General features: G+C 36.0%; 1 long non-coding RNA gene across 2 annotated transcripts; it reads left to right on the forward strand.

The window, feature by feature from the left end:
• Positions 1-1,547: 1,547 nt before the first annotated feature.
• On the forward strand, positions 1,548-112,202 carry LOC122231803. 2 transcript variants are annotated; one of them, XR_006209052.1, is made up of 5 exons: positions 1,548-1,715; positions 4,247-4,320; positions 62,617-62,740; positions 65,999-66,154; positions 112,049-112,202. It is a non-coding gene; the product is annotated as an uncharacterized LOC122231803 (long non-coding RNA). The 2 variants fall into 2 exon arrangements; XR_006209051.1 differs by lacking the exon at positions 112,049-112,202 and adding an exon at positions 86,015-86,365.
• Positions 112,203-144,179: the final 31,977 nt, after the last annotated feature.

Below are 144,179 nucleotides of genomic sequence, written 5' to 3' on the forward strand. Positions count from 1 at the left end.
CCTCCCACCCTTGCTCGCATCTGATTGATCAGGAGACTCTGTTGGAGGTGTTTGGCCACAACTACCTCAAAGAGACAACCTCTCCGCCTGACATCTCCAAGCAAGAAGATAAGTATGGACACAGCCAACAACAACTTGGTGGACTAGGCATTTCAAGCAACTCTACCCAGACTCATCATTCTGGAGTCTGGCTCACACCATCTCTCAAGCAACCCTGAGTCCTCCAAAACTTCCCTGGAAACAATGGTCAAAGTTCCATCTGGATGTCGATGTTTCCCAGGAGCCGGGCAAGGACTGAAGGGCTGGATTCTGTCTCAACAGAGGTGCGAAGGGAAGAGGGCCAAATGAGCCGTGTTTGGGGAGGGAACTCCACATGCACCTACCAGGAGTCTATGACCTTCCAGGATGCCCAGGGCCCTGAGACCCAAGACTCAGGATACAGGGGCAGGCTCCTGAGGCAGTAGGTCTATGTCTGTCTGGCAAGGTCAAAGGTCGTAGCATCCCCAATTCACGGTTCCATTATCCTTGAGGCCAGGTGTTCCTCCCTGAAGCTGGGTCAGGTCTAGAACTTTCCCCGGGAGTCTATTGCTCCAACTCCTCAAGCTTTTCCCCTGAAGGACAACCCCAGGGATTTGATCTCTTTCAGACCCAGCCAACTAGCCAGCACTCTGCACTTGGGGACCTGACCCCTGTACCTAAGCTCCTCTATAAGAAAGTGTTTTCCTCCAGGTGCCTGGGTGACTCAGACTGTGAAATGCTGGACTTCCGGTCAGGTCATGGTCTCACAGCTCTCCAGCCCCACAACTGGCTCTCTGCTGACAGCTCAGAGCCTGGAGCCTGCTTTGGATTCTGTGTCCCTCCCGCACCCCCCCCCCCCCCCCCCGCTTGCAATCTGTCTCTCTCAAAAATAAACATAAAAAAAAAAAAAAGAAAAAGATAAAACGGAAGTGTTTCCCTCGTTTGAATACCATGGGGGAAGCCTGCGGGCGGGCGAGGACCGGGAGCTGGTGGTGCGGCTGTGTGTGGGGATGGAGGGTGGGGTTCCCCAGGAAGGTAAACAGGAACCCTGATATCTCACAGGGTGCACTATGTGGCTTTAGGTGGGTGGGGGGAAGAAGCGCAGGTCCTGGTGGAAGGGCAGGGAGAGAAGGGGCTGGGATGCGCTCAGCATCAGGAGAGGCTCAGAAAAAGGCTGGATCAGGCGTGAGGCACGGCTTCTGCAGCCACTCTTCCAGGAAGAAGCCCGATATCTCGAGATCTTGGAGATCTACGGGTGCCGGCAGGGGAGTCAACACCGGGATGTCAGGTGCAGAGGTTCTTCTCCCAGACTCCTTTGGCTTATCAAGAAAACTCCAATTCCTTCCCTTCCATCCCCCCGAGAGACAGTGCTGCCGGCGCTTGGCTCCAGGGGCCAGGCCAGGTGTGGGGAGAACGGGCTGTGGCCCAAAGGCTGTGCAAGGGCGCACCCGCCGAGCGCAGACTGAGGCGGTGAACTGCGCAGGCGTGGACTGTGGGCCGCAAAACTGTTGTTTCCCTGAGGACCGAAGGCTGCAGGTGGCCTTCCAGATTCTGGTGCGGAGCTGTGGGATGCAGCCGGAAGTCAGCCAGGGTCCCAGGCCTCAGCAACCCCAACTCTCTGTTCCCTTAGCCTCAGGGCACTTGACCCTCCCGCGGCTGCGAGGTGTATAGAGTTCGTCCCAGGAGACCAGCTACTGGTAAATAAAAAGTACACTTAAATAAGTTGTTTTTAATGATAATCGTACCATTCACACCAAAATAGCAGGAGAGGCAGATAATGGGCTGTGAGCTAGCTATGTATTTTGGAAAGCCTCTCCAATTCATTATACTGTACAATTGTACAACTATATTTTACAAGTATCTTGAATGTTATTTTTAAACAGCCTTTATTTGTAGGCTACTAAGTATTTGGGTATTTAAGAAATTTTGTGTAGGTATTTGTCATACAAATAGAGTGAAAAAGATCTTTTCTGTTGAATAATGTCAGTGGAGGGCAAATATGGTATATGGTGATATATCTTTCCTGCGATTGGTATAGAATATTTTAGCACATAGGAAATTGAAAAGTATGGTCAAAATAGAGCAGTTTTCTGGAAAGCACAAGTAGGATTTTCTTTTTAATTTGCTGCTAACTACCTGTAGGACTCTGAAGGAGTTCCATCAGCATATTTTCTGAACAAGATTCAGTTTCAGGTAGAGAGATAACCCAAATTTTATTGGCCAAACTGAGGTCATCTGTCCACCCATTGGTCAGAGGAGAATTGAGCCCCTTGATTTACAGTCTTATCAAGGACATGCCCTAAAGGGAAAGGTTCTTTTGTTGAAGAAAAATTGATACATTTTTTATGAGAGGGGGGAATAGATTCCTGTAAGACAATAAAATGGATTTCCACTTAGGATAGGTGGTCATTAGTGTCCTAACAGCCTTAGTTTCTTAACATTCTGAAATTGATTTATTCTATTTACTGTACCTTATTTGCTGCTGTTTTATTTAGAAGTTGCTAGAAACTGTGCCAAGTTCCAGTCTTTTAATCTTAGATGAAAATAAGCAAGGTCAATTTTTAAAATGTGGCACAGTTGTATTGCATTTGTGATGTACATTTTTTTACCTTCTGTCAAAAGATAAATTGAGTCACACAAAAATTTTCAAGAATTTGCAAAAAAATTTTTTCCCAAGAATTTGAACAACCATTAGTTTGAATCAGGCAGCACAAAATCAAAAGTGGTTAGGAACACTTTGCTAGCATGACCTAGGATAAAGGCTTTTTATACAGCAGATGTGGAAGCACAGCAAGAAAATTAACTGATTAGGTACAGCCTAAGCAGTTGCCTTATTTGGGAAAGCGTAGTTGCCTCTTTGTGATTGGTTGTGTATAAATTTTATTTTCTCTGATACAAGTTGTATTTACAGGAATAGACTCTGGTTTAGATTTTGGTTTGCTTATGTAGGCTACTAATGCTTTGGAGCTGCTGTAAGAAAAGAAATCTCATTTAAATCTCTGAGTGAACTCTTGGGGAGCCTGGGTGGCTCAGTCAGTTGAGTGTCAGACTTTTGATTTTGGCTCAGGTTGTGATCCCAGGGCTGTGGATTAAGATTTTCTCTCCCCCTCTTCCTCTCTTCCTCTCCCTCTCTCTCTCTCCCTCCACCCCTCCCTGACTCATGCTATCACACACACTCTCTCAAAATAAATAAATTAATTAATTAAAAAAATAAATCTCTGAGTGAACTCTTCCTTTCCAATATTTTTTACTCCACCTATATGATGATGAACCCTATACCTATATCTAGAGCAGACCTCTCTTTTTGAGCGCTGAAGTCTGTTTGTCCTGTGACACTCTGTCTAGACATCTTTCTTCCCAAACCCTCTCTTCTTCCAGAGCTCTAAATCTTAATGGCTAAGCTGGAAAGCTTGGAGTCATCTGTGACTTTTCCTTCACCAAACATTAATTAATTGTTTAAAAATTGGTCGTCCCTACCTTCTAAATCACTTTGTTCTTTGCCCACATTTTGATTTATGTGTTTAATGCTTGCCATTAATTAATTGAGTAATATAATATGTTACCTGCTAACTGAGTCATTCACAGAGGTGGAGAAGATAGACAAAACGAAATAATTTTAGTTATTTAATAAATGCTGTTTTGGTGGTATGAATAAATTGTCTTAGGTACTTTAGATAGTGTGCAGTAGTGGGAAAGGGATGCTATAGAAAGACAGGCCTGTATTTGAATCCTGATGAGCTGTATGGCTTTGGGCAGATAATACAATCTCCCTTAACCTCCTTTCCTCATCTATTAAAGTGGAGATGAAGATATCTATCTTATGGGACTCATGCAAGCGTTATACATGATTATGTAAGTGTATCATATAAATATATGTATATTATGTGAGGTTATATATAGTATACACATATACTATATATATATGGCATGAGATATATAAGTTTACACATTTGACATTGGACATGCATTTATTTGCTAGTACTGTTTGTTAGCTACTGTTAAAGTTTTTATAGTGCCACTATTTAAGGAAATGTATAATCTAGGGGATAAGACAAAAGAACAATAAAGGCTAACATTAGAGATGGCTTCTGTTATCAGTACTGTTTTAATACTCTATGGGTAATAATCCATTTACTTTGTAGAATAATCCTTTGAAGTAAGTGCTATTAATATATTGACATTAGAATAAAGACATTGAATTACTGATATAATAACTAATTTGCTCAAGGTCATACCTCTAGTGAAGTATGGAGCATGGGGTTGAATTCAAGGACTAGTAAAGTTTCGGGAAAAAAGATACAGGTAAGAATAAAAAGTCACTGATTTGTGGAAGTTTATATATAATAGATACTATTTTCTTGATGAAGCAGTATTTAAATTAATCTTCTAAGAGTAAAGGGAGGTGTTGGTAATTTTACAGTTTATCTTAGAATTTAGTGAATTACATGTTCAAGTAAACTGTTGGATTTACAAATCACAGAAACAGATGAATAAGTTTATAACCTAATCTATGCTATTGGATTAAATTCCCTGCAATGATATTACTTAGATAAATCTATTCATTGAACATGTTTGCCAGCATAAATGCCTTTCTTTGGGTGCATGCATGTAGAGAATCATCTTTATTTTCTTATTAGAATACCTCAATCAAATGCCAGAAATTGGGCTGGGAGTGAGGAGGATAGGTTTTTAATGTTTTGCCTTCTTGTAGATGATGAGTGCAATTTCACAAGCATATCTATCTTACCTTTATGGTTTGCCATCCTTAAAGAAACTTGTTACTCTCGAATAGGACTGGTGAGTTACTAGAAATTGCTCAGAGCAACGGCTTCTTTTTTTTTTTCTCCACTAAGGGGAAAGTAACCAACAGGAGCCAGACACTGGATGTATCTTTTACAGCTGGTACGCACGTAGTTTAGCAGTTTATATTTGATTTATCTGTATGCCGTTCAGTAGAGCTTAGCATTTTTTAAAAACAAAATGTGATGTGAGGTTAGCAAGATCACTCATAAAAGTAGATCTGAAGAAAGAGTCTGAATTCTCTTTGAATTTCCACCTGAGCTATTTAAATGCTGACCCACTGGCAGGTGCTTACATGAACACTGGATACTGTTCTTTGACACCATCTTGGACAAAAATAAGCCTTTCTTTGGGTTTTGCACACTCCAAGGGAAACCAGAAAATGTAAGGAGGTGCCAGACGCAAAGATCAGCAAGGCTATAAAAGGACAAACAGCCCAAGGTACCAAATGTTTCTTCTCTAGTTGGAAATTTTGTACAGAACATGAAAGATGAAAGTGAGATCAGGAATGAGTAAGGGCTGCACTGAAACAAAACAAAACAAAACAAAGCAATTGCAGACTTTTAAAATAAAAAGGAAATGTGAATTTTGTGAGAATGTATTTTCACATCTTTATTGCCTTCTTCCAGATCCCCTGTATTTTGACAGTATTCTTATGGAGTTCTTAAGCAAATGACATCAGACATTTCTGAAGAAAATACTTTCTTAAGGTGGCTTTAAAAATTTTTTTAAAAAAAGATTTGAGTGTAGAATGAAAACATTTTGGCTGTTAGCATTTCTGTTAGGAATTTGTATCAATTTCCTTTCTTTAAAGCAGTAGTTTCTCTGCATGTACATTCATGCACACTTCTTCTTTACCTGTATTTTTTAAGTCTTTGATGTGAAATAAATTTAAGTTTATCCAAAATGCGTTTTCTATAATATGGGCTGGATGTATTAAAAACTTGTGATAAGGAATTTAAATGATTATTTAATTAGAAAAAATGAAGTAATACTTCACTTCAAAAGTGAAGTAGTCTTTTTAAAAACATTCCATATATCGCGTTGAAATAACACATGTGCAAACTTTAGCTCATAGTCTGTTTAATTGCAGAAGTAAGTAGTTACTTGTGTGGTGGTTTGCTTAATTTTACGGCAGGGCAGCAACTTCTGGAGATGAATCATGAGTTTTTGAATGAAGGTAACCCCCTAGTCTTTCACTCCTAATTGGAAACACAATCCAGGATATAGTGCTGGGTCAAGACTCACTCTGGCCAATGAGAGTAAAGAGAAGTCTGCTGGAAGTGGGTGGTCTTTTGCAAAGGCTTTGATTTCTTTTTTTAAATTATTTATTTATTTTTGGGACAGAGAGAGACAGAGCATGAACGGGGGAGGGGCAGAGAGAGAGGGAGACACAGAATCAGAAACAGGCTCCAGGCTCTGAGCCATCAGCCCAGAGCCTGACGCGGGGCTCGAACTCACGGACCGCGAGATCGTGACCTGGCTGAAGTCGGCGCTTAACCGACTGCGCCACTCAGGCGCCCCATGCAAAGGCTTTGATTACTTGATAATGAGGGCAGATACAGCTTTCTTCTTAACACCCTCTTCCAGCCTTAAGCAAGATTTTAATGCCTGAAGCCCCAGTGGTCATATTTGGCCAAGAGACAAGGATTAGGATGAAAAGTCAACAAGATAATAACCTGAAAATAGAAAGTGCCTGTGGCCTTGAAAGCATTCATGAGCAGCTAACCAAACAAGACCTGCTAACCAAACTGCCTATTTTGGGGCTTCTTAGATATGAAAATAAACCTTTGTTTCTTTAAGTCAATATTAGTTTAGCTGCTGCTACTTTTTTTTTTGTTTATTTATTTATTTTGAGAGAGAGAGAGAGCGCACGAGGGAGGGGCAGAGAGAGGGAGAGAGGGAGAGAAGCCCAAGCAGGCTCCCAGCTGTCAGCACAGAGCCCCACTCAGGGCTGGATCTCAAGAACTGTGAGATTGTAACCTGAGCTGAAAGCAAGAGTCGGATGTTTAACCGACTGAGCCACCCAGGTGCCCCACTCACCATAATGTTTTTGAGATTCATTCAGTACATTGCAAATATTGGACTTGTTCTTTTTTTACTGTTGAGTCCATTGCATGGATATACCACAGTTTGTTTAATCATTTACCTATTAAAGGACATTGGATTGTTTCCAGTTTTGGAGGATTATGGGTAGAGCGGTTGACAACATTTGTGTAAACATATGTTTTTATTACTCTAAGGCAAATACTCAGGAGTGGGAGTGCTGGGTCATATTTCATCTTTCACTTTTAAGATACATGGTGAATATATATTTCACTTTGTTAGAAACCGTCACATGCTTTCTAGAGTAGCTGTTTCATTTTGCGTTCCCACAACGATGTATGAGCGTTGCTTTTGTTCCACATTCACAGCAGCACTTGATATTATTGAAATGCTTAAATTTTAAATAATTTTAGTATGTAATAATCACAATATACCTTTTCATTTATTTAGGCCATTTAAAGTTTTTTTTGGTCAGTGTTTTTTAGTTTTCATCATGCTGATGTTTTATTAGGTTCATACCTAATAACTTCATATTGGAGATATTGTACATATGATTTAAAAATTTTTGGTTTCCAATGGTTCTAATTTCCAGTTGCTGGTATGTAGAGATATGATTGGTGTATGTTTTCCTTCTATCTTGTGACATTACTTAGTTCAATAAATTAGTTCTAGGAGTTTTAAAAAATAGATTTCTTAGAATTTTACATAGACAGTCATGTTACCCATGAGTAGTAACTGTTTTATTTCTTCCTTTCCAATCTGTATGCCTTTAATTTCTATTTCTTGTGTTATTGTGCTGATTAGGACTTTAGTGAGATGTTGAGTAGAAGTGGTGAGAGCGGACACCCTTGTCTTGCTTCCAGTGTTAGGTAGGAATCATTTCGTTTTCACCTTTAAGTAAGATATTAGATGTAGATTTTTTTAAAAGGTATTAAAAAATAAGATTGAAGAAGTTCCTTTATATGCTGAATTACCTGAGAGTTTTTATCATGCATGGATTTTGAATTTTGTCAAATGCTTTTTCTGCATTAAGTATCATAATGTGTTTTTTCCCCTTATACTGTTAATGTGGTGGATTATACTGATTGATTTTCAAACATTGAACCAGACTGTGCATGCCAGGGGTAATTCTACACTTGATTGTGGTTCACTCTTCTTTTTATGCATTGCTATATTTAATTTAAAGAATATTTCCTGAGGATTTTTTCCTCTTTGTTCATGAAATATGTTGGTAGGTAGTTGTATTTTCTTATCCTGTCTTTTCCCACCTTTAGTGTCACATTAATGCTAGGGTTCATAAAGCGAATTAGGAAGTGTTCTATACTCTTCTGTTTTCTGGAAGATGTTGTATAGGATTGGTGTTATTTCTTTCTTAAATGTTTTTTAAGAAATCACCAGTAAAACAACCCAGACTTCTTTTTCAGAAGGTTTTAAACTATAGATTCAATTTCTTTGGTAGTTTATAAAGCTATTCAGATTATTTATTTCATTTTGAGTGAGTTTTGATCGCCAATGACTTTCAAGGAATTAGTCCATTTCATCTAAGTTGTTGAATTTCCATGTATAGAGTCATTTATAGTATTCCCTAATTGCTATTTTAATATCTGCATGCTCTGTAGTGATATCCTTTCTTTTACCCCCCATGTTGGAAATTCTTGTCTTCTTTCTTTTTTTCTTTGTGAGCCTTGCTAGAACTTACATTTTTTTATTCATATTTTCAAATAACTGGTTTTTAGTATCTTTGATTTTCAGAATTGTTTTTGATTTTTTATTTCAATGATTTCTTCTTTTATTTTTATTATTTCCTTTCTTCTAATTTTTTTGGTTTCATATTGCTTTTTTTTCCAGTCCCATAGAGTGGAAACTTAGGTTATTGATCTGAAGTTTTCTTTTCTTTCTTTCTTTTTTTAAAATTTTTAAAAATGTTTTTATTTATTTTGACAGAGAGAGAGAGACAGAGCATGAGCAGGAGAGGGGCAGAGAGAGAGGGAGATACAGAATCTGAGGCAGGCTCCAAGCTCTGAGCTGTCAGCACAGAGCCCAACGCGGGGCTCGAACTCACAGACTGTGAGATCATGACCTGAGCCGAAGTCAGATGCTCAACTGACTGAGCCACCCAGGTGCCCCTGAAGTTTTCTTTTCTACTATAAGCATTTAATACCGTAAATTTCCCTTTAAGCACTGCCTTATTTGCATCTGACAAATTCTGATAATATGTAAATTCATTTCCATTTAGTTCAAATTATTTTCTAATTTCCCTTGAGGCTTACTCATGGAACCATGAATTATTTAAAAATGAGATGTTTGGTTCCCAAGCATTGGAGACTTTACCCTTGAATCTTTATATTATTGATTTTAGTTTAATTCCATTATGAACAGAGAACATACTTGGTATAGTTTCATTTCCTTTAAATCTGTTAAGATTTACTTAATAGTTTAGGATATGTTCTATTTAGCAGCTGTTCCACATGCATTTGAAAAGACTAGGTGTTATGCCTTCATTGGAAGGAATCTTCTATAGATTTCAATTATATCCTATGGGTTGATGATGTTATTCAGTTCTATAACCTTGCTCATTTTCTGTTTACTAGATCACTGATAAAGTAGTGTTGAAGTCTTCAACTACATCCATGAATTTGTCTAGTTTTCATTTAATTTTTGTCAGTTTTGGTTCATGTATTTGAAGATTTGTGGTTAGATGAATACACATTTAGGATTGTTAAGTTTTCTTGCTGAATGGATTCTTCTATCATTAAGTAATGTCCCTCTTTATCCCTAATATTTTTCTTGGCTCTGAAGTCTACTTTGATAATAATATAACCACTTCAGCTTTCTTTTGTTTAGTTTTTCATGGTATTTGTTTTTTTATCCTATTACTTACAACCTACGTATAATATTGATTTCAAGAGAGTTACATGCCAATAGCATAGAGCTGTGTTGTTTTATTTCAAATCCTTATTGACCGTGTCAAATAAGTGTCAATCTTTATATGGTATGTTTAGATCATTTACATTTAATAATTAAGTATTGACACATTTGGAATTAGGGCTACCACTTTATATTTGTTTTTTGATAATTCCTTTTATTTTTAATTTTTCTGTCTCCCCTTGCTTATCTTCTTTTGGGTTATTTGAACATTTTTTTTTTTTTTTACTATTTCATTTTATCTGTTGTGTTTACTGTATTGTTTTGAATGTTTTTTAAAAAAATATTTATTTTTGAGAGAGAGAGAGAGAGAGAGAGAGAGAGAGAGAATGGGGGAGGGGCAGAGAGAGAGGGGGAGAGAGAATCCTAAGTAGGCTTCACAGTCTCAGCACAGAGCAGAACTTGGGGCTTGATCTCACGAACTAAGATCATGACCTGAACTGAAATTGAATTGGACGCTTACCCACTTAACCAACTGAGCCACCCAGGCGCCCCTTGAATGGATTTTTTAATTGGTTGCTTTAGTGTGTAAAAGTACATACTTAAGTTTTTACAGTTTATTGGGGATCAATATTTTATTACCTCAGATGTGATAACGGAAACCTTATTTTTATGCAGGTTCTTTAACCCCTACCCTTTATTTTGCAGTTATCTTACATGTTATATGTACATGTATTGAAAGGTCTATCAGAAAATGTAGTTTTTTCTTTTAGCCATCAGACATGTATTAAAGAACTCAAGAGGGAAAGCAATAATCTATATTTACTGAAATGTTACCTATTTCTATTGCTTTTCTTTCCTTTCTGATACTCAAAACTGCCTTCTGATAACATTTTCCTGTGCCTTGAAGTGCTTCTGTTAGTAATTATTTTAAAGCTTTTTTTGCTAGCTCTGAATTTTCTAAGTTTTCCTTCATTTGTGAATGTCTTTATTTCACCTTTTCTATAAAATATTTCTGCTGTATGCAGAAAGCTAGGTCACCAGTTCTTTTCGTTTAGCACTTTACAAACGTTGTTTCACTTCCTTCTGACTGTTGTTGTTTCTGACTAGAAATCCTCAGTTTTTTTGTTTTTGTTTTTGTCTTTTTCCAAATCACTGTTTTATTAGAAGTAATGTAACATTTTCCTGTGGCTGCTTTCAAGATTACTTGTTTATCTTTGGTTTTCGGCAGTTTGATTATTATGGATATTGGACATGGTTTTTTTATGTGTGTGTTTATCCTGTTTGGGCCTTCTCAGCTTCTTGAATCTGTAATTTTAAGTTTCACCAAGTTTGAGATGTGTTTATCTCTTATTTCTTTAAGTATATTTTTTATACCACATTTTTTCTACTCTTTTTCTGAGACTTCAGTGACACAAATGTTAGACCTTTTGGTATTTCCCCACAGTTTCATGTCTGTTCATGTTTTAAATAAATTGTTTTCTCTCTGTTAAGAAAACTGCATAGTTTCTGTTGATCTCTTTTCAAGTTTATTCACTTTTTTCTGTCAGCTCTATCCTAATATTGAGCCCATCAAGTAATATTTTAAAATTTTGGTTATTATTTTAGTTTGAAACTTTCCATTTGCTGTTTCTTTAGAACTTCTATTTCTTTGTAGTGCGTTTCTAGTTTCTGTTGATTTCAAGAGATTTTTGTCTTAATTTTTTGCAACATTTAAAAAATAACTGCATTGAAGCCTTTGTCAAACAATTCCCGCATCTCTGTCAACTTGGTGTTGGCATATGTTGATTGACTTTTTACATGCAAATTGAGATTTTCCTGGTTGTTCATATTCCAAGTAATTTTGGATTGTATCCTGGACGTTTTGCATATTATGTTATGAGACACTGAGTCTTTTTAAATTCTATGAGGAATGTTGAGATTTTTGTATTAGCAGGCAAAATACCCAATGGCCTTCAAACCACAAGCCCCAGTTGGTACTCCCTTGGCTATGATTACAATGTCAGTTCTGTTTTCAAAGCCTTTTCAGTGCTATTTGTGTCTGCCCCATGTGTGTGCTAGTTAGGGGCCAATCTGAGACTTGGACAGTATATATATCTTAGTTCAGTTTTCAGAGTCCATTTAGGGTCAAAACCATATATACACAGCTCAGTGGTAAGTTTAGTAGCCCGTAAGTTAATTTATAAGGTTTCTTTTCCCAGATTCTCCCTCTGCAGTCTCACTGGTATGTTCTGATGCCCTTGGAGTCCTCTGGCTTGAAATAGGAGATTTTATTTACTCTTATAAATAGTATAGTTCTGGCTTATTAAATCCACTGGGTTGATAAGGAATTTTTAAATTATGAGGTAATTTAAGGAATAAGGAAATTTCATATTACTTAAAAATATTGGGGTACTTCCTTGTAAGAATTACTATAAAAATTGTCATTGTGCTCTACCAATAGGAGATGTCAGTTGGCTCTTGCTATACATCAAGCTCTTGCTATCTTTTTCATACTTTCTCCGACATACTTTCTTTAAAGTTATTTTATTAAATTATTTTTGTGACACTTGAAGGCAGTATGTCTTATGGTGTCCATCACATCAGTAATAAAAACAATTAAGGTAACTTGTAACTAATACAACTAAAGATAACTAGTGTGCTGTAATACAGTTTGATACACCACCTCAAAGCTTCTATGTATATTATTTCTAATACATAAATAATATGTATTATTATGTATTGTATAAATATGTATTTATTTACTAGGAGTGGAAGGAAAATTAGATGTTTATTTTTACAGTAAATATTTATTAAATATAGTAAATATATTTATTACATATATTAAATATACATATATTAAATATATTATTACAGTAATTATTTATTAAGTAAATAATATATATTATTAGGTATTGTACTGTTACGTATTATGTAAATACATATTTTTATTTTCTAGGAGAGGAATGGAAAATTAGATGTTTATTATAATAATTATTACATATATTAAATATATTATTCCAATAATAATTATTTATTACATAGGTAATATGTATTATTATATAATACTATGTATTATATAAATATGTAAATTTATTTACTATTTACTATTTACTATAATACTATGTATTATATAAATATGTAAATTTATTTATTTATTTACTAGTAAATTTATTTACTAGGATTGGAATGGAATATTAGATGTTTATTATTACAAAGAGTTATTGCCCTGTAATAATGATACATGAAGTCAGCTTAAAATTCTGTATATTTTAATTTGAAACTTTGTATGTTACAGTAATCTGAACCTTCTTTAAAACAGCTTCCAGGGGCTCCTGGGTGGCTCATTTGGTTAAGCTTCCAACTCTTGGTTTCAGCTCAGGTCATGTTCTCATGGTTCAGCTAGTTTGAGCCCCTTATCAGGCTTTGCACTGATGGTGCAGAGCTTGCTTAGGATTCTCTCTCTCTCTCTCTCTCTCAAAACAAATAAATAAAACTTAAAAAAAATAAATCAGCTTCCATTTAAGTTTAGTAGGAGGTCATGTCAACTTTATTATAAAACATTTAACTCAACAAGCACCCTTTTATTTTAGGTTTGCAAGACTTGTCAGTCAGGTAATGAACAAACACTATTTTACTGAGTGTCTTATGTGTTCTACACTGTGCTAGTCTCTGAGCACACAGCAAGGAAGAAACTAGAATTAGGCTCCTGCCCTCCTGGCACTTAGAGGAAGAATATTTTTAAAGAAACAATTACAAGAGTATGATAGAAGTACAGGATGGTTTGGTACCCCAAATATGAGAGTTGAAGGGGTCTTAAAGGCTGTACCCCAAATCTTTGCTAAGTGGTCTTTTGGCCTGTGATTGAATTTCTCATGATTAGAAGTCCACAATCTGCTGAGTCACCCAGTCCAGTTACTCCTGGAAGAATTGGACAGTTTGTAGCTGGCGAACTTGAAGTGCCTCACTCTCACTGCATTTGAGTATAGTGTTGAGATAGGTGACAAGATACCTGAGTAGAATCCATGTGTCACCATATGCCTTAGCCGTTCAATTCTTTGACACTTGTGGAAAATGATTTTTAATTCCTATAGAAAATGCTATTGTTAAGTCAACATTTTAGGGAGAGGACTTTCTTCTATGTGTCTGATCTCTACGCCGTATGTTGAGAATCATATTTCTTATGTCACTTATCACTTGTGGCAATTTATACATTATCATACTTTTTATATAAAATAGTACTGGTTCTCTTACTTTCCCAGTGCTACAGTGGTAGGACTACAGTGTCAGGTTTAAATTTGTTATTTCCCTCTTGATTATATCAGTCAGAATTTAATAAAGTATGTGGTGTTCACATGCAGTGACCTTGCAAAAGAATTTGTCCTATAGCCTCAAACAGCAGTCATTTGTTGTTTGGAGCGAGTCATTAATTTTATCTGACAGATTGACGATGGTATGGGAATTAAGGTGCAGCCTACAGACCACCTGTCTCAGCTGACTTAACCAATGACATCATTCTGCTTTCTACTGTCCAATCACATTTGTTCTGAATCTCTGACCAACACATGCCAGTTCCAGAAGATACTTTTGCAAATGACCTGAATCATGACTGATAACATTTGTGTCTGAGGTTTCTATCTATCCTGCATGATAAACAGAGGTTGAAACTGATTAATGTTTTATAGTCTGTGTTCACAATTACTAGGGGGAAGTAATCACAAGTCACAATTCATTGAAGAGGACCTGGTGTTTCCTAATGTGATTTAGATCGCCTCTCTCTTAAAAAAAAAGTGCATCTTTTCTTTCAGGAAGAGCCCCAGTGAATAAGACACCCATATACCTTTCCAATTTATTGTAGTTAAGTTGGCTGAAGTGTGTCCTAGTTTTAAGCCATTAGACCGGGTATTATGTTATTTGTTTAATAACCTCTACTAAAATGACGATGTTAATATGAATGAAGGACACTTCAGCAGCACTCATAGCTGCTGAGAGTACCATGCTAATTAGGTTTCGTGACTGACTTCTCCAGTAAAACATGAATCTGGGAAAGGAAAGACATATCTGGTTTCTTTCGGCCTGGAAGATAAACCATTATAGAAAAAATTTAAAGGTTTATGCAAGCATGCACAAACTTCCCATAAATAGAGGAAATGAATTAATGGTAAGAGAGAAAGAGGAGGGCATGAAGCTAAATATTACTATCATCATATTATTACTGATTTGCGATCAATGTAGAAAAATGATCATTAGTTAATCTTATGGCAAGTCAGTATTTAGTGAGGACTCATTATGTTTAAGGCAGTGAGAACAAGAGAGACAAACTTCCTGCGCTAAAGATTCATACGATGGAGTCGAGAATACAGATGTTTATCAATTTAGGAAGAGTCCACGGGGATATGTGAAAAGAGTAACGAAACCAACAATGGGGAGTCAAGACAGGCCTCTCTGAGGCTGACAGTGGCCAGACTGAGACCTGAAGGCGGGGAAGAGGAGGTTAGTATCTCATCTGTGCAGTTCTCGTTCAGATTTCCAAGCAGACTTCACCTGGTGTTGTTATCTGACCTCACAGTTTTATGTTGGGATAATTACGGCATTCAGTTTTCAGGTCAACTGTTGATCTAAAGATGAGCATGACAGAAGCTGAGGAAATTATTGTATTTCCCTTGAATTTTTCTTAATGTAACTGAGGAGTACAAGTTCTTTTGCTTTTAGGATATCAAGGCATGACCAGTGGTACCCATACCACCTATTTCCCCAAGTAATGAAGAAAATCTACAACACCATCGACAGCATTCACTCACTGCAGAGCAGGTAGGGCTCCATCTCTGGAGCCCTGGAGGCCTCAGTATCATCCTCTGGCACATGATCTTTACGCAGAAATCTTTAGATTGTGTCTATGTCATGCTTCTCAAGCTGTGTATGTTTAGGAATAGAAAGCCAGAACTAAGCATGATGACCTTTGAGGACATTGATTTCATTCAAAGATGTATAGAAAGGGTTAATAATTGAATTTGTAGGTAGCCGAAACCATATTTACATTAAAAGAAACACTGATATGGTAAGGAGTAGAATACAAATCTTGCATTTTTTAAATGTTATACTGACACTTTAAGTGTCTCAAATTTTAGGTGGCGCCTTTGGGCTATGCCCCTAGGTTCCCTGAGGGCTGTATTAAATTTTCTAGGCCACAAACTCAATGGAGAAGTTTAGGAGGATTATCTTTGGTGCTTTTTGATTAAAGAAATAATAGTCTATATATTTGCATTTTAACTCCACATCCTTGTTTTAAGTAAAGACTTCTCTGTTTCTTCTCTGACAATGTGGATATTTTCTTTGGTCTTCTCTAGAGGTATGACCAAAGGCTCATGTGGGGGAAACCTTGAGCCTAAACAGTTCCTGTGGGCTACAGCCCCAACTTAAGTAATTTTCCATTTCTAATTAGTAGCAGGGAATTCAAATTAGAAAAAGCCTAGCAGATGTTATAGTTTCTCCCAAGGATCTAGTGTAAAAGTGCTTACCAAGGATTTTAATGTTATTTAATTTAAAGTCTTCTTGTCTCTTCCTTTGAATACTCTTCCAAGAATCTATTAAATAACTACACTTAAACATATTTAAGTGATTCCTAAAATTTTCCAAAGCTATTTACTAAGTAGACCTGCAGATTCAAATTGTTATTTTTATTCAATACTGGATCATAACCATATGATCATAAGCCATTAATTTCTCATTTCTGTAAATTGGAGGAAAAAATTAAATAGTGTTACATTAAACACAGGTGAAGGTTGAAGTCTCAAAAGTGAAGCTAGGACATCTCATGCTATTAGGAAGATAAGGTTATACACACAGCATCTGAAAAAAATACAGTGAAAAACTCCTTAAAATGTACTTTCTTTTATAGTATTCAGTATGTATGATTTGTGAAGACAAAATTTGAAATAATAATTTCAGAAAATTGAGTCTAGGGATATAACCAAACTACTCATTCACTGACCAAAATTTATTTATTTATTTTTAAATGTTTCTTTAGTTTTGAGAGAAAGAGAGGCAGAGCATGAGCATGGGAGGGGCAGACTGAGGGAGACACAGAATCTGAAGCAGGCTCCAGGCTTTGAGCTGTTAGCACAGAGCCTGGTGCAGGGCTCGAACTCACGAGCTGCTAGATAATAACCTGAACCGAAGCCAGATGCTCAACTGACTGAGCCACCCAACACCCCTCACTGACTAAAATTTAAAAGGTAGGTATAGGCTTCAACAAAATCAGACAGCAGTGGAAGCTTAATATATCATAGGTGGATTTTAAAAAGTGCAAAGTGCATATTAAAACACAGTATTTTTCTACCTTGCATAATCATTTCACTGCGGCCTTGTCTTCATTTGCTTTTGGTATCCAGAATTCAATGCAGAATTATTTGTCATAAGCTTCAAGTAAATAGTCAATTATTTTTGAAGAAAAAATTTCAGTATTAATGGCTGGATTCACACACAAGTGAAAAGTTCCTCAAAGTTATTAATCTTTTAATAATATGAACAATCTTCCTTAAACTATTTTTTCTTTGGCTTAGTTCTTAATCCTTGTGTTTGCATGTTATATTTTCTTAAATGGTACATATTTATTTATATATTAATTCCTTATCATAAACAGTTTTCACTGTTTAATCTCTGTTGGCATGAATATGGCATGCATTCTCTCAGCTCATTTAACCAGAAAAAAATCAGCCATGATTTTCCTCAAATTGTTGGGAAACTTTAAGGTCATTTCTACATGATGCTGACCAAGAAGTCGGCATCAGATCCGGGAGTTTGAATAACTACACCTAGGAAGTCATAGATAATAACTTCAACCAATGTCATCCTCTTTCTTACCTGACGTAATTGGAATATAGTATTATGTTAGTTTCAGGAATATAACATAATAATTTGTTATTTGTATATATTGCAAAATGACCACCACATTAAGTCTAGTTAATGATCATTTTTTAATTTTTTGAGTAAAACTGTTGAGTAAAACTCCAGAAAACTGTTGCAGTTCTTTAGCAGAATGTGCTCTTCTTATCAGATCCCCAGTCTTTGTGTAGCTTTGTAGACTCCTCTCCCCCTCTTTCCATTTCATACTCAGTGCCCCACTCACCCTGAGTGTGCTGTTCCCCAACCTTTCCATGCCGTCTCAAGAGTCTGGAGTGATGCTTATCACTCTGCCAACAGTACCTTCCCTGCTTGTGTATTTTTTGAGCCCCTGTATAAGCATCAGTCCTCATGGAAATATTTGCCTGACATTAGTAGGCAGAATTATAGTTTTCCTCTCCTGTGCCAAGTGTCTTACTACCTACCATTGGTACTATCTTCATTGCAAATTACAATAATTATATATGTATTTACATACCTTTATATAGACTGTTGGACTGTGAAGTCAGGGGCTTTGTTTTATTTTTATTTTTATTTTTCAACCTTAGTGCTGCAATTTTTGAGACATGTAATACAGGATTATTTTTCCAACATTTTATTATGAAAATATGCAAATATACAGAAAAGATGAAAAGTTGATATAATTAGCACATATATCCACAACTTACACTCAGTGATTTTTATATTTGCTATATTTGCTTTATATTATCACCTATAACTTTCTGTCTCTCTTGATATATATGTATATTTATTTTTTATTAGAATCATTAACAAATAAGTTGCAGATATTATGACACTTTTTAAACAAATACTTTAGTTGGTATTTACTAAAATAAAGACTGTTCCCCCACAAACCCAAATTATTATTGCACTTAACAAAAATAACGTAATTTCCTAATATCACCTAACACCCAGTCCATAATTAAAATTTCCTTAGTTGGTCCAAAAACTTGGGAGTGTTTTTTAAGCAGCTTATTACTAAATTTTTGATAAATAAGTGAATCCTGAAACCCAATATTGGCACAGCTTGAGTGTTTTTTTAGGGAGAGAAATATGGAATGCATATTTGATATTTGAAATTCTGTTTTTTGAAATGTCAGATTAAAGCTGATAGTTATGGCAGTTGGCATGAAGCATGTAGGATTCAAGATTATAATTGAAAGCTTAATTAAAGCGGAGCAATATAGCTGCATTGGCACTTACTGCAGCAACAGAAAAGCCTTTGAAGTCAGCCCTAAAAGAGAGAATGGCATGAATCAGTCCTGGTAGTTATAAAGGCTAAAGGCATAAAGGCATAAAGGCATCTGCTGCTATTGTAAAGATATAAGGCAATGGAAGGTCATGGAGCTTAGACATCATCTAGCTAAGCCATTCTTCTTTAATGCTGTACCATAAAATTTCCTGGTTGTATATAAATTGTGGCAGCACATGCAAAGTCTCAGGTCATTTCGTACCATTAGCTTACCTAAAATTGCTTACTGCAGTCCTACATTCTAGATCATTGCCATTTACTGACGACTGAAGAAAAATTTTTAAGAGATCCATGCATAAAGTGCTGTGTAGCTTTTATTAAGGGAAGCTTCAGTCTTGTTCCCAGAATTTTCCATTCCAGCCCCTCCATAGCCTTTGCTATCATCAGCAGATGCTCTTTGTGATTCTTCCTTTGTTATTTTTCTTACTGCTGTGATTCAAGGTGGAAATTGCCATCACATGGTAACCCTGCTAGAGGAAAGTACCTCATTAGCAATATTTTCCACAGACACCAAGATAGAATAAAGGAAAATCAGAACAATATAGTAGCAAAGATCAGTAGTGAAACTGCAAGATTTAAAGAATAAAACAGCTCAGGATGTGAAAGCATTAACCTTTGGGTAATGACTTTGGAAAAATCACTTCTCTACCCTTCAGTTTCCTCATCCGTTAAATGGAAACAAAACACTCGTATCTCCCAGAGTGCTTACAAGGGAGAATCCTATGAGGCCTATCTATGAGTGTTCTTCAAACTAAAGCAGCTCCATATATATACACACAAAATATTATTAACTTATATTTTTAGAGACTTAGAGTCTTATTTACATCTGATCTATTCTAGTCCTCAGGCATGACAAGGAGTCTGGCTTGTTCCCTTTAAAAATGTTTACGTGAACATAGCTAAACAGCCTCAGCCATTTTATTCTGGAAACTCTTTAGGGGAGTTAAGCAGGTGATGACATTTCTCCATATATTTTCTTGAATCATGAGGCTTGGGTATTCTAAATTATCAGAAAGTATAGTTTATTTTCTAGTTATCAGGAGTATTGCACTCAAAGCAAATCCATCTGTTTCAAATCAAAGCACATACTTGAAGCTGTGGGGACAGAGGGACATTGGTTTTATTTTTAGTCTGTGTGCCCAGATCTCTACTGAGAAGAACCCCTAGGTAGCATTTGCTTGGATGCTTTCACTGGACTGTTTATTCGTTGCTGTAATAGATTGGTTACTCACTGCTCTCTACTAAGAACAGCTTAGGTTCTGGAAAGAGAACCATTATGCAAGGTTCTAAACCCCCAAACTGGATAAAACTGGATATTACTGATTCAGCACACAATTAGTAGCTTTCTGTATGAAGATAATAGGGATAGGCACCATGGAAAGAATATAAGACAGACACAGGCCTTGCCCTCAAAAGGTTTGTAGTTTAGTGGGAGAGTTAACTGAATACATGGATAAATGTAAAACATGAAATTTTGTGAAGAGAGGTTTAAATCAAGTTCTTTCAAAGAGAAATTCTCATAATTTTTACTTCCTACATTGAAAAATTCTCTTCAGCTAGCCCTGATCCTCTTCTTACTGTCTTAGATGTAAATTCTTCTGAAGAGATGTGCTATACAGAGAAAACCTGTTTCCTGTCCCCTCATTGGACACTCAAACCACTTGTGCTAGCTTTTGGCATAGGAGAGCAAGTAGAGGCATAATGAAGAGAGAATTTAGAGCAGAGCCCACTCTTTGGGACAGCAGTTTGGAAAGATGTGGTGATGGGTGTAGGCAATGATATATATTGAGTGCCACTTTATGCCAGATACTAAGCTGTTTATCTTGGGTGAGGAAAGAAAAAATGTTTACATAGTACTATACAGTATTTTACTAAAGTTGGCAGGATTACGTAGATTTTAGACATGAAGAAAGCAGAGACTTACGGAGAGAAGGGTGCCTGCCCAATATCTTACAATTAAAAATTGCACAAATTACTTTTGAACCAGATCTCTGGGACTCCAAAAATTCTACTCTATCTTCTTGGCAGATGACCGAAGAGCAGAGTAGTAATATAGTGGAAAGAGCAAAGGACCAGGACTCCCAGGGACTAGTGAAGCCTGCCTGTTAGGAGGCCCAGAGCCAAAATTTAGAAAACGTACCTGAGCAAACAAAGTTGGGGGTACCTGGAACCAAGACAGTATACTGTAAACTATATTTGTATATTTTTTAATAGACTTATTATTGTGGTAGGCAGACAGAAATACAAATGTGTATGTACAAATGTCTTAATAATAAGCATTAAAAAGCTAAAACATGTAAACTTTTTAAAAAGTCTGAGGTGTTTTTTAAGCTTAAACTCATGGCAAATGATTTTGCTATGTGATGGTTAATTTTATTTGTCAGCTTGACTGGGCTAAGGGATGCCCTGGTAGCTGGTAAAACATTATTTCTAGATGTGTCTGCGAGGGTGTCTGTGGAAGAGATTAGCATTTGAGACTGAGTAAAGCAGATCACCCTAACAGAAAGTGTACAGGCCTCATCTAATCCCCTGAGGGCCTGAGGAGAACAAAAAGGCAGAGGAAGGGCAAATTCTTTCCTTCTGCTTGAGCTGAGACATCCATCTTCTCCTGCCCTTTGACGTTGGTGCTCCTGGTTCTCAGGCTTTCAGACTCAGAGAGGGATGTACCCCCTCAGCCTTCTAGTTCTTAGGCCTTCAGACTGGGACTGAATTACACTACTGGCTTTCCTGATTCTCCAGCTTGTACATGGCAGATCTTGGGACTTAGCCTTCACAACCATGTGAGCCAATTCTTATACTAAATTTCCTCTTAAATAGATCTCTGTATATTCCATTGTTTTGGCTTCTCTGGAGAACCAACTGATAAAGCCAGGATCCTTTATTTGGCCTTATACTGGATTGGATGTCATATATCCTTCATGTGAATCTTGAATTTGTCATTGTCTTTTACCTTTTTGTAATCACCCACCTCTATGAAATGAGTAGGTTAAACTAGATCAGTGGTTTTTTTTTTTTTTTAAGTTCATGTCATGACCCATTGCTTGACCAAATGAAGCAGAAAATAACAAAATGCATGTCTTTAAAAACTTCCATTTTTGTGTTTTACTTGTATGGATTTTGCTGAATATATATAAAATGTATTCCTGAGGGGGATGGGCAAATATTTTTAAACACTGCCTTATGTGATCATGAAGATTGTTGCCAGCTCCAAAATAACTCTGTTCTATCTTTCTCTGAAAATCCAAGAATCCCTTTTCAGATCGTATTTTCCCCCTGCGTCTTAACACTGTGGGAATGCCTGCCTTGTGAAATACCTTTGCTTGCTTTCAGGTTCTGCTTTTGTTTGTAAATTTCCCTGCCGTCTTTCTTAACTGTTCTTCCTTCCCCAAACTATGATGCTTCCTGGACCTTTGCTGTCAAGTATCTGCAACTGAAACACTGTTCAAAAGAAACTCATGCTCAGAATCTCAACCATTACACCTAGATGTGAGACCTGAAACCAGAAAACTAAAAGAAAGCATAAGCAATAATTGGCCTTAGCAACATATTTATGGATATGTTTCCTGAGGCAAGGGAAACAAAACAAAAATGATCTATTGAGACTACACCAGAATAAAAAGCTTCTGCGCAGCAAAGGAAACAATCAACAAAACGAAAAGCCAACCTTCGGAATGGGAGAAGAAACTTGCAAGTTACATATCTGATTAAGTGTTAATATCCAAAATATGTAAAGAACTTGTATAACCCAATATCAAAAATCCCCAAATAATCTGATTAAAAAATTCGAAGAGTACCTGAACAGACATTTTTTTCCAAATAAGACATACAAATGGCCAACAGACACATGAAGAGATGCTCAACCTCACTAATCATCAGAGAAATGCACATCAAAACCACAGTGAGATATAACCTCATATCTGTCAGAATAGCTACTATTAAAAACATAAGAAATAACAAGTGTTGGTGAGGATGTGGAAAAAAGGGAACCCCCATGCAATGTTGATGGAATATAAATTAGTACAAGCACTGTGGAAGACATTATGGACTTTCCTCAAAAAATTAAAAATAGAAATGCCATGTGATCCAGTAATTCCATTACTGGGTATTTACCCAAAGAAAATGAGAACACTAATTCAAATATGTGTGTGTGTGTGTGTGTGTGTGTGTATATATGCAATAAACATAGGGATGTGTATATATATATATATATATACACATCCCTATATACATATATATATATACACATCCCTATGTTTATTGCATATATATATATATATATATATATATATATATATATATATACACATCCCTATGTTTATTGCAGTGTTGTTTACAGTAGCCAAGATATGGAAGCAACCTAAGTGTCTATAGATAGATGAATGGATAATGTGTGTATAATGTGTGTATAATGAAATATTAGCCATAAAAAGAATGAAATCTTGCCATTTGTAACAACATGGATGGACATACAGTGTTTTATGCTAAATGAAATAAGGCAGACAGAGAAAGACAAATACCATATGATTTTACTTGTATGTGGAATCTAAAAAGCCAAGCAAAGAACAAACAAAAAACCAGACTCTTAAATACAGAGCACAAACTGGTGTTTGTCAGAGGAGAGGTGGATGAGAGGATGGGTGAAATAGGTAAAGGGGATTAAGAGATACAAAGTTCCAGTTATAAAATAAATAAGGCATGGAGATGAAAAGTGCAGCACAGGGGATACAGCCAATAATATGGTAGTAATGTTATATGGCATCAGCTGGTGACCACACTTTGCGTGGTGAGCACTAAGTAATGTACGGAATTGTCAAATCACTGTGTTGTACACCTGAAACTAACATAACATCGTATGTTACTTCATTATACATGAACTGTACTTCAATAATATATTTTAGGAAAAGGAAAAAAAGGAAAAAAAAAACTATTAACTACCTTTTGCTCACCTAGACCCTTAGTCAGAAACCTTCAAGATTTCTTCCCAAATGTGTCAGTGTCACTACAGCTTGAATTTCTCATTCTTCACCTGAAGTATCTTTTCCTTCCTTTACAGGTTCAATTTTAAAATTATAACTTAAGAGATGCTGATTCTTTTTTGAGAAGGGTCACATGAGTTGTTCTTAGTTTTGCAAATATCAGGCAACTAGGCACCTGGTGGAAGATTATAAGTGACCGTTTTTATTCACCTGTTTTTGGTACATGAAGGCTTAGCTCAGTAATTCTCCAAGTGTAGTATCTGGACTAGTGATATTAGCATTACTTGGGGACTTGTGAGTATTATAAATTCTAGACCTCACCTAGACCTATTGGATCTGGTAGTGGGGCCAAACAACCTACTTTTAATAAGTTCTCTAGATATTTCTGATGGACACCGCCTGGATTTTGATAACAACTGCTTCATTCCCTTTAGTATAAAGAAATGGTGCTGTGCCAACTTGCATAAGAAGCCTAGTGCTAATCTGTGGGAAAGAAATTCTGAGATAATCACCTGCACCTTCTGAGACCCACATGTAGAGGGTCATGACAGAGATGGGGATTGCATGAGGGACTATGATTACTTGGCAGAACGTTTGGACTGGTGTTTTATGGCCAACACAAGTTTTTTTTTTTAATTTATAATAGCTTTATCGAGATACAATTCACGTATCATTGTGAAAAATAATTAAAGACAGTGCAGGTGATACAAACCTTATTTAACAGTTAAGTGGGCAATTTCTATTTCCAAGGGTTCAAGGAATTACAAAATGGGTAGAAGACAGGATGCTTTTATGGGAGAAGGCATAAGGAACAAGGAAGAGAAAAACAGGAAATGAATTAGGAATAAGGAAATAAGTACAGAGCCCAGAGTTGGCTTGGTATTCAGGCATGACTGACTGTCTATACTGTGCTTCTGGTCAAGAGAAGTATTTATACAGACATGGAAGTTATCTAAGTTTTGGTCTGTTGATGTGTGACACCCCTGACAGGCTTCCCTTGGGCCTAGAAATGTATTTCAGTACTGTGAAATTTATCCTCTTTAAAGCATATAATTCATGATTTTTAGTATATTCATAACATTGTGCAAACATCACTACCCTATACAAAGATTTATAGAAGCTGACTTTGGTAAAGTATGTGAAATTACACAAGAAGTGTGCTCAAGCCAGAATCTCTAACCCATCAGGGAGTTTTGATAAACAGTGACTGCATGTATGAATATCAGCTAGGTGCACTGTGGAGACAGAACTCACGAGAAGCACCTCACACCTGGGATGGGCAGGAAAAGATCCTTACAGCAGAGGCAACTAGTGTGTTCCAGAAAACTATTTAGGACCAACCTTCAACAGAAATCAACAGTGAATGGTAGGATTTGATTATATCTGTTTGCCAAAGGCAGGTCTGATTTATATGTGTCGTCCTGGCATAATTATTAATCACATGCCCTTTCACTCACCAAAATGTACTAGCTTAGGTGATAAATCATATGATCACCTTAATTAGGCCTTCTAGTTCTCTGTCTTGGAGATGCTTTCTCTCTGATACTCTGCCTAGCCTTCTCTGCAGCCCCCAATTCCAATTTTCATCTCCAAAGCTCAGTGTGACCACCACTCTGCATTGTTGTCCACCACCATGTGGACACTAGTCCACTAGTCATGGGACACTTTGGGGATTATTTCACTTTTTTACCTTTGCCACCTCTTGTCCAACATCTTGAAAGTTATATCAGATAATGAGGTTTAGTCTGTTATATGTCATTTAACCATGACATTATATCTGTGAGGTTTGTACGTGTCATTGCGTATAGCAGTAGTTTACTCTTTTTTGTTTAAGATTCCTTGCATGAGTAATATACAACAATAAATTTATTCCACTTTTGAGAGATATGTTGGTGATTCTAGTTTTTGACTATTACAAATGTTGCACGTTATTTGGTAGGCATACACACGTATTTCCATTGGACATATATCCTGAAGTAGAATTTTTGAGATACATGTTGATTGGTCTTCTTTAGATTTTTAAGTAGTTTTCTGAAATAGTTTACCATTTTACCTTCTTCTGCTATCAATTTATGAGCATTTCAGTTGCTCACATTCTCACCAACACTTGGTATTGTCAATCCTTTAAATTTTAGCTCTTTTGGTGGTGGTGTTGAAACTCCACAATTTGTTTCTTTTCTTTTCTTTCTTTCTCTTTCTTTCTTTCTTTCTTTCTTTCTTTCTTTCTTTCTTTCTTTCTTTCTTTCTCTTTCTTTCCTTCTTTCTTTCTTTCACATTTATTCATTTTTGAGAGACAGAGAGAGACATAGCATGAGTTGGGAAGGAGCAGAGAAAGAGGGAGACACAGAATCCGAAGCTGGCTCCAGGCTCTGAGCTGTCAGCACAGAGCCTGACGCGGGTCCCGAACTCATGGACTGTGAGATCATGACCTGAGCTGAAATCAGACGCTTACCCAACTGAGCCACCCAGGTGCCCCAAAGACTCCACAATTCTTTAAGAAAATTTTTTTTTTAATATTCATTTATCTTTGAGAGAAAGAGAGAGAGACAGACAGAGGCATGAGCAGGGGAGGGTTAGAGAGAGGGAGACACAGGATCCAAAGCAGGCTCCAGGCTCTGAACTGTCAGCCTGGAGCCTGATGCAGTTCTCGAACTCACAGACTGAAGACGTCACAATTCTTAATGTTGAACGCTTTATTTATTTCACACTCTATCTCTTAAAATAACATTTAAATCTCACTAGCATTTCACATTTGTGGCATTTTTGAATCCAAAAATGTCACAAATGTCAAATGCTGGTAAGGATGTGGAACAAGGGGAACTCTCAATCATTGCTGGTGGGAATGTAGAGTGGTACAGACACCTTGAAAGACAGTTGGCAATTGTTTGCAAAGCGAAGCATAATTTTATTATACAATTTAGCAATAATAATCCTAGGTATTTACTCAACTGAGCTGAAAACTTATGTCCAAATAAAAACCTGGACACACACACATACACACACACACACACAAATAATAATAAAAAATAATGTTTAAATCTCTAAAATGTATACCCTGTATTTTCAAATGCAAATAAAATCTAGGTCTGTAAAAGTTAGGATCTATTTCATACCCAATCTTTTAAAATTTATATAAAAATTTAAAAATGAAACTAATATTTATTTATTATTTATTTGTTTGTTTATTTATTTATTTTAGAGAGATAGTGTGTGAGTAGGGGAGAGGGGAAGAGGGTGAGGGAGAGAGAATCCCAAGCAGGCTCCACACTCAGCAGAATTTGACATGGGGCTTAATCCCACAACCCTGGGATCATGACCTGATTACTGGTGTCCAGACACTCAACCTACTGAGCCACCCAGGCACCCCTGTATGCATTTTACAAAATAGTGGCATTAGATTCCATCGTTTCTAAAATATCTAATAATTTTTAAGTCTTTATATGTATATAAACTTTACCTTATATTTTGAATTTGTATGTGGTGTTTTTCAGAATTTCTTAGTCTTTCTAGACATTAAATTATCATATTCAGGGGTACCTGGGTGGCTCAGTCAGTTGAGCATCCGACTTCAGCTCAGGTCGTGATTTCACGGTTCATGGGTTCAAGCCCCACATTGGGCTCTATGCGGACAGCTCAGAGCCTGGAGCCTGTTTTGGATTCTGTGTCTCCCCCTCTCTCTGTCCTTCCACTGCTATCTCTCTCTCTCTCTGTCTCTCAAAAAAAGTAAATAAACATTAAAAACTTATCATATCTCAAAATACTGTGCCTACTAAATTCTTCAAATGGCAGAATTCACTGATACATGATTTTCAGTAGATTATCTGTTGTGTAAATGGCCCTGTACTAGGTAGGGCACTGCACAAACCCATGAATAAGGCATGGTACATTTTGTTCGATGAGTATGTTCTCGAAGCAGCCATTAGATGAATATACCAATGCTTATTATAAACAAACATTTCCCAGATGTTCTCCAAAGAACATCTTGCTTAAGATGGTAACTTGGACAAAAAGCAAAACATAAAAACACGCAGAACAGTTCTGTTATCAAATAATTTGAGCAAAAGATAGAATATAATGGGAAATATCAAGTACTTTGGATTTTGGAAAAAAGAGAGCCTTATTTACTACAAACTGGTTTCTCCAAGTAATACTGGTGTCCACATAATATGGTTTAATAAATGGAAATTGATTTATTATTGGAGTACTAGCATGGAGCTTATAAGTTTATCTATGATTGCATATCTCTGACGGGAATTTGGGCTCTTGGTGTTTCCTTGGCCTTTCTGTTAATTTATCTATAGTGTTCATTAGGACTGCCTAGTTAATTTTTGTTACATTCATATATTATTGATCTAGTAGTTTATATGTTGAAAGCCTTTCCTTTTTGTTGTTTTACACTGAAATAAAATAATGTTGTCAAAGTGGCATGGAATTATTCATATTCCATTTATAATATTGTATGTATTTAACTGTTATTCACTTTTGGAAGAGTCTCTTTAATTTAACTAGGTCCTTATATTGATTTCTCTAGATCCCAGTGGTTGAAATTTTCATTAAGCTGATAAGTAAAGTTAATGTTATATTAGTATAAAGTTGGCATTTTCATCATTTATCTGAAAAATAGAATGGAAATGGTTAGTTCTTAGGACATGAGATTTTTTAGAAGATTTTAATGGCTACAATATGCTAACAAATGACTTGCCTAAAGCTTCTATTTTTTCCCCCTCCAATTGAATCTAGTTTATGTAACCTCTCCTAAAATCTATTTTTAGTAAATAATGGATGTTGACTGCATTATTTTAAAAGTTGATTAAACATGTCTTACTATTTAGATTATTCTTTTACTTTTTATTAGGCATTTTTAACTTTTCAAGGTGCTTTTCATATTGTGTGTTTTAAACATTGGATTTTCTTGGGCCTCAGTACCACCCTGTAATTGGTAAGACAGGTTTATTCTTTCTATGTACTACAGGGGTTTGGGGGTTTAGTCATACATTTGTAACTGATTCACCAAAGTTTACACAGCCAGTTAGTGGCAGTGAATGCTATCACCTTGGTACCTGGCTTCTATTTCAGTGATATACTAGATTAACTACTTAGGTTTTTTTTTTTTTTTTCATAAATACTTAAAACAAGCAGTGTTTAAATAAGTAGGTATTTTATTCAAGCAGAAATTTAATGACTTTTTAGAAACTGAATTTGGTTAGAAATGATTTTAGTTTAAAGACCCTTTGGGGATTAATTCATAGCAAAGCTGTTTTCCCAATGGATACATTTTTTGCAGCAAATTCAAAAGCTCAGTATACTAAAAATGTGCTAATATCTCAATCTGCTTTTATTTAATCAGCTATGTGGCTTTCATTACTTCTTAGAAAAGAATCTTACTTCTATTAAAATGTCAAGACAGCTTCATAAAAAAACACTAAGAAGACTGATGTCTTAAGTCATGCACCAACAACAATCTCATTATTTATTCTCACCTCATTTGTACTTGGGCCAGTGACATCTATGATTGTAGCAATGCCCCCATCTAAAATTTCGAAAAGTTGTTTGTTAAACATAGAGATTCTACCCTGAAGGGGGGCTTATTATTTGGGGGCTGCTTCTTTTCAGTCTTCATCTGTTCTTCATTTAGCTCCTTCCTCTTACTCTGTGCTCGTTCTCTCTTCTTTGACATCCCTTCCCGGTGACAGAGAACACTTTTCTCGGGATGGCCTACAGGATTCCAGACAGACATGGCCCATGGGAAGCACTGGTGGAGGGTAGAACACTAACCACCAAGGGGGTTTCTCACTGTCCCTTCTGCCTCAAGTAGCACCACTGGCAGCTGCTCATCTTTGACACAGCTCCTGTGCTAGAGAGTTCATTCTCCTCCATAGTTCCAGCTTCCAGGACCCACCTGCACTTCTGGGCTCGAATAACAATATCTCCTTCCCTCGTCCTTTCTACTGTAGGGATGGAAAGGGCTTCTTAGAGTCGCTGACCTTTCGATTGTCTCACCTTCTTCTGTTTGACTCCTCTGCCTTTTCTTCATTTGTGTAACCAGTTCTCTATTCCGAGTCCTCCCTATTTGTAAGACTGGGGGGGGGGTGGCGGCAATTTCTTCTAGAAATTGCTAGATACTGCATTCAGTTTAACCACTCCACAGAAGCTGATGTGGCATAGTACTTTCTTTTTACCATTTTTATTCTTTGTCTTTCTTAACAATTGTTTTCCTGATTCTTTGGCTCCTCTTCCTATTTTTTTAAAAGAATTTTTTTAGTACAAGGTGCCTGGGTAGCTCAGTCGGTTAAGCTGAAGTCCGACTTTAGCTCAGGTCATGATCTCATGGCTCATGAGTTTGAGCCCCGTGTCAGGCTCTGTGGTGACAGCTCAGAGCCTGGAGTCTGCTTCAGATTCTGTGTCTCTCTTTCTCTCTCTGCCCCTCCCCCACTCACCCTCTGTCTTTCTCTCTCTCCTTCAAAAGTAAATAAACATTAAAAAAAATTAAAAAAAAAGAATTTTTTTAGTACTTACTATTTTTTTTCCAGTAATTATTTATGTATCCAAATCTTCCCAGACCTCATTTGGGTAGCAGTGAGGTCGTATAGCAGGAAATCTCTAATTTTATATAGTGTTCCGAGACCCTACCTATATGCCTATGATACCTGAGTCTCCTTGGCAGTATTTCTTACTACCATGTGTGCTGGGGACTCCTCAGGCTAGTCTCATAAACATTGGAACATTGGCTTTATGATCATTCACTTTGCTGTTTATGCCCTGGCTAAGCAGTGCCTGGACTCTTGACCCGTGGAAATGCTTAGCTAACAAATGTGTATTGCTTTAAGCTACTAAAGTTGTGGTAATCTGTGATACAGCAGTATAAAGCCAGTACCATTGCAGACATTATTTTCAGTTGTCCATTAGACATGTTTCTATACATTTCCACAATATCCACTAGGATTTCTAGAAGCCATTTCACATGCATTTTATCCCCAATAAAATTATTTCCTATTCCTCAAAGCACCTTTCCTTCTCATATTGAACACCCTAACTTATTTAGTATACTATTGAACATAGAGCTACTCAAACCAGAAATTAGGCTTCTTTCTTTACCACATTCCTAATCAGTCACCAAATGCTATCTAATCAGTCACCAAATGCTATCTATTTTACCACAGAAAAACACTTTGAAATTAATCCAGAGTCTTTACTCTCTTGCTGAAATAATCACAAATCTAGTTTTCAAACTCCAGTCAAGCCATCCGATTTTCATGTGTGAGGTTTCTGGAAACAATAAAACACCTGCCTCTCCCAAACACCCTAAAATTCCAAACGACAAAAACCAAAAATTAAAAAAAAAACCAAAACAAAAGCAAACAAAAAACCAAATCAAGTCATTCTGTTGATGACTCTCCCTCATTGCCTACATGATTAAGTTCAAACATGTTAAGTAGGCAGATAAGTACAAATTTTAATCAAAACTTTTTTTTTTAAGTTTATTTATTTATTTTGAGAGAGACAGAGAGAGGTGCAGGCGAGGAGGGGCAGAGAGAAGGGGATGGAGAATCCAAAGAGGACTCAGCGCTGACAGCACAGAGTCTGATGCGGGGCTCGAATCCCTGAACTATGAGATCATGACCTGAGCTGAAGTCAGACTCTTAAATGACTGAGCCACCCAGGCGCCCCAAAACTTTTTTTTTAGTATCTTATTCTAATATTTCTCATTCCAACTCTATGTATCACTGCTACCTCAGCATTTATCATGTTTTCTTCCCTTCTTTGCCTGGCAATTTTCCCATTATTTTCATTCACTCATTCATTCATTTATTTAATGTACCAAGTCTTGTTTATTAGTTCAGAACAAACAAAGTCCCTAACTTTGTGGAGTTCACATTCTTAGATGAATACATCAATGCTTATTATAAACAGACATTTCCCAGATGTTCTCCAAAGAACATCTTGCTTAAGATGGTAACTTGGGTGTCAGACAATAAATAATAAAACATAAATGTGAACAAATAAACACTTACTATCAAATTATATGTGTGTATATATATATGTATGTATTTTAATTTTTTAATGTTTTTATTTATTTTTGAGAGAGAGACAGAATGCAAGGGCGGGGGAGGGGCAGAGAGAGATGGAGACACAGAATCCGAAGCAGGCTCCAGGCTCCAAGCTGTCAGCACAGAGCTCGACACGGGGCTCAAACTCACAAACTGTGAGATCATGACCTGAGCCAAAGTCGGATGCTTAACCGACTGAGCCACCCAGATGCCCCAATATCAAAGTATATTTTATGAAGAAAGTAAGTAATATAGAATGAATATCAGTGCAATTTTTGGAAGGGTACACTGAAACAGCCCCTTTAAGGAGGGGACCTTGCTGTTGAGATGGAGAAAGCCTTGGGGGAATCTGGGAAAAGAGAACTGCCGCAGAGGAAAGAGCCAATGTAAAGACTTTGGAATGAGTGTAAGTTTGGCATGTTTAACAAGGAGCAAGAGGGCTAGTGTGGCTACAGCACAAAGGACAAAGGGAAGAGTAAGGGAATGAGAAATAAAAGGTGGGCTGTGTAGGTGATGGTAAGGAGAACTTATCATAAGTCTCATAGGAAACCAGGAGAGTTATATGACCTGCTCTGTTTAAAAAAATTACTCTATAGCCAAATTATGGAAAGAGCCTAAATGTCCATCAACTGATGAATGGATAAAGAAATTGTGGTTTATATACACAATGGAGTACTACGTGGCAATGAGAAAGAATGAAATATGGCCCTTTGTAGCAACGTGGATGGAACTGGAGAGTGTGATGCTAAATGAAATAAGCCATACAAATAAAGACAGATACCATATGTTTTCACTCTTATGTGGATCCTGAGAAACTTAACAGAAACCCATGGGGGAGAGGAAGGAAAAAAAAAAGAGGTTAGAGTGGGAGAGGGCCAAAGCATAAGAGACTCTTAAAAACTGAGAACAAACTGAGGGTTGATGGGGGGTGGGAGGGAGGGGAGGGTGGGTGATGGGTATTGAGGAAGGCACTTTTTGGGATGAGCACTGGGTGTTGTATGGAAACCAATTTGACAATAAATTTCATATATTGAAAAAAAAAGAAAAAAAATTACTCTGACCACTTTATAGACATAATCTCTAGGAAAAGCCTGAATAGAATTAGGGAGCTGAATTAGATCAAAGAGATATGATGGTACCCCAGGAGCAGTGGAAGCACAGAAATGTTTTATATTCAGGATATAATTTAAAAGTAGCTCTGATAGGTGATTACTAATGGATAGAATATGAGTTGTGGGTATAAGGAACACAGGTTAACCAATGTGTAGTGTGAAAAATACAGGAGAAACAATGATGACTGTTGGGTTTTTTGTCTGAGGAACCAGAAGAAAGGAACTGTTATTTACAGAGATGGAGAAGACTAGAATAGGAGGGAAGAGTGGAGTGGGGGAGGAGGAATAAGATGTCTCCTATTGACCCTGTTAAGTTCTAGACACTGATGACACTTTCAAACAGTGATAGTAAGTAAGGAATTGGGTAAACTATATATTTTCTCAGGAGGCTTCAGGGGAAATCTTGGAGCAGGAATATGTGTTTTTCTTCAAATATCATTGCTATAATGAAGTCTTTTAGTTAGAATTGATCTGTGATTTTATAAGCCTTTTATGTACCTCAATTAAAATACGTGAAGTATTATAATTATCTTTGTATATCATCTCTCCAAATTGACTCTGTGATCCTTGAAGCCAGGGATTACATTGTACTCATGTTTTATTTATTCTAGAAATATTATTGTTCCTACTCTGCTCAGATATTACTCTAGGCACTAAGAAGAATAAATAAAATATTTGGGAACATGTTTAAACTGTCTTCATTATGTTTAATACATCTTTGCATTCATGTGCTTCACACAGAGTTTGGCACATAATATTCATTTATTCTTTCATTCATTTAAAATATTTTTTTGTTTTTATTTTTAGAGAGAGAGAGAGTGTGTGAGCAGGAGAGAGGGGCAGAGGGCAAGAGAGAGAGAGAGAGTCTTAAGCAGGCTCCATGCCCAATGTGGAAGCAGGCTTGATCCCTCGACCCTGGGATCATGACCCAAGCTGAAATCAACAGTCAGGTGCTCAACTGACTGAGCGACCCAGGTGCTCTGGTTTGGCACATAATATTTAAATCAAATGTTTGCTGAATGAATGAAATGACTGAATAAATGTCTCCCCTTCCACTCCTCCATATTATAGTTGTTTTATTAATGGATTTTCGTATTTTTAAAGGTGTTAAAACAGGGTGGTAGAATTTTAAGACTGTGCATTTTAAGCCTGGGTCAGACTTGGATCTGAGTTACTCAGGGAGTTTTAATAAATTGGGATATGGGAGCCCAATATGTAAAGAGAGACCAGTATTACCCAGGATTAGGACTTAAGGAAAATAAGCATTAATAACTATCATTAGGATTCTAATGTTCTCTTAAAAAGAGGTTTTATTCCATATTAATTTTAAAAATAAACTTTGAAATTTAGAATAGCTTTAGATTTACAGAAAGAACGTGAAGTTAGTACAGAGAGTTCCTGTATATCTCACACCCAGTATCTATCTGCTTTATTAATGCCTTCCGTTAGTGTGTTACATTTGTCATACAACTGGTGAACCAATATAAATACATTATCATTAACTAAAGACCATGTATGCAACTGTTATAAGCATTTGCATGTATGTGTCTGTGTGGAGGTACATGTGCAAGTCATTTGGATAAATACATAAGAGTACAGTTGCTGGATTCCATGGTAAGACGACATTTAGCTTTGTAAGACGCTGCCAAACGGTCCTCCAGATGGTTCCAGCAAGCAGTGAATGAGAGTTCCTGTTGCTCCATATCTTTGTCATCAGTTGGCATTGTCAGGTTTTGGATTTTAGGCATTTTGATAGGTGTGTAAGGGTATCTCATTGTTTTATTATTTAAAAAAATAAAGTGTATTTTATTTTTGAGAGAGAGAATGAACGAGCATGAGTGAGGTAAGGGCAGAGAGAGAGAGGGAGAGAGAATTCCAAACAGGCTCTGTGCTTCAGTGCAGAGCCGGATGCAGGGCTCAAACCCATGGACCATGAGATCACGACCTGAACAGAGATCAAGAGTCAAGCTCAACTGACTGAGCCACCCAGGTACCCCATGTATCTCATTGTTTCAATTTAAATATCTTTAATGAGAAATGATGTTGAGTACGTTTTCATATGCTTATTTATCATTTGTATATATTCTTTGGTAAAGGATCTGTTCAGGTCTTTTGCTTAATTTTTAATCATGTTCATTTTTTTGTTGGGTTCTAAGAGTTCTTTCTGTATTTTGGGATAATAGTCCTTTATCACATGTCTTTTGAAAATATTGTCTCTAGTCCATAGTTTGTCTTATTTCATTCTCTTAACAGTGTCTTTTACAGGGCAGAAGTTTTTGATTTTAAAAAAGTCCAATTCATCTGTTTTTATGGATCATACTTTGGTATTATATTTAAAAACATCCCCAAACTCAAGTTTATATAGATTTTCTCCTATATTTTCTTCTAGAAGTTCTACAATTTTGCATTTTATGTTAGGTCTGTGATTCATTCTGATGTGTGTGTGTGTGTGTGTGTGTGTGTGTGTGTGTGTGTGTGTGTATGTAATATATAAGGTTTCTATCTAGGTTATTTATTTTTCCATATGAACATCCAGTTGTTTTAGTACCATTTATTGAAAAGACTATTCTTTATCCATTGAACTGTCTTTGGATCTTTGGGAAAAAATCGGTTGTATAATTATGGGGATTGATTTCTGGATTCTCCATTTGTTCTATTCATGTATATGCTTAAAAAAAGCAGTATCATGCCTTGATTACTGTGGATTAAAATGATTCTTGAAATCAGGTAATATGAGTCCTTCAAATTTTTTCTTCTTCGGTATTGGGTTGACTATTTTAAGACATTTGTTTTCCATATACATTTGAGAATCAGCTTGCTGATATCTACAAAATAGTTTGCTGAGATTTTGATTAGAATTGCTGATACCTTAACACTACTGAAACTTTCAGTCCATGAACACAAAATATTTATTTATTTACGTCTTTCATTTTTTTAAGTTTATTTATTTATTTTGGAGAGAGAGAGAACACATGCTTGCAAGCAGGAGAGGGGCAGAGAGAGAGAGAGAGAGAGGGAGACAGACAGGGAGACAGAGAGAATCCCAGGCAGGCTCCGCACTGTTAGCACAGAGAGCGATGTGGGGCTTGAACTCACAAACTGTGAGATCATGACCTAACCTGAAATCAAGAGTCGGATGCTTAACCAGTTGAGCTACCCAGGAGTCCCTTTTTTCATTTTTTAAATTAGTGTTTTGCAGTTTTCTGCATATAGATTTTATATTATTTTGTTAGATTTACCCTTAAGTATTTCATATATTGGTACTATTGTAAATGGCTTTTTATTTAAAATTCCAATTTTTATAGGAAAACAATTGACTTGTATACTATTCTTTTATCTTGAGAACTTTCTATATACATGCTTATTAGTTGCAGAAGGTGTTTTGGTAGATTCTTTGGGATTTTCTATGTAAAGAGCCAAGTCATGTGAAATAAAGACAATTTTATTTCCTACTTTCTAATATGTTTTCTTTCTTCTGCCTGCCTCCCTCTCTCTTAACTGCATTAACTTAAACTCCTAGTACAGTGTCAAACAGGAGGGGTAAGAGGGGATATCCTTCCATTTTTGACAATCTTTTTTAAAAATTTAAATCCAAGTCAGTTAACATATAGTGTAATAATGATTTCAGAAATAGAATTTAGTGATTCATCATTTGCATATAACACCCAGTGCTCCTCCCAACAAGTGTCATCTTTAATACCCATCGCCCATTGCCCATTTATCCCATTCCCCCACCCAACACCTCTCCAGCAACCCTCAGTGTGTTCTCTGTATTTAAGAGTCTCTTATGGTTTGTCTCCTTCTCTGTTTATATCTTATTTTTGTTTCCCATTCTGTATGTTCATCTGTTTTGTTTCTTAAATTTCACATTTGTCTTTTTCACTGACTTATTTTGCTTAGCATAATGCACTCTAGTTCCATCCATGTTGTTGGAAATGGCAAGATCTCATTGATTTTGATTGCTGAGTAATACTCCATTGTATATATATTCCCCATCTTCTTTATCCATTCATCCATTGATGGACATTTGGTCTCTTTCCATACTTTGGCTATTGTCGATAGCGCTGCTGTAAAATTGGAGTGCATGTGCACCTTCGAAAACACACCTGTATCCCTTGGGTAAATGCCTAGTAGTGTAATTGCTGGGTCGTAGGGTAGTTCTATTTTTAATTTTTTGAGGAGCCTACATACTGTTTTCAGAGTGGTTGCACCAGTTTGCATTTCCACCAGTAGGGTGCAAAAGGGTTCCTCTTTCTCTGCATCCTTGGCAACATCTGTTGTTGCCTGAGTTGTTAATTTTAGCCATTCTGACAGGTATGATGTGGTATATCATTGTGGCTTTGATTTGAATTTCTCTGATGACGAGTGATGTTGAGCATTTTTTCATGTGTTGGTTGGCCATCTGGATGTCTTCTTTGGAGAAGTGTCTATTCATGTCTTTTGCCCATTTCTTCACTGGATTATTTGCTTTTTGGGTGTTGAGTTTGATAAGTTCTTTATAGATTTTGGATACTAACCCTTTATCTACATTTACAAATACCTTCTCTTCTCCCATTCTGTCAGTTGCCTTTTAGTTTTGCTGATTGTTTCCTGTGCTGTGCAGAAACTTTTTATCTCAGTGAGGTCCCAGTAGTTTATTTTTGCTTTTGTTTCCCTTGCCTCAGGAGTCATGTCAAGAAAGAAGTTGCTGCGGCCAAGGTCAAAGAGATTGCTACCTTTCTTCTCCTCTAGGATTATGATGGCTTCCTGTCTTACATTTCATCCATTTTGAGTTTATTTTGTGTATGGTGTAAGAAAGTGGTCCAGGTTTATTCTTCTGCATGCCACTGTCCAGTTTTCCCAACACCGTGTGCTGAAGAGACAGTCTTTTTTCCATTGGATATTCTTTCCTCCTTTGTCAAAAATTAGTTGGCCATATGTTTGTGGGTCCATTTCTGGGTTCTCTATTCTGTTCCATTGATCTATGTGTCTGTTTTTGTACCAGTACCATACTGTCTTGATGATTACAGCTTTGTAATGTAGCTTGAAGTTTAGAATTGTGATTTCTCCAGCTGTGGTTTTCTTTTTCTACATTACTTTGACTATTCAGGATCTTTTACGGTTCCATACAAATTTTAGAATTGTTTCTTCTAGCTCTGTGAAGACTGCTGGTGTTATTTTGATAGGGATTTTATTGAATATGTAGATTGCTTTGGGTAGTATTGACATTTTAACAATATTCTTCAAATCCATGTGCATGGAATGTTTTTCCATTTTTTATGTCTTCTTCAGTTTCTTTCATAAGCTTTCTATAGTTTTCAGTGTATGGATTTTTCACCTCTTTGGTTAGGCTTATTCCTAAGTATTTTATGGTATTTGGTGCAATTATAATGGAATTGATTCCTTGATTTATTTTTCTGCTGCTTCATTATTGGTATATAGAAATGCAACCGATTTCTGTACGTTAATATTATACCCTGTGGCTTTGCTGAATTCACATCAGTTATAGCAGTGTTTTGGTGGAGTCTTTTAGGTTTTCCACATAGAGTATCATGTCATCTGTGGAGAGTGAACATTTGACTTCCTCCTTGCCAATTTGGAGGACTTTTATTTCTTTTTGTTGTCTGATTGCTGAGGCTAGGACTTCCAACACTATGTTGGATAACAGTGGTGAGAGTGGACATCCCTGTCATGTTCCTGACCTTAGTTCTTTCCCATTGAGGAGATATTAGATGTGGGTCTTTAATATATCGCCTTTATGATCTTGAAGTATGTTCCTTCTATCCCTACTTTCTTGAAGGTTTTTTTTTTTATCAAGAAATGATGGTGTATTTTGTCAAATGCTTTTTCTGCATCTATTGAGAGGATCATGTGGTTCTTATCCTTTATTTTATTGATGTGATGTTTCACGCTGGATGATTTGCAGATATTGAACCAGACCATCGCAGGAATAAATCCCACTTGATCATGTGAATAATTCTTCTTATGTATTATTGGATCTGGTTTTTTTGTGTCTTGTTGAGAATTTTTGCATCCATGTTCATCAGGGAAATTGGTCTGTAGTTCTCCATTTTAGTGGGGTCTTTGTCTGGTTTTGGAGTCAAGGTAATGATGGCCTCATAGAATGAGTTTGGAAGTTTTCCTTCCATTTCTATTTTTTGGAACAGCTTCAAAAGACTAGGTGTCAACTCTTCTTTAAATATTTGGTAAAATTCTCCTGGAAAACCATCTGGCCCTGGACTCTTGTTTGTTAGGAGATTTTTGATTACTGATTCAATTTCTTTACTAGTTATAGGTCTGTTCAAATTTTCTATTTCTTCCTGTTTCAGTTTTGGTAGTTTATATGTTTCTAGGAATTTGTGCATTTCTTCCATATTGCCCAATTTGTTGGCATATAATTGCTCATAATATTCTCTTATTATTGTTTGTATTTAAGTACTGTTGGTTGTGATCTGTCCTCTTTCATTCATGATTTTGTTTATTTGGTCCATTTCCTTTTTCTTTTTGATCAGTCTGGCTAGGGGTTTATCAATTTTGTTAATTCTTTCAAAGAACCAGCTCCTGGTTTCATTGATCAGTTCTACTCTTTTGTTTTTTTTCCCCAATATCATTGATTTCTTCTCTAATCTTTATTACTTCCCTTTTTCTACTGGTTTTGTGCTTTATTTGCTGTTCTTTTTCCAGCTCTTTTAGGTGTAAGTTTAGGTTGTGTATTTGAGACCTTTCTTCCTTCTTTAGGAAGGCCTGGATTGCTATGTAGTTCTTTCTTATGACCACCTTTTTTGTTTCCCACAGTTTTGGACTGTTATGTTTTCATTTTCATTGGCTTCCATGTTATTTTTAATTTCATCTTTAATATCTTGTTTAACCTATTCATTCTGTTTTTTTTACACTTTAAATATCTTTTATTTTTATTTGCTGACACCTCTCAATAAAGCTAAAGAGAGGGAAATTATCCATTTTCCCATGATATGAAATGCAAAGACATGTGTATAGCCATTTGCCATCTGACTCTTCTTATGGTGGCTATTGCCTTACAGACTTTTATTGTTTTTTAATTTTTAAATATAATTTATTGACAGATTGGTTTCTGTACAACACCCAGTGCTCATCCCAACAAGTGCCCTCTTTAATTCCCATCACCCACTCTCCCCTCTCCCCCACCCCCCATCAACCCTCAGTTTGTTCTCAGTATCCATGAGTCTTTTATGGTTTGCCTCCTGCCCTCTCTGTAACTTTTTCCCCCCTCCCTTCCCCCATGGTCTTCTGTTAAGTTTATCAAGATCCACCTATGAGTAAAAATCCATTAATTATTTAGTAGGATGTTCTTTAATCTCCAAGTATTCATGGTCTTTCCCAATTTTTTCTTGTGGTTGATTTCGAGTTTCATAGTGTTGTGTTCTGAGACTATGAAAGGTATGCTCTTGATCTTTTTATACTTATTGATTTGTGACCCAGTATGTGATCTCTTTTGGAAAATGTTCCATGTGCACTCGAGAAGAATATGTATTTTGCTGTTTTAGGATGAAATGTTCTGAAAATATCTTTTAAGTCCATTCGGTCCAGTGTGTCATTCAAAGCCATTGTTTCCTTGTTGGTTTTCTGTTTAGCTGATCTGTTCATTGTTGTAAGTGGGGTATTAAAGTCCCCTACTCTTATGGTATTCTTATCAATGATTTTCTTTATGTGTGTGATTAACTGATTTATATATTTGGGGCATAAATATTTACAATTGTTGGGGGCATAAATATTTACAATTGTTAGATCTTCTTGGTGGATAGACCCCTAATTATGATACAATGCCCTTCTTCATCTCTTGATACAGTCTTTATTTTAAAATTTAGTTTGTCTGATGTAAGTATGGCTACTCCAACTTTCTTTTGATGACCATTAGCGTGATAGATGGTTCTCCATCCCCTTATTTTCAATCTACAGGTGTCGTTAGGTATAAAATGAGTCTCTTGTAAGCAGCATATAGATGGGTCTTGTTTTCTTATCCATTCTGATATCCTATGTCTTTTGATTAGAGCATTTAGTCCATTTACATTTAGAAACATGAATTTAGTGCCATCGTGTTGCCTGTAGAGTTGGTGTCTCTGGTGATGTGCTCTGGTCTTTTCTAGTCTTTATTGCTTTTGGTCTTTTTTGTTTTGTTTTGTCTTTTCTCTCCTCAAAGAGTCCCCCTTAAAATTTCTTGCAGGGCTGGTTCAGTGGTTACAAACTCCTTTAGTTTTTATGTGTCTGGGAAACTTTTTATATCTCCTTCTATTTTGAATGACAGCCTTGCTGGATAAAGAATTCTTGGCTGCGTATTTTTCTGATTCAGTACATTGAATATATGCTGCCACTCATTTCTGGCCTGCCAAGTTTCTATGGATAGGTCAGCTATGAACCTTACCTGTCTTCCCTAATAGGTTAAGGACTTTTTTTCCCTTGTTGCTTTCATAATTCTTTCCTTTTCTGTGTATTTTGCTAATTTTACTATGATAGGCCTTGGTAATGGTCGTTTTTGTTTAATGTAATGGGAGTTCTCTGTGTTTCTTGGATTTTGATGTCTGTGTCCTCCCCAGATGAGGAAAGTTTTCTGTAATTTGCTCACTTAAACCTTCTGCCCCTGTTTTTCTATCTACATCTTCTGGGACTCCTATGATTCAGATGTTATTCCTTTTTAATAAGTTACTGAATTCTCTGAGTCTTCTATTGTGCTCTTTTGCCTTTGTCTCCCTTTTTTTTCTGCTTCGTAATTCTGCATAATTTTATTTTCTGTATTGCTGATTCACCTATCTGATTTATCCATTGTTGCTGTCATGGTATCTATTTGGTTTTGCATCTCAGTTATAGCATTTTTTATTTCAACCTGAGTAGATTTTATTTCTTTTATTTTTGCAGATAGGGATTCTCTGGTGTCTTCTATGCTCTTTTCAATCCAAGCTAGTATTCTTATTATCATGTTTCTAAATTGTAGTTCAGACTCTTACTTATATCTGTGTTGATTAAGTCCCTGGCTATTATTTCAACCTGTTCTTTCTTTTAGGGTTAATTCCTTTGTTTAGTCATTTTGAAGAAAGAAAAACATTACTAAAATAAAAAGAAAAAATTAAAAAATTAAAAGAAACAAAAAATCAAATAAAGGAAGCTTGATCCTAGGTGTGTTTCAGTCTGCTTGTTGAAAGAAGCTTTATAGAATAGAGAAAAATGGGAATGGAAAATAAAAAGGATATGAAAAAATTTAAAAATTAAAAAATATATAATAAAATTAGAATAAAATAAGGAAAATGGAATAGAATAAAAACTTAAAGTAAAAAATTTTTTTCTCTTTCTGTATTTAAGAAACAGAAAGGAAAAAAAAAAAACAGTTTAAGCAAAAACAGAGGCAAAGGGAACAAACAAATAAATGAACCAGCAAACAGAATGAAACCCAAAGGAAGTTACATCCAGTTTACCCTAGAATTGAAACTACGAAACACTCTATTGTCCATACACTAAGCAGGTGGAGTGACTTGTGCTGGTCTCCTGGGGGATGTGCTTGGAGGGTGCAGTTGGGCAGGGCTTGGTATAATGGTTCTGTTATCTGCTAGGTGGTGCTGGTTAGCTTAGCTTATTGGGGTGGATCAGTGTGTGTGCACTCGTGTGGGAGAGGTGGAAATGGCTTCACCCAGCCTCCTAGTCTCTGGCACAGGAACTTTGCCCTCACCTACCCGCAATCATCCTTCTTTTGTCTCAGACCTCTGTCCACTCCCCACCTCTGCCTTGTCTGTGCCTAAGCTGTTATCCATCCAGAGTTTTATCTCAGATGGGGATGTGTTTCAAAACCCCACACTTTGGAGACCCCCGTGCCTTAGACCCATGCCAACTCTTTTGGGGAAGGTCTTGCTGAGCAATGGCTGGGTGCTGGCTTGCCCCAGAAAATGTTTGCGTGCTGGTGCAGTGATAGAGGTTCATAGATTATGGCAAATCAAAACATGCTACCAGCACCCGGTTTTGCCGTACCCTGGCATTTTGTCCCAATACCAGCAATACCACTACCCAATACCTGCTCTCTGGGTTTCACTGGGATCTTTGCCCGTGGGGAGGCCATATGGCCTGTACCAAATGCACTCCAATCAGGGGAACCACTTCTCCCTGTGTGGCACATGGACCCTCACACCCTGCTGCCTGCTCCTGGGGACTCACTCTGCTTTCTCACCAGAGCACTGCCAGGTACTTAGTTCCGGAACTTCAGATTCTGTGCTCCACTGTTTATAGAATCCTGGTGGTATTAAAACCCTCCCCTTTCTCCTGTCAGTGGTTTTGGGGAACAGATTTTCTTGTTTAGTCTCCTGAGTGTGCTTTCACTCTTTCTCTTTCTCTTCAGCTACTTTCTGGGGGAGTACTTTTCTTGCATGATCCCAATGCACCGCACTCTACCCCTTTCTTTTTCTCTCTGTCCTCTCTCTCTGAAAATGGCTCCCTACCCTCTGTGGTTTTTCTCTTCCTCCAGTTCATTCTCTGCGCTGCATACCTGATCAGTTCTGTGTCTCAAGTTATGCCATTTGTTGGGTTAATCCTCAGATCAATTTCCTAGGTGTTTTAAATGGTTTGGTGCTGATATAGCTGTGTTTCAAGGATGAGAAAAACTCAGGGTCTCCATACTCCTCCACCATCTTAACTCCTCCCCTTGCATTTTTGTCAATCTTAAAGGGCTTATGTTGTGTTTTTTCTCTTAAGTATGATGTAGCTATAGGCATTTTTGTAGATTTTTTAATCAAATTGTAGAAATGCCCCTCTATTACTAGTTTGTTGAGAGTTTTTTTTTATGATTGAGTGTTACAATTTGTCTAATCATTTTTATTCGTCAATTTATGTAAATGAATATTTTTTCTTCTTTAGCTTGTTGATGTGGTGGTTTACATTGGTTCATTTTTGAATGTTGAACCAGCCTTGAATACCTTAAATAAATCTCACATGGCTGTGGTCTATGATTCTTTTTATATCGATGTATTCAATTTTGTAATATTTTAACATTAATATATGTTAATGATGGATATTGATCGTAGTTTTTGTTGTAATGTGTTTGTCTAGTTTTGCCAGTAGGGTAAATTGGTCTCAGAATGAGCTGGAACATGTTCCCTCTACTTGTATTTTCTAGAAGAGATTGCAGGGAATTAGTGTTATTTCTTTCTTAAATATTTAGTAGAATTCAGTAGTAAAACCATCTGTATCTGGTGTTTTATTTGTGGAAGTTTATTAATAATTGATTTAATTTCCTTGACAGATACAGGCCTATTCAGATTATCTATTTTATTTTTTGTGTGGAATACTTTTGTTATTTTGAGTCTTTCAGGGAATTTGTCTATTTTATCTGAGTTATCAAGTTTTGGCAGAATTATTTGTAGAATTGTTTATTACCCATTTTTTTAAACAGACTTTGCTTTTTTAGGGTAGTTTAGCATTCACAATGAAAATTGAGCAGAAAATAGAGTTCTTGTATACTCTCTGTCCTGCATGGACTCCCTGACTTTCCACATCCCCCACTAGAGTGGTATACTTGTTAAAATTGATGAACCAACACTGACACATCATTATTGCATTAAGTTCATAGTTTATACTAGGTTCACTCTTGGTGTGCATTGTATGGGTTTTGACAAATGGATAATAACATTTGTCATTCACCAATTTAGTAGCATACAGAGAAGTTTCAGTTGTCCTGAAAAATCTCTTGTGTTCTGCCTATTCTCTCCTTCCTCACCTAATTATTGGCAGTTACAGTCTCCATGGTTTTGCCTTTTACAGAATGTCATATAGTTGGAATAATGCAGTATGTACTCTTTTCGAACTGGGTTCTGTCACTTAAATTTATGCATTTAAATTTCCTCTATTGCTTTTCATGGTTTGATAGCACATTTCTTTTTAGCAGTTAATAATATTCCATTAGCTGGATGTTTATCCATAGTTTATCCTTTATCCATTCTCCTGCAGAACAACATCTTGTATGATTTGAAGTTTTGTCGATTAAGAAAAAAGTTACTGTAAGCATCCATGTGTGGGTTTTTGTGTGGTTATACGTTTTATACTGTTTTGTACGCTTTCATACAGTGTATAAAGAGATCATATAAAAAGTACAGGAGCTTGTGGATTGGGATGATTCTAACAATAATATCCAAATGACCTCAATGTACACTGTGGGTTAGGGAAATTGAACACTGCATTTGCCAAAGTATTTTATTTTGATTATGTCACTGGGAGTAGTTATGTGGATGTGTGCTAATGTTCAGTCCCTGAAAACAGTACAATTAGACATAAATTATAGAATAGATATTGCATCATCATGATCATGATCATGATCTTATAATCATTATCACAGGTAACATGTTTGAGGGCTTGCTATGGACAATCTTCTTCTGTCCTTTCCTTTCCTTTCCTTTCCTTTCCTTTCCTTTCCTTTCCTTTCCTTTCCTTTCTCCATCCATCTCCATTTATTCTTCCCAATATCACTATGGAGTACATATTACAATTGCCTCTGTTTTAATTAGAAGGAAGCCAGATCTTAGAGAAGTTCAATGACCTGTACACAGCATACAACTTGTAAGAGTAGTGCCAGAATTAGAGAGCAGATTAAATTCAGAATATGTGCTTTTAACCATTATCCTATACTACAACACATTTTACAAAATAGATATAACTCAGGACCATGGATTTGTTTCCCAGGCTGGTCATTTGCTTAACTCTAGCTGATGAATCATTACTATGAAATATTGGCCAAGTCATTTGAAAAATGTTGAGGGTAGTTTAAAATTTGCTGAATTACTATATTTTTGGGTTGTTCTTCACCATTTGCTATTAATCTATAGGAGAATCTTGGCCATAAATCAAGGCAACATATTTTGTAATAAGCAAACATTTAACATTAGTGGATTATTATATGAAACAGGCTATGTATTTGTCATGAACACACCTGATACAGATAAAACATGACCCATTTAATTCAAAAAAGATTATATAAATTTGGTTTTTATTAATTTCTTTTATTCATGTATCAATTTCATACAAATCAAGAAAGATGAGAAGTGAGAAAATCAGATCACAAATCACAAGAATGAATCTCAGTTGGAATAATTCAAGAAACTTCGAAGGATTTTTTTGTCCTTCTTGACTTCATGAAAAATGTGTACATAATATATATGACTAAACATATAGGTATCTCATTGAGGAAAAGCTCTTTCCTCTAGGGATTTTAGGTCTTGGGAGTTGTTGGTAAATGCACATCAGTTCTTTAGTTTGGGTTGTATTTCTGTTCAGTTTTTCAGAAATCAGAGTCTTTTAGTTTAGGATCAGTGGAAACTTCCTACCTTGGGACCACTCTCTTCCCTCTTACTTCCTTTTCTTAATCTTACAGTTTTCTCAGTAGCTCTTTGGAAATTTGTTTTCAGAACCACTTCATCTTAGTTGTTTTTGTAGATCTTTCCTAATGTATTCTGTAATGGTTGCTATTGCTCAAAATTCCATTCTTTATTCCTTTCCCATTCTACTTTATTTTATTTAACTTGGCTCACTATTTTACATCCTGCCATCAACTACTACTTATATACTGATAACTCTCAGTCCTACTTTTTCTTTAGTTTCATTTTAGTGGGCCCAGCTGTTTACTAAGATTTACTGTGAGTGATATCTTTGACTCACCATGTCAAAAACAAAACTCTCATTTTTTTCTCCAAAACCCCCTTCTCTAAGTGATTTTCCCATTTAGTACATGGTCTCAAAATCCAAAAACAATTATCCTAAGATAGAAACTTCAGCCTCATATTTCTTCATTCAACCCAGTATCTAATTATTTGATGAAACCACTTGGATTACATCTGGACATGATTTGGTTTCTGCCTCTCTTCTTCCTGTTTGATGTCCTATATATCCCACTATTCCATTCCACACAGACTCTTCCCTGTGTTCTGTTAACTTTTAGATCTCCAAACAAAAGCATGGTGCTAAACAGAACAGATCATGCCATTTCATGTCCCTTAGCTTCCATATATATGTGTTCTTCCCCATTGTGATACTCCTGAATAACTCAAAATTGTCTTTAAGCTCAAATTTGATCTTGCAAGGCAGAGTTTCATCTTTTTCTCTCACTGATCTCACTAAACAGGGACGTCAAAGACTAGCTGTTATTATATCTGGCTCTATCCCAGGATAAGAAGTAATCCCGGCACTTAGGACATATTTAATACATGTTCATAAATGGATAAATGAGTAAAATCCAGATAAATAAATGTACTTATACTTGATGGGAAGAAAAGCAGTTAGTACAGCTTGGATACTCAATCTTTCTTGTAGTCTCTTTTTTTTTTTTATCATTGAGGCTGATGGTTTTACAATATTTATCTTTATTTTTGATGCAACCAGGTATACCTTGACCCTATATATTAAAAGACCAAAACAATTTTTAATTATTTTTTCATCATAAAGGAGTACAATTTAAGAGATTTTAATTAATAACAACATTATTGAATGACTAGTTGAATGAATAGAGTTGAATGAATAGAGTCCAGTGTCTATTATTTTCTTTTTATTCTCATCTGTCATGTTTACTTTTCCTCAGATGATTACACAAGTATGTTTTTGTTGGACAGCATGTAAACATCACATGAGGATATAAGTAAAATTTGAGAATTTCCCCTTTGTTACCATCTAGCTCCCAGTTTCTCTTTCAGGGTAATGGTTTGTTGTGTACATTTATCTCTCTTTTTTTTTTTTAAATCTAGCATATTCATAGTACTAGCACAATAGTCTGTATATGTGTGTGTTTATGTGTGTGTTTTCATATGTATTTCCCCATAATTTTCTATCATTTTTTTAAAAAATTGAAAAAAAAAGTAAAAAAAATAAAAAAATTGACAATATTTCTTTGATATATTTTTCTGTATGAAATTTTTCTTTATTTTCTTCATTCGGTAGAATATTCCAGTGTGTGGATTAGATAGCTTTCCTCTGCTGATGGAAATTTAGGTTGTTTCCGACTTTTTTTTCACTTCAACAGGCAATGCTGAAGCAATCATCCTTTTATATACTTTTGCAGATATTACTGATAATGGAATTCAAGCAAAGGTTATTCACATTTAAGTTTTAGTAGAGATTATCTGATTGCTTTCCAAAAAAGAAAAGCCTTTAACTGTTTTGCAAGCCCCTGTACCCTTGCCAGCAATGGCTCTTATGTGCAGTTGTAATGTGTGCCCTTGTGCTGTGGAAAACAAAAACATAGGTGGCTCATCTTGATTGAGTCTGCGTTTCCTTGATTTCTTTAATACCATTTTCTTTCAATTTTGGTTATTTGTATAGTTTTGCGACTTACCCGTCATAAGCATAGTGTATTTTTCTCTTGGGTTACTTAAGATGTTTTATATATTATTCTATTATACAGAAGTTTGAATTGTAAATAGTACGTCTCACAACTATTTCCCACTTAGGCTTTCTGAATTACATTTGGCCATTTCCACAGAAGGGGAGAGCTTAAGTCCTCTCATTGTGACATTTTTATTTGGGTATAACCTCATACTTAATTGGATTTCTTATTTCTATTACTTTTTAACTAGTTGGTCCCGACAACTTTATTAGATCAATAAGGAAGTTGTTATATGTCACATTTTTAATTTGAGAAGCCTGATGATTCTAAATTAAAATAATATGAAGAAAGCAACTAGAGAGTTTAGCACATTTTAAACACTCAGTAAATGATTGTGTAATGTGACTAAGAGACAAACTTGTTTTTCTCTTAACCAAGAGATTTTAGATTTTTTTTTTCTTGGCAAGTCCTAAGAAAATTCAAACCTGAGAGATGGAACTAGAGTTCTGGATTGAAACTAGTTGATGTGGGGACATTTCCTGAAATATCCTGACCATGGTCACATGTTGTCCAGGTAGAAGTTCAGGTCTGTTCTAGTCCCAATTCAGGTCACTAAATGAACCATGCACGAACAAGGTCTATATGGTCTTTTCATTGTACCTGTGAATATGTCCAGTATTAACAACTTTTTGGCACATTTGCAATGTTAAAGCTTATGTTTCATTATTTTTGCTTCTGTAAACTTACAGGTTATACGAGTTGCCTTTTATGAAAAATTAAGTGGGTTGGTAAAATTTTGCAATTATTGTCATGCTTGCATGTCCTTACAAGGAGTGGGTGCATAGTGGCTTTTTCTGGGGACTAAAATGTAGGTGGAATTTTCCATTTTTTATGGGTCTGTGTTATGAAATAATAGTTTTGGATATTAGCATTTGAATATGCACTTAAAATGCTATACAATGCAATTCCTTCTTTGGAACATGTTCTGACTCATTTTGCTGGTTTGCAGGATTCCAAACTGTAAGATGAAAGCAGGCATTGTAATGCATATGTGAAAGCATTTAGAAAAATTTGATATTACACATGTTTTTAAAAGGCAGTATATATTATTTTTGGTCTAATTTTTGAATATTTAGCTTTATATATGTTGCTTCAAATACATAATTTGGTACACATGATGTGGAAAACAAAGGCAAATGAAAAATTAAATTTCTTTACAACCTACATCCCATTGACAAGTCCTTGGCATAGGCAGAGTGATGTTTCTGTAGGAACTCAGCTCCCTTGACGATGACACTTTGCTAAGGGCAAAAGGCAATCTGAGCCCCACTTCCCAGGATCCTTTAAGTCTACTTTAACATATAAAAAGAAGTTTGGAAACTTCCTTTATCTCTTTCCCCCAAGATTTATGTTGGTAATCATACTCCAAGCCTATGGCCCATTAATCTACACCTGAAGGGTCTCATGACAGTTTTTACTAAACAGTAATAATTGAGTCTTTCCTATCAATAGCTAGCCCCTCAAGGTGCTGGAGACCTTGCTTCCAAAATTCCTAAGAGACTTACACTATCCCTAAGTCCCTCCCAACCTGAAGGTGTATAATCAGTCACCTGTCACAACCCCAGTGCAGCTCTGTCTACTGGTCCTGTCCCTGTGCTTTAAGAAAACCACCTTTTTGGGGCGCCTGGGTGGCTCAGTCAGTTAAGCGTCCGACTTCGGCTCAGGTCATGATCTCTCAGTCCGTGAGTTCGAGCCCCGCGTCGGGCTCTGTGCTGACAGCTCAGAGCCTGGAGCCTGTTTCAGATTCTGTGTCTCCCTCTCTCTGACCCTCCCCTGTTCATGCTCTGTCTCTCCCTGTCTCAAAAATAAATAAAACGTTAAAAAAAATTAAAAAAAAAAAAGAAAACCACCTTTTTGCACTGAAGACATCTCCAGAATTCTTTTTTGGCTGTTTACTCTGAACTCCAACATTTCCACATCACACAGATAAAAAGTCCCAGGAGTATTAGATTTTTAAAAGAAGTGCTTTTTTTTTTTTTTTTAAATTTCTTTGGTATCTGATTTAAGATGGTGTTCTTAACACAATACAGCATCTTTATCTAGGACTTGAGAAAATTGCAATGTTGGTTGGTGCTCTATAATATTTATATTTCTTCAATTTTTATTAAATTTCTTCAATTTTCTTTAGGAGGCTCATGCTATTTCAGTGTTATCAATTATATCTTCTTTGTGGTACAACTCAGGAAAAAACTGAAAACTCCAATAAAAATGCAAAATATACTTGATCAAAAAAACCCCCAAAAAACAAAAAAAAAAAAAAACCCAGATGTCTTTTTCTTAAGGGATTCTTTACTTCTAGCAAATAAAAATGTTTTTCTCAATCCAATAAATCCTAGTACAGACACTTGGGGGCAGTACATCTCTTCACTGTCTTCTATGCAAATCCAGGAATCCCTTCTTTCCATTATAAAAGTTGCTATAGTCACAGAGGAATAAGATAGGAACTCCTGGCCATCATTTTTCATGTAGAGAGGAGGTCAACAATTCACACTTTATACAATAAGAGCAGTATTCCCAGTCTTCTTTGTTTTGGTAATGTTTTCCTATTAACTTAAAGAAATGGTTAATTTTTTCCTTTAGACATCTCTTCTTGCTGCTTATATTACCTACATAATGGTTGTGTCATCAAACTAATAGTACATAGTTATTTTGCATTTGACACGCTAAATGAAGCATTTGTAACTGTTAGTGAACTGAAATCTCTACTGATTTATTTTTTATGAATAGTTTACACTCATATTAGGATAACTGTATGCATGTGTATATTTGTCTGTCTGTTTTATTTGTTCTTAATGTCATGTCCACACCTTCACCCAATAAATCTTATCTTGATTTATGCAATTCAGAATGATTGAGGCCACATTGCTAAATCCATAAAGATATCAGAAATAACATCTATAATCCTCTTACCCCACTTGACCTGATTCACCATCATGCCATGAAGAAATCTGATTTAGATTTAGAATGGACTATTCCAAGGCTCAGAAAAATGTACCGTGATAATTAGAGAAGGGAATTGTATTTAATGTGTTTTTTTCCAGCTTTGTTGAGGTATAATTGACAAAATTAAAAAACATCTAAGTGTACAATGTGATGATTTAATATTTGTATTGTGAAATGACTCTCATAGTCAAGTTAATAAACACACCTATTACATCACATAGTTGTTGTTTTTTCTATGAGATTTTCTCTTAACACATCTCAAGTTTATAATACAGTGTTAACTGTGGTCACCCTGCTGTACGTGAGAGCCTCAGAATTTACTCATCTTATAACTGAATGTTGAATTCTTTGGCCAGCTTCTCGCCTGTTCCCCCAGTCCCTAGCAAACACCTTTCTACTTTCTGATTCAATGTTTTTTTTTTAGATTCCACAGATTAGTGATACCATACAAGTATTTATTTTTCTCTGTTTGACTTATTTCATTCAGCATAATGGCGTCCATGTTCATCAGTGTTGCAAATGGCAACATTTCCTTCTTTTTCTTTTTTTTTAAAGGCTAAATAGTCCATTTTGTTTTAAATATATATATGTATTTAATTAAAATTTTGTTTCATGTTTATTTATTTTTGAGAGAGAGAGAGAGAGAGAGAGAGAGAGAGAGAGAGAGAGACATAGCACAAGGAGGTAGGGACAGAGAGAGAGAGAGGGAGACACAGAATTCAAAGCAGGCTCCAGGCTCTGAGCTGTCAGCACAGAGCCCAATGAGGGGCTTGAACTCACAAACCGCGAGATCATGACCTGAGCTGAAGTCCGATGCTTAGCTGACTGAGCCACCCAGGTGCCCCTTAAATATATATTTTATACACATATATATCACTATGTATATACAGTATACACACACACACTCATATATATATATACATATGTATGTATATATATATATGAATATCACTTTTTCCCATTCATTCATCTGTCAGCACTTAGATCATTTCTGTGTCTTGGCTATTGTAAAAAAAAAAAAAGCTGCAACAACAATAAACATGGAGGGGATGCAGGTATCTCTTTGAGATAGTGCTTTTATTTCCTTTGGATATATACCCAGAAATGGGATTGCTGGTAACATTACTTTTAATTTTTAATATCCTCATATGTTCTATTTTTATGTTTAGTTTTTTGAAGAACTTCCAAACTGTTTTCCATGATGGCTGTACCAATGTACATTCTCACCAACAGTATATAAGGATCCTCTATTCTCTACATCCTCTCCAATGTTTATTATCTCTTTTTGATGATAGACCTTAAACAGGTGCACAGTTATACTTCATTGTGGTTTTGCTGTGCACTTCCTTGATGATTAGTACATTGAGCACCTTTTTACATACCTATTGGCCATTTGTATATCTTCTTTGGAAAATGTTTATTGAAGTCCTTTGCCTATTTTTGATCAAGCTATATATTTCTTGCTATTGAGTTTATGAATTTATTATATATTTTAGATATTAATTATTTTTTGTAAATTTATTTATTGTTTGATTTGCATCCAAGTTAGTTAGCATATAGTGCAACAGTGATTTCAGGAGTAGATTCCTTAATGCCCCTTACCCATTTAGCCCATTTCCACTCCCACAACCCCTCCAGCAACCCTCTGTTTGTTCTCTATATTTAAGAGTGTCTTATTTTTTGTCCTCCTCCCTATTTTTATATTCTTTTTGCTTCCATTCCCTTATGTTCCTCTGTTTAGTATCTTAAATTCCTCCTATGAGTTAAGTCATATAATATTTGTCTTTCTCTGACTAATTTCCTCTAGTTCCATCCACGTAGTTGCAAATGGCAAGATTTCATTCTTTTTGATTGCCGAGTAATACTCTGTTGTGTGTGTGTGTGTGTGTGTGTGTGTGTGTGTGTGTATACACATCTTTATCCATTCGTCCATTGATGGACATTTGGACTCTTTCCATACTTGGGCTATAGTCGATAGCACTGCTATAAACATTGGGGGGCATGTGCTCCTTCGCAAAAGCATACTTGTATCCCTTGGGTAAATGCCTAGTAGTGCAATTGCTGGGTTGTAGGATAGTTCTATTTTTAGTTTTTTGAGGAACCTCCATACTGTTTTCCAGAGTGGCTGCACCAGCTTGCATTCCCACCAGCAGTGCAAAAGAGATCCTCTTTCTCTGCATCCTCGGCAACATCTGTTGTTGCCTGAGTTGTTAATGTTAGCCATTCTGACAGGTGTGAGGTGGTATCTCATTGTGGTTTTGATTTGTATTTCCCTGATGATGAGTGATGTTGAGCATTTTTTCATGTGTCTGTTCACCATCTGGATGTCTTCTTTGGAGAAGTGTCTTAGATATTAATTCTTTATCAAATAGATGGTTTGCAAATATTTTCTCCATCTTTTAGGTTCCTCTTTTATCTTGTTGATTATTTTTCTTTGCTGTGTTGTGTTTTAGTTTGATGTAGTCTCCCTTGTTTATTTTTTCTTTTGTTGCCTTCCCTTTTGATGTCAAATCCAAAAAACTATTGCCAAGACCAATGTCAAGGAGATTTTCCCCTATGTTTACTTTCAGGAGTTTATGGCTTTAGGCTTTATATTTAAGTCTTAAATCTATTTTGAGTTGATGTTTGTGTATTGTGTAAGATAAAGGTCCAGTTTCATCTTTTTTACATGTGACTATACAGTTTTCTTAGCATTATTTGTTGAAGAGAATTTCTTTCCCCCATTGTGTTTTCCTGGAACCTTTGTCAAATGTTAGTTGACCAAATATGCATGAATTTATTCTTGGGTCTCTATTCTGTTTAATTGATCCATGTGTCTATTTTTTTAAGTTTACTTATTTTGAAAGAGAGAGGGAGAGAACACGCAAATGGCAGAGGTGAGAGAGAGAGAGGGAGAGAGAGAATCCTAAGCAGGTTCCACACTGTAAGTGCCAATTCAGACCTCAGTCTCATGAATCCTATGAGATCATGATCTGAACCAAACTCCAGAGTTGGACACTTAACCAGCTGAGCCACCCAGTTGCCCCTCCTTATATGTTTTTATGCCACAAGCATACTATTTTGATTACTATAGCTTTGTAAAATAGTTTAATATCAGAAAGTGATGGTGCATCCAGGTTTGTTTTGTTGACCAATAAATATAACATAGCATATTAACAAAATGAAGGGTAAAAAACATATGATCGTCTCAATAGATGCAGAAAAAAGCGTTTGACAAAATTCAGCTTCCTTTCATGGTAACAACTGCAAACAACTTAGGTATAGATGGAATGTACCTCAGTGAAATAAAGCCTTATATGACAAGCCCATAGCTAACATCATACTTAGTGGGGAAAAGCTGAAACTTTTCATCTAAGATCAAGAACAAGAGAAGGGTGCCTACTCTCACCATTTTGCCATTTCTACTCAACATAGTACTGAAAGTCCTAGCCTGACATAATCTTATATAGAGAAAACCCTAAAGACTACATCAGAAAACCTGCTGGAACTGATAAACAAATTCAATAAAATTGCAGAATACAAAATTAACATATAGAAATCAGTTGTGTTTCTGTATGCTATGAACTATCTGAAAAGGAAATTAGGAAAACAGTCCCTTTTATAACATCAAAAATAATGAAATGCCTGGACACCTGGGTGGCTTAGTTGGTTAAGCCTCTGACTTCGGCTCAGGTCATGATCTCACAGCTCATGAGTTTGAGCCCCACTTTGGGCTCTGTGCTGACAACTCAAAACCTAGAGTATGTTTTGGGTTCTGTGTCTTTCTCTCTCTCTGCCCCATCCCTGCTTATGCTGTCTCTCTGTTTCTCTCTCTTTCTCTCTTAAAAATAAGTAAACATTTGAAAAAAAAAAAGAATTAAATGCTTACGGAAAAATATTTACCAAGAAGGTAAAATATCTTTACACTGAAACTATAAATCATTGATAAAAGAAATTGAAGAGGACACAAATAAATGGAAAGACATCTTGTGTTCATGGATTAGAGGGATTAATATTGTTAAAATTTCTATAATATCCAAAGCGATCTACAGATTCGATGGAATCTCTATCAAAATTCCAATGGCATTTTGCACAAAAATAGAAAAAATGATCCTAAAATTCATCTGGAACCATAATAGACCCTGACTAGTAAAGCAATCTTGAGAAAGAAGGAAATTTAAATTGTTTTTTAAATATAAATTTCTGTTGTATCTTTCTTTCAGCTTATTCAAAAACATTTTTTTGTAAGTAAATGGTGCTTCTAATAAAGTAACATTAGCATTATTTTCCATATTATTATGGATATTTAACATATTTTTCAGCCAGCATTTCAGAGAATAGGCTCTAGTGAGTGTACAAAACAGAATTTTCTTTGAAATGTAGAGAAGAGCTAACACTACATTCAATATGTCTGATTGGTTTTTCAGCCTCTTGATTTGCTGAGAACATAACATGTATCTTATTTAAGTGTTGAAACAGTGGTCTCCAAAGACTTAACAGTGATTTTTGTCTACAGCTGTGGTAAACATCTACACTGCTTTGTTGCTGTCTAGAACTTGGTCATTGGGTAGCAACACCATCCCAATGTTGACCACAATAGACTTCAGAAGGCAAGCAGACTTTGGTTCTGTACTTTGGCTCAGAGATTAGATCTCTGTCAAGGAACACACCACAGGGAAAAATTAGGAAGAAAGACTGATAGGTATTCTGCTTGAAAAGATGTTGTTTTTCATCAGATTATTACCAATTCAGATTAATCAGAAGATCAATGTGTGGTATGTTTGTGTATGTATATGTATGTGTGTGTGTATATATATATATATATATATATATTTTTTTTTTTTTTTCCTGCACTAAGTACATACAATCATGTATGCCATTATTTTGGAAATCTGACACTTTCCAAATTGAGAAATATGAAGATGTTTATTTCCTAAATCCATTCAGTCTCTAATATGAAGCTTCTCTCTTAGTCTTCACATGCTACAGTCTTCAATTTTTTAATATGACAGTGTATATTTAAATAATGGTTTTTGTAATTGGCCAAAATTTGTTTTGGGCATTTGAAGAGTCTCCACACTGACCTGGACTAGAAAGAGCAGATGGCCATTTTCTAAAGTTTCTCTTGTAATTTTAAAATGTTTGGCTCTAGTTACCAAAGGGAAAAGTTCTTGTCTGGCTAGGCAGATAAGGTGGATATTAGAACTGTGTATTAAGGAAAGCAGTGACCACCCCAGCCCTCTCATAGTTGCAGACAAGCAGGTTTTGTGACCTGATTTGACTGAGATCTTAACCATCTGAGTTGATCAGACTCGGTGGATAAATGCTTAGATTTGTGCTTTCCTGTGCTTTCAGACAGGCCAAGCGAGAGGACAAAAATAGAACGTGGAGGGCCTCTCCCTTAGGATTTGCCTACGTACCCTCTTAGGTAGCTTATTTTTTCTGAACTTTTTAAAAGAAATTTCCTGCTTTTGAAATACTTTTTTTTTTTTTTTTTCATTTAAAGAGCCATGTTAAAAGGCCAGTTGGAAATTCAGGCATTGTCCCTAGACATGTGATACCTTAGTGGGACTGGTGGTCCTCGGAGACTGGATTTTCAGCTTTGCAAAGGTAGAAACTCAATCCCATCATTAAACGCAGTCTTGATATGACTCAGGGGAACTGACTCATGCTAATGAAACTCATAAGAGACTCATGATAAGCCAGAAGGCTAGTTCATTAATTCATAATTAGAAATAGATCTGCCAAGAGGAAGGAAATACAGCTGGTCAGCACATTCTATCCTAGAAAGAAAACTTACATGCAGATGCAAAAAGGTAGCTTGGTGGATACAAAACCAGTGGAAAGAGAGCTGGGTAGCGTTAGTGGACAGTTTGATCTGCTTCTGCTACCTTCGTATTCCCTTTTCCTTACAGGCTTCTGCTTGGAAGGGGAACCTTGATTCTCCTTTCCACAGGGCAGCAGCCCTGGGAGCTGAAGAGATACTGGCCTGAACTTGCTCTGTACATCATCTTTAAGTCAGTTAGGTTACAATGTAAATGAATGACTAATTTCTTCACATTAATATGTTAGTTCGGGCGCCTGGGTGGCGCAGTCCGTTAAGCGTCCGACTTCAGCCAGGTCACGATCTCGCGGTCCGTGAGTTCGAGCCCCGCGTCAGGCTCTGGGCTGATGGCTCGGAGCCTGGAGCCTGTTTCCGATTCTGTGTCTCCCTCTCTCTCTGCCCCTCCCCCGTTCATGCTCTGTCTCTCTCTGTCCCAAAAATAAATTAAAAACGTTGAAAAAAAAATATGTTAGTTCATAGCATCTTGTAACTTCTAACTTGGTCTCTTTGTTGAAGACTAAGAGAAACTTCATTCCAGCCAGCAACAATATCTTTGCAAACCATTTCTAAGGATGAGTTACCACGAGAGTGGTAGTTTCTCATTTTAGAGTGATTTTCAGTCTTGGAGAGTGGCCTCCCAAACTTAGGTCCTCATGTCCTATAAGAGGTCTTTATACCTTATTCTGTGTCAATAGTCTGTATCAGTAATCAGCCCCAATTGAAGACAAGTGAAATATCACCATATATTCTCTGGGATACTTTAAGGTATTGCAAAGAAACGCCCTCATTAATTTAGGTGCTATAGATATCTTCAGACCATTTGTGATACCCTTTCTACAGCATCCATGTGACATGGTGAGAAAAGAAGAAAAGTGGCCATTGTGGACAGTTTAACTTTCTTTTCCTAAAGAGTTTGAACACCCACTCCATGTGTGTTCAAAGAACACTATTAGTGAAACCATATTGATAAGGATAGAGAGGAATGCTGGTCTCAATTCCTACTTACAAGGAGCTGAGTGATATAATAATGCATTGTTTTTTTTCTTTTTGAGAAAAAGACACATAGCACTAAAACTGGCCAGAATATAATTTTCTCTTCTTGAGTGACTTAGAAGGAATCTTAGGGCCAGTGTCATGAATATCCATGATCACTTTGGGCAGTAGCTATCTAATAGACCTTAGACAGTATGCTATGTTTAAACATGTACTATAGAGATATCAAGTAAGGAGAGAGAGGGAAAGCTAGTTATATTAGTAGATAACACATTCACAGGTGATTTATAGATTAGAATGGATTGTAAAACACTAATAAATCCCAAGACATTTAGTTCTGTCTCAGAGAAATGACTTTATATTTTAAAAAAAGGAAAATTCTCATTTTTAGAATCTAGTGTACTTAGAAAGAATGACATGATTAAAATACATTTGATCCTAATTTTGACCAGAATTTCCTTGGTTGTGATAAAGGTTTGGTTAAAATTTTTATTTAATATTTTAGGGAATAGTATTTTGGGAATAATTTGCCAGAGTTTTTTTCTTAAAAGTGTTAAAATTCTAGTGTTGGGGCATTATTTAGCTATTTAAGGATAATACGTTTTACCACAGACAGTTGTAGTATATGAATGTAGGTTTTTTTTTTAAACTATATAGCTGAGAATTCTAGATGTTATTTTTATTTCTTATAAACTCTTATATATTCAGGATTAAAAGGTGAATCCTGCATAATACTATGAAAATGTATATTATATAGGTTCATTTGTCAGTTGCAAACAAGTAGATACTTCCCACAAGTAAATTGCCATCCATGTACCCTGCTTTTGTGAGGGGAGGTAGTGAAAACAGGGAAGGACCAAGGTTGTACCTGAGGGAGCACACTCCTGCAGCCCCCACCATGCTCTATCAGGGGTTTATTCACATACCCACCCCCTTAGCTCAGGTACCAAGTGCCAATGTGAGGCCCTCTTCAGTGGGGGAAGTTCCAGGTGTTTGGGGGAAAAGTCTTATAGATAATAAAAGTATTGTATTGGACATGTATTTTTAAAAAGACTATATCAGGAGTCTGTAATTGGTTTTTTAGTCTTCTGATTCACTGTAGAGTCAGCAAAAAAGTGCATGAGGAATCTCAAGAAATGGTTCTGTTCTATTTTCTATTACCTGTCTCTTTTACTTTCTACTCTCCAAACTCTTAAGAATACTTTTGTATAAATTTTTTTTTGTATTCAGATGAAATATTTTTAAAAAAATGCTGGTTTGTGGGAAGTGCTTTGGTTTAAAAGGAATCAATAATAATAGCAAGTAAATTAACCCTCTGGTAGGAAGCGTGTATAATTCTGTCACTAACGTTTTATTTGATCTAAATTTAAATGGAGTCCTCACATCACCATACACATTTTATCCAGGTCAAAGAGATGGTGACTTCTAAATAGAATAGTGTGTCTGTCTTTATTCTTAGTCCTTGTCTATATAATTCTTCCCAGGTTACATGTGTCAGCCAAAGCTAATGCTGATTAAATATTTTAAAAACCCACTTAAAGAATTACCATACAAACCCTCAGGTTTGGGTTTAGCCTGTAGTAAAGATTGTTTTATAAATTTACATACAACATAGTTACTAACTTTGGATACAAGGACACTATTTTTTTCCCCAGTTACAATTGCAGTTTGACAAATTTTTTCCTAAATCTCATTTTTTATATTGTTTCTGATTGTGCAGAAAGACTAAGAATTGTTACTGATTAAAAAATTCTTTTAGTGCTCTTCCTCAAGCAAAAGGAAACGTTCTTGTAACAGAATGGATTGTACCAGAAAATGATACCTTGTTACAATGATGAGGTTGCAAGTTGAGGCAGAGAGAGAGGAAAGGAAGAAACAAATGAGCTAGAAAGAAAATGGGGAGCTGTGAGACTTGCTGCGGGATGACTGACTGTTTGGGGGTGTGGACACACTCAGAATTTTATACCAGGCTGATAGACATACATTAGAACCTAACATACCTTGCTCTCCTTACCCACTGCTGCTTAACAAACTGCCTCAATGTCCAGTGGCTTAAAACAGCTGATAGGTTCTGTTATTTTTTTTTTCTTTAATTTTATTTGTTTATTTTGAGAGAGAGAGAGAGAGAGAGAGCGCACGCAGAGGAGGGGCAGAGAGAGGGAGAGAGAGAATCCTAAGTAGGCTCCATGCTGTCAGCACAGAGCCAGATGTGGGGCTCCAGCCCACAAACTGTGAGATCATGACCTGAGCTGAGATCAGGAGTCGGATGCTTAACCAACTGAGCCATCCCGGTGCCCCTGATAGGTTCTATCTTGAGATCGTTCATGCATGAGCAGTCCTTGCAGCTGGGCTGGACATGTAAGATGGCTTCTTATTCATACATCAGTTCCTCAGTGCTTCTTTCCAGCAGAGAAGTCTTCATTTTGAGATACAGTGTATGTATCCCAAGAATCACCCATTATAGGGGCACCTGGGTGGCTCAGTCGGTGAAGTGTCCAATTCTTGATTTTGATCAGGTCATGATCTCACGGTTCATGAGTTCAAGCCCCACGTCGGGCTCTGTGCTGTGTGGAGCCTGCTTGGGATTCTCTCTCTTTCCCTCTCTCTCTGCCCTTCCCCTGCTTGCACACACATGTGCGGGCTCTCTCTCTCAAAAATAAACATTTTTTAAAAAGAGTCATCCATTATAAATATATAATTCAATGATTTTTAGCAAATTTTTAGAGTTGTACAAAAATCACCAGCATCCAGTTTTAAAACATTTTGATAATTTCCAAAACTTCCCTTGAACCTGTTTTCTTAAGGTGGAAAGTGAGGTTAATATGTGGAAACTTTCCTTTTTTTCTGATATAGGTGTTTCAAACTGTAAATTTCCCTGTAAACATCTCTTTAGCTGCATCCCATAAATTTTGGTATGTTTTGCTTTTATTTTCATTCAGTTCAAAATATTTTACAATTTCTTTGCAATTTTTTTTTTTTTTTTGCCATGGGTTATTTAGAAGTCTGCTCTTTCATTGCCAAATATTTCTGATTTTCCACATTTTCTTTTGTGAGGCTTTAATTTAATCCTGTTTTGATCAGAAACTTGACTTGTATTATTTCAGTTTTTTGAAATTTATTGAGTCTTATTTTGTAGCCCAATTATTGTCTATATGAAAGACTGTTTTGTATGTACCTGAAAATAATGTGTATTCTACAATCATTGGGTGGAGTGTCCTAAAACGTATGCTTATTTGGTTGATAGTGTTGTTCAGGTCACATTTACTGATATTCTGTGCAGTTATTCTAACAGGTACTGAGAATGGTAATTGTTGAAGTAAGAAATGTCTCTTCTTTCTATCCAGTCAGTCTTTGTTTCAGAGCTGTTTGTTTTCAGGCTTTCTGATATTTATAATCCGTATCTGGGATTCTTACATTGTGATTTAGGCTTCAAGAGGCACGACACAGAAACTGAAGATCAGGTTTTGAATTGGTGTAGCAGAAGTTCTGTTTTACTCAATTGGTCAGACCAGTCCCAGGCCACTCGGATACAAACAAGTGTGGGAATAGAGCCAATTTTTAATGAGGGAGATTCTTGCACAGAGAGACAAAAAAAATTGATGGAGGCTATCTTGGGATACAGGCTTATTTAATTCATTTATCCTAGGTTTGAAGTGTTGATTTTTTTTTTTTCATTTATGACAACTAGAATTTTAGTATGTGTGGTGACAAAGAAAAATAGCCAGAGACAGTTAAAATCACCTAGGACCTTAGATTTGAATGCACATTAGTATTAAAACAGCGCTGGTCCAGGACACCTCACAGGTTGGAAAAGATCATTGACTGATTGTTAAGAGAATGGACATACCACAGTTTTGGCAGTGATATTTACACCGTCTGCAACTAAGAAATCTCATTTAATAACCTCTCTGTACAAAGCATAGTTCACTCATTCATTTATTACAAGTTTTTTTCAGATGATTTCCATCCTAGGCTATATATTTTAGTTCAAACCAACTCCACACCACAAATATGTAGAGTGATCATTACTACACCTGCCTTAACTTAAGCATTGGCTACTTCACTGTTTTAAAAGAATAAAGCTCGTTGAGAAATAGTGCAGGTATTGAGAGAATTAATCATGACAGGTTTCATGCCCTTTGTGGCCTTGCATGTGTATATATGACTGTCTCATTCAAATGGTTTCATTTTGGAAAGGTAGAAAAATGTGTTTGAGAAAAGTTAAGAACTGCAGCGACAGGCTGTGAAGAAGAGGACTTCTCAGAATGAATCTCTATGTTTGACCAAAAGATTAGATTTAGAGTGAAGAAATGAGACCGCCCCTTATGTAAACTGTGATCAGTACTGTCTAAACAGCACTTAACGACACCCAGTTGCATTCGTTTCCTTTATCTTGGCTCTTGAAGTATCATTTTTTAGACCACTTTTAAGAGTGTTGCTTAAATTCTGCTATTTTAACAAATGATAATATTTTTATAAAAATCAAAAGATGGACAGTATACTTACTTTTTTTTTTTTTTTCAGGTAAAACCCATCAGCAACAAGAGCACAAGCCTGGCCGTGTGGATGGCGTTTGCCTGACCACATTACTGCCTCACCTGATAGTAGCATTCTTTAATGTTAGGCCCTATGTTTTTGATAATTGGAGGTAAATATGACAGTTATAAAAGCATAGAATGTTACAGGAAAACTCTATTTAAACACTTTGCTGTAATCCTTGATTGGGTAATTTAGCACCTACCAAAGTGTTTCTCAGTATACCAGGAAGACCCTATACAGAAAATTGTGATTTTCTAAAAAGATATTAAATAGATCTATGGAGTAAGTAAGCAGCAGAGGCAGAGAAGCTTTCGGGGAGGAGCTCAGAAAGTAGATGCAGGGCCACAGAACAGCTCTGAAAAACAGTGTCGTGCTCAAATGTGACCTCTTTTAAAAGGCAGCATTCAGATCTTTCTTAAGGCTGATGATCTGTCCAGCGGGTAAAACTGTGAACCAGGTGGTGTCCCATAATTTTCTATTGGGATCATCATTTGGAAAGAACTTTCCTGATACTTTCTGTTGTTGGTCTTACAATAGCAAATCTATTCTCTTATACTGACAGTGTGTCCAAAATTTTGTACTGGAAAGTTCATTGTCATTCAGAGCAATCTGTAGCAGTAAAGATCTCTGAGATGAACCAGACGACAAGAATTGCCCTATCCTGGAAGGAGGTTGGCATTTACTCTCGTATTCATCTAACACACCTGCTCAAACCCAGTAGCATCTGCTTTTAAATGCATAGTGTAATGGCAGCATTAAAAGATTAATTAGTTGTAGCTAGTCAGATCTTTGAATTTCTGAGTACTTTCTACAGAATCCTACTTTTTCAAAGTCTGGATACTTTTTTTTTTTTTTTTAAAGGAAAATGCTCATTGGGTCTGCATCTACCTTTATTTATGTCCACGTATTTTTTACTTGAGCCCAGTTAATTATCCAATTATATTTTAAACACAGAATAGCTCTGATTACATAACTGATAGTTATGTAATACCTGCAGTCACTGATATAAATTGTAGTGAGTTGAGATTTTCAAGCAATCCTTTACTTCTCTCTTAGACTATAGAAGAAATATGTGTTTTTAGTGGTCATGATAAGGAGAAATTGTATAATTTTATTAGTTGTAGTTTGCATGTCAAAATAGTTTTTAATTTGTAGTGGTTTTTCTGTTTGTCATATAGATGTTCTTTATGGTTCTTTACAGACTAAAATTTATTTCCTGCTGGATAAAATGTTTACCTAGTATTAAAACCTACTCTTAACTGAATCTTCAGTGCAGATTGTTTTCTGTGTTTCTGTTGTCACACATAATACGCTTATTTTCTATTTTCTGATTTCTTGGAATTTCCCAAGTCCTCAGGGCTTTAAGGTTAATTTTAAAAAAGTAGACATAGTTTATTAGAGCAGTTTTAGGTCACAACAAAATTAAATGGCAAGTACAGAAAGTCCCTGCATACTCCCTGACCCCATACAGACATGGCCTCCCCTTAGTAGCAACACCCCCCACCAGAGTGGTACATTTGTTACAGTTGATGAGCTTATGTCAACACATCTTTTTTTTTTTAAAATGTTTTTACTTATTTTTGAGACAGAGACAGAGCATGAGCAGGGGAAGGGCAGAGAGAGAGGGAGACACAGAATCCAAAGCAGGCTCCAGGCTCTGAGCTGTCGGCACAGAGCCTGACACGGGGCTCCAACTCCCCAGACCATGAGATCATGACCTGAGCTGAAGTCAGACGCTTAGCCGATTGAGCCATCCAGGCGCCCCTACATCAACACATCTTTATCACCTGAAGTCCATAGTTTATATTATGGTTCACACTTGGTGTTGTACATTACATGGGTTTTGACAAATGTATAATGACATGCATCTACCATTAGAGTGTCATACAGTCATTCCACTTCCCTAAAACTTCCTTGTGTTCTGCCTATTCATCCCTCCTTCCCTCCTCCCCTCCTGCCAACTCCTGGCACCCATCCATCTGGTTACAATCTCTACAGTTTTGCCTTCTCCAGAATGTTATATAGTTGGAGTAATACATTATGTTGTCTTTTCAGATTGGCTTTTTTCGCTTAGTAATATACATGAAAGTTTCCTCCATGTCTCTTCATGACTTGATGGCTCATTTCTTTTTCACAGTAAATAATATTCCAGTGTCTGGATGTACCACAGTTTATCCATCCCTTACTTAAAGACTTTTTGGTTGCGTCAAGTTTTGGAAATCATGTACAAAGGTGCTATTAAAAAAAGACCTTTGTGCAGGTTTTTGTGTTGACATAAGTTTTCAACTTATTTGTGTAAATACCAAGGAGTGTGAGCGCTGTATCTTATAAGAATATATTTAATTTTGTAAGAAATGGCCAAAATGTTTTCCAAAGTAGTTGAGGCCTTTTGCATTGCATTTTGTAATGCATGAGACTCCTTGTCATTCCGCATCCTCACCAGCAGTTGATATTGTCAGTGTTTTGGATTTTTGCCTTTCAAATGGATGGGCAGTGTTATCTCATTGTTTTATTTTGTAATTTTTAAATGGCATATGATGTTGAACATCTTTTCATATGCTTATTTACATCTACATATCTTCTTTTGTGAGTTGTCGGGTCAGGTCTTTAAAATCATTTTTGGGGCACCTGGGTGGCTTGGTCTCTTGAGCGTCTGACTTCGGCTCAGGTCATGATCTCATGGATTGTGAACTCCAGCCCTGCGTCAGGCTCTGTGCTGACAGCTCAGAGCCTGGAGGCTGCTTTCGATTCTGTGTCTTCCTCTCTCTCTGTCCCTCCCCCACACATACTCTGTCTCTCTCTGCCTCTCAAAAATAAAGAAAACTAATAAAAAAAAATTTAAATCACCATTTTTAAACAGGTGGTTCATTTTCTTATTGCTGAGTTTTAAGAGTTCTTTGTATATTTTGGATAACAGTCCTTTATCATTCTTTTATAAATATTTTCTCCCACTCTGTGGTTTGTCCTCTCATTCCAGTGACTGACTTTTTTTTTAACCTTTGAAATTGCTCATACCTAATTCTATCTTTTTGCTACTTGACTGCTTGCTTGAATCGATGAATTATGTCTTTCGCCTAGATTTGTATGTCCAGCTTCAGCTTGTTCATTTGTTTCTGTTGGTGGAGCAGAGAACTCAGAGTTCTTATCATGCTTATCTGCCAGACAGCTTTCCCAGCCTTGTTGTGGCACTATCTCTTGTCCCCATGTACGCAGCCCAGGAGCTGATTTATTCATGGGGGGAGAAACAGTCAAGATAGTACGTGACTTCTTTCCAGTACTTATACACACAATTAGCCTTCATTAACCTGGCCCCAACCCTTAGCAATGGATGAACATGACAGTATTTGCCTTCTGTGCTCCTTTCAAGGTTAATAACTTTTAATGCATATCAAAGAGTATATGGAACAGATAAATAAATTATGAAGAATGAAATCAAACATCTGGGAATCCATCTTCCAACTTAAGATTGATTACATTGGCGAAAACGTTAACACTACCCACGTGTTCTGCCAGCTTCCCTCAGGTAACCATAAACCTAAATTTTGTTTTATTTTTTTCTTCTGAAAATACTTTTCGAACAGATGCATAGCCCTAAATGATATATTATTTAGGTGTGATTGTTCTGAGTGTTTTAAAACTTGTAATATACCCTTTGTCTTTGGCAACTTGCTTTATTTTCCTCACCTTGTTTCCTAAGATTCATCAAAGTCCCATGTGGGTATTGAATACGGCTTTGGATGTCCTGTCATAAGTTACTCCTCATTCCTGCCCGAACTTTTCTTCTTTCCATATTACATCCCAGAATCTCCATGCCGTTTCCCATTGAAATTATATTATTTTTTGCTAAAATAAGTTTATGTGGATATCTTTAAATTGTAGAGACTTAAGATGTACCACTTGATGTTTTTATATATTTATACATTGTGAAAAGAACTACAACCAAGCAAAATAACATCACTTCTACATAGTTGCCTCTGTGTGTGTATGTTGAGAAGATTTAAGATCTATCTTCTTAGCCAATTTCAGTTATACAATTCAGTACTATGAACTGTAGTCACGATGCCATACACCATACATTAGTTCTCCAGAACCCATTCATCTTGCATAACTGAAACTTTTTACCTTTTGACTAATATCTCCTCGTTCCAGCTGTTTCCCCCACCCCACCAACCACCATTCTTCTCCCCGAGTTCAACTAGTTTAGAATCCACATATAAGTGAGATCATGAAGTGTTTACCTTTCTGTGTCTGGCTCAATTTCACTTGGCTTAATGTCCTTCAGGTTCACCCATTTTGTGGCAAGTGGCAGGATTTCCTTCTTTTTAAAGGCTGAATAATCCATTATAAATATATATACACTAAATTTTCTTTTAGCATTCATGGACATTTAGTTGTTTCCATATTTTGTTTTTTTTGAATAATGCCATAGTGAACATAAGAGTACATATATCTCTTTGAGATACATATTTCATTTCCTTTGGATGTTTAACCAGAAATAGGATTCCTGGATCACGTGGTGGTTTTATTTTTAATTTTTTTGAGGAACCTCTGTACTGTGTCCCATAATGACTGCGTCAATTTACATTCCCACCAACTGTGTATAAGTGTTCCCGTTCTCCATATCCTCGCCAACACTTGTTGTCTTCTGAGTTTTTGATAATAGCCATCCTAATCTGAAAGGATATTTACCTGATAATTTCTCAAAGTAGGACTCTTTCAAAGTGGGCTTTAATTCTAATGGTATCAAAATTCTGAGCTGAAGGATTATAAACTCCTATCCAGGAAGTAGATGTACCAAAAAACATGGAGAGATTGATTTGGGGAAGTGGCAGTTTTCCCAGCAGTCTTGAAATTGCAGCAAGAAAGCGGTTTTATATTTGTCACTTAAGTTCAGTGTTTCATTACAATAAGGAAATTATTTCAAAAATGTCAACTTTTGACATGCTAATGTAGTTTGCTCACTGGCTAGCTGGGAACTAAACAGAAGTGAAAAGAATTTTTGTGACAGATTGAGTGACACATAAATCATCTAGTTAGATGTACAATGCAGAAATATATACTCTGAATTAAAGTAAATTAAATTTATTTCTATACCATTTTATATTAGACTGTCTTAGTTGAACTAAGAAATGCATTTTATATTATATATTCTCAGTTTTTCTAGAGGCATTGAAACTGTTGGATAATAGAGTTCCGTGAATATTAACTTGTTTGAATTGAATAATCTTTGGAATTTCAGCAACAAATGTTATTTGTTTTTGATTTCTGTTGCATTTATGATTGTTACCTTAAAATATTTCTCTTCTCTTCTCTTCAACACACTAACATTCAAAGTGAACATATGCCTTTGTAAGTAAACATAAATCCAGTTCTCCAAAAATGTCTCAGTTAAAGCTAAATATAAGCTTGCTTTTCCACCATCAGATGTTTGACATCTGCACTGATTTTACACTAACAAACTGAATATTTTTTGAAAAATTTCCACCTAAGAAGGTGCTATATTTGAGGATATTTAAAATTTCTAATGTTTAGGAAGAAAAACTCAGCTTAACATATGGCAGTTTTCTGATTTTGACATTCATTCTGTTTTTTCAGCAGTTTTTGAGATGCATTATTCTCGCTCTCAATATGAGTACTCTGGTCCACTTTGATAATTATATCACTTTTTATTTCAATCTCACTTCTATAATGGGTAGTACTTTTTCAGTAATCAGTTTTGACAACCCAAGAAATTAGCTGACTAATTAGTATATAAAACAAGTAAACAGTGGCGTCAGCACCCCTTTGGAATTTTCCAATTCCAAATTTACTACCTCTAATTTCCATCGGGGATTACTCTTAGCTATGAAGCATAGTATCAAATAAAAAAGAAGAGGAGCAATAAATTTATTCTGAAAGTTTCCTTCAATGCCCTTTGAATAAGATACGTTGCCTTCTATACTTTTTTGTTTTCTCTCTTTACTGGACTTACCTACTCTTTCAGCTCAACTAGTCAATTCTACCATCTTTCATGGGCTACAGTTCAAGTCTTATTTCTTCATTTTTTTTCCCCCTGAGTACTCTCAGTGCTTCTCAAACTTTAGAGTGAACATGTATTTTTAAATATAGGAAGTGTATGTTTTGGACATTTTAATATTTTCTGACATCTAAAATATGCTGTACAATTGATTGGAATATTTAATTTGGTAGATTTTGTTATCCCCCCAAAGCTAGACATTGTATTATTTTATTTACTAAGAATCTTTAACTTCCTCTTTGAGTGGCCTTTTTTTCTTTTGGAACCTACTTCATAGGATGACGTTTTACATGTCCCTCCACTTATGTGAGGGTGTCGTTTTTTTGTTTGCTTCTCTAATCTGGCTCAAATCAGGTTAGGCCCTTCATGTAAGTCAGTCCAATTTGGTCCTAAATTTCCTTTTCTAACAATAGGTGAAGCTGAGAGGAGAGAGAGGGAGAAGCTGACTGTCGGTGGCACTTGAGTTCTGTTTTCTTTGTTTATTGAAATATATTTGACACATATATACAGTATGTTAATTTAAGGTGTCCAGTATGTTGATTTGATACACTTATATGTTGTTATAGGATTGCCATTATAGCTATAGTTACGTCCTCTATCAGATGTCGTTTAAGGGTACAAACTTACAAATGGTAGTGAATAAATCTCAGAGATAGAATCCACAGTATAACAAATATAGACACTATTATATATGTGTGTGTGTGTGTGTGTGTGTGTGTGTATATGTACACACATATATATACATATATGTACATATACATATATATGTATATATATGTGTGTGTATATGTATATATATGTGTGTACATATATATATATACACCTAACAGACTTTATCTTAATTATTCCAACTACAAAAAAGCAATGACAATTGTGCTGTTTTCTGTTTTCCCTAAGTCTTCAATGCACTTCCCCTCTGCAATTCCCATGGTTTGATGGTTCAACCTTCACTTTGATTATATAAGATAGCACAGTGCACCTCTGATAAATTCCTCCTTTTACATAGGAAATATGTAAAGAGTCCTATTAATATAAGCTATTGTCAGATGATGTGTTTTATAACCAATGTTGTTAAATTGGAGAAATCTGCATTTTTGTTTTTTTTTTGTTTTTTTTGTTTTTATTCCTTTATTCATAGTCTGGGGAAGTCTTTGCAGTAGCATTGACTGGCCAACTGACATTTGGAAATCACTATTCTGTATCAGAGCAGAATTGTTTTGCATATTATTTAATCCTGTTTCATCCCTGTTAATCTAGTCTCCTCATCTGAGGTGTAACTTCTTACATTTAGGAACCATAAAAAAGTGTTCAGTATCTCCAACATTATAAATTACTTATTTATGTCTCAGAGTTTAGGAAGTTTCCATTGATAAGTGGTATGAGTGATGAGAATATGGAATGATTATAATTGATTAAATTATTTTTGAAAGCAAGAGTAGATTTCCTGTATCGAGTTCATTAATTTCCAACCTGTCCAATGGTGGTCAGTCGAGATCCTATTACAGCATGGCCACTGGCTGCTTAATTGGCAATAAAGTGAACCACAGTTACCAAACAACTCTCTTTAGTTAGATGCTCACTCTCTTGACAGTAATACTCTCAGATCTTGCCTTGGAATAGAATAAAATTAACTAATAGTGATTTGGCTATTATTGCTTAAAGCTATTTTGGCTTTCAAAATCTACTAGAGGTTGAACTTTTCCCTTTAGTGTTTTATATTTACCACATCAGAACTGGTACAATTAGAAAGTCTTCTGTCATTTAATCTTAGACTGTCTTTTGCAGCAGAAAAGTTATTTTCATTAGTCTTTTTCTTATTCCTGAGGAGCTGAAACTATATTTGAGATAGATGGAATCTTAATTCTTGGAATCCTCACCCAGCTGCTTAAAGCTGCCTGAGTGTCACGGAGGAGAGATGTGAATAGAGCACAAAGCCAGGGACGTTACTTGAAATCTCTGTGTGGCAAACCGATTTCTCTTTTCATTCTAAGTCTTAATCCTACCTGAAATACAGGATTAGGGCTCCATAGTTCTTTTCTTTATACTCAGACCCTAACCTCACACTTGATAATAACCATCAGAAGAGACAAATAGAAATGTAGCCAAGAAATAATGTACTGAGAGAAATGGAAATCAATTCATACCTAAGGTCTAGTGAGGAGCTGGTCTAATCTGTCACTCCTATCTTCTCATGAGCACAGAGTGCGGTAGTGCACGGAATAGGAGAGTTACCTCAAATATTCTTTTACCAAAGGTCAATATTTTTTACCCTCTCACTTTGGGTTGTAGGATTCTATGAAAGGATGGATAAAACAGCCCCGGCCAAACCAAACACCACTGCTACCACCCACAGTGAGAAGCACAGCAACAACACACAGCATCTCTTCTGTGACTTTAACTTTTTTTCTTTAAGTGAAAGTCACTTCGAATACTTCCGTGGTGCAGTAAGTATGTGCTTGATTTGGCTGTGAGCTCTACTGTCCCCTCCCTTCAGGGACAAAATGAGTGAGTAGATGTGATAGTGTTGGGGAATTAGAAGGAACAGGATTGTTCTTTAAAAGTTTTGGCTTTTCTGAGGATCAGTAGGCAGCACTACATGGAGATTTCCAAGATTGAAAAATATGGACCTTCTACAATGGGTACATTAGCAATTTTGCTTTTCTTCTAACAGACTTGTTCACTGTGGTTAGCGTTACTGATTTTCCACCTGTAGGCACTTCGTAAATGCTTCTACTGTGATGTTCTTAATCGACACGCTACACTTTAAAATGTAGTTCTTTGTGGTGCTTGAGTGGCTCAGTCATTTAAGCGTCCAACTCTTGATTCCAGCTCAGGTCATGATCTCACGGTTTGTGAGTTCAAGACCCACATCAGGCTCTGCACTGACAGTGAGGAACCTGCTTGAGATTCTCTGTCTCTCCCTCTCTTTCTCCCCTGACCTCTCTGCTCGTGCTCATGCTCTCTTTCTCAAAAACAAATAAACTAAAAACAAAAATAAAATGTAGTTCTTTGACTTAGCTCTTTGGAACCCAATTTGTTGTAAGGAGATTTTGGAATAAATATGGTAAACATATTATAAAAGATTGAAAATCAGCTACTACTTTTCTCCCCACTCAGAATTTTTTACCTTAACCCGCATGCTAATCCCATTAACATGGCATTTGATTGCCTGGAAAATTTAATATTATTCGGAAGAATTGGAGTTCTTTATGAAATACTAGGTAAAACTGGTTGAGGTGTTCTCCCCAGAGAATCCTGTTGTGTATACTTTTTGCGTGAAAAGAAGGGATTCTTGCAAGTGCCTAGAAATACTTCCTATTTATCCTTTTTTTCTGTTTCCTCTCTCTAAGCAAGGAAATAATTCCTTTTACATATTCGTGTCACATTTCTTTTCAAGAAATCTTACCAGAATATGATGCTGTAAGACTACTCTGCTATCCTGGGGTGCCTAGCTGGCTCAGTCGGTTAAGCATGCCACTCTTTTTTTTTTTTTAACATTTATTTATTTTTGAGACAGAGAGCATGAACAGGGGAGGGTCAGAGAAAGAGGGAGGCGCAGAATCTGAAACAGGCTCCAGGCTCTGAGCTGTCAGCACAGAGCCCGACACGGGGCTCGAACCCACAGACTGCGAGATCATGACCTGAGCCGAAGTCGGACGCTTAACCAAGACTGAGCCACCCAGGCACCCCTGTGCCACTCTTGATTTCAGCTCAGGTCATGATAGTTTGTGGGATCAAGGCCTATGTTGGGCTCTGTGCTGACAGTGCAGAGACTGCTTGGGATTCTCTCTCTCTTTCTCTCTCTCTTGCTTTGCCTCTCTCTCTCTCTCTCAAAATAAATCAATAAACTTTAAAAAGTATAAGTTAAAAAAAGACTACTCAGCCATCCTGACAAAACAGATGTTAGAAATAAAAACAATAAACTGTCTTTAATTTTTTTTATTTTTTATATTTAAATTTAAGTTTATTTAGAGAGAGAGAGAGAGAGAGAGGGCAAGAGAGGGGCAGAGGGAGACGAAGAGAGAGAGAATCCCAAGGAGGCTCCACACTGTCAGTGCAGAACCCAACATGGGGCTCGAACTCACAAATTGTGAGAAACCCAAGAGTCGGATGCTTAACTGACTGAGCCACCCAGGTGCCCCCAAAACACACTCAGTTAACTATTTTATAAATAATGGTTTATGCACACTTGCACTCCTATTTTCCCTTGGAGGAGACTTCAGTATGTTAGCCAGGAAATCTTCCACCCTCCTCAGGCCCCACCAAACACTTACTACGTTGGTTGAGTTGGCAGTTTGCTACAGAGTTTGTCGACTTGCACAAATTAAGATGAGTTTATTTTCGGCATCTTCCTTTTATGCTTTTATACGTGTGGGGCTGATACAGGTGTGCTGTATTCTTCTAACACCATGGTTGTTTTGAACAGCGGGACTCACGTTTCCTCTTTCAGTTTCTTCGTCACTTGCGATGAAATGCAACATGAGCGCGGTGATAGTCTTACATATACTATGCCACTTGTCCCCAGCTACACTGTACCATGGCCTTAAACTTCTTTTGAAGCCAGAAAGAGTACTATTACTAATATTGAGTAAGAATTGCTTTTTCCCCCCTCTATAATTCATACAATAATTGCATGTGGGAGCAGATATTTTTGTAAAACAAACTTTTAAGTAGAATCCTTATTTTGTTTAAAATTACCCATCTCTCTCTCTCTCTCTTTTTTAAAGTGGGCTTCACACCCAGCACAGAGCCCAACTTGGGGCTTGAACTCATGACACTGAGATCAAGACTTGAGCTGAGATCAAGAGTTCTCTGGTTAACTGACTGAGCCACCCAGGTGTTCCCCAAAATTATCAATCTCTTTAACCTGTTACCTAATCAGAGTTGTTCACTGAGAAATGGGGACTTGAAAGTGTATGCCTATAGATTATTTTAACTAAGTTTACTTTCATTCTTTCAGGAAAAGCATTATAATAGATTTTTTTCTACCAAAAATACCCTTGAAGGGTGCCTGACTGGCTCAATCAGAAGAGCATGAGACTCTTGATCTCAGGTTTGTAACTTGGAGCCCCGTGTTGGGTGTAGAGGTTACTAAAAATAAATAAACTTAAAAAAAATTCTTGAAAGAACATTACATAATGGATGGTGCACAGGTACTATTTTTTTTTAAAGATTCTGTATGCTGTACTTATTTTTAATTATAACTATTTCATTCTGTTTTTATAAAAGATTTTTGGATGACATAATTATGTCTAATAGAGTACTCAATTATAAATATGTGATAAAAGAATTATTTATCTAAATTTTGTTTATTTATTTATTTTTTGAATTTAAATCCAAGTTAGTTAACATATAGTGTAATAATGATTTCAGGCAAAGAATTTAGTGATTCATCACTTACATATAACACCCAGTGCTTGTCCCAACAAGTGCCCTCCTTCATGCCCATCACCCATTTAGCTCATCACCCTATCCAACACCCCACCAGCAACCCTCAGTTTGTTCTCTGTATTTAAGAGTCTCTTATGGTTTGTCTCCCTCTCTGTTTTTATCTTATTTTTTTCCCCTTCCCTTATGTTCATCTGTTTTGTTTCTTAGATTCCAGATACGAATGAAATCATGTATTTGTCTTCTGACTGGCTTATTTTGCTTAGCATAATTTACTCTAGTTCCATCCATTTAATTATTTTAATGTTTATTTATTTTTGAGAGAGAGAGAGAGAGCACAAGCAGGGAGTGGCAGAGAGAGAGGGAGACAGAGAATTCCAAGCAGGCTCTTCACTGTCAGCACAGAGCCCGATATGGGCTCGAACTCACAAACCATGAGATCATGACCAGAGCCAAGTCGATGCTTAACCAACTGAGCCACCCAGGTGCCCCAAGTGTTTTTAAAACTATGCTTATGTTAAAAACATTTAGCTGAAATTATTTATTATAGGCTAGTTTACTTTTATGATACTAGTAGGTCAGCCACTCACCAAGATTTTTCCTAGTAGACTCTATCTCTTTCTGTTTCTCTTTGTCTCTGTCTCTGTCTCTCTCTAGCTCAGCTAGATCTGTACTCTGTGTTATAAATAAAAAATCTGAAGAAAAGAACATCATCATGACTGAATCTCCATCTGGTAACTTTCTGGTTATCCTAACCTTGTCCTATATCGATAGACAGAAAATAGTTTCTGAAGTGAAGTGGTCTGAGCTTGTTGCAAAATAGCTGGAAAATAGAAGATGAATTTGTTTTACAAACATATAAACATCTTTTAGACTCCCCTATACAAGCTAGAATATTTTGTAGTCTTTAGTGTTTATTTTTATGTTAATATACACGAATCACTATGTTTTATGATATTTAATCCTGATAAAAATATATTGATATGGATTGAACAAATGACAAACATATATTAGAATATATGTTAAAAAAGAGTAGGTTTTGGGAGACGGTAGAACATCAATTAATCCTGTTGAGTTTAGTAAGGAAACTATAGTCTATACAACTAATGAGAGTATCTTTCCTTGACTTCCACAGCATCCCTCAGACAGCACTAAAGACTGATGATAGAATTGTTTCAGTTCTTACCCCCTCCTTTCCTGCACCTTCCCCGTAAAAGGAGAGTTTAGTATGGAATTCTGATGTAATGGCATATTTCCCCCACTACATCACATACTAAGCATTCATATTTTTAACTGCTTGAAAATTTTATAAACAAGGAGGAAGGGCGACTACTGTTTCAACATCTCCCACACATTTTAGCCAATATTAATAACCAAAGAAAATAGGATTTATATAAATGAATGGGAAAAAATAAACATTGTTGTACGTAGCACATAAAATGATGGCTTGCTTAGAAAATCTTAGAGTACTAATTAAAAGAACTGTCAGCACTATTAAAAGTACCTAGAAATTGACTACATATAAGACGAACAAAAAAATTCAGTGAATCCTTTAACATAAGAAACAAGCCATTTAAAGATATAATGAGCACAATATCCTATTTACTCTAAAAACCTAATCAAATATCAAATATATTAGTAATTGAACACTTCAGTACTTCTCAATAACTTATAGAACAACAAGATAGAAGATCAGCAAGGATATTGAAGAACTCACAACATCATCAACCAATAGGATATTATCAACATTTATAGAATAGCCTACACAACCCCAGCAGATTTCCAACAGAAAATATATCAAGATAAACCATAGCCAGCCTGGGCTGTAAAATAAACCTTAACAAATATAGAAAAAAATTGAAATTGTAGAGTCTCTAGCCACAGTAGAATCAAACTAGAAATCAGCAGAGATAACAGGAAATTCTTAAAACACTGAGAAACTAAAGAGTACAATTTTGGGGCACCTGGGTGGCTCATTGATTGATCATCCAACTTCGGCTCAGGTCATGATCTCACGGTTTGTGAGTTCAAGCCCCACGTTGGACTCTGTGCTGACAGCTCAGAGCCTGGAGCCTGCTTCGGATTCTGTGTCTCCCTCTCTCTCTCTCTCTCTACCCCTCCCCTGCTCATGCTCTGTCTCTCTCTGTCTCTCTCAAAAACAAATATTGAAAAAATTAAAAACATTTATTAAAAAAGAATACAATTTAAAATAATCCATGGATCAAAGAAGAAGCTCAGGGGAATCAAATACATTGAACTGAATGAAAATGAAAATACAATATATCAAAAATTGTGGTAAGCAGCCAAGGTAAAGCTGAGAGGGAAACTTATAGCACTAAATGTTTATATTTGAACGAAGAAAGTTTCAAATCAATGGTCTAAGTTCTCACATCAAGAAATTAGCAAAAAAAGAGCAAATTTAAGCAAACAGAAGGCAGGAAATAATATAGACCAGGAATCAATGAAAATGAAAAAGCAAGCATAATAGAGACAATAAATAAAACAAAAGCTGGTTCTTTGAAAAGATTAATAAAACTGACTAACCTATAGTAAGACTGACAAAGAGAAAAACAAAAGACACAAGTGACTAATATCAGGAATGAAATGGGAAATGTCAACTAGATCTTGGAGACATCGACAGGGTAATAAACACTGAACCACTCTGCACACATATATTCAACAACTTAGATGAAGTAAATCAATTTTTTGAAAAGCATGAACCATAATAACTCATTTAATATGAAATAGATAACTTGAATAGTCATACAGCTATTCAAGAAATAAAATTTGTAATTGAAACCTCTCAAAAAATAAATCTCCAGACCTTGATAATTTCCCTACAGAATTCTACCAAACATTTAATGTAAAATTAACACCTATCCTATCCAGTCTTTTCAGAAAAATAAAGAAGGAGTACTTTTCAGTTCATTTCATGAAGCCAGTAGTATCTTGATACCAAGTCTAAATATAGTACCACAAAAATAAAATTACAGTTCAATATTCTCCAAAAATATAGATGTGAAACTTTTAACAAATAGAATTCAGAAGCATGTAAAGAGAATTAAGCACCATGACCAAGTGAATTTCATTTCACAGATACAAATATGATTCAATATGTGAAAATCAATCAGTGTAATCCATATTAACAGGCTAAAGCAGAAGCATCACATGATCATATGAGTTGATACTTAAAAGCATTTGACAGTATTCATCACCCATTCAGACAAGAAGTCTCAGCAGAGTAAGAGAGGAGAACTTTCTTGATAAAAACATGAAAAAAGTTAAAACTAACATTTATACTTAATGGTGAAAGACTCAGTGCTTTCCCCTAAGACTGGGAACAAGGCAAGGACATGTGCTTTCAACACCTGCTGTTCCACATGTTATTGGAAGTTCTAGCCATGACAGTAAAGCAAGAAAAGGCAATAAAAGGCATACAGGTCAGAAAAGGAAGAAATACGACTTTTCCTATTTGTAGACGATGTGATTTTCAACATAGAAAATTCAAAGGATTTTATAAAAAAACTCTTAGAACCGATAAGTAAATTTGAGGTCACAGGATACAACATAAACACACAACAATCAATTGCATTTTTATATTCTAACGAGCATTTTTATATTCTAATGAACATGTGGAAACTGAATTATAAATCCAGTATCATGGGGCGCCTGGGTGGCTCAGTCGGTTGAGTGTCCGACTTCGGCTCAGGTCACGATCTCGCGGTCCGCGAGTTCGAGCCCCGCGTCGGGCTCTGGGCTGATGGCTCAGAGCCTGGAGCCTGCTTCCGATTCTGTGTCTCCCTCTCTCTTTGCCCCTCCCCCGTTCATGCTCTGTCTCTCTCTGTCTCAGAAATAAATAAAAACGCTAAAAAAAAAATCCAGTATCATTTATAATTGCCTCCAAAAATGAAATGAGTAGTAAACATGACTTACATACTGAAAACTGTCAAATGTGATGATAAAAAAAAATCAAAAAAGATCTAGGTAAATGAAGAGCTATGCTATGTTCATGGATCGGAGTACTCAACATAGTAAAGATCTCAAGATCTCCCAAATTGATATACCAGTTTAACATAATTCCTACAAAAATCAATAATATTCATTGTAGATATAGAAAAAGTTATTCTAAAATTTATATGGAAAGACAAAGAAACTAGGATAGCTAAAATAAGTTTGAAAGAGAAGGTCAAAATTGGAGTTATCACTCTACCAGATTTATCATATAGAGGCAGTAATCAAAACTGTGTTGTATTGATGGAGGGACAGACACATAGATCTTTGGAATAGAATGGAAACCCCAGACATAGCATTGCCTGCTAATTGTTGAGGAAGGTGTAACAGTAGTGAAATGGAAGAAGGCTAGTATTTTCAACAAGTGGAGTTGAAATAATTGGATGTCTGTAGGAAAAAAAAAAAGAACCTTAATCTAAATCTCACACCTTTTTACCAAAGAACAGATCCTAAATATAAATGCAAAAACTAAAAGTGTAAGACTTTTAGAAGGTAGCATATGAAAACATCTCTGAACCTAAGGCATAGGGAAGAGTTTTTAAGCATTGCACCAAAAGCACAATCTGTTAAAAAAAAAGTAAATTGTACTATATTAAAATTATGAACTTGAGCTCTGAGAGACTTTATTAAGAGGATGAAAAGAAAAACTACTCATTGGTATTAATATTTATATACCACGAAATCTGACAAAGGGCTCAAATCTACAATTAACTCAAAACTATAAAGACAGATGATACACTTAGAAAATGGGCAAAAAACATGATTCATTTCACCGAAGAGGATATACAGATGGCAAATGTGATGTTTGAACTCTAGCCAATAGGAAAAAGGCAAATTAAGACTATGGGATGTCACCATACACTTACTACAAATATTGAAATAGAAACAGTGACAAGGGGGCACCAGGGTGGCTCAGTTGGTTAAGCCGTTGACTCTTGGTCTCGGCTCAGGTCATGATCTCACAGTTCAGGAGTTTGAGTACCGAGTTGGGCTCTGCACTGGCAGCACAGAGCCTGCTTGGGATTCTGTCTGTCCTTCTGTCTGCTCTGCCCCCCCCCCCCCCCGCCAGCTCACTCTCTCTAAAAACAAAACAAAACAGAGCAGAACAAAAAAAATCTGAGAAAGAAGTAGTGACAAGGACCAAATACCAGGGAGAATGTGGAGGAACTGGATCACTGATACATTGCTAGTGGGAGTGTATAATGTTGCAGCCACTTTGGAAAACAGTTTGGAGGTTAAAAAAAAACTGTACGTGTACTTACCACACAACCCAGCAATTGTACTACTAGTCATTTACGCCAAAGAAAAGGGAACTTATGTCTATATAAAGATGAACACAGATGTTCATAGCAGCTTTATTTGTAATAATCAGAAACTGGAGACAACCAAAAAGTCCTTCAGTAGGTGACTCACTAAATACATTGCGGTACATCCGCCTCATGGGTACTGCCCAGAAATAAAAAGCAATCAACTACTGATACATGTGACAACTTGGATGAATCTGAAGAGTATGATGTTGAGTGCAAAAGCCAGGCACAACAATCACATAAGTAGTTGATTTCATTGTATAGCTTTTTTGAAATGACGATATTATAAAGATGCAAAACAGATTAGCGATTGCCAGGGGCTGGCGATGGTAGAATAGAGCTGGGTGGATGGGATTAAAAAGGAGTAGGGTGAGTGGGACCAGCTCTTGCTGGCCCACAGCGAGATCCTGTTTGTGAGGAGCCAGGCCTCCAGGGAGGAGCTGACCAAGCTGGCCCAGCAGGCCAACCTGGAGGAGGTTGAGCTGGGTGAGGACCGGGACCAGATGGACCTGGAGCCCAACAAGGTGCGGCTGGGGCAGCAGAGGGTGCCGGCTGCTGTGTTCCGAAGTCTGAAGGAGGGTTGACCCCACCCCTGCCGCTCATCCATCCTCCCCAAATCTAGCCTATGTTTGTAAAAAAATAAAAGAAAATAAAAGAAAGAAAAGGGAAGTGGCACAAGAGAAATCTTTGTGGTGATGGAAGAGTTCTGTATCTTGGTAATAGTTGTGGTTACGTGCGTTTACATGAATATGAACATGTGGCAAAATGCCCTAATATGCAGGTTTTGACATTGTACCACAATTATGTAAGAGGGAACCACAGGGGGAAACTGAGTGAAAGGTACAGCAGATTTCTCTACACTATCTTTTCAACTTCTTGTGAACTTCTAGTTTTTCAGCATTAAAAATGAAAAAAAATATATATATATGAAGGAATCAGTACCTCATTTATAATAGCACTTGTATTAGTCAAGGTTCGCCGGGAAAAACCAATAGGATATCTATGTCTATATTTCCACATAAAGAGATTTATAATTAGAAGTTGGCTCCTGCAGTTATGGAGGCCGACAAGTCCAGAATCTGCACAGGCAATGTTCCAGTGCTAGCATGAAGGCTGGAAACAGGAAGCAGGATAGAGGTGAAAAGGAAATAGAAGCAGGAAGAGGTGATGTCCTAGTTTAGAGGTCACTGGGCAGGAAGAATTCTGTTACTGAGGGGGAGGGTCAGCAAATTACTCTATTCAGACCTTTAACTGATTCGATGAGGCTTACTCATGATGTAGAGGGCAATCTGCTTTCTCAGCCTCCTGATTCAAATATTAACCTCATCCAAAAACACCCTCACAGAGTCGCTCAAAATAATATTTGATGGATACCTAGACACTCCATAGCCCCGTCAAATTGACACACAAAATTGACCTTCACAGCAACCTAGTTAAATATTGAGAAACTAAAAGAACAAAGTTTAAGTATAAAGGGACGTACTTGGTTTAATCCCCAATTTAGAGTTTGTCTCCTTTTGACATAGTAAGTTAAACAGAATATAACCAAACATTTTTTTTTTATTTCGGTTTTTGAAATCACCATTTTACTGGTAGTATTTACTTTTGGCCATTCTGAGTGTAGCAGAGCTTACTCCACTGAAGATAGAGGTTATTTTTACAGTTAAAATTCACTCTAATTTTGCTTAATATGGTACTTTAGTAAGCTACGTAAAGTCATTTGTTCCAAAAGACAAATATACACTTAAATTACTTAAACTTGTTTCTTTGTATAACAAATGCAGTTCTCCTAAGGCAAGATCCCAAAGCACAAGAGTTTTTTGTGTAATAGCAAAATCAACAGAAAACGTGTATGTTCTTCCACATGCCAGTATTAAAGAACAGAAACTTGTGATTTTTAAAAAAATTCTAAGTACTTATTTATTCCTAGGTTAAAAATAAGACTCATTGTGTTAGAAGACAGATAATAGAATATTATTTACAGCCTTGTAAATGATCCTTAATACAAGTCCAATTCATCATATTATGGAGAAAACTGAGAGAGAAGTTTTAAGTGACTTGTCCAAGGTCACATGACTGATGCCTGGCAGAAGCTACACATGAAAAATTTCAGGTGACCGAGATTCTTCTCAGTCATAAACTTGGAATATCATATTAAGAAGTACACTCTCTTTTTCTGTGTACTGTTAAAAAATGTTTTCACTTTATCTTATAAATAGAAGTAAGATTCCAGGTTTTATGTAGTAGAATGTTTTGAGGAAGTGAATACAAAGAGGAGCTGTTTTTAACCATGCTGCTCTCATTAAAGGAAAACAATTTTTATCTTAGCTCCTTTCACTGAAGTAAAAATTAAGTAGTATTTTATCACATTTTTCTTCTTTTCAAAAGAAAAACTGGCATGCAAAATTGAATGGCGTCCTCTGGTATTGTGGAAGCAGAATTTCTTTTTTTTTTTTTTAAATTTGCTTTAAATTTTTTGAATTTACATCCAAGTTAGTTAGCGTACAGTGCAACAATGATTTCAGGAGTAGATTTCTTAATGCCCCTTACCCATTTATCCCATCCCCCCTCCCACAACCCCTCCAGTAACCCTCTGTTTGTTCTCCATATTTATGAGTCTCTTCTGTTTTGTCGCCTTCCCTGTTTTTATAGTATTTTTGCTTCCCTTCCCTTGTGTTCATCTGTTCTGTGTCTTAAAGTCCTCATATGAGTGAAGTCATATTTGTCTTTCTCTGACTAATTTTGCTTAGCATAATACCCTCTGGTTCCATCCATGTAGTTGCAAATGGCAAGATTTCATTCTTTTTGATTGCCGAGTAATACTCTATTGTATATATATGTATATGTATACTGCATCTTCTTTATCCATTCATCCATTGATGGACATTTGGGTGCTTTCTGTACTTTGGCTATTGTTGATAGTGCTGCTATAAACACTGTGGTGGCCTTTGAAACAGCACACCTGTATCCCGTGGGTAAATGCCTAGTAGTGCAATTGCTGGGTCGTAGGGTAGTTCTACTTTTAATTTTTGAGGAACCTCCATACTGTTTTCCAGAGTGGCTGTACCAGCTTGCATTGCCACCAACAATGCAAAAGAAATCCTCTTTCTCTGCATCCTCGGCAACATCTGTTGTTGCCTGAGTTGTTAATGTTAGCCATTCTGACAGGTGTAAGGTGGTATCTCATTGTGGTTTTGATTTGTATTTCCCTGATGATGAGTGAAGTTCAGCATTTTTTCATGTGTCAGTTGGCCATCTGGATGTCTTCTTTGGAGAAGTATCTATTCATGTCTTTTGCCCACTTCTTCACTGGATTATTTGGTTTTTTGGGTGTTGAGTTTGGGTGTTTGAGTTCTTTATAGATTTTGGATACTAATCCTTTATCTGATATGTCATTTGCAAATACTTTCCCCATTCCGTCGGTTGCCTTTTAGTTCTGCTTATTGTTTCCTTCACCGTGCAGAAGTGTTTTATTTTGATGAGGTCCCAATAGTTCATTTTTGCTTCTGTTTCCTTTGCCTCTGGAGATGTGTTGAGTAAGAAGTTGCTGTGGTCAAGGCCAAATAGGTTTTTGCCTGGAAGCAAAATTTCATATCATATTAAGTGATTATTTTTTTCTGTAACTTTTCATTGCTAATTTTTACTTTTCGTTACTATACTTTATTACTTTTTAAAAAAAATTTTAATGTTTATTTATTTTTTTGAGAGACAGGGAGTAAGTGAAGAGGGGCAGAGAGACAGGGAGACACAGAATCCGAAGCAGACTCCAGGCTCTGAGCTGTCAGCACAGAGCCCAACCCAGGGCTTGAACTCACAATCTGTGAGATCATGACCTCAGCTGAAGTCGGATGCTTAACTGACTGAGCCACTCAGGGGCCCCATCTTTATTATTATTTTTTAAGGTTGGGGTAGTACATCCATGTACTAGGGCTAAAGTTATAAAAGAAATTAAATAGACATTCTAAGCAATTATTTGAAAATCCAAATAAAAATGTGTTACTCTGTTACAAGTAGCTAATCAAGGCCATCACACATTTCTTTTTGCTTTTACCCTGAATTGATTAGAAAATAATACCTCTTTTTCATTTCACTTGTATACTTACTGAGTTTCCAATTGATCAAAGACGTTACTGAACACAGTGGTTTACATTAATGTGATTTAAAAAGGTTTTATCCCTTTCTAACAGTAAGGAAGGCAGAGCTTTCTCAGTAGGGAGAACTCTGCATCCATTTGTTGAATTTCCAGGCTTTTTTGGGCAGAAGTAGCATAATTGATGACAGATGAACAAAGAATCCTAGAGAACTGGATTCACTTGGTTTGGAAAAGAAACAAGTGTGCAGGTGGAAGAGAAAGGGCTAGATTTGTAGACCATTTGTATTCTTCTTATATCCTCTTGTATCTTTTTACCATTTTCATGATCCTGGACTCCCTGTGTGCTTTCACACCAGTCCTTAGGGCTCTATGGGGAGTTGCTCTCAGGCTGATGGAAATTATTTTGTTTGTTCATGTGGACAGGAATGCCTAGGAATTGGCATCCTCCACTGCTTAGCCCTTAAACCAGTGATGACACAGTCTGTAAATAGTCCAGCTTTCTCACCCCAGATTAGCACTGCTTGCAGAGCTCTCTGTGGGATTGAGCCAGAGAGATCCCTCATGGAACTTTGCCCCAGATTGCACCACCCTTCCTTGGCCTCTGTCCCTTCCCAGAGCAATTCCCACACTTCCATATTGAGGGTTTTAAAAAAAGCATTGAAGAAATCTAACTTACATTTAGTAATTATCCAGAGGATATGATCTTATAACTGCAGTGTCAAATGTGATTGTTATGAGTTTTTTTGAAAAGAGTACATGGAAAGCAATACCATTGTTATCTACTAATAAAACCTAAAAGAAGACATGCACAAATTAAAGGGGTTAGTAATTAGAGGGTTTGGTGATTTTTCTGTACACAAAATCAATTGTATAGTAATAACTTGTTAAAAAAATGAAATGAATTAAAACTGGGACATTTAAAATGTATCAGATAATTAGGTGGACACAAGGAAATTACAAAATTTTACTGAAACACACCATATTCGTGTGTTCAAAGTTTCAGTATGGGGGCACCTGGATGGCTCAGTTGATTGAGCGTCTGACTTTGGCTCAGGTCATGATCTCCTGGTTTGTGAGTTTGAGCCCCACATCGGGCTCACTGCTGTCAGCCTCTCAGCGCAGAGCCCGCTTTGGATCCTCTGTCCCCATCTGTCTGCCCCTTCCTCGCTTGTGCTCTCCCCAAAATAAGTAAATATTAAAAAAAAAGTCTCAGTGTGAAAAATGTGAAAATTTTTTCTATGCAGTTCTATGATTCGATATAATTCCAATGAAAATACTTTGTTTTGGCAAGACAGTGATGCAGAAAAAAACATAAGAAAGAATTATATACAGTTATTTCATTAAATTAAAAATCCTTCTATTAGGTAGGATAAATATGTATATGTAAAAATAAAAATAGATATTTACTCAATTCATTTATACCCTAAATATTCACACAATGAAAATGAGCAAAACTGTGTTTTTGGGGAAGTAGGGGATTACTTATATTTGTGACTGCTTTATATTTGGATATATACTGGGAAAAATAAGTTTTGTTTTTTTAAAGAGCAGTATAGTTCAAACGTACCTTTTCTGGCTTGGTATTTTGTGGTTGAAATGCTTTAATTGATACTTTAGCTAGAATATGGGTTGCACTTCCCTCCTCCTGACTTGAGTTTCTCTGTCCTTCGCAGAGCACTGTGTTCTCTCTCTGCCAAGCCCTCCTCCAGGCTGTCAGACCTACTGGGTGATGAGGAGCCAGTGCCTGGCTCCTCTGTACTGGGTGGGGTCTCTCCCATGGGACTGTCACAAACCTTTTCCTTTTGCCAACCCTTTCTGCGCATCATCCATATTTAGCTTCTTTTCTAATACTTCACGGTTCCTCTTCCCTCTCTCCTTAAAGGCCTTTTTCCTCTGTTACTTTATTTTTGCCTTGGGGTTACATAATCAATCTTGTTCTTTGCCGTTTGCATCTAAACCTGGATATCAGAATCCTATGTTAGGTATAGCAGGCTGGGGGACTTGGCTTCCCTCCCGGCTTTCTGGTAGCTTATTGGAGGGAGAGGTTTTCCCTCAAGCAAATCTGAGATGTATAGATATTCCAACAAAGGACTAATTCAATCCTTTGTCACTTTAGTTTCTTTCAAAATTTTATTTTGGAATTGTTGCTTCTTAATGTTGCTTACGTAGCATATCTGTATGTTTCTTTTGCTTTCTTTTATTATTTTTTCCTACTTTCTCTAATCCATTTCGCTATTAACTCTGGTGCTATTCTCTCATTGTATTGTAAACTTCTTAAGATAAGGACATTTTTTTTCTTCTAACTTTTTCTCTTAATTTCTCTATCTTTGCTAAAAGCCCAAGTGGAGTATGCAGAGTATTGCAAGCACTATATGAAAGTTGACTGCTTTGAGAAAGTAAATACCATTAATTTCAAAATTATTTCAATGGGCAAGAAATTTCATTTCAATGGAGACATTCTAAGTCTCAAATACCACATTTTCATTTTTTCTTTGAACAATTACAGTAGAAATTCATATGTGTAATAATAATCACAGATATTATTATTGAGTTATTCTAATTTTCTAGGTGCACAAATGCATTGTCATGCTTTTCTCAAGATAATGAGGAAAGATTTATTCCACAAAAGACAGAACTGAAGCACAGAAGAGCTAAGTTGACCAAAGCTGGACAGAAAGGGGTAAAGTTGTGAATTGAATCCAGGCATATTTGATGTTATCTTAATCCCTTCTATAAGTAACAAAAAGTTTGTGAAGGCTTGCTATAGCACAATGTGGGAAATTGTTCATCTCTTCTATTTCTCTGCCCAGAAATCTTTCCTGTGTGTGATTTCTCATTCCATGTAGCAAAGTCATCATCTCCTCCTATAATAAATACCTGCACAAATGATTTTTCCTTAATGTGTAAAGATCCAAGTATAGTGTTCAGCATAAAGTCTCATTAAATGACAATTCTTATTTTTATTAATCCCTGGGACTAGTGATGGTTCATTTTTTTTTTTAATGTTTATTTATTCTTGAGAAAGAGACAGAGCATGAACAGGGGAGGGGCACAGAGAGAGGGAGACACAGAATCTGAAGCAGGCTCCAGGCTCCAAGGTGTCAGCACAGAGCCCAACACAGGGCTTGAACCCACGAACTGTGAGATCATGACCTGAGCCGAAGTCGGATGCTCAACCGACTGAGCCACCCAGGCGCCCCAGTGATTGTTCATTTTAAATGTTCCTCGTTAGGGTGTAGATTTGGGAATGCAGTGGATGATATGGTGACTAAAAGATTAAATATAATGATTTTCTAAGTTTTTTAAAAAAAATATTATGATCAGTTATGTTAGCACAGATTTCATTTCCAAAATTCTACCCATGGTGGGAAAAAAAATCTTTCAGATTTTGTTTTTAGTTGCACTGTCATGAACTTTTTCACAGGCTATAGAAGTGTGAAGTCTTCTATCAAATCTAGGTTTTCCCTTCATCTGTATTTTCTTGACATGGTTTCTATAAAGATAATTTTGCTTATTTTCTCAAAATAATATCATTATATTATTTTTCAAAATAATAATTATTTCTCAAAATAGTGCATTTTTCTATCCTAATCTTGTTTCATTTGTCAGTGTTCTACTTCCTTATGTTGTATTTGCATTTTATCCATTTTCTTTGACTTCACTATGTGTTTAAATGGAAATATTTTAATATTAATGAAAATACTGATAAATTAGACTACAGCAAAGTCTAGAATTGTATTCATCAAAAGGCACCGTATAGGAGATGAAAACAAGCAAAAACCTCGGAGAAGTTGTCTGCAACATATATAATTGACAATTAGCAACGGTTTTCTGAAGCCATTTTATATTTCAATATGTAGGATTGTTTATTGCTATATATTTGATAACCTTGATGACAAAATAAAATGTGTTGTAGTAATTACAGAAAATATATTTGTAATTAAGCAAGAGACACATATATTGAAAATATCGAATGAAAGTAATAACCGATGATAAAGCTTTCACCAAAGAAAGAGTTTTAAATAAAACAAAGATAGACAAAACTGCCTCTGAAGATTTAACTGGGAGACATGGGCGGTAGGGTTGCTTGTTGCTATTGTTTTTGTCATTGTTGCTCCTGGCGTGGCATCATTGTCAAAATACTTGATGAAAATTTAACCTTCTTTCCATTGTAAGTCATTAATAAGTCACTAAAATATGCCTTGGTGACAGTTTTTTCTAGGGATCATTATCTCAGAAACCAATGTGCTCCTTTCAGATGTGGTTTAAATCTTTTTTTTTTTTTTTTTTTTTAATTTATGATTTGGAGCTATGTATGGAAAGAGCACAGCATTCATCTGAGACGAAACTCACTCTGGCCAGATTTTTTTTTTTTTTTCCAGAAATTCCTATTATCTGTATGTTGGATATTCTTTGCCTGCTTAATGTTTTATTTATTTATTTTCTTGAGTCATTTTAAACTCTTCACCTTTCATATTTTTTAAACTGTTTCTCTTTTTAATCTATTTTTCTTAAGGCATAATCTGTGATTTTTATTCTCTTCCCTTCCTTGTAAAACTAAAGGCAGTTTAGTTTTCATTTCTAAAATAACTTTTTTTTAAAAAAAAGATAAATTAATAAGCTAACTTATTATTTGTGTATTTCTATTTCTAATGTATGTTGTTTTTTCATGGCTTGAGTTATTTTAGTAATAGATTATAGTTTATTTTAATATAAAATGTTACTGATTTAATTTCTTCTATAAGATGTCTATCTGGCATTTGAGAGGTGTCATTCTGCACCTTTTCCTACTTTTTCTTTGTGGGAGATTTGACCTCAGTAGTTTTCTTCTGCTTATTTTAATGTGAAATTCATTTTCCTTTCCTTTTTGAAGAAGTTGTGGCTCAAAATAGCTTTTCTAAGTTCATAACTCCCTCTTCTGTGTTTTTATTGTTGTGTTAAAATTAGAATGTTGACTCTTGAGATCTGGACTTTTTTGTCTACCTCTGCTTTTTTCTGGCCCTTCTTTTTTCTTTGTCTCTATTGTGCCTATCCTATTCCACTGGGAATGGTTTTCTCCTTGACGTGAGGTCATATGCTAGCAGGGGATCTTGTCAGGTCAGTTTAGCGAGTCTGTGGGCCTAGGCTGCACCTGCCACTGCAGTCCTCGTGCAGACCTCTGGAGCTGACCTGCCATCGGAATGGGCCGAACCCCTGGGTGTCAGCTACTTTTCTCCCATTAGCTGGCCTGACATGCTTGCCAAAGAATATCTTTGCCTGTTCAGGGGCTTTTTCTGTTCTCAGATTTATAGATGTGCTGTTTCTTCCCTCTGCTTCATCCCATAGGGACGTTGATGTCATGCAGTTCTTGTGACTGTTTGTGTCACTCAAATCTCTCTTTTTATTTTGACTTTAATGGATATTCCAAGGTTCATCGTAAGTCTTGTCCATGAGCTTGCGTTTTTGGCTGTCTCATTGATACACCTATTTTTATGTTGAGATTTGGAGAGATTCATGAACTATGACACCATTGCCATTATTTCCCCAGGATCTTCTTGATATCCTTTTGAACTACATGTTTAGCTGCCATTTATTTTATATTTTCTCTACTTTATAGACTTTGAGTGATTTATGGTATATTTATTGATGTTTCTTTAATGCTCCTACACTTAGGAAATATTTATTGTTTGTTGAAGCCGGTTTTTTAGGTCAGTTTGAGACTCCTCCAGACAACATTCTGATAGAAGAATTGCAACTGTAATTTAACCATATATTCTTAAAATTTACTTTTTCCATAGCTGTGGAATGTACTGCCTTAATCCACAGGTACAAAATCTACTAATGCACTCTGAATATGCCTTTTTGAAAGTAAACCCTAGACAATTTTGATACATCCTATTTTGTTTTTAATTTTCTAAGGCAAGATACAAAAATAAGATTTGAAAAAGAGTACAAATATCCCCATAGTAAATGAGAATCTTAGAATATGGGACAAATTAGAATTGTATCAATTATATAAGAAATCTGGGAGAATCAGGATCAGATAAAAATAAATTGTAATTTAAGATATATGCATTTTTTAAGTGCACAATTTCCTGGACTCACCATGCCCTCCATACAGAAAATTGTATACTACTATCCATACTTTAATATGTCTCCATTTTTCACGTTTTACACTAAGATGATAATTTTCTTCACAGTTTCCCTTTACAAAGTCTTTATTAGTAGTAAACTGCTTAACTGCAGAAATTTAAATATCATTTACATTTTTGTAGCGTATTATACAGGTGGACTTTTGTGGGGAGGCATATTTATAGTTTTGGAGGATGGTTCTTGATAGAATTCTACCATTATTTTCTCTATTTCTTACAAGCAAGAACTATACCTTTATCAGTTCGACAGTAGGTAGGTCTGACTATATCAAACACTGGGTATAATATTGAGGGAATTCACCAATGACAAAAATATAAAGTATCTCTACCGTGAAGAAATATACATTCAACAAACAAAACACGAAGTAAATATATCATTCAGGCTGTGGTAAGCGCTCTGAAGGAAATGAATAGGATGATGTAAGAGAGAGTACCTGAGTGGGAGAAAGGTCCCTGAAGAGCGGACAAATGAGCTGAAGTTTTTGAGATGAAAATGAGCTATTTTTTTCAGTGAGTTGGGAAAAGGATACCAGGTGGATTTGGCAGCAGGTGCACCTGGCCAGAAAATGCTTAAATGTGCAAAGAACAGAAGAATGAGAAGCATGACTGCAGCTTAGGGCAAGAAGCCTAATCAGATGTAATTTGAGAGAGAGAGAGAGAGAGGCAAGAGCTAGAACATGCACAGTGCTAAAGGCATAGCAAGAAATTTTAATTCTGAAAGTGATAGGAAGCCATGAGAGAGGTAGAATTGAACACTGGTTGAGAATATGGTTCAAATCCCAGCTTTTCCAAGTATGAATTCTGTAACTTTGGGCTACTTAATATCGCCTTTTTGGTTTCCTCATCTTTAAAATAGAGATAATAATAATAATTTCTGTTCTTATCTTTGTTGAGAAAATTGACTTTAAAAATTCATATAAAACATTTTCAAGTTTGCCTGGCATGAATAAGACATCAATAAGTGATAGCTATCACCATTGTCAGACGGTGCTAAAGAAGAAATTGATATTCAAAATAAAGGTGACTCTGGCTGCTTTACTGAGAATAGACTGAATGAATAGGAAGCTAGTGTGGGGGAAGGGAAGCTTGTTAAATGTGTACTGCAGTATTTCAGGATGGAGGCTGAAATGATAGAGCAAAATGAAGCAAGAGGTCTATTTTTTAATGTTTACTTTTGAAAGAGAGAGAGAGAGAGAGAGAGAGAAAGAGAGAGGCGCCGAGAGAGAGACACAAAATCCAAAACAGGCTCCAGGCTCTGAGCTGTCAGCACAGAGCCTGATGCTGGGCTCAAACCCATAAACCAAGATCATGACCTGAGCTGAAGTTGGACGCTTAACTGAATGAGCCACCCATGCACCCCAAGCGGTCTGTTTTGAATGGAATAAATTTGAGAGACATTGAGGGAATTATTTCATGTGAAGACATCAAATGAACCAATAGACATGTCTGAAACTCAGGAAAGACATGTGGCTGGAGATTATACATTTGGAAGCCAGTGAAAGCAGTGGAATTGGGTATGTTTACCTACAGTAAGTTTAGACAGGAAAGAAGGCTGGGACCTATGGTGTAGGATCTATAATTATTTTTTGTTGTTTTTGTTGAGAAAAACCAGTAAAGACACAAGTGTTAATTTATTTGAGGAGACAGCAGGTTGGGGTTTATACTGGGCCAAACCTTGTGCGTCTTCACAGATTTCATTCAGCGCCTCCCTTTTTCTCTCATGGTCTTACCCCTCTATCCATACTGGGCCATGACTCTACTATTAGACCTGAGGTCACGTCTCCTTCCTAAGAGCCCTGTTAAAGGCTAGGTAGTACAACCAGATGTGGGGAGGAGTTAGAGTTTCCCATGGGGTGAACGTTGGCCAGTTGGAGCCAGAGATAAAAAGGAGTTCTAGAGGTAGATTACTTCCTTTTATCTCTCCAGTGGACCACTGCAAGGGGCAATTTCTTCTCAAATCCTCTTTATCTGGCAAACAGAAATTTTGCGTGACTTGCTGTCTGTACTTATGGCTTCTGATGTATCTGGCAAACAGAAATTTTGCGTGACTTGCTGTCTGTACTTATGGCTTCTGATGAGGTGATGACCAGTACTGTCCATTTTTGCAACAAAGTACTTCACATATTTTCTTAACCTGCTTCCATTTTTCCTCATTCTCACTAGTCTGGGCTTAAATGTAACAAATAAAATACTGCTTTTAAACTTGCCTTACACTCTGAGTTATGTAGGACCCAGATGAAAACAGAATCCCTGGGGAATGAAGATGCTTCCAACACGCAAGGATGGATGTGTCTATGATGGTTATTACCTCCCTATGCCTTTGTAGTTTGGATGATTAGCTTTTCCTCTCTTTGGTCGTTATTCCAATATTGTTTTCCATATTGTCCTTCACATTTGATTTTGTTGTAGTTTCTCATGGATATATTATAGGTAGTGGTATTTTCTTTATTGGGAGGTAAAAATGGGAAAGTGATACTTTACTTTTTAAAAGTGATATTAGCAGCCATTAATTTTTCAGTGCCTAGTTCTAGTAATTCGGTAGGTGTTGCAAAATTTTTTCATTATTTGCAGGAATAGTCTATCAAGCGAAATTTCACCTTATCACCCTTTGTTTACCCAGTGGTCACAGATTACATACGAAAGGGTGGGAAAGTGTTTGTCTACCTTTATTTATCAGTTCTCAAAATAAATAGTTCCCCTAACATAATCCAGAGTTGACCAATTAGATGTTTACTTTTGGAATTATTGTGAAATCAAGGATCTAAGCATATTTGATGTGTTTTGTTGTTCTGCCATTAGTATCCATAGTAATTCTCAAGTATTCTGTCTTTAGCCACTGAAAATTCCTTTCAGTTGGCTCTTCTGTTCTTTTGACATGCCCTAACTTAGTTGTACACTTGTACATTTTTCTGGTTAGGTTTGTTTTTGTTTTTGCTTTTGTTTTAGAATTCATTGGAGTCTGCTTTTAGCCTTTCCATGCACATTTTTTATTGATCTGCTATGGTATTCTGAAAATCCCTCTCAGTTTTAGCTGTTCTCAGATGGCTTTGTTGAGCTACCAGTAAAAAGTGTGTTGTTTATTTTGGAGTTTTCAGGCTTATAAAACAAGCAAACATTTCCTCTCCTTTCTATTCTAGCATGGTTTTCTGGGGCCTGTAGGTGCCAGAGAGTTTGGGTTTCTCCATGGGGAGAAAGAAGGAATACAGGGTAAGGGAAACACTTGGCTGATAGTTAAACATTACCTTTTTCTACTTAAAATATTTCAGATATTTTTCGTGTTGCTCTTCTATATTATATGTAATTCAAATATAACCCTTGCAAAAAGTATTAGAGATTGTATTTGACCATGAGTAACTAAAAACTAAAATAAGCAGTGGATTAAACAAATTAATTTTCTCAGATAAGAAAACTGAAGTAGGTGGTCAATGTTGTTATAGACCCTCCATTGGGCTTCTTCTAGCTTCCTTTTCAGCCATTCTTAGCAAATAACTTTGCTCTATGCTTTTCTCTCCATGATGACAAGATACCTGCCCCAACTCTTGCATCATGTCTGTGATCCAGGCAAGCAAAGGGGGTAGGAGAAATGGTGAAGGCAAAGGCTCAAACCAGCTGGGTCTGTTCTCCTCCAAAGAACCTTCGTCGTAAATCAACCCTAGGATTTCACTGATCACTGTTGGGCCACTTATTTCTTATTGGTGACTCGCTAAAAGGCTGATAAGGTGGGTTTGTTCATTTGTTTGTTTCTCTTTAGCTGGGGATATCCCACCATACCAAATTAAAAGGGGTTTATTAATAAGGATGAAGGGACTGTTTACTAGCCAACTTACAGTCCTGCGACCTTATTTAATATATAAGAAAATGCATCAAAGAAAATTGAAGTAACTTTGCAGAGGTTCACAAATCCGGGAAAGAGGAAAGCTGGAAATTAGTCCTACTGGCTAAAATGTTGGTTCTCATTTCTATACCAGGATGAATAGGCAGGGTTTAATTTTGATGGTCTTTTTTCCTTCTGCCTGGAAGTGTGCAGTTTTCCCATCTGCCTGGAACCCTATTGCTTTAAGGTTACTCTTCTTATTCAAGTTTTATTTTAAAAGATTAAACTTTTAGTACTTAGAATTTTAAAATTATTTTGCATGTTCTGATTTGTTTCTTTTGTTAACTTGTGCATTAGAAAGGTCAAAAGGGGCTATTCCCATGGTTTAGGTTAAGAAATTAGGATCATGATTTTAAATGACTTGTCCAAGGTCATGCAAGTAGGTAATGGTGAATTCAGGGCTCAAATTCAGACCCTCTGATTCCAGTTTAAATTACTATTTGATACACTACATGGTCCTGAGACAGTCTTTTAGCCTATGGCAGTTGTACCCAAAATTTAATAGTGAGGAGTTCTTTATATTTTAAAAAATTATGAGTGCTCTATAGGAGAGTAGTTGTATTTTTAGTACAAACTGATTTTTAACATTTGAAATAAACTAATTAAAATGCACTCTATCTCCTGTAATAAAAATATTGAAAAATATTTTCACAGTGGAACCTGTATTCCAGTGAATAAAAGTTTTAATAATATTATCACTTTTGTGTACTTTTTGTGGGTCAGACATTGCTCTTTATCTTTATTATGTATTAAATCTGACAAAAATTCATTTCAAAGGTTCAAATGTCTAAGTTGCAATCCAAGTAATATTGGAATTAGAATTCAAGTCCAAGTTTATTTGACTGCATAACCTGTTAACCTCATGTGCTCAAGTATGTGTGAGATACCATATTTACTGAGTATATATGAAGTATGCATAGATTGCTTAGCTCATAAATTTTGGACCTTCTTGCTCTGTACTGACAGCATCTCTGGTAGGTCACAAATTGAGTGTCACGGGTAAGTGGCTTAATGCCTTGGTGTTATTCATATTATTAATATTAATTTATTAATATTAATAAAATTATTAATTTATTAATATTAATAAAATCTTTCCATGAAAGATTTACATTCCTTCCATGAAATGATGCTTCACATAAAGGTATGGGTGTTTATTCATCAAAGGAATACACTAAGGTTAGGTAGATCTTTCTCAAAATGCTTTGAAGGTCCTAAATAAAGACAAGTGATTTTATTTTTACCAATTTTGCTGTAAAAAGGAATGCCTTACAAGAATCCGTCAGAAACTTACGAGCCCAAGGAAACATCTCTCCAGGAGAAACCTAGGTTTAGAAAGGCAAGCTAAGGAACTGAGATGAAGAATAGACCATGACTTGCATTATTAAGTTAGAGGAATGTACTTTCCAAGATCTAGTTGTCTTTAATTTTAGGATTAACATACGTGGTATAAGTCTTAGGTAATGTGGTTGAGTTCCAAAGACACATAGGAAAATCAGTGTCATTACTTTAAAATTACACCTCATTTCGCCAAGCAGCAACTGAATGGCTTGAAGTTGTTTATTATGTTACCATTCGAGAAAAATGTGTCTTTGTCAAATGTATCTTCACTCCCTCAAACGTTTTTTGTTTTCTGAAACTATTAGGGAAACTGCTTAGAATCATTGTCTTTTATGAACTAGCATGTAAATAATTAATTCAAAAAGCCATATCAGTGTACCTGTACAGGGTCAGAATTTGAGAATGGAATGAGATTAGGTGAATAGTTGTTGTTATACAAGGAAATAGAGACATATCAGTTAACAAGGACATTGTTATTTACATAAAATTTGAACCTTCACACACTTCAATTTGAGCACGGTTTAACCATGAGACATTCAAGCTGAAAAGACCAGTCAGGTAAGCAGATGATCAAAGTAGACACACAGAAGAAATGAACTCATTAAATTATACATGGATACGTGTCTGCTTAGTCACTGGTATATCAATACCAATTCACTTCTTGATTGAAAATGCAACCTGTGTATAAAACGAAGACAATGAAATCATAATGCCAACAATAGTATAGGTAAGAATTTTGTGTTTATTTTTATAAAGTTACATTTAACTCTGAATGATTGGAAAGTTGAACTTAATTTGACTTTAGAAGAGGTCTGTAAGGGAAGGAAGCTATTCAAAAATTTTTCCCTGATCTGACTCATCCAGAAAGATCCCAGGGATATTGTCTCATGGAAAATATATGTTAATAGGGAGAGAAGACTAAAATTGCACATTTGTGAACTACATATATTGCTTGTGTGTTTAAAACACTTGTCACCCTATTCTTTTGTTAGTTTCACGGCACCTTCAATGGGCAGTACTTTTCAGATGTTCTCCATTTTCTGGGCATAACAGACATGTCTTGTACTCAGGCATTACTTTTTAAAAGTACGTTATGCTTAAAAAAAAAAAAAACAAACAGGTGTGGGGAGCGCCAGGGTGGCTCAGTTGGTTAAGTGTCGACTTCGGCTCAGATCATGATCTTGTGGTTGGTGGGTTTCACCCCCGCATGGGGCTCTGCGCTGACAGCTGAGAGCCTGGAGCCTGCTTGGGATTCTGTGTCTTCCTCTCTCTCTGCCCCTCCCCCCCCCTCCCCCACCGGCCGCCGCTCATACTCTGTCTTTCTCACTCTGTCTCTCTCTCTCAAAAAAAAAAAAAAAAACATTAAAAAAATTTTAAATAGGGGCACCTGGGTGGCTCAGTCGGTTAAGCGTCCGACTTTGGCCCAGGTCATGATCTCGCGGTGTGTGGGTTCGAGCCACGCGTCAGGCTCTGTGCTGACAGCTCAGAGCCTGGAGCCTGCTTGGGATTCTGTGTCTCCCTCTCTTTCTGACCCTCCCCTGCTAACGCTCTGTCTCTGTCTCTCTCTCAAAGATGAGTAAACATTAACAAAATTTAATAAAAGTATGCCGTGCAAACTACATTCTGTCAAATATATGTATCACTAGTTCAAATCATGTAATGAATTGCTAATTTCAAATAGGCCTCTTAGGAGTGGGTGGTGGACCTGCAGAACGTAAACTGTAAAAGATAAAACTCTTTGTAGCTTAAGAATAATCACTGTGGCTCACAGTCACTCTGTGTGTCCTTAAGATGGACAGCATGTGATTTATATACACTCGTCCCACCTTCTAACGCCTGTACATACTTCTTTTTCAAACCACATCAAGAAAAGTTTGCTTCATTAAAAATTATTCTGAAAGGAAATGGCCCGACAGCTGTCTAATTTTCCAGAGACTTAGGCCTGCTTTCTTCCATATTGAATGTTTGTCATAATAAGTACCTTCTCTTATTAGTTTAGTCTCTTTGCAGCTCAGTTATTAAAAATAAAATCCCCAAACAATTTGCTCTTCCAGGATTTGCTTTTGAAAATGAACAATCTTCTAGGATAACTGTAGAAGTAAAAATATTTTATTCCATTAATATGTATATTTTCACTATATAATTCTAAGGAAAATTATTTTTATGGTCAGAAATACTGCATAATAGTTACATTGGTAATGCTACTTACAGAATTGAAGAAAATTAGGGAAATTTTCAGTCTTTGAAGAATATATTAGATTTATGTAAAAAGTAATGATTTTGGAGTAACAAACCTTGATGATTCAAGAATTTGACAATTACTGTGTTTCAGTGGTTCTTATATAGAGATGATTCTGTCCCTTTCCCCCAGTGGACATTTAGTGATGTCTGGAAATTTGGATTGTCAGATTTGGAGAAACATTCCTGGGATCTCCAGGGCAGAGGCCAAGAATGCTATTCAACATCTTGCAATGCCCAGGACAGCCATGCCCAACACCCATGTAGTTACCAAGGTCAGTGTCAGTAGTGCCAACACTGAGAAACTTTCCATCTGATTTGCTTTTTTAGTGCAACTGTATGCTCAGTGGTTACAATATTTAGAATCTTGTACTTCGGAGTTCTAGAGAGAGATCCTTTCTCTAAATATGACTGATTAATTTTTCCATAGATTGATCTTGGATGATAGTTTTACTGTACATGTGTGGTCCTTAATTATATGAAGGAAAAAAAGAAAAACCAGAATTTTAGGTGTAGGTGTAAATTTAGGGATCAGTTAAAACTAGTTTAGCTTCTCATGTAATATGTAAGATAATAGAGATTTATAGAGTTTATTTGACTTACTCATAGTCATATATTTACTGACACAGCCGGGCTTCCCAGTCTGTTACCCTTCAGACTAAACAGATAAAAAATTTACCCGTAATTTATAACATAATTTAACAATAAGCCCTTTTGAAATAAATATGATGCCAAGTAATCAGTTGAGAAAGAAGTATTGGTTTCGGAATGGTTAAATTATTTCCAACATGTATAAATGATTTATATAAAAAGGTGCCCTTTGAATAAGCCTTCAGTTCAGGAATATCCAGTAAGTATTTGTTCCCCTAAAGGATCTGAACTGAACCTGAAATGTTAATATCACAAGGGTTGAAATGCTATTTCTATTTGAGAAAAAGCAATTACGGAAACTCATAGACATTCTCACTCTTTTGGTATCAACTTATAATTATTTAGGGTTTGATTATCTTCTGTGTGAAATGTGAAAGTCCTTACTCTCCTGATGTTCTGCTTTTTCTTATTTTGTTACTCATTAGCACCTGTCCTAGAGAGAGAGAAAGAGCAAGGAAAGGAGCTGAAGCTCCAGGCAGTCAGTGTTTTTACTTGTTAATAATAATCATAAAGACAGAAGAAGAAAGGTAGAAATAAGATTTTATCATCCTCAATGCATTTAGATGTGACTCATTGCAAAGGACATAGAAAACAAGGAATAATGTTTCACAAATCCTTTACTTAGGATACCATGCAATTGTTAAATAAAGCAGTCCATTATCTCTTAAGCTCATTAATCATAAATAACAGCACATATTTTTCTTTGTTTTGCAAGTTACAGTTAACTTCTGCTTTTCATCATTTACACGGTTGTCACAATGTCCATTTAAGGTTATCAGGTATTAATATCTCCTTTTGTACAGATAAAATGGCTAAAGTTTGGAGAGAGGATTTTTTTCAAGGTCACATGCTTGGAAGATCATCAAACTAAGGGTCTTATGACTCCTTAACTAAACTTGGACTATTTGTAATGTTCTATTAAACCCATTCACTTAAAACAGGTAGTTTAGGTGGGAAATGAATCATTTATGTTTTTGTGGAGCAAATTTTTATAAAGATTATTATAGTAACTACAATAAAGTTATTTGTGTATGCCTAATTTAATGCATTCTTGGAGAGCTAAAAGATATTTTGGGAATTGTTGTTCTGGCTTATTAGGGTGCATGTTTAATGCTTTATTAAAAGTAGATTTGTGATGAATATTGCTTATGGGACCTTCCATGGATAGTTAAGCCACTTTCATTCAAACATCTGTCTCCAAATTGTAAGGTTTTAGAGAAATGTCTAAATAGTGTTGTATTCTCTAGAGCATTTAGCAGATTGTGTGGCACACAGTAGATTTGCAATATATAGCAGAAGGAAATACATTAAAGAATGAACAAGTAGATTGCTTGGGAATCTTGAGAAAGTAAAAGTAATTATTACTTTGGGTACCATAAGGGAGGACTGAAGTTTTGAATGAGGAAGAATCACTGTCTTGAACTGTCTTTAGGATTTGGTTGATTATCCTGGGGATGAATATAAATGTAAAATTAATTCCAAATGATTTTAAGATGTGTTTTTAAATGAGGGTCTGCCACTACTCTTTATTACAGTGCTCATAGTCAAACTACAGTTGAAATCTAGACAATTAGGTCAAGTAAACATTGAAAAAAATATATATATTTATAACCATTTTAGTTTGGAGCAATCACTTTTCCTGGGCCACTTTCTCCATAGAAACCTAGGTAAATTCAGAGAAACAAAATGTGTCTCCCAAATATACTTTTTATTAGAAGTTGGATTCAATTCATGAAAATAACTGAATGAATTCATGGCATACATTCACAGCAACTGAGAAAATCATTATGGTCACTTTGAGACTGAGAGGAACTTGAGTTGTTTCTTGAACATTAAGGATAAAAGCTAGAATTTGAATAACCTCAGATAATGACGCTTGGATGAAGGATTTTATTGTTAGTGTTTCAGGGAACAGAGCCAGACAGCACAAGAAGCTTGATCTTGGTCTTGAGGGCAAGCCACAACTAAAATCCAGCCTTAGCAAAATAAGAGAGATGACAGAACCAGTAGCTCACTTTCTTCAGGTGGGAATTCATCAGCAAGAGAAAAGGGGGTATGTTCTTCATAAGAATATGTGAAAAGCCTTTTGTCTCTACAGTAATTTTTCACAAAGAATAAAGGGCCAACAATCTTACTAATGCAAATAATAGCTCCTTCCTACTAAACTGCTAAAAATCCACTAACCAACCAATAAGCTGAAAGTTTTTGTTTTTTGTTATTATTGTATCTGTGTTCTGATTTTTGACTAAATAGCTATGTTAGCTCTTCTCTAACTTTTAGCAGTGCTTTCTTTTCCTTCTTTCTACATCGGATACTGTTACCCACTTTGTAATTCACTTTTTAGATTTGTGTATTCTGTCAGGATTTTACCCATCTTTGAATTTCTCACCTCATTCCACAAAGCCAACAGAATTGGTATCAAATATATTGTTTGCTGAATAAAGAATGACTGAAAGGAGCAGAATGCATAAGACAGGGCTAGAGGAATGATTAAGTAATATTTAAGACAATGTTTGAATACGATTTTTGCACTTTCAGAGATCAAATAAGATCAGAAAATTTGAGCTTAAAGAGAGTACAGAAATCATTTGGTTCAACCTTATCACTGTAGCTGTAAATGCAGGAATGTCAGGGTATTTGATCTAATTTAAAAGAACAAGTTAGTGGGAAAAATATTCCAATACTGGGCTCTTTTTTTCCCAGCGATTTACCCTTTTCATTTAATCAAATCTATAGTTTAGACAGAGTATCACATTTTTCTTCACGTTGAAGCAGAGAATATTAAGTTTGTGTACATAATGAGATTCTCACACTTAAGGTGCATTCAGATAACCAGGAGGCTTGTTGAAACACAGACTGCTGGGACCCACCTTCATAGTCTGGTTTGGGGCAGATCCACAAATCTGCATTTCTATCATGTTCTCAGACCTTGCAGATGCATCCAGGAGTAATACCTTGAGGAACAACCTAGAGTATGATTTTCTGTTGGGAATGGGGAGAGGGAGAGTGTCACCTTCTAGATGGAAAAAAGAACTGTGTGACATTTCTTGTTTCTCTCTTTTTATTCCCTTAAGCCCCTCTGGGAGGTGGAGTGACTTATGTAAGGGGGTAAATGTGGGAAGGTGGGTTCGGCAGGACTCTTCCTCTCAGGGTGGTTGAATTACAGGCTAAAGGTTATTCCAGTGTTCTTGTAGGAGCTCGCCCCTTCTAGGGAACATTTGCTAGGATTGACAGGCTGAATGGGAAAGTCAGCTCTGTTCACATATTAATGAGCCGTATTGGCTAAAGTGAGTAGAATACACTCTACTCTTTGACCTCTCAGGAAGAAGGATAATGTTTTGATCTCTAGATTGACTCTTGGTTTTATTTCTTAATAAAACAGAATTAAAAGAAGGCAAAGGGCGTTTAATTTATTTGGGGCCTCTTCAGGAGATCCCTTCCCTCTGATGCAGAGAAATTTGTTATAAATAGCTCAAGTATGTCAGGCTATTACATTCACTTATATATTCTCTTAAAAAGTTTTACGTAGCTCGATGAACGTCTTAACAGCATCTTCTAGATATTTAAGCATCCCCCAACAATCCTAGACTTTCAGTTTCATATTCTATTCAAGAAAGAGTCTGAGGCCTTACAGTCTAGAAGTACTTGAGCTCTCTCTCTTTGGAGTGAATCAGTATAATCTCTAGTCCAACTTTTACTTGCCAAATATAAAAAAAGTTGCGGATATCATATTACATTATTTGCAATAAGTCAAACCTGGAGTACAGTACTTCTTTTTTTATATCCTGTAATGCAAATAACCTGCATAGATTTATATTTAGAAATTTTTCCATGTTTAAATTTTATTAATATTTAAAAACAAATGGAACAAAAGTACATGAGTGCCTTCTTATTATGCAGAAAAAAATAACAAAAAAAGAAAAACACTTTCAAAGAAAGTGTTACTCTTTATGGATCCATTCTCCTTCCCAGAGGCAAAAACTATTATAAGTTTGCTGGGAATCTTTCCAAATTTGTTATATGTTTAAATGTATAATTTTTTTGTGTGTTCTTATTTAAGTGATGATGATGCATATATTGTTTTGTTTCTGGATTTTAAAACTTTATTTGATATAATATTGAATACATAAATATGTACTACCAAATAATGTATTTAAATATTTGAATAAGTTATGAAGTATAATAATAAAATACTTATCAAAGACTCACATCTAAAGAATTAGAATACGATTAGTACCAGTGAAGCTACTTGTATATAACACTCTCCTCTTACTAGTTACCGCCTAGTTAGCTACTATCCTGAATTTTGTGTTTTTTATCCTGGGTTTGAAGATCATTTTCACCACATATGCACATATTCCTAAACAATAGGCTGTTTGGTTCTGAAGTTTGTAAAAGTGGTGTCATAGCATAAAAAGCCTTCTGCAAACTTACCCTTGATACTCAGCATTCTGTGATTTGTTCATACCGTGGCACATAGTTATGTTTTATTCATTTTTACTGCTCTATCTACCCAAAGTTATATCCTGTTGAATAATATATAGGTTGTTAATAGTCTCGATTTATAATGAACCATACCACCATGAATATTCATGTATGTTTCTGGTTCACCTGTGAATGAGTACATTGAGGATACAAAATAGGAGCACAGTTTCTGAGCTGTGGGGAATATATATCTTCAGCTTTACAAAACAATGCTGAGCTGTTTTCTAAAGCAGCTATACCAATTTATAGTCTTATGAACATTGGATAAAAGTTCCCGGTGCACCACGTCCTCATTAATGCTTGATCCTTCAGTAACCATCCTGTTGTAAATCAAGTTTCTGGGATCACTATTCTGTTTTGTTCCCCTAATCATTTCTCCACTGTAAACCCCAGCTGTCTCTCCTAGTGGCTATAGCTTTCTAGTAAGCCTTGATGTATGGTAGAGCAACTTCACTTGCCTTGATTTTCTTCTTCAAGGCATCTTGATTACGTCTGTGTTTTTGCTCTTTTACATACAATTTAGAATCAGCTTGTAAAACTCCTCAAATATCCTTTATGGATACTTTTGGATTTTTTGAATCTAAAGATCAGTTAGGGGAGAACTGATATCTTTAGATACTTGGACTTTCCATGTATGAACATGCTATAATGTTCTCTCTGATTCTCCTTCCCCAAACTAGATTTCAAGATGCAGTATACAAATTTGTATGCAAACAAATAGCATTGTCTTACTACTTGATTCAAAAAAATTCTTATTCTTTTGCTATGAGTGACTAACCCAGTGATTATTACAAACATAATAACCAGCTAACACCTGAATGGGGATCAGTGTCATATTATCCATGGAAAGAAAACAACTTGTCTTTGCAAATAAGTTATTTACAAATAAGCTATTTGCAGATAAGCAGTAGTGGAGAGAAGGTGGCCAGCTACGAAAAGAAAGAACAAGAGCTGAAGCCTCAGAAAGAACCATAGTTTTCTGCTTGTCCTCAGCCCAGAGAAATAAGAATGAGAGAGCAAAATGTCTGAAGTAATGACAAAATCTGACTTAAGACAGGAGCAACATAGTTGTGAGGAGACGGAACCTTGTATCTTGGAGCCGAGTAGAACTACTTATTGTTACTTTCAATATGAAAATTGAGAGTTTAAAGAAGTCAGAATGATGCAGATGATTCGATTACATCAACATCACACTTTAAGATCCTGACATATGCCTTGGCTAACTACCAGCATATGCTTGTCCTAAAAGTACAGATATTAGCTTCAGGTGAGCCAGTGGATAAAATGTCAGTGACTGTCAATGTGATTTCTCTCTGCCCTTCATTTTCTAACCTACTTTATACATTTTACGTAACTGAAATTTTTTTATTCAGTTAAGAATACAAAGAAAGTAAAATGTCTATGCTAAATTGTTACAATGATTTCTTTTCAGTTTTAGAGACTCAGAAACAGAAGCCTTTTTTTCTCTTACCAAATGTCACACAAGGTTATTGATCATTCTGCTCCCAAGGAGTACCACTCAGCAAGACCATTTCTGCATTACTTACACTACTGCCTCCTGGATCTTATGATTTCCCTCTGAAGACTTATTTTTTTATGTGCATAAAATGTGACTATACACAAACACACACACATACACACACACACAACCACGCAATATGGCACTGGCCCTTCATCATATATTGACTGTATGACTAGCATGTATTTTACTGATGATTCCAGTATGATCTTTTATCACTTTATTTTTCTGTTTCGTGACTCAATGTTTGGCCTGATGGTTTTGTGTAAGGTTAGTCAAGCCATGCCAGATTTTCTACTATTGAAGTTTGGAAAGCGTAAATAGTCCATTGTCTTTGGTTTGAAATAGAAGTTACAGGGCAGAGAAAATAGCCTGTTTTGGCTCTAGGAACACAGTACAAAAAAGCACTGAAGTGTTGTTTCAAAAAAATATATCTGCAACATAAAGCAAACCTTGTCTTCAGTGTGCTTACCAGTGGCAGTAATGTCTCCAGTGTGTTTACTGGGAACAACACCTGATACCTTAGCAATATTAACAATAGCAGTGCTAGAAGCAGCGTAAGTTTATTTTTGCACATACCATTTCCCCATGAGGAAACGCAGTGAAGAAAGACATTCTTCTTTGTAATTTCTTACAAAAAATGTAAAATGTTAAGCAAGCAAGAAGAAAAGTCACCCACTGTGCACTACTAGCTGTCTTCTTCCCATAAACATATAGTTATAAATAAGCTTCTGAGATCATGTAACATATGCTATTTGGCTTGACTTATAAGCATCATTTTTTAAAAGTTTATATATATTTCAGAGACACAGAGAGACATAGCATGGGCAGGGGAGGGGCAGAGAGAGAGGGAGACACAGAATCTGAAGCAGGCTCCAGGCTCCGAGCTGTCAGCACAGAGCCCAACGTGGGGCTTGAACTCACAGACTGCGAGATATGACCTGAGCCGAAGTCGGTCGCTTAACTGAATGAGCCACCCAGACACACTGATAATCTCTTATTCTACTTTGTCTTCCTGGATGATCTCCCAGGAAAATCCACATCTAAACCCAAACTCCCATAATAGAGTTTGGATTTTGATTCTACTTGCTGCTGAACTTCTCCATTTAGGTGCAGAAGTTAACTTCTCCACTTAGGTGCAGAAGTTAACTCAAGTGCAGCATGTACAGTCTCAACTTGTTATCCCTCGCCACCAACTGGTTTGTTCTCCTAATTCTCCATCTTATTTGTGTCACTACCAACTCAACCCCAAAACATTGGCTATCTGAATTTTGTCTTCCCTTGCCTTCTCATCCAGTCAATGAGCAGGTCTTCCCATTTTACTTCCTTCTTTTTAAGTTTATTTTTATTTATTTTGAGAGAGAGAGAGAGAGAGAGAGAGAGAGAGAGCAAGCAGGGGAGGGGCACAGAGAGAGGGAGACAGAATCCCAAGCTGTCAGCACAGAGCCCGATGTAGAGCTCGAACTCGTGAACTGCAAGATCATGACCTGAGCCGAAGTCGGATGTCCAACCGACTGAGCCATCCAGGTGCCCTTTAGGGGCATCATTTTTAAAAGAGTTAATTCGGCAAGAATTCTTCAGAGATATACCATTAGGATGGGTTAGTAATAGTTGTTTTGAGCAAATTGAGTAAAAATTAAGACTTCTTGATCTTTATTTTACTCTGTTAATGAATAGATGAGCTAACATTGGCGAGAAGCAGAATTGACCTAATTATTTTAAAAATGTTGAATATGTGTTGGGGGTTATGTTGGATAGTATTAAAAACAGACAAAGAAATATGCTATTATGTCAGATGTGGCAGACATATAGTTATTTTGACAGACAGTTCAAAGAGGGGGGAGCCTGAGGGATCTGCAGAGTCTTAAAGGAAGGAGGAGTAATGAGAGGGTTGCTGAAAGGGAGGTAGATAAGTGATGTGTGGAGAGAAGGGAGTCTGGGGAGAAGAGTATAAAAATATAAAAAATCATCATGTTACCTCTGAAAAATATGGAAACATCAGTTATGCTGGAGCACTGGGTCATGTTGGGGAGCAATTCGAGCAGACAGATGTTTTAAGGATAGGTTCCAGAAGAAAACCCTGATATCCAGGCTCTGAAATCTGAGTGATTCAGTCAGCCAAAAGACAAGAATGGCTTGTTTTTCTTTTTAGTGTTTCTGATCTACACAAGGGAAAACTAATCAACAACATTTACTACTCGGTCTTCTGCTTTTCCTTTCCAGCTCACTGGCTCTCTGTAAAGTTTCCCGGGTGGACACTTTTCAGACCTGGAGCACCTTGCTAAGATTATTCCTGGCTTTTGGAAGACTTCCTTTGACTGACTAGGTTTGAGGCACTGACCTCTCTAGCTAACCTTTTTTTCTAACCTTTATTTTTATCCCTTTCTGCCTGGTTAGCATATGCCCACATTCTGCATCTGAAGTCCGTCAATAAACCTTTCATACAAGTCTAAGAAGCATTGCTATAGACAACTAAAGGGAAAGGGGGTGGAGAGAAAATTCTATAGGTATTATCTAGACATGAAGCTTTTTCTACCCTTAGAATTATTTCCTTGCCTTTGCACTTCTTAAGAGTAGGTTTATAAATTGAAGGCATTGGTCTGTTTCAGTTTGTTGTTGGATCATATCACACACTTTATTTAGTTCCTTTAGGATATTCCTATTTTATTAGCATGCTGTTACCCCTTGAGGATTTAAGTTAGTAGGAACTTGGTACAAGCATATTGGATTGGTTAATTGAAATGTTTCTCATCTTATCACTTATCAGTAATTATGATCTGCCCTACGGTGTTTCTTTTGTCATATAGCACAAACGTTATTTGGAAATGCAAGAGCTTACTAAGAAGGCCTTATAAGAAAGTACTAATTGGCCAAAAATTCTAATTTTTGAGTGGATGTCACTAATTACAAATTGTCAATCACAAATGCTCATTCACACAAATACAGACATACATACTTCTATTAAGGTACATTCTAGTTATTATTGGGGGCCCCAGTGGCTATCTTGAGTTATATAGCCATGTGAGAACATTGCAAGAAGTAAGTGAGAAAAGAGAAAGCAGGAGGGAAACAAAGGCAGTAGTAAGAGAAGACAGGAGAGATTGATACCATATTAACCAGGGAAAACAACAAGGTATTTGAGAAACCAAAGAGATCAGAGGGAGAGAGGGGTATAAAGACGGTGGGTGTGTGGATGTGGGTGGAAAAGATGGGCATGGCGTATCTGGGCAGGAGTAACTCATAGATTCTGAAATAAGTGCTTTCTTCTGTGAGGCATGACGATCTTTATGGTTTGTTGCTTGGCTTCGTGCATTTTTCTAAATTTTGTTGTTGGAACCACTTACTGTTTACCTGCGGTGTGAACCCCAGTTTGTATCCTGAGATTCTTATTCTGGCTTCATGAAAACTACTCAGTTGATGACTTAATAGTAATAGCTGGAGATCTAAGTTATCAGTCTGCCATTTTTAACAGAATAAAATTAATATAAAATGCATTTTATACTAATTGGTTTAAAAAAATCTGCATTTGAATCTGGTTCCCTAATTTTTAAAGCTTGTAGATCATAAGAAATTATTTATGTAAAGTATATGTTTAATTGATTTTTTTTACCTTAATATTCAGGACTATAGAATCGTAGACCAGCCACTGGAGTCAAGTATTCACATAAGTGACATAATTTGTTGATAGATTCTCAGTTTGAATTCTGGAATCAGATTACCTGTGTGCAAATCTGGGTTTTAATATTTTCTAGCCATGAGATCTTCATGAATAATTTAGCCTCTCTGATCCTCCCTTTCCTCATGTATTGAGAGGGAATCCTAACAGTACCTACTTCAGAGAGTTGAGATATTGAATGCATAAGCCCCAAGGTGAACCTCAGCTTGTTCCCTCTTGAAACATTTGTGTATGTGGTTCCTTCTGCCTGGTACTAGTCCCCCCAGGTCTTCTCATGGCTCCACCCTTTATTTCCTTCGGGTTTCTTGTCACTGACCATTTGTTCTGGAAGAGTATCCATCCTTTTCCCTCATAGTGTCTTGCTTTGTTCTTTAATTTTCCTTCTACACCCAAATTATAATAACATATAATATACCTGTCTGCTTCTTCCACTGTAGAGAATTTGTCTGACTTATTACCACTATACTCTTGACACGTAGAAGATGTTCCAACAAATATTTATTAAATGACTGAATGAATTTATTTATTTATTTTTTTTTTTTAAATTTTTTTAACGTTTATTTATTTTTGAGACAGAGAGAGACAGAGCATGAACGGGGGAGGGGCAGAGAGAGAGGGAGACACAGAATCGGAAGCAGGCTCCAGGCTCTGAGCCATCGGCCCAGAGCCCAACGCGGGGCTCGAACCCACGGACCGCGAGATCGTGACCTGAGCTGAAGTCGGACGCTTAACCGACCGAGCCACCCAGGCGCCCCGTGACTGAATGAATTTATATAAAATACTTACCAAAGGAAACTACCATTAATTTTAACCATTAAAGTTAAGTGCTAATATAATAAATATTAATTCTTGCACTCTGTTTGTGAAAAAATATATATAAAGTAAATTTCAGTTTGACCCTGAGATGATAAAGTTACAAAGCATTTTTTTTTTGGTAAATCATCATCAATGCAATTCTTAAATTGCATATCTTACTTTAGATATTTAATCAGCTTTTTGGGATTTGAGGGCATTAAGCAAAATGAATGGTTTTTCTGAGGTTTTATAATTATAGAATGTATATTTTTGTTAAGAAATAAACAACTAAAAACTTTTCATCTGTGAAATATATATATAAGGAAATGATATGAAAAAATTAATTCCCAATTAAAAAATTTTTTAATGTTTATTTATTCTTGAGAGACAGTGTGTGAGCAGGAGAGGCGCAGAGAGAGAGAGAGAGAGAGACAGAATCTGAAGCTGGCTCCAGGCTCTGAGCGGTCAGCACAGAGCCTGATGCAGGCTCGAACTCATGAACCGCGAGATCATGACGTGAGCAAAAGTCGGATGCTTAACTGACTGAAGCACCCAGGCACCGCCTAACTTCCAGTCTTTGAAGACTGTGATTAAAAACAAGAATTAGAAACTGGGGCACCTGGGTGGCTCAGTCAGTTAAGTGTCCAACTTTGGCTCATGTGATCTTGTGGTTCGGGTGTTCCAGCCCTGCGTCGGCCTTTGTGCTGGCGGCTCAGAGCCTGGAGCCAGGTTCAGATTCTGTCTCTTAGTCCCTCTCTCTCTCTCTCTCTCTCTCTCTGCCCCTCCCCTGCTCACAGTCTCTCTCTGTGTCTCTCAAGAATAAGTAAATATTAAAAAAAACCCCAAGAACCAGAAAGAGTGAATAGTTTTTCTTTCCTATGTAGACACATATACAGAATATATTATCAAAATTATGAAAGAAATTCATCCACCCAAACCAGTAACTTAATAATGAACACAGAATCTGGATTTTTCCCCTTTTTCCCAGAGGAGAGGTTCATTGTTATTATTAACATTTCATTGAATAACCACTAAGATCTGTATAAAGCATTAATTTATATATGCATGCCATTATAAAATATATTTGTTTAAAAATACAAACTATTTTAGAAAGAATGTATTGTTTATATAATACACCATAAAAATGACAGTGCATTAAATGAGCCACCCTATAAATAGAAAGGACTTTCACAAATGACCTAAACCAGTGGTATTTTGGAGAGGATGCTTCTTTCAAATAAGAACTTGGCTTCACCTACTGTTGTAATCTGTGTGTGACGTACAGCATCAATCACCATCTGATTCTTTTCCCATTCATTTAACCTGCCTTGACACATGGTTGTGTGTGTTTTTGTGAGGAGTGAGGCTGGAGTGTGGTGGTTATACCTTCTGCCTAAGTTTCCTGTTTTCAGGATAGACAAATGTCAACAACTGATCTTCTTTTCATTTTTGATATTTAATTTCAATACTTTTGTGTATAACAGTAAAAATGAAAACTAAAGAAATGAGATTAGTTCACTCTTCTAAAGTAATACAGAATTCTGTACAAAATCTAACATTTTATTATTAAAAAATAAGATTGATTTTCTGTTAAGTAACATTTTTTTCTGATTAAAAATCAATACAAGTTTATTATGGAAAAACTGGAAGCAAGTGAGAGTATGAAGAAAAAAAACAGTAATGACCCATGATCCTTCTACCTACAGATAATATTTATTTAAAACTTCAATGAACACGTATACATATGCATGGAAATATTAAATGAAGGCTTAAATCTTGGTTATTCTTTCTTTCTTTCAATTTCTGTAGTTTTTTTCCAGCTATCTGTTTTGTTATGGTTTTGTGTTTGTTTTGTTCATATTGCCTCTTTCTTTGTCTCTACTTTGAACAATTCCTCTATTTACCTGAAAAATAAACATAAAAAGTCAACAGCTGTAATCATTTTACTACATGGCTGAGAAGATTTGAAATGGGTTTTTATTGCTGTTTGAACTAGAAAGTTACCTCCTTGTAAAGAATTGGAGAGAATTTTTATCTTACCAAATTTAGTATATGTATATTTATAAAATTATAGGCTTTAGAAAATTTAAGCTTATGCTTTGATTATAAGAGTGAAATTTGAGTCATTACATGCATACAAAGTTAGAATAATTCCTCCAAATTTCTGTGATGGCACAATTATAACACAGTGGAAACAAAAAATGTCCTTTGCTCATCAAGTAGAATTATGTGCAAGATGTGTCATCCTTAGTTCCCATGTAAGGGAGGAGACTTTTATATTAAGTGCCAATGTTTTTTCAAAAGTGGATTTAGCCATCGTGAACCTCAAGAACATTATTATTTCTGGAGTCGTCATGCACTTGATTTCCTTCAAAAATTCCATTATGAGCAAGGCTATATCACCCCCTAATCTTCTGTAGTATTCAGTCATCCATGAGGTTTCTCACAGTTTCGCAGGCAATAGCACTGACTTGAGACTGGCATTTTTGTGTCATGCTGTCAAAACAGTTAATTGATTTTTTAAAATAACACACTTTCACATTCATATTTCCGTGTACTGAGTGGAAAACGGCTGTCCATAAGAAATCTTAAGGCTGACAGTCAATAAGTAATTTAATGGTGGAAATGTAAATATAGGGTCATATTAGTGTGGTTTAGTTTTACTACTTTAAACTTGCCACAAGTATTTCATTGGTGATGCTTGTTCTGACTTAAGAAATAAAACAAAAGTGAATGGAATTTAGGGGAATTGATTAGATAAAGGTATAATGATTTGTACAATCCACTTCCACTTGTCTCATTTTGCTTTTCCCCTCTCTCTCCCTTAGACTTCTTTCTTATAAATAATATGTCCTGATTTTTGATGGACATTGCTTCAGCTAGTTGTTAATGTAGGAAGGGAAGCTATTAAAAAGAGAACCTAAAATGCTAAGATACTAACCTATGATAGCTGATAGTATTAAATTCTTCACCTCCTTTACCCTTAGCATTTATTACATATTCTTAGGCTATTAACCAATTTAATTCTAAAAAGTTTTGAGTGACTGAGAATGATCAAAGATCCTTTCTTGAAGGCAATATTAGGGAAAAATTAGGTTTTGAACGGAAGGGAACAGATGTCTGATAAGGACAGTCAAAATTCTCATGGAAAAAGAAGGTCCACTAACATTCTAGAGATCCAAGATTCTCATGAAAAAAGAAGGAAGACATTCATATTTAGGAGATCTCATAACAAAACACCATAGTTTGTTTTCTGTGGTTGGATGATATAACACAGATGCCTCTAAGGCATCAAAGCATCTAAGGCCACATTAGTAAAATGAATAATATGTGTTTGTCCCATCTCACAAAATGTTATTCCCATCCTGTCTCCAGTATTACCACAGATATTTGAAAGGTCTCTATATAATCATAATCATTGTTGTTGTCATCATCATCATCGTCATTTTAATTTATCATAAATGTCTTCATAGGTGATATTTAAATTTAATACTGCTTTTCAGCATTACACTTTATGGTATGCTGTATGTACATGTGCTTTCCTTCTCTTGATTCTCCAGTTTACCATATGCCATATATGTAGCAGACATTTACAAGATTTACTACAGGTTTGGCCAAAGTAGAGAGTAATTGCATCATACATAAGGAAACACCTTTATATTTAATATCAGATGCCATTCTTCTTAGAATTGCATTAGTTACTTCCTTATCAGGAGGGAGTCTAATGGCAGTGTCCCTCTGATGGTGCCTTGCTGTATGGATTCACTGCTTTCCATCAGTCATTTTTTTCCCTTCTTCTTACAGTATCTCTTTCACTTCCAATGAACAACCTCTGAACACCAGTAACTTTTCAATTCAGAATATTGTGCATTTGTCTTTGTTTTTCTATTTTTAGGCAATGGGTGAAGGAAGAATTTTGCCTTTTATATCCAGAGGGAATCACTTTGATAATTTACTAGACTTTACCACACTAAACCTCTCCTGAATGCTGTTTCTTCTTTAGAAGGTATTTGTGGTTATGATTAATGTTTGTTTTGAAAATAATTGTTTCCCTCCAGCTATGTCAACTTTTCACATTAAGAGGTCACATAAATATTTGACTTTTTTTGGCTTTGAAATTTACTATTGAGTAAAGTGTTCCAAAGTAATTCTGCTTGCAAACTATGTATTTATGTGTTTCCTGCAAATTCATATGTTGAAGCCCAAACCTCTAGTCTCTCAAAATGTATTTGGAGATAGGGTCTTTAAAGAGCTGATTAAGTTAAAATGAGGCTGTTAGGTTGGGCACTACTCCAATCTGACCAGTGTCTTTATAAGAAAGGGAAATTGGACACGGAAAGACAGCAGGGATGTGAGCACAAAGAAAAGGCAATTTGAGGACACAGAAATAAGGGCTCATTTGGAAGACCAGGAGAGAGACCTCAGGAGAACCACAATCTGGCGACACCTTGATCTTGGACATCTAGCCTCCAGAGCTGTAGGAAAAGAAATTTCTGTTGGTTAAGGCACCCACTCTGTGGTATTTGTTATGGCAGCCCTAGAAAACTAATGTAATCTGATAGCTACTATTTTTGAAACCTTGCCAGAACAATTAAAAAGTAGTAATTATTCATTGAGAGAGACAGAGAGACACAGAGAGGCAGAGACAGAGACAGAGACGGAGAGACAGAGAATGCAATGTAAGTACCAAGTTACAAAGGTTTCTTTGGAAGTGTTGAAGATGGTTTTCCAAATGACGTTCATGTAAGGAATAGATAAAATGCCACCATTGGGATAATTATTGTCCCAATTTATATATTCAAGGGAAAAGAAGTACATGATAGTGAAGATAGAGGATGGTATGAAATATATCCTCTATGAAAGATAGAGGATGGTATAAAAACACCCAGATAGTCCCACACACCTGAATCTAAGATGGACTAATGTAAGTTTGCAGCATTATCTTTGGCTGTTTTGGTTATGAAATGTATTCTATTTTTGAAGTTTACATTTTAAGCACATAGCTTTTTTTTTCCGTCTTGAATATGACAAGCAAAGAGTACAAATATATTAAGTATATTTGGTATTAAATCTGTGAATGAGTGTTTTCTGATTTAATGAGCAGTGAAGACTGTTCACATCATAGGGGAAAACATGTTTAATTCAGCACTGCAGTTTCACCTGTGGTCTGCTTTAATATATCATCAATATTTATTTAAAAGTTCAGAAGAAAATGGAATATTTCAAATATTTTCCTATAGTGTTCTTTGGATTCGTTTTCCTGTTTGGAAAACTAGAGCTTTTGAGAATAGATAGGATGAGGAAGAAATGATGCAGTGAACGTTAAAAGCTTCTTACGTTATCCAACAACCTCATAAATAAATTATCTTAATGACTATGGGTAGTTGTTGACATTGAAAATCAAAGACATATAAAATGATAAATAAGGTAAAAAGACAAACCACTCTACTTAATATTTGTTCTATTTAGAGCCACCGAAAGAGGTAGCTTTATCCTGATTTATTTTTCAATCTCTGAAGTGATCTGAGGAAAAAACTACATCATTATTTTCTTGACTTCATATATGATTTATTTTGGAAGGTTAGAAATTCTGAACATGTCTTTTTTTTTTTCAATGAGGAGAGTGGAGCAAATTTCACACATATATGCATTTGTAAAGTTTTAATAAAATGTGATTTTTGACTTTCAAATTCTGACTGGTAATGGCAGTTTTGAAGAAATTTAGATTGGGAAGTCTTCCCTTGAAGCAATAACTTATAAAACCTTAGAACTTGCATGGAAGGAACAAGTGAAGATTTCCTATGACCTCAGAGATGGTCTTAGAAACTACTTTCTGTTTTTCCTAGAATTCAGGCCACATAATCAGACAGTCACAGGCATGAAGGGCACCTATCAGAGGATTTGTCCCTACGTTTTCATGCTTACCTAGAATTTTCTTTCCTTCCCACATACTCACGGTAAACAACATATTCCTCAGTCACCATGAGAATTTTATGATCTATAAAATCTGTAGTACATTCTACTCTGCTCTTTCCATGGCTGCCAGTTTGCCCATTTCAGCAGGGCTCTGCTTCATGGCTTTGCTCAGGTTCTCTAATCCACCTCCCAAATGACCACCATTTTCCATTCAAGTTTTTGTTTTCTGACCTCTAAATAATTATATAGCCCTTGCAGTAGTTATAAAGAAGACTTGTTCTTTCATCTCTAGAAAGGAACTTAGAAGGTCAGAGGACACCAAAAGGATACTACCAAATAAGTATCCTTATTCCTTTAAGAGGACTTGTTGGGGTGTGTGTGTGTGTGTGTGTGTGTGTGTGTGTGTGTGTGTGTTTACATATATACTTCAATAAGAATTCTACAAGTTATATATTAGTACTTCATTCAGAGTTAACATGAAAAAAATGGGTCGCAGAGGAGTTAAGTAACCTGTTCAAACTTACAAAACCAGTATCTTGTAAAAGAAGATTCAAACCCCTAATTCTTTCATCCAAAAGCCCATGTTTTTTCCATGCTGCCATGCTGTGTCTTGAGCCAGTTATTTTTATTGACTTGGCTGACCAACCAACTTAAACAATGAAACTTTATGTTCCTATTCATATCTTTCCCTTCATTCCACTTGCAAGTTTAATAAATGCGATCTGCTAATTAGCATTTATCTTATAAGTGGAATGAAAGTTTTCATGGCCAACTTTCTTAACCATGGAGGGAAAAAAAAGGCCCTTTTTATGTGCAGCCCATGGCCTGGTGAGTAATCACAGCACACCTGTCAACATTATGAAAACACTCTTTTGGAAGTTGTGATATTTTCAAAAGACAATCATAAAAAGAATCAGTCTTTTTAAACTTCATGTGGTGATGCCTCATTGCCATGACTCAGCAGGTATCCTTATCACTCCCTAGGCATAAGATAGTTTTGAAATGATTGCATCAGATCTTCAAATTCAGAATCTTCTAAAGAAATTATTTTAAAGGATTTTATTTATATTATTAAACAGATTTGAGAGGTCAGGTTTGGCCTGAAATAAAATCTTATGGTAGATGATATTTGTTTTGCCAATTCGATTATATTTTTACATGACCTTTTCTATAATTATCCTATGTTTTCATACCTTTCTGAGTTTCTCCTGTAACAGGCAAGTGAAGGATAGATTAGTTATATTAAGGTGAGCATAACAAACAAAATGATAACCTCAAAAATTTATTTTTTTTAAAACCAGATAATGAATCTTCTCTGGTAAAAATATCAGTATTAGAGACTTTTATAACTCCCAGGGTGCCTTCCCGGCTCCCTCACCCTCATCCTGTGTAAATGATTATTTTTTTCCATCTGCAGTAGTAAAGATGGGGTGGAAAGCTTTACCTGACGACACAGAGCCATTTCTTTCTCACTTACAGTCATTGCTACTCTAAAGACTCGAAGTTCAAATTTTCATATGCAACCTGCTTCATATGAACACTATTCTAGCCAAACTAAATTATCATTTATTGTAGAGTGCTGTTTATGAAACTCTATAAAAGTGATGTCTGATTGTTTTGTATCTTTTTAAAATTATATAAATTGTTGAAGGACACTAAATTAGTTTATTGCCTTATTCAAATTTTCCTGGTTCATATTTTACACTTATACTTTATCATTACTTAATTGCACATACTCTTATTGAAAGCCTTCGAGAGCCACAAGTCTGTTGTGAAGTGACAAGGGGATATGGCCAAGAATTAATTTTTTTCCAAGGGTTAGATTCCATGCACTGGTAAAAGTAATACTAAAGTTGACATCTTCAGGCTCAAATACTATTAAAAGAAAACTGTTCAGTATCCAAGTAAGGCATGGGATTTTCTCTGACTATTGTACCTTTGTTTGTCTCAGCCCAGTAGTAAAGATAGCCTTCTGTTACCTTTAATCTTCTCTGTGATTCCCATCATGTGAACTAGCCCTATTCATTTCTTCTCTTCTATCAAACACCTTTTATCCTATACTCTCAGGCTCTCAGCACATTAGGCTTGTCTCCCCATCTGCTTCATACTCTCCAAGCTTTTAAATAATACATAGTTTTTATTATAAAATTAATATATGATTTGTGTGATTTCATGAAAAATAATATTCAACTATTTGGAAATTCCATAATTTATTTAAATATTTTATATCAACTTTTTATATTTTTTCCAAAATTATGAACACTCCAGGAAGGAAATTTTTGTCTACAAATTTTGAGCATGCATCTTAAAAGTTACTAAGGTTAATTTATTATAAATGAAATTAATGGCTCAGAGAAGAAGACTATTTCTATGTTTAAAGGTCCATGTATATATGTGCAGCACAGTTATTACAATGAACATTCCAACTCCTATGATATATATCACTGTCTCTCTTACTACATCATTATTTGTCAAATTTGTACCAGTTTGGCAAGTAAAATTGTTGTCAATTTGCATTGCTTTAGTTGTTACAGATGTTGAACAGTTTTTCAAGTGGTTATTGTCCTATTGATTGAGTTTTGGTAATTTGTTTTCTTTATTTTTATAGTTGAACTTATGGTTTTCTTAAACTTGTATACATAAAGATTATCCACGTAAGTCTATATACTTATGCTATTTGCTGCAAATCTTTTCCAGTCCATTTTTGCCTTTTAATATTGTTTGTGGTTTAATTTTTATACACTTAATTTATGAGGTAAGTATGAATTCTAGTATTTCTTTCATGACTAAAGAGATCAGCTTTAAAGCAAAGGCTTTTATAAGCAAACCCTTACCAAGGTTTCATGTTTATACACTTGGGCCATTCTCCAAATCTCTGACATTGGGAGAGAGGAAAAAGGAACTTTGAAGAGAAAGATCTTTCTTTGTAAGATTTAAGTAACAACAACAACAAGAAACAACACAGTACAGATCACACAGGCTAAAAAGGTTAGTCACACACGGGGTGCTATTTATCATCTTTTCTGTCTCGTAACATTTAAGGAAACACTAATTTCTTTAACCAATATGCAGGGTCTCAGTGTAGTAAAAACAGCTACAGACACAGAGAAAAAGCATGGTCTTGATTTCCTGTTAGTCTCCAACTGAATATTTTTCTTCTTGTCCTCAGACTTTTTTTCTGAGAACTTACTCATCATTGATCTAATTCTAAGGATTCTATCATAAAAAGTTGAAGACCTCCAGTTGAAGACTTTCATATTATTTTTCTTTCTTTCTTTTTGTTTTAATCTGTGAGTCATTTCGAAAGCCTTTTTAGATGCCGCTAATCAGAACAATTCTTCTATGTCGTTTAACCCTTGTGGGCAGTTACCTACCATCAGGAACTGCTTTGCTAACCTCAACTTCAATTTAGTCATTCCAGTTATTGAATAGATTTTTTTTTTAAAAGCAAGAGATGTTATCCAGTTTGGCTGTTTCTATAGAAAACCTCAAAAAATGGCATTTATTGCCAGCTTATGTAATTATTTAATCCTAAATCCTATACTCTCATTGAATTTGCCTTACCTATTCCTTCTATCCCTGAGCCTCTTTCTTTTTCTAAATATCACGCTTTGGTCTGAATGATGAGGCCTAAGGAAGGTACCCAGGACAAGGATATTATAAGAAATTAAAAAAATAATGGCAGTGTTATATGTTAAGATGTTCCTAGGCCAACATTAAAATCAGCAAAACATCCTGTCTCCCTTAGTAAACTTACATGAAGTGAATAAATTCCTAGAAAGCCTTAAATTATTTTTTTATTAAAAAAATTGTTTTAAGTTTTTATTTATTTTTGAGATAGAGAGAGACAGAGCATGAGCAGGGGAGGGGCAGAGAGAGAGGGAGACACAGAATCTGAAGCAGACTCCAGGCTCTGAGCTGTCAGCACAGAGCCCAACGTGGGGCTCGAACTCACGGACTGTGAGATCATGACCTGAGCTGAAGTCGGACGCCTAACTGACTGAGCCACCCAGGCGCCCAAAAGCCTTAAATTATTAAAAATAACTCAAAAAGTAGAAAGTTGGAATAAGCCTATAACAATTAAAGGGATTGAAATAGGAATTAAAAAATCACCACACAAATAAAAATACAGGACCAGATACTTTTATGAATGCTATTAAAATTGTAAAAAATAAAACCAATACTTTGGGAACTCAGAAGTTAGAGGAGAGTGAATACTTAACTACTTAGTCTGTGAGACCAGTATTACCTTGATACCAAAGTTAGACAAAACACATCTCAAGAAAAGAAAATTCAAACAATATCCCTCATGAATATAGATGACAAAAATCCTGAACAAAATGTTATTAAACCGAATCCAGCAACATATAAAAATAATTATATAATGAGATAGAAAAGATTTATCCCTGAGATGCAGGGTTGGTTTAACATCCCCAAATCAATTTCTGTATTCATTCACCGTATTAATGGAATAAAGGAGAAAAAAACACGATTATCTTAATAGGTACAGAAAAATGTTTATGAAACCCAGCATTTATTCTTGATAAAAATCCTCAACAAAATGAAACGTAAATAGAATGGAACTGTCTCAGTCTGATAAAGGGAGTCTACAGAGATCTACAGTTAACGTAAGTAATGGTCAGAGATTTCAAAGTCTTTCTCCCAAGATCAGGAAAAAGATAGTGATGTCCACCATTGTCATTTTTATTCAGCAATGTATAAGAAGTTCTTGCCAGTGCAGCCAGGCAAGGAAAAAGAAGTGGGAGGAGTCTAGATGATAAAGGAAGAAATAAAATAGTCTTATGTACAGATGCCATAATTCTATACATAGAAAATCCTATGATTCACAGTAAAATTACAATATAATGAATAGACAATTTCAACAAGTTTTCAAGATAAAATAGCAATATAAAAATGAGTCTATACACACAATGGACAATCTAGAAATAAAATTAAGGAAGGTATTCCATTCAAAGTAGCATCAAAATGGACAAGATAATGAACAAATTTAATAAGAGAAGTGTAAAACCTGTGTACTGCAACCTAAAACATTGCTGATGGAATTAAAGCAGATCTAAATAAATGATATAAATTCCAGGTTTATTGTTTGAAAGGCAATACTATTAGCATGGTATCTCTTCCAAAATTGATCTATAGATTCAGTGTAGTGAAAATCAAAATCTCAGTGGGATATTTTGCTTGTTTTTGGTAGAAAATAAGCTCATTCTAAACTTGATGGGAAAATGCAGCGGCCCCAGAATAGCCAAAGCCATTTTGGAAAAAAATAAAGCAAAAATTGGGAGCATACACTTCCCTATTTTAAAACTCGCTATATATGTACATATATTAAAATAAACAGTGTGGTACTAGTGAAGAGATAGACATAGATAAATGGAACAGTATTGAGAGTCCAAAATAAACTCTTACATTTATTGTCCATTTACTTTCCAAAAAAGGAGGCAAGACAATTCGGTAGGAGAAAGGATAATCTTTTCAACAAATGGTGCTAAAATAACAGAATGTTGTCATGCACAAAAGATGAATTTGGACCCTTATCTCACATCAGACACACAATTTATTTCAAACTTGGGTAGAATACTAAATGTAAGAGCCTAAATTATAAAACTTTGAGAATAAAATGTAGGGGAAAATCTTCATTACCTTGGGTTAGATTATTTTTCGCTGTGACATCAAAAAACCCATAAAAGAAAAAGAAATGATAAATAAGGCTTCATGATAATTTTTTTAATTGTGCTTCCAAAGAAAACCGTTAAGAAAATGAAAAGCTTTAGACAGGAGAGATGTTTGCAAAACAAAGCTTCAGTGTGTATTATTAAAGATTTTAATAATATATCATAAACCTGTGTTTTATACAAGAATATATAAAGACTCCTACAACTCAGTATTAAGAAACAACCTAATTTAAAAAGACAAAAGACTTTAATATATTTTTTAACAAGAAATATATATAAAGAGTTAGTAAGCACATTACATGATGTGCAACATTATTAGTCATTAAGGAGATGCAAATAAAAACTATATAAGATACCACTCTATACCCACTAGAATGATTATAATAAAAAATAGTCATATAGTAATAAGGGTCAGAATGTAGAGGAATTATTTTCCTCATAAATTAGTGATTGGAATATAAAATGATAGAGCCATTTTGGAAAATATTTTTAAATCCTGTGCATAAATATACCATATAACACAGCAAAGCCATGATTATGTGTCTTTCCAATAAAAATAAAAATATGTGATCCCACATATATAAGGATAAACCTTAAAAACACCATATTAAGTGAAAGAAGCCAGGCCTGAAAGGCTATGTAGTATAATTCCATTCATAGGATATTGTTATAAAAGTCACATCTATAGAGATGGAAACTGGATTATTGGTCAGTAATACTGGGAATGGGAATGTGGATTGACTTAACTTTTTGGAATGATGGAAATATAATAAAAATGGGTTGTTGTGATGGCTATACAATTTTAAATTTTCCAAAAATTACTGAACTGTACACTTAACAGTGTTTCAATTCTGATATGTAAATTATATCTCAGTAAAGCATAAAATATGCCTAACTGTATATTTATGTTGATACAGCTGTTGTGCATATGAGTACAACATGAATTATAGTTTTTATTTTTTGTATTCTCATGAAGATTCCCAAATGCAGAGACACTTCTTTCTGTTTGATTCCACTCTTATTTCCTTATACATCTCATCACAATTGGCAGTTAATATCACAGCCAGTTTATTTACTCTTCACGGGAATTATGAGGCTTTAGTTCATTCTGTTTACTGGTTATCCTCTTTGGTTATTTTATGCTGGGATTTTTAATGAGCTATTTTATGTATACTAACATTTAATTCTGATAATAATGCTATGGGAGATTATTTTCTCCATTAAAAAAATTTAAAAATGTGACGTACACAGGTTAAGCAACGTAGCACAAGTTGAGGGTGGTCAAGTTAGGATGTGGAGCCAGACAGTCTTTGCACTTAACTATCGTTATTATTCTGCTTCCCATCTGAATATGTCCTTATTTTTAGAATAAGGAAAGAAAGAACATAGGAAAGAGACTTTGAGTGAAGTAAAATTTTTTATTTCATGCTTTGAGAATTTTTATGATTATCAATGTTTTTAGAGATTATGTATATAGTCAGTTTAAAAAAAGAAATTTGCAAGTGGGAAGAAAGAAACATATGATACTATAGATAATAAAAGCAAGGTCCTCATTTCCAGGGATGGCCTTAATAGCACATAAATTGGCAGTTTTTACCACAGTGACCCTTCACTCATTTTTTACAAAATAAAACCAAAACCCCATTGCTTTCTGATCCTGTTAACCCCTAAACACCAAACCTGTGATTTAGCAAATCAAAATAAATTTCTCTAGTCTAAAACAAATTTTTTCCTTATTAATTATAAATTTATAATTTAATCAAATGATCATAAGACCTTCTTACAAGACCACATTTTGAGTAAGTAACAGTCCATCTAATGCCAAGGGAATATGAAAGTGATGGGTCCTGGGTCTTGGGGAGTGAAAAAGAAGGAAGAAGGAGAGAAATAAGAATGTGGATTCTTGAAGATAAATTTTACCTTTCTCAAATTTTATTTTACCAAGTCCAGTTTTATATATTAAAGATCTAAGTATTAGTGAATTTGTTAATTAACTTATTTATTAGCTTAGTCAATAAATGCCTGTCAAATACCAGTAGGCTTGGTACTATTCCGGGCCCTGGGTTCAAGCAGTGAACTGTCCAGGACTTCATGGAATCATATTCTACTAGAGGAGGCAGATAAAGCTTAAATAATCATACAGCTTCATACAAGCTTTACCAACACTCTGTAGGATTAGTATCAAATGCTAAGAAAGTATTTTACAAATGGACTTGATCAAATCTAGAGTTACTAAGTTGCTGAAAAAACTTTGAACTGAGAGCCACACAATGTGTAGGAATGGACTAGATTCAGTGAACTGCATGGGTAAGAGGGCAGGACCAAACCCATAGCTGTAGAAATAACCAGGACTTTTTCACCTCCATGGTTTATTTAAATTTTAGAACCTTTAAGAGTAAGCTTAGTCTGGGGCGCCTGGGTGGCTCAGTCAGTTGAGTGTCCAACTTCAGCTCAGGTCATGATCTTGCAGTTCATGGGTTCAAGACCCACATCACTCTCTGTGCTGACAGCTCAGAGCCTGGAGTCTGCGTCATATTCTGTGTCTCCCTCTCTCTCTGCCCCTCCCTCCACTCCTGCTTAGTCTCTCTCTGTCTCTTAAAAATGAATAAACATTAAAAAAAAAAAAAGAGTACGCTTGGCCTGCTTCGGTTTTTCCATTTTAAAATAATATTCTTTTATTAAGCCATTTGGATGTAACTGAAGAGAAATTGTAGTATATCTTCAACTCTGTGAGATAGGGATCTTTATCTATTTTTGTTTATTGCTGTACCCTCATACCTAGAACAATGTCTGGCAAAAGGAAAACACTGAAGACATATTTACTTATTGCTTGAATGAATGAGTCAATTAATCAATCAAAAATAACCTGACAAAAACACTTTGAATTTTCTGTTATTATTTCTCCATTAAATATTATGTACTACATAAACATATACCCAAAAAATGCGTCCTTATCCTTGTCAGTTCTTTGCTTCAATTATCTTCTGAAAACATAATGTTTCAACACCCCCACAAAATGTGTGAAAGCTTTGAAAGCGGGTGGACATTGACAGTATATTCTCTTGTTGCATGATGATGTGATTCAATGTGCAAATGATGTGGTTAATCATGCCAGCGTAATTCCTAAAGCTTGCCTTTTCTCTGATTTGCATATTGTCCTTTAAATAAGGCCTGTGAATGCACAGTAAAAGACTGATTGGTGTACTTATGGTGCTTTATATATTCACATTTTTACTATATGGTTGTGCTTGCCACTATTAGGATTCTTAAATAGAAAATGTGTTCTATTGTAAATATTTTTGAATATGTTAGAATTCATAATATCTTGCTAAGCATAAAAAAATCACATCTATTGTTAGTACTATGGATTATGTATTTCTCATAGCTCCAGATCTTTGTTTTGTGTAAGTTCATGCCTCTGAATTCTTGAATCCCAATGTTTATTTAATTATCTTACTTAATTACCTTCTTAAGATATCTCTTAAGATAGAGAGATTCAATAGTATGCAGTTACCATGCAAGTAAAAATTTAGTTAAGAATGTTTTCAATTCAGTTACCCAGGATGAACAAAGGCTCTTAGTCATCCATAGTCATAGGAAGAAATTACATTAATGGAATAGAAATAAATAGAAGAGTTGGAAGTGGCAGTTACCAATTTATTAATGATTTTCAAATAAAGACAAGATTTTGTGATATGGTTCTCTCTCCTGGTTACTAAAACTACCAAGGAATAAACATTAAAATATTAGCATATATACATATATATATATGTATATATATATATATACACACACACACACACACACACATGTTTATATGTATGAATACATCATTTATTAATTGGCTGATTATTTTTACATGGGTTGATAAACATGCATTGTGGCTATGCATTTCTGCAAATTGCCCCAGTTATGGAGTCATTAACATTCAGTTGTCATTAATAGTTCTAAAATATTTATAAAGGAGAAAGAGATTATATCATATATAATATTTATTAATTGCAACAGATGTTGTGGTGAGCTGCCCAGATCTCCCCTCTAGAACTGAGGCACTCATTCCCACTGCTGCTGCAAGATTTGATTGATGATGTGTCTGAACTGAGTCCATTTTTTGGAATTGTCCTCAGCCAAAGAGGATTGCCTTGCCAAACTCATGACCCCTCCACAGGGGGCAGCCAGTGACCAGAGACTGGTAGGTGCTGTTTGTAGAAGTCTGGTTCCCTCAGTTCACAATGTATCACTATGAAACAACTGTTCTAATTTCTGTGCTCCTTGTGGGATCAACAAAGGTCTTTGTTGTAGCTGTTAAAGTTCATTTCCTCCCTCAGGCCAATCCTACTTTCTTTATTCCCTCATACATGTTGATTCTCAAGGGTGCTCCTCAAATTTCTGTCTTGCATGAAAATTTCCATCTCAGAGTGATTTTTAGGAAATTTGATCTTAGATGGTGTCAGATGTGGCCCAAGGAATCTGACTCTAAAATGGATTTTGAAATGGGATCACTAGCCAGCTAACTGAATTTGGGAGCCTTGTCATAAGTGGGAGGTGCAGAAGTGATACTTTGGGATGCTATCAAGGTACAGTGATGATATTCACTGGGATGAAATATCAGAAGTGAATGAAGTTGTTGGCACAATATCTTAGGTTATTGAGATATTCAGAGTATGCAGTAATTATCAGGACAAGGAAATAGAATGGCTCTTGCTGAGTGCCATGCATACACTGGAAACACACACACACACACACACACACACACACACACACACACACAATGAAAATTTGAAGCAAAGTGTGAACATGGAGGGACTTCTTCAATAGCGTAAAAAGCAGCTGTGATTTCCTATAGCTGGAGGGCAGGAAAGTTCAGAATCATGCCTATCATCTAATAATAAAGGTAACTAACTCACAGAGAATGTTGACTGTTCAACCCTATCAAGTCCACGACATGAAGGTCAGTTCCCAGATTGGCAGGAGGACAACCTTGAGAATGAGTTTCTCCTTAACATTTGTGTCTTAGGTTTGTATTTACCTCACTTTAGACTTGGCCTTGCCTCTGAGGAGAATCCAGCTGGCTAGTGCCGATGATGGGGAGATGATGAAGCTAGTCTTACAAGTGTTAAAAACAATGAAAAATGAATGGAACTACTGTTAGAGTAAGGAACTGCCATTGCCAGAGTGAAAAATCATGGCTTGAATGTTGCCCCCCCCCAAAAAAAATTGGCAGATGGGAATCCCACAATAATGAATAGGAAGAAGTCATTTCTTCTGCCTCTAGACTTTCAGTTTCTCCCTAGTGACACATATTGGCAGATTTTATAGGGAGTCATCAGGCAAAGAAAAATGTAGCTTGCAAAGTCCCAGTACCAACATACAAAGTTGAATTTACAAACTTGAATACAGATGCATGAATCTGAGAGACAATCATTTAGTAACTGCTCTGGTATATTGACAAAAGGAAACGCCTATAGGAGAGAGAACCGGGCACTGAGATAGTGAACATATGAAAATCTTCAAGTTTCTCTTAAGTGACACATAAAAATAGGTCATTAGTTAGAGGAGCATGAGAAATCGAGAAAAACATTAAAAAAATAGACTAAACAACATTTTTTTCTTTTTTTCCTTTTTTAAAAAGTTTTAATTTAAATCCTAGTTAGTTAACATATGTTGTAATATTGGTTTTAGGAATAGCATTTAGTGATTCATAACGTACACATAACACCCAGGGCTCATCACAAGTGCCCTCCCTGATACCCATCACCCTTTAGCTCGTCCTCCCCTCCACCTCCAGCAACCCTCAGTTTGTTCTCTATAGTTGAGTCCCTTATAGTTTGCCTCCTTCTTTTATTCCCTTCCCCTATGTTCATATGTTTTGTTTCTTAAATTCTGCATATGAGTTAAATCATACGGTATTTGTCTTTCTCTAACTTATTTTACTTAATTTTCATTATCCATTCGTCCGTGGACATTTAGCTTCTTTCCATAATTTGGCTGTTGTTGATAATGCACAAGGACTGGGCAAAAAATAAATTGAACTACTTGTTCCAAGAAATATTTCCTTCTGAAAGATAAGAACAACTAACTAACTTTGGTTGGTGAGTTATAAAATGACCTTCGGCGACCTGTGTCATTGCATAATTCCCTTACCTTGGTGTGGGCGATATTTATAAGTTGCTCCTAAGCAATAGAATATGACAAAGGTGATGGCATTTCACTGCTGTAATTATATTATGTTATATGGCAAAAAGTGAAGGCATTTTGCAAATATAATGAAGGTCCTGGATCAGTTAACTTTGAGACAATTAAGAGGGAGGCTATCCTGGATGGACTTGTTTTAATCAGGTGACTCACTGGGTCAAAGAGATTTGAAACAGTAAGCTGCCTTTGAAACAGTAAGCTCCCATTCCCAGAGACAGGCTGTATGAGGGCAATATGGCAGGAGACCATGAAGGCCTCTAGAAGCTGAGAGTAGTCCTAACTAATAGGCAGCAGGAAAGCAGGGAACTTAGTCCTACAACCACAAGGAACTGAGTTCTGCCAGCAACCTTGTGTGATTGTAAGAGGGTGCCCAGCTCAAAAAAGGAATACAGTCTGGCTGACATCTCAATTGTAGATTTATGAGATTTTGGACAGAGAACCCAGGCAAGTTATGCCCTGACTTAAGAAGATTGTGAGATAATAAATGTTTTCAGTCTCCAAGGTTGTGGTAAATTGTTACGCCGCAATAGAAAACCAATAGGCTAAATTAAATATCAGCATATTTATCAAATGCTGTATTTTCCTCATTCATATTGCAGTGAGATTCCTGCCTCACAATTGCTTGTAACTCCAAAGCTGTTGTATCGTAGACTCTGCCCAACCCAACCAGTTTCCTACCATGAAAGACCTACCTTACAAACACTTAGCCCAGGCACTAAAACTCCATAAATATCTTTCCTTGACTTCCTCCTTTTGATATCTCAGTAAAACTGTCAAGGTGGTGTCCTCTCTTATGCAGTAGGTTTCAGAAAGTGTGTTTTGCTCGAGCACCAGGGTTTGTGGTGGGCTTTTGGCGAGTCAACATTAATTCAGCCCCTAATATTTTTAATAATATCAATTAGCAAAATAATTAGATGATCAGACAGAAGAACGGAAAGGAGTTTGCATACCAAATTAATATTTATATGCATAAATGTAAAGTGAATTAAGCATATAATCTGTTTTTCTTTTCTAAATATTTTTAGAATGTTTCAGGTTCTGATATATCATTTGCAAATATCTCTTCCCATTCCGTTGGTTGCCTTTTAGTTTTATTGATCATTTCCTTTGCAGACGCTTTTTATTTTCATGAGGTTGCAATAGTTCATTTATGCTTTTAATTCCCTTGCCTTTGGAGATGTGTCAAGTAAGAAATTGCTGCGGCTGAGGTCAGAGAGGATTTTTCCTGCTTTCTCCTCTGGGGTTTTGATGGTTTCCTGTCTCACATTCAGGTCCTTTATCCATTTTGAGTTTATTTTTGTGAATGGTGTAAGAAAGTGGTCTAGTTTCATTCTTCTGCATGTTGCTGCCCATGTACCATTTGTTAAAGAGACTGACTTTTTTCCATTGGATATTCTTTCCTGCTTTGTCGAAGATTAGTTGGCCATACTTTTGTGGGTCCAATTCTGGAGTCTCTATTCTATTCCATTGGTCTATGCATCTGTTTTTGTGCCAATACCATGCTGTCTTGATGATTACAGCTTTGTAGTAGAGGCTAAAGTCTGGGATTGTGATGCCTCCCGCTTTGGTCTTCTTCTTGAATATTACTTTGGCTATTCGGGGTCTTTTGTGGTTCCATACAAATTTTAGGATTGCTTGTTCTAGCTTCGAGAAGAATGCTGGTGCAATTTTGATTGGGATTGCATTGAATGTGTAGATTGCTTTGGGTAGTATTGACATTTTAACAATATTTATTCTTCCAATCCATGAGCATGGAATGTTTTTCCATTTGTTTGGATCTTCTTCAATTTCCTTCATAAGCTTTCTATAGTTTTCAGCATACAGATCTTTTACATCTTTGGTTAGGTTTATTCCTAGGTATTTTATGCTTCTTGGTGCAATTGTGAATGGAATCAGTTTCTTTATTTGTCTTTCTGTTGCTTCATTATTAGTGTATAAGAATGCAACTGATTTCTGTACATTAATTTTGTATCCTGCGACTTTGCTGAATTCATGTATCAGTTCTAGCAGACTTTTGGTGGAGTCTATTGGGTTTTCCATGTAAAATATCATGTCATCTGCAAAAAGTGAAAGCTTGATTTCATCTTTGCCAATTTTGATGCCTTTGATTTCCTTTTGTTGTCTGACTGTTGATGGAGCACTTCCAACACTGTGTTAAACAACAGCGGTGAGAGTGGACATCCCTGTCGTGTTCCTGATCTCAGGGGGAAAGCTCTCAGTTTTTCCCCATTGAGGATGATATTAGCTGTGGGCTTTTCATAAATGGCTTTTATGATGTTTAAGTATGTTCCTTCTATCCAGACTTTCTCGAGGGTTTTTATTAAGAAAGGATGCTGAATTTTGTCAAATGCTTTTTCTGCGTCGCTTGACAGGATCATATGGTTCTTATCTTTTCTTTTATTAATGTGATGTATCACATTGACTGATTTGCGAATGTTGAATCAGCCCTGCCGCCCAGGAATGAATCCCACTTGATCATGGTGAATAATTCTTTTTATATGCTGTTGAATTCGATTTGCTAGTATCTTATTGAGAATCTTTACATTCTCAACGTAATTTTTACATCAGGGATACTGACCTGTACTTCTCTTTTTTTGCTGGGTCTCTGTCTGGTTTAGGAATCAAAGTAATGCTGGCATATCAGACAGGGCTAGTATACAAAATCTATAAAGAACTCACCAAACTCCACACCTGAAAAACAAATAATCCAGTGAAGAAATGGGCAGAAGACATGAATAGACACTTCTGTAAAGAAGACATCCAGATGGCCAACAGGCACATGAAAAGATGCTCAACATCGCTCCTCATCAGGGAAATACAAATCAAAACCACACTGAGATACCACTCATGCCAGTCAGAGTGGCTAAAATGAGCAAATCAGGGGACTATAGATACTGAAGAGGATGTGGAGAAATGGGAACCCTCTTGCACTGTTGGTGGGGATGCAAACTGGTGCCGCCATTCTGGAAAACAGTGTGGAGGTTCCTCAAAAAATTAAAAATAGATCTACCCTGTGACCCAGCAATAATGCTGCTAGGAATTTACCCAAGGGATATAGGAGTGCTGATGCATAGGGACACTTGTACCCCAATGTTTATAGCAACACTTTGAACAATAGCCGAATTATGGAAAGAGCCTAAATGTCCATCAACTGATGAATGGATAAAGAAATTGTGATTTATATACACAATGGAATACTACGTGGCAATGAGAAAGAATGAAATTTGGCCTTTTGTAGCAACATGGATGGAACTGGAGAGTGTTGTGCTAAGTGAAATAAGTCATACAGAGAAAGAAACCATATGTTTTCACTCTTATGTGGATCCTGAGAAACTAACAGAAGGGGAGGGGAAGGAAAAAAAAGTTAGGGAGAGAGCCAAACCATAAGAGACTCTTAAAAACTGAGAATAAACTGAGGGTTGATGGGGGGTGGGAGGGAGGGGAGGGTGGGGAATGGGCATTGAGGAGGGCACCTGTTGGAATGAGCACTGGGTGTTGTATGGAAACCAGTTTGACAATAAATTTCATATTTAAAAAAAAGAATGTTTCAGGTTCTGGCTTATTATAAAGGTAGATGATAAAGAGTTACAATCTGGAAGCATGTTATAAGTAACCCCCACATGTTTACTTCCATGGGGATAATTTATTAAATAAGTATTCATTTCCACAGGCATTGGAAAAGAAAATGTTCCAAGCTGCCTGTATATTAACAATTGGGTTTTAGGGCAGAACAAAATTCCTAGTTGTCTCAACAGAACTCAGTGTCCCAATATGCAGAAATAAATTATTTACCTTGTGAGCTTTACAAGGATGCAAATATGAAATAAGAAAAACAGTAAAATAAGTAAAACATATTTGAATTCCAGTTGTTGCAGTTACTATTTTATGAGTTCCTTTGGAAGCAAAAATCGAAAACATTATTTTATCTATATCTATCTATCTATCTATCTATCTATCTATCTAAGTTTAGACACAATCATTGAAAGCTTTGACCATGTATGTTTTCAAACAACCTAACATTTACCAGTATAATCCTTTCCAAATAGGTAGGTAGATGTAGATGAAGATGAGCTCAAGTTACCTTAGTCTTAACTGACTTTACTAGTCCATAGCAGGTAGCTTGCTTCTATTTACTAACAGATACTTCTGAGCATATTTCTGTTTCCTCCCTAATAGACAGTAGCCTTTTAGCTAATATACAGATGAGAGGGTATATTTCTGTTCACAGAAATTATGTTAATTGAATACATTAGCATGTCATTTTCAGAAACAACTAATATTTCTTGATTGCCTGCTCTGTGGATGGGTCTCTATTAAGCACAGTGGTATAGTTCAGGGGTCAGCAAACTATGGCCTGAGGGCCAAGTGTAGCCCACTTTTTTTTTGCATAATCCATGAGCTAAGAATGTTTTTATATTTTTAATTGGTTGAATGATAATTACAACAAAAACATTTCTTGACACATTAAAATTATATGAAATTCAAATATCAGAGCCCACAAATAAACTTTTGTGGGGAACAGGTCAACACTCATTCATTTACGTGTTGTCTGTGGCCATCTTCGAACTACAATGGCAGAGTTGACTCACTGGTCTCTTTTTTTTTTTTTTTTTTTTTAGAGAGAGAGAGAGAGAGAGAGAGAGAGAGAGAGCACACACCCATGCAATTGGGGGAGAGGCAGAGAATCTTTTTTTTTTTTTTTAATGTTTTATTTATTTTTGACAGAGAGAGAGAGACAGAGCATGAGTGGGGGAGGGTCAGAGAGAGAGGGAGACACAGAATCCGAAGCAGGCTCCAGGCTCTGAGCTGTCAGCACAGAGCCCGACGCGGGGCTCGAACTCACAGACCGCGAGATCCTGACCTGAGCTGAAGTCGGACGCTCAACCGACTGAGCCACCCAGGCGCCCCGACTCACTGGTCTCTTGTCATCACGGTGCACTGCTGCTTAGAGTGCTATAAAATTACAGGGGCACAGTTGTAATTCAGCGTTGTGTCAAGTATCATGTGAATTGCTGCAGGATGTTATTTTGTATTATGTATATATGTATATATGTATTACCAATGCACATCCATGATGTCAAGGAAAGAAGAGAAAAGTGGGCTTTGAGTGTTGCCCTTTTGAGGCAGAGTGGAATGTGGATTAGTTTGTTATCAAATTATATGGTGAAGCATTGTGTTTATGAAGCAATGATGCTGGGTTAAAAGAACATTACCAGACTAAGCACCCATCGTAATATGCCCAATTCATAGGAAAACGATGATTAAAAAAAAAAATAGAGTATTTAAAATGGAATATCTTACCAGGGCAGAATTTTTTTTCCAAGAAAGAAAAAAAATGAAAATGAGGCTATAACCAAATTTTCCAAGTGTCTCTTTTGTCAATCAACCAAATAAAATAATTTACCAATAGTGAGTTGATTTAATCATGTTTGATTGCAGGAGCTGGAGAAATTTGTCCTTACCAAAAACTCGTTTAAGTCTATTAGCCTTTAGGCACGAATAGTTGTCTGAATTGTTAAGGACATTGGGAAGAACATCAAAAGGAAAATAAAGGAAATTATTTTGAGTAATTGTCTTCAGTTCATGAAGAGTTGCCCAATGTTATCAACACTGCCACTTTTTCCCCCCAAGAATAGTCTGTGAGAATATTTTCAAAGTTTAGAAACTCGAATTCAGTATATACTTAAGTGGAATCTGCTAAGATTTTGCACTGATGGTGTTAAAAATATGTGTGAAGCAGAAAAAGACATAATTGAATAACTTACAAATCTTGTGAAAAATGTAAGGAATGTAAAATCTGTCATTATCCATTGCATTATTAATAGGTACTTGATAAAAAAAATATATTAGAATGAATCATGTGTTATTGAACCCATAGCACCAATAATGAACTTCATTTATTCTTGTGGTCTCAAATATTCTGAGTTCCTTCACCAGGCAGCAGTTTGATGGTTTGCTCTCTCTCTGGCTCTCTGTCTCTGTCTCTGTATGTCTCTGTCTCTCTCTCTTTTGTGATGCTTTTAGCTTAAGAATGAGGTAGAATTTTTCTGAAGGGGAAAAACCACCCTCCAATACTATCATTGAATTACTAGGGCGCCTGGGTGTCTCCATTGGTTAAGCGTCCGACTTCGGCTCAGGTCATGATCTCGCGGTTTGTGAGTTCGAGCCCGGCATCAGGCTCTGTGCTGACAGCTCAGAGCCTGGACCCTGCTTCAGATTCTGTGTCTCCCCATCTCTCGGCCCCTCCCCTGCTCATGCTCTGTCTCTATCTGTCTCTCAATAATAAGTGTTAAAAAAAAAAAGAATACTAAATGGCTTTGGAAATTAGTTTTTACTTCAGACTTGTTAATATTTTTTAAGAAATTTAACCAAAATGACAATGCTTATATGTGAAATTCACACTACATTAAAGTCATTTTGACAACTAACATTTATGAATCACAAGTAATGTCATGCTGTTTTATACACTTCCCATGCTGACAAAAGTTAAGACAGGAAGCAAAATCTCCATTCTCACACAAAAAATTATAGTGACTGTATTTGTTCAAATCACAGTTCCATTAACGTTTTTCATACTTCAACTCAGGTGCAAAAGAGATTTATGTATTTCAAAATGTGTTTAACTTTGCAATTGAGGAGAACCCACCTAATCTTCAAATGGAAGGATTAATCTATAATGCAGTTATGCCAAAAGGCAAATATCAAGAGAAGAACCTAATAGAATTCCATAAATACCTTCTAAGTGGTGAATATACTCAATTGAAATCACATGCTTATGGATTTGTATCAGTATCATTAGTGTTCAGCAATATCTATTGATGTGAAAAGACATTTTTCAAGATAAAATACATGAAACCTTATGACAGATGAACATGAATAGATGATATTTGTTACTAATTTTCATGATAGGGGACATTAACATTGAACCCCAAATAAGCGAAACATTACCTTCCCTTGCAAATACCTGTATTCTTCTCCTTAATAGATCTGTATTACAAAAAAATTGCACGCAATTACTATTATATTTAAATTTCACCAAAAATTTTAGAAAAAATACCTCTACGTTTTACAACTAATATGCCAGATAATATCCTAGATTTTGACCCTTAGTCCCCAAAGCCTCAAATATTTGCTATTTAGCTCTTTACAGAAAAAGTTGTCTGACTCTGGCAGCTGAAAGACCACACAACTTAAACATAAAAGGATAAATATCAATGTAAGTTAGAGTTTTTAATGTATCAAATGAGAGATATTGATAATAAGGAATGTTAGGGTAAATGGAGCAAGACCTCTCAGGAGCAATAGGATGTAAATTGTTCCTTAAGGGTTTGGAGAGAAAGGAGGCAGAAGAAGAAAGTATGGAAGAAGTTGCTTCATGAAGAGGATATGACATATGCAAAAGACAAAAAAGCAGAAATGCAAAAGTTATATTTAAGAAACAGCAAATTGGCCAGTTTGACTAGATAAGAAACTTCATTTGGAAGGGTGTGATTACATTTGTCAAGGCTCTAGCATGGCGAGTGGTACAGACTGAATGTTTATCCTTCCGCAACATCTCCAACTCACATATTGACACTCTGCCTTCCCAGTGGGATTGTATTAGGAGGTGGGATCATTGGGAGACGATTAGATGAGGCCATGGGAGTGTAGCCCTCATGAATGGGATTAGTGCCCTTATGAGTCATGAGAGAGTTTCCTGCTTTTCTCTACTCTCTGTCATGTCAGGAGACGGTAAGAAGTCAGTCCAAACCTCAGAGGAGGGCCCTTACCAGAACCCAACCAGGCTGGCACCCTGTTCTTGGACTTCTAGTCTCCAGAACTGTGAGAAATAATATCTGTTGTTTGTAAGCCACCCAATCTATGGTGTTTTGGTTATTGCATTCCAAGCTGTGTAGGATAGCAGGCTAAAAATGCACAGACTTTATATTGTGGCACTTTGGAGATTTGAGATATTGAATGAACTATTCCTATATGCACATTTCTGTTTATCCTTCATGACTTCAAATATCATCTTCTTGATGTTTTCTTCAACTCCTTAGACAGGATAGAGAATAGGAAAAAGATTCAATAACAAAGACTTGGATTGCAGTTTGGCAGAAAGAACAAAGTTAGAGTATTTGACAGTAATTCATTCCAGCATTATATGGTTCAAGACAGCTGTAAATTTTGTGGGCTCTAAAATATAATATCTGAAGTCAAGAAAATTATATGCTACAGTTTCAGAGAAATAAGTGAAACATTTAATTTTTAAAAATTTAGTCTTGTAGCAAATACATGCCAAAAATGTCATATTTCAAAATAATATCCTTTATTTTAACCAGGGCATTTATGTATTTTTTTTTTCTTTGTGAGTTTTTTTTAATGTTTATTTTTGGGAGAGAGAGACAGCGTGAGTGGGGAGAGGCAGAGAGAGAGGGAGACACAGAATCCGAAGCTCTGAGCTGTCTGCACAGAGTCCAAGGTGGAGCTCGAACTCACAAACCGTGAGATCATGACCTGAGTTGAAGTCGGATGCTTAACCGACTGAGCTACCCAGGCTTCCCAACCAGGGCACTTGTACTGATTCCTGATTACAATTAATGCTTAATTCATATCCAAGCTTTTGTATTCAGATTATGCTAGAAAAAATTTTTTGAAAAAGAAAGGAAGTGTAGAAGGGAAAGATGGATGATTTCATTGGCTTTCTTAAAGCCTCACTTGATGTTATCTATCTCAAGGTGGGTTGGAGATTTACTTTTGAGTAGCTGTCCCTGTGAAAGATCAAATAATGCACTCAGGCTTTTCCTCAATTCCAACTATCTTTATCTTGCTTGGAAAGAGGTTTATCAAAAACACTGTTCAACGCTGTGGCAGCTGTGTCCTAATCTGTGAGTAAATGATTTGCTATATAATTCACTGCATCTAGTTATTAATTGAAATGACAGGATTAAGGGCACCTGGGTGGCTCAGTCAGTTAAGCATCTAACTCTTTATGGCTCAGGTCATGATCTCAGAGTTCATGAGTTAGTTCAGGCCTCACATTGGGCTCTGTGCCAACAGTGCAGAGTCTGCTTCTGATTCTCTCTCTCTCTTTCTCTCAAAATAAATAAATAAACTAAAAAAAAAAAAAAAAAAAGAAATGATGAGATTAGTAGCAACTTTAGCCAAGAAGAAAGGATATCTGGTTTATGTTGAATTTACTATAAAACTAACTGATATATTAAATTTTCTTGTATTCACTTGTTTAAAGACACTGTTAATGAAAACATCATTTGTCATTATTGAACATAACATTTGCTTTAAAATAAACCATTTTATCTTGAATTTATACTGCAAATGCATGTATAAAAGTGGGATCTTGAGTTAAAAGCATTTTGCTATTCTTCTAAGCCAAGAAAAAAAATAGTAAAGAAAGGAAATGGAAAAGTTTTGGGCTGTTATTATGTAAGTCTTTATGAAATTTTACTAAGTGTGGCTCACAGTTCTACTCTGGGCTTGTTCAGCTCCGTGAGGGCTGACACCATGTACTGTAAGTTCTTACATCTTACCTTGACAGAGCTATTTTATTTATGTAAAATGATCAACTGTATAATTTAAATGTAAATGATTTTATTGTATTACTACTTCCCTTTTCCGGTGAGAAGGATTTTCAGTGGAAGACTGAGCTTATCAATGACTTTTATGCTAGGGCAGAGAAGAGATGTTTCCTAGAGCCACATTTTCTATGGAAATAAAACATCCAGATTTGTGAAGTGAGGCAGTAGAATTGGTAAGATAAAATGAACATCATAACAAGAAAATTTAGACCCACTTTGAGAAAAGGACCGTGGAGCCAGAAAATCGAGGACCAAGTTATAAGGACACCGACATGTGCTACTCTTCAGTAAGTAAATACTTGAACCTCCAAACTTGAGCTTACCTTTTATAGTTATTTCCTAGTCATGCTTGGTTCTTGGGTCAGGGAAAAGATGGACATATTTGAATAAAAGTTGAACAGCTGAGATAAATGAAGTAAATAAAAATGAAGTAAATAGGTTATTTGATAAAAGGAAGAAAGGCACAGGACTATATAATGTACGATCTAGTCATGCTTTGTGTCTGAGACAAAAAGAAAGTCTCCCAGATTATTACTTCAGGATGTTAATAAGTTTTTACCTATAAACAGTCACACACACACACACACACACACACACACACACACACACACACACAATTTCTCTGATACAATAGTACTTTTCGCATTCATTTGGCCACATAAACTTTTTTAAGTGGAATATTTTGTATGTGAACAATTTTTTATAAAACAGACCTTGAAATTCAGTCACCAGATTTTATGATGACAATAAAATGCTTGAGGTAGCAAGTCATTTGTGTCTCTGTATTCCCAAAGCCTGGCACGTGGGGAGTAGTCAGTAACATTCGTTGGCTCTCTTTGCTTGGCCCAATAAACAAGCTAATTCATTTACCTTTGCAAGTGAGAAGACTAAAGGAGAAAAAAGTAGTAAGCCATGTGCCCAAGGATCAGGAGGATTAAATGGAGATCTATTTGACTTCGAACAAGGATGTGTTTGTTGTGCTACCCCAGGGAGATACCACATACCTAGATTATAATGTGCCTGGTACCCTCAGGCACAGCTCTAAGAAACACTGTGCGAACAATGAGCCCCCTGAACTGTGTTACACATGCTCTTGCAAAAGCTGGGTGTTTTCCATTCTTGCGTTGGCAAAGGTGCCCTTGCCTCTCTGGCCTCTCATAACTGCCCATCTCTAGCGGAAGTGGATGGGTCCAAGGGGATCTCTGGGTACTGATGCTGCTTCAAGTAGCCATGAAGGATTTAGTGCCCGATAATGGGATCTTTAGAGGTATGGTTATTTCTGAGACACCCTAGGATTTCTGCCCAATGTACACTGTCTCTAAGAAGCATAGGAATATGGCTCAGCTGATACCTTTTGGTCTCTCCCAGGGACTTTAAAATGTGTTCAAATTACTTGAGGATCTCGTAAAAATGCAGATTTGGATTTGGTAGGTCTGTGTGAGGCTGAAATTCTGTACTTCTTATAAACTCCAAGATGATATTCGTGCTGCTTATTGCCACACCACACTTGGTTTATAGGAAAGCCTGGACTATATTGAAAATCCAGAGGTAGACTCTTACCCCATTTGAAATTTCGAATCTTTCTGATACTCTTACTGTTGTGAGACCTAAATTTCCTTTTTTGGTTGTAGAGTTCAGTAGTAGGAAAGACCTCCTTTCCCAAGGTCGTCCCCAAACTCGGTTCCAGAATTGTAAGACTGCAGACGCTTTTTATAAAGTTTCTACCTGGTTGTCATTGTGCCTTTGGAGTTTCAAATAATATAGAATTATTTGGTAAAAGATTAGAAGAAACTTTGCCATGAATAAAGTGTTTGAGAAGTTTATCAGATTAGGCACATTTCAAACAAAAACAATAGATTGATTCAGTTAAATGACATTTGATCACTTACTGTTTTGCAGATCAAGAATTCAGAGATGACTAGATAGCTCTGTACTTATAAAGGCTACTATCTCATAGAGATAAAAGATAAATAAAAATATAAGGCAATTCAATAACTGTAAAACAATATTGCTATGTAAAAAATGCTGTGGGTGCAGAAAAAAAATATACAGCAAACTCTATGTGGGGCAATAAGGATGTCTTTAAAGGGGAAGACTGGAGGACAAGGTGGTGGAGGTGATTCTAAGCAACTGGAAGAACACAGTCAAGGACACACGGAGTGGAAGTGCAAATGTACTTGGAGAATCATGTTTCACAATATGTAGACAACATGTTCCAGCTTGGAATTGTGATAGCGGAAGAGGAGTAAATATGAGTTTGGGGAGAAAATATAGGATCATATGTGGAAGGGCTTTGTCTAAGGGATATTAACTTTGTTCAGTTGGCAAGCTAATCGGCAGTTATTAACTGTGAAAGGACACAATTAGACGTGTCTAACAGAAAGTGACCTTATGGAAAAGATGGGGAGAGACTGGTAAGTTTGGTTTACATGGTCAGGGAGAGACTGGACTCGAAGAAACCAGTTTTTAAAAAAAAAAAAAAAAAAAAAAACTATGGTAATAAGGATAATAAGGATGATGGGGCCTGAACTGAGGCAAAGAACATCTGTGAGAGGGAGAGGAAAAAAAAAACAGATTGCAATTCAGGGAATGAGGAAGATAGAGCTGAGGACAGTGATAAAATGAGACATTTTAGCCACTTAGTAGAAATGATTTTATTCTTTAGAGCTAGCAGTGACTATAAAGATCATTTGGTTGGTATGATAGAGTTCTGTTACAGCACATTTTAAAAACATGCGCTTGCTTTTTAAATTTAGGTTGCCTTTTTTGTGTGTGCCAGGAGTACAAATGCAGATTCATTTGCCTTTCAGCCCTCCTTGCATGTATCCAGGGAAACTAGTTGGGTCACAGTGACATAAAGATGAACTATCCAAGACCTAGGAGGGGAAAAAATGCACTCCATCTCAGTTCCTTGCGTAGGTCAATTTGCTCTACACATAATCATCCCACATGAATTCCTATCATTTTTCTCTGCTTGTGATATTTTTTGACCACTCTAGATGCAGACCTATTCTTCACACAAGTTTTCTAGCCACATATTCTTCTGTTTTCCTCTGCCTCCTTCTCAACCTATGAAGCTCTTATGTTTTATTAGTATCAAGGAAGTTTCTCTTTGTGTTCCTTCTCCAAAAAAGAAGGCAGATACAGATGGATTCACATATTGAGGTTTATATAAATTAAACTTTATAGTATCTCCCTTTGGAATCATTAAACTAGAAGTGCTGAATTACATGTTATCTATTTGATAGAGACCCTTGAAATTTTATCAGGTTCTCCTATAATCCTCCTATAATTTTTTATTTAATAAATACTCTGATTTTATTGGGAAAAACATTTTTGGAAAATTCCAAGGTGCAAATTCAATGCATATAATCTAAGAAAGTTGAATACATTATGACAAAACTTAGGGAAAATATTTTGCTATTTTACATGGAACTGTTGCATAAACTATGCAATCCATCAAACATTTGTTTAAATCTTTTCATGTATACATTACTGAGATAGGTTCTATGTGTATCCAAAAACAAGACAGAGCCACTAGTCTTGATGGTATTATAATACGGTTGACTAAAGAGAGAGTGAGAACAAGAACGAAAGAGCGAGTGAGATTTATCCAAATATTGGCATGATATGTGAATGTCACATGTATATAAACAGTTCTAATGAGAGCTAATGATTAGCCTTTGAAGAGAATTCCAGAATAGATTAGTAGGAAAGGGGCTCTGTGGAAAATCAGGAGTCTTCAGTCATCTCTTATTTTGAAATGCATATGAAATGTTTTCTTCATTAATGCCAGAACACTTTAAATTTTTTTATGTTTATGTGCTTTGAGAGAGAGAGAGAGAGAGCGAGCGCACACACGCGCGCGCGCACAAGTGGGGGAGGGGCAGAGAGAGAAGGAGACCCAGACTCCCAAGCAGGCTCCAGGCTCTGAGCTGTCAGCACAGAGCCCGACTCAGGGTTTGAACCCACTGACTGTGAGATCATGCCCTGAGAGGAAGTCTGATGCTTAACCGACTGAGCCACCCAGGCATCCCTATGCCAGAACACTTTAAAATATATTTTAAATAACTTCTCACAAACACAATTCTCACATGCCCTCTTCATCCACTCAATTGCTCTTTCCATCTCTATACTTGTTTTAGGTTGGATTTTTGAATGAATTTCTCTGAAGAAGGCTTCATATTATAGGATTCATGCCCTTCATCCATCAGAAACCTTATACTTCACCTGTGTGCCCCTCTTCAGAACAAGTCTGGGCAACTCACTTTCACACACTTAGACCCCAGGTTCAGGAGAATAGGACTTATCTGTGTTTACTACCAATTTCCTGGCTTTTCAGGAAGCTCTGCTTTGGATTTACTCTACATTCACTGCAACACCAAATGCACCTATCCTTCGAAATATAAAGTAAATATCTGCTTTATTTAATGCTGGATAAATAGTTCCCATTTGAAAATATCAATCCCCGTCAGCATAGTCTATTATACTTGTGAGTTTTAGGACTGATTTTCTACAGTGCCTGGCAAAGCACACCAAGAAGAGTATTCATATGTGCTTTGTAAAATACTGATGCTGATCATGACAAAAGACTTTCTTCTAGAGTAAATGTTATGACATTTAATAAATGAGGAAACAGGTAAACAACTTAAAAATTATTGGGCCTACCCAGGGAAAAACACTAAAAATAATTTGCAGTTTGATCCTGTCATTAGAACACCAATACATACTTATTACCCCTTTTGTAACTATGAAGCAGTATTTTCAAAATGTCAGCATTGCTAAGCATTTTCTAGCCCAAACATTTTTATTTACCTCCATAATGTTAAAAACTTATCTTCTTCTGTGGAACTTACTCTTAGTATAGAGTTCCTTCATTTCTCAATGGAAAACTTGGGCTTTCTGCTTTAATCTGTGTACATTCCTTTAAGAAAATACTACTCCAAGTAAGTTTTTATCAGGTTTCACAAGGTCTAGAAAGTTTTATTTGTCTTCCGTTTGCCCTGTTAACTGATACTTAAAAGAATTGTTCTACTTCACAGTCATGAGTTTCTTGGATTTCTCACTCTCGTGTTACTAGTGCCAAAATTTCTAGAATAACGAAAGTAATCTTGATGTAAATAGAAACATGCCCCACAGTGTTCTGAAGCTGCTATCAAGATGAAAATACTGATCTTTTCACCTCAGTCTGCTTACACCCAGCTAAGCAGCATCTGTAGCCTAACCTCTTTTGCCTCCAAATAAAGAATTTTAATGATTTAGTCCTTCTTCACAAAGAAAAGATTTGTTGTTCTTGTTGTATTTTCACATTTCCAAAAGTATAGCGGGATGAGATATTAAGAACTCATTTTATGCAGTCCTCGAGGAACCCTTCCAAATTTGAGCATGTTCACTATGGTACAGGATGATCACAGTAGGCCATTGGTGGTGTCTTTGGATGTAAGGTATTAGTGGACATAGTTCTAATCCAGTCCCAGGGAGATACCATGGGATGCCATTTAGCCAGAATTAATTCTGGGTGCTTTATTAAATGAGAGAGAAGTGCAAGTTCTGGCCCATTACCATGGGAACTAGGCATCTTCTCCCAGTTGAGAATTGCAATTTGGTCATAGCCATCCAAGGCATGAAATTCCAGTGTTATTTCAAAATCCAGTGTTATTTCCAGTATTATTAGAGCTGAGAATACAAATTAAAGGAAAATCCACTGTAGTCATTTATGCAAGGTTTCAGAGTCTAGAATGAATGTATTATCTTTGGTAGATTTTTAAAAAAAATAAAACTACATACATGACTTCATTTGAAGTACCTGAATGTCAGCTCAAATAAATTACTTCACAGTTAAAAAGATTAGTATAAAAATGAATATGACTCAGAGTTGAGAGTGGGAAGTGTGAGAGCAATAGTTTGAAGGCAAGAACTGAGTGTGTTAAAGTGTCTTACATAATTTTCATAATAAAAAAAAACAGTGATACAAGTATTATCTTTATAGCTATTGATGTTAATGTATGTGGACAATTTGTACCATTTTAGGATTGACATTTATATAATTTTTTCTGAGTAAAATGTTATGCTGGACTATGCACATTCAAGCAGGAAAATCTCTCTTTTCTAATCATTGCTATCATGTATCATAATAAACAAACTTTCTCATGGTAGAAAATCCAGAAAGGTGAGCAAGGAGCAAGATGGTCCAAAATGAAGATTAAACCTAGAAGTTATGTAGTTGGACTTAGTCTTGAGTGTTTCCAATTATTTTTTAAATTGTCTATGTATACCAGCTCATGAAATGAAGAAATGATACACACAGAATGGACTGTTTTACATACACACACAAAGCAGACTGTTTTACTCACACACAAAAAATTAAGTAGTGACTTGTTTGGAAAGACATATTTGTGAAAATAAGGTAGGATTTTGGGTATTATTTGTTGATAATCTTCAAACATTGTCATTTTTCCTCTACCTGATTGTGAGAGGCAAAATTTCTAGGTGGGCCCCCAGATTGCCCACTGCTGGTGTGCAGATCACGTATGATCTCCAGAGCTGTAAATGTGAGAGATTTTACTTCTATGATGATTATTATGGCACAGTTAAACTCAACACATGGAGATCATTTGGAGCCATTTAAAAGCAGAGAGTTTTTCTTTGGATGGTCTCAGAAAGGGACATCAGAGAGATTCAAAGTATGCGGGGGACTTGATACAAAGGCTATTTTCTGTTGCTGAGATGGACAAGGCCACTTGAGAATGACCTCTAGGAGCTGAGAGCTGTCCCCCATCCACAGCTAGTAAAATACCAGGGATCTCAGCTCTACCACTGCATGGATTCTGCCAACAACAGGAAAAAGCTTGGAAGCAAATTCCTTGTCAGAGTTTTCAAATAAGAATGCAGCCCAGAGACAGAGAGAGAGAGAGAGAGAGAGAGAGATAGAGAGAGATAGAGGGAATGAAGATAAAGAGATAGAAAATACAGAGATACCAGGAAGCCAAAAACCTTGACCTAATAATGTAAAATGGATAACTTGCTAGGCTGGCAATGAAGCAATGGACCAGTGACCCTGCACGTATATTCAGCTCCCTTCGTGCAGCATATGCTGTCATAAAACTATTTATATTTCCCTCTTCTCTGTCGGATTTAAATGAACACTAATTCTATAACCACAGGCCCAAGAAAAGCTAGACTGAACTTTGATCGTCTATTAAGTATTACTAAGTTTTTGTTGGTTTTATATTAAGTTAGTGCTGTATTATTCATTATAGATTATAAGTTATTACTCCTATGCTTTCTTGTTGGTTTTAATGATAGTATTTAACATCTATAGAAATTTTGTGACCGTGATAATTTTAACATGTCAATAACATTGATTTTCATCCAGAAAAATGTGAAAGTGTTTGGGGAAATCATAAATTGCTATATTTTAGTACAAGGAATTTGATCATTCTTTTAAAACATTAACAAATCAGAATATTCTTTAAAAACATTAACAAATGCCAAATGTAGGGGCCACAAAAGATCTCTTAGGAGCTGGGGTTCCATCAATGTCATAAAATGTAATATTTTTAATACTCAATTACCTTTTATCCATCTATTACATATGCATATTTCTTATGTGAAAAATTACCAAGTATTTAGAATTCATTTTCATTGAGATGTACTTGTTAGCCAAATAAATTGCCATAAGCTAAAAATTTTATTTATTATGTTATATTTAGTTACTGCTTAAAATATGACTCATCAATCAGTACATATTTGTTGATTTTATTCATTCCTTCATTCATTTATTCATTCATTCAGCAAATATGTACTGATTATGTACTGTATGCCAGAACCTCTGTTGGCCTCTAAGTATAAAATGGGATTCCCACAGCGTCTTTATGTACCTGACACTCTAAAGTGCTGAAAATGTAAGGATGAATAAGACATGATCCCCTCTGTGATCATTTGGGTCTTCCAAATGAAATTAAATGAGCAATACATTTATAATGAGGAATGCTTGTGAAGGATGAAGGAAAGGGAGTTGGAATAAGTGGGAGAACCTTCAGACTGTGATGCAGGTTTGAGACATTTGAGGTAGAGGGAAAGGAAAGAGGATTGGAAAGGAAGAGTGTGAGACTCTGGGAGTCTAAGACAATTCTAAAGAGTCTAAGAAAGTTTGGCTAGGTGGTGGGATGAGATGTCCTCAAGTCATGGCCATCTGTTAAAAGAGTGCAACATCATGCAGAAAAAGGCCTCCATCGGTATCCCCACTGTGCTCAGTCATTGGCTACAGGCAGCCTGCAGGAAGCATGGCCTCAGTACAAATATTGGTGGATTCAGAAGGGCAGCATCTGGGCTGTTAGTCATGCTCCCTGGAGCGGAAATGGTGAATTTTCATGGCCACCAGAGTCTACCCCACAGTGCAGGTCTACTTTGCTGTGTGTGTCTAGGGAGCAGCTTCTCCATGGTTACCAGGACTTCTCCCCTGCAGGCAAATTTAGAAAGGGGAGGTTGGTGGGATAAACTGTACGTCTTCTTGTCGCAGCTGGGCTCAAGGCTGAAACTAGTACTCATCCTCTCTCCTCTACTATTCATTTTATATTATATTTACCCTCAGTTATCACCTCAGCTGGCTTAGCTGATATAATGACCTAGAACTTCTACTTGAGAT

The sequence above is a fragment of the Panthera tigris genome, chromosome A1 (assembly GCF_018350195.1).
Source record: "Panthera tigris isolate Pti1 chromosome A1, P.tigris_Pti1_mat1.1, whole genome shotgun sequence".
NCBI lineage: Eukaryota > Metazoa > Chordata > Mammalia > Carnivora > Felidae > Panthera > Panthera tigris.